Source organism: Sminthopsis crassicaudata, chromosome 6 (genome assembly GCF_048593235.1).
Source record: "Sminthopsis crassicaudata isolate SCR6 chromosome 6, ASM4859323v1, whole genome shotgun sequence".
Classification (NCBI taxonomy): Eukaryota; Metazoa; Chordata; class Mammalia; order Dasyuromorphia; family Dasyuridae; genus Sminthopsis; species Sminthopsis crassicaudata.
The window spans coordinates 178705525-178849703 of NC_133622.1; the positions used below are offsets into that span (position 1 = coordinate 178705525).

General features: G+C 41.2%; 2 protein-coding genes across 19 annotated transcripts; one reads left to right on the top strand and one right to left on the bottom strand.

Annotated features, from left to right (window-relative positions):
- Positions 1 to 12409: 12409 nt before the first annotated feature.
- WRN (WRN RecQ like helicase) lies at positions 12410 to 102156 on the bottom strand. Of its 15 annotated transcripts, none has more exons than XM_074272950.1 (31): positions 102083 to 102156; positions 89746 to 89859; positions 85744 to 85844; positions 83480 to 83730; positions 82536 to 82685; positions 81500 to 81566; positions 80412 to 80526; positions 76475 to 76877; positions 74025 to 74105; positions 73360 to 73489; positions 72114 to 72189; positions 70760 to 70827; positions 70376 to 70484; positions 68289 to 68357; positions 63925 to 64007; positions 61135 to 61241; positions 59361 to 59548; positions 56403 to 56577; positions 51423 to 51604; positions 50928 to 51029; positions 50581 to 50673; positions 49407 to 49548; positions 44702 to 44872; positions 44365 to 44462; positions 33899 to 34001; positions 32896 to 33008; positions 31348 to 31462; positions 25039 to 25170; positions 22801 to 22963; positions 16211 to 16401; positions 12410 to 13176 (listed from the first exon to the last, which is right to left on the bottom strand). In XM_074272950.1, exons 4-31 carry the CDS (start codon positions 83603 to 83605, stop codon positions 13054 to 13056), a joined length of 3675 nt encoding a protein of 1224 aa, XP_074129051.1. In that variant the 5' UTR covers positions 83606 to 83730; positions 85744 to 85844; positions 89746 to 89859; positions 102083 to 102156; the 3' UTR covers positions 12410 to 13053. The 15 variants fall into 15 exon arrangements, with proteins under 15 accessions (XP_074129051.1, XP_074129056.1, XP_074129055.1 ...); XM_074272955.1 differs by having other exon boundaries at positions 83480 to 83680; positions 85695 to 85844; XM_074272954.1 differs by having other exon boundaries at positions 83480 to 83705; positions 85695 to 85844; positions 102083 to 102155.
- A 255-nt stretch (positions 102157 to 102411) lies between these two features.
- PURG (purine rich element binding protein G) lies at positions 102412 to 121578 on the top strand. Of its 4 annotated transcripts, none has more exons than XR_012483129.1 (4): positions 102412 to 102622; positions 104258 to 105130; positions 115543 to 115638; positions 121410 to 121578. XR_012483129.1 is itself a non-coding variant. In XM_074272968.1 (4 exons), the coding sequence occupies exons 2-4, from the start codon at positions 104264 to 104266 to the stop codon at positions 121407 to 121409; spliced, it is 981 nt and encodes a 326-aa protein (XP_074129069.1). In that variant the 5' UTR covers positions 102412 to 102622; positions 104258 to 104263; the 3' UTR covers positions 121410 to 121578. The 4 variants fall into 4 exon arrangements, 3 of the variants coding, with proteins under 3 accessions (XP_074129069.1, XP_074129070.1, XP_074129067.1); XM_074272968.1 differs by lacking the exon at positions 115543 to 115638 and adding an exon at positions 111007 to 111087 and having other exon boundaries at positions 121377 to 121578; XM_074272969.1 differs by lacking the exon at positions 121410 to 121578 and having other exon boundaries at positions 115543 to 115703.
- Positions 121579 to 144179: the final 22601 nt, after the last annotated feature.

Consider the following 144179-nt stretch of genomic DNA (forward strand, 5'->3'; position numbering starts at 1 on the left):
GAAGCAGTATGCTAAAGAAGATAGGGAAGGGGGAAGGTGAACAAGCACACTTCATAGTTATGAAGAAAATCTACCCAACATCATTCTATTATGAAGGTGATAAACAATGAGAACCAGAAGCAGGGGTTCCACGAGGCCTTGGTAAATAGAGCAACCCACAGGATGTAAGTGATGGCAACTTTTCTGATGGTATAAGTTCTAAAGCTCATAAGCAAAAATGGTTCTTTCTGTAGTGGTTGCTAGAAGCTAAGGAGTCTTCTCCTAAAAGGAAGATGCATTGGTCCCTGGAGCTTCCACAAGAGGGAGAGAGTAGACCAGAAATAGCCATAGGCTTCTCTCAGAAACAAGCTACCAATGAAAGGAGTAGAAGAGAAATTAGAGATCCCAGGATGGAAATCTTGCAGACCAGCTTGATTGCTCAAAGGCACAGCTTCTCCACGACTATAGCAATCTAGTATTCGACAAACCCAAAGACTCCAGCTTTTGGGAAAAGAATTCGCTATTTGACAAAAATTGCTGGGACCTGATAAAGGCCTCATTTCTAAAATATATAGAGAATTGAATCAAATTTATAATAGCCATTCTCCAGTTGATAAATGGTCAAAGGATATGAACAGACAAATTTCAGATGAAGAAATTGAAACTATTTGTAGTCACATGAAAAGGTGCTCTAAATTACTATTGATTAGAGAAATGCAAATTAAGACAACTCTGTAATACCCTGTCAGATTGTCTAAGATGACAGGAAACCATAATGACCAATGTTGGAGGGGATGTGGGAAAACTGGGACACTGATACATTGTTGGTAGAACTGTGAATAGATTCAGCCATTTTGGAGAGAGTTTGCTCAAAAAGTTATCTAACTGTGCCTTTGATCCAGCAATGTTTCTACTGGGCTTATATCCGAAAGAGATCTTTTTTAAATAGCTTTTTATTTACAAGATATATGCATGGTTAATTTTTCAGCATTGACCCTTGCAAAACTTCTGGTGATGGTAAAGAATTGGAAATTAGGGGATGTCCATCAAAAGGAGAATGGCTGAACAAATTCTGGTATAAGATTGTAATGAAATACTATCATGCTACAAAAATTGATGAACAGGCTTATTTCAGAAAAATCTCGAAGGATTTATATAAATTGATGCAAAGTGAAGTGAACAGAACCAGGAATATCCGGTACTCCTGGAATCAGTAACAGCAATTTTGTGTGATGATCAAATGTGAATGGTTTCACTTTTTAAACTTTTCTCAGCAATACAATCATCCAAGACAATTCCAAAGGAAGCATGATAAAAAAAAAAAAATCTATACATCTTCAAAGAAAATACTGATGTAATCTGAATGCAAAGCAAGATGGGCTATTTTCTACTTTTTAATTTTTTTTTCCTCTTGGGACATTTCTTCTTTTACAACATGATTAATATGAAAATGTTTCACATAATTACATACATATAACATATCAAGTTGCTTATCTCTTAAGGAGGAGAGAGGCAAAAGTAAGGAAGGAGAAAATTTGGAAGTCAATTTTTTAAAAAATAAATGTTAAAAATCATCTTTATATGTAATTGGAAAAAAACATGACTTTTAGAAAAGAATAAGAGAAATACACTTCACAACAATCCTGAGATTTATGCATCCTAGTATATTGTTAATGAAGCTGTGACTTAGCACAATCATTTTTGAAAGAAACTTGGAATTAAGAAAACAAAATAACTAAAATATATCCTTTGACTCACAGATTCAATTACTAAGTTTATACCTCAAGGAGGCCATTCAAAAGAAGAAAATAGCAGTCCTTTTTGTGGTAGCAAAGAATTTGAAGGAAAAAAAAAGTAGATGCCTATCAATTAGGGAATGACTAAACAAATTGTGATCCATGAATGTAATAGAATACTATTGTGCTGTTAGAAATTATGTATGTCAACATAACTAAGAAAATATGTTTTGTATGACTGCACATGTATAACCTATATAAAATTTTTGCCCTCTCAAGTGGGAGCAGTGAGGAAAAGAAAGAAAGAAAAGAGTCTCACTCAAAAAAAATTAAGAATGTTTTTACATGTAATGGGGGGAATAAAATATTAAATTTAAAAGAAAAAAAGAAATGATGTGGGTACAGAGAATAAATACAGAGAATCACGGAAAGCCCTGTATGAAAAATTGAGCCAGTAGAGCCAAGAAAATAATATATACAGTAATTACACTATAAATGGAAAAGAATAATCACAAATCAAAATCAAAGACAAATGTTACAAAATTACAAAGAACAAGCATAGTTCCCAAGATAAGATAAGAAATCACTACACTTCTTTGTAAGGAGGTCCATGGGTGCAATATATTGCAGACGTTTTCAGATCTGTTTCATGTATAGATCAGTTTGGGTGATTTTTTCCCTCTTTTTAATTTAAATAAATATTATTTGTTGTATGGAATGGGAAAGGAGAGGGGTGATGAGAAAAATTCTGGTGATATAAAAAACAAACAATTTTTAAAAGAAGTTTAAGTGGCTACTGTTGTGCTACAATGTAGATATTTAAAAGGCAAAAATTAAAGTAAAGAGGAAAGACTGGTGCGGGGGGGAGCAGTCAGTGAAAAGAAATAGAGATGAGATGGGAGTGTCTCATATGAGGAATAATATGGAGCCAGTTTGATTGTAGAGGAGTCATGAATAATAGAGCTAACAAGATAGGTGGGGGAATGGTTGTGAGGGGTTTATTTCAGGTCAGAAAGAGGCATTTGCAATTGATCCTAAAGTCATGTGAATTTTGAGTGTAGGAGAGAAACAAAGTAAGATCCGTGTTTTTCAATTTTTTTTATTCTGTACTTAGCAATATGTTACACATATTACTTAACACAGAAGGTACAAGAGTAATATGTGGAAACTATCTGAATCCATAATCATTACCTCATAGACTTTTTTTTTTTAAAGAAAAGTATAAATTTAAATAGTTTCTTTCAAAGCTGTCCTGATTTTCTGGATTTCTTTTTCACCTTCCTTCTATTCTCTCCTGTTCATTTTTTAAATGCCTCCTCCTCCTTTTCTAAAATGTCCATGACTGCCATGTCCAGAAAAAAAAAAAGTACACCTGATTCTAAAAGTCAATAAACATTTATTAAGCATCTACTATGTGTCGAACACTGGGGATACAAAAATGATAAATGGTCTCTATCGTTAAGCTTACATTCTAATGGGGAAGACAACATGCAACTAAGTATGTACTAACTAAGCTCTATACAGGATAAACAGGAAATAATTAACAGAGGGAAGATACTGGAATTAAGAAGTGTTGGGGAAGGCTTTCTGTACTAAGTGGATTTTGAGAGTTAAAAGAAGCCAAAGAGGGCTGAGGTAAAGAGCATTACCAACTTGCCCAAATTTTGGTTGAAAAACTCCTTGAGGCCATACCCCATGCATTCTCTCCACCCACTAATTTAACCAAGTTCTAAGAAATTAGTTTCATGACTGACTCTCAAGTTTTTGATGCCATTGCTGATCTCCAACATAATAATGCAGTAGGACACACTTCTCAGATTGGCTAAAATAACAGGAAAAGATAATGACAAATTTTGGAGGGGATGTGAGAAAACTGGGACACTGATACATTGTTGGTTGTGAAAGGATACAATCATTCTGGAGAGCAGTTTGGAACTATGCTCAAAAAGTTATCAAATTGTGCTTACCCTTTGATCCAGCAGTGCTACTACTGGGCTTATATCCCAAAGAGATCTTACAGGAGGGAAAGGGACCCACATATGCAAAAATGTTTGTGGCAGCCCTCTTTGCAGTGGCAACAAACTGGAAACTGAGGGCATGCCCATCAGTTGGAGAGTGGCTGAATAAGTTATGGTATATGCATGTTATGGAATATTATTGTTTTTTTAAGAAATGACCAACAGGATGATTTCAGAGAGGCCTGGAGAGACTTACATGAATGGATATTGAGTGAAATGAACAGAATCAAGAGATCATTGTACATGGCAACAGCAAGATTATATGATGACCAATTCTAATGTACATGGCTCTCTTCAACAATGGGGTTGTTGATTTATGAGATGTTTGTTGTTTATGTTGATTATTATTATGTTGTTATGTTGATTAATGAGATGATTCAGACTAGTTCCAATGGTCTTGTGATCAAAAGAGCCATCTACACCCAGAGAGAGGACTGTGGGAATTGAGTGTGGTTCACAATATAGCATTCTCACTCTTTTTGTTGTTTGCTTGCATTTTATTTTCTTTATCATTTTCTTTTCCAGTTTGATTTGATTTTTCTTCTATATCAAGATAATTGTATAAATATGTATGCATATATTGAATTTAACATATATTTCTACCTTGTTTAACATATTGGACTACTTGCCATCTAGAGGAGGGGGATGAGGGGGGAACTGGAACACAAGGTTTAGCAAGGGCTAATGTTGCAGATTACCTATAGATATGTTTTGAAAAATAAAAAGCTTTAATGAAAAATTATAACAACAATAATAACAATAATAATAAAGCAATGGGGCATTATTTTGTTGGTATTCTACTTTGTTGATAATATTCACCCACCCATCTCAAAACACATTAAGTTGACTATTTGTGATTGGCAATATTCTAACAATGGGTTCCTTCTTGAGACCACAACACAGTTGGTGGTCATTCTAGCCCAAACCTTCTTAAACTTTTGAGTTGCAACCCCATATGATGTCTTGTAACTGAATGTGAGAGTTGCAAAATATCAAATATTCCAGCAAGATTTAATTCTTTATGTAAAAATAAACAAGCATATTCAACTCATTGATATGTAAAATTTGTTATCATCTTTAATAAATGGTAAAATTATATGTATAACAAAATTATTTTAAAATAAATGTTTGGTTTATATACCTATGTACTTGGGGGTCACATAAAAACTTCTCATTCAAAAAGAGATAGGGAGTGGGAAAAGCATAAGAAGCCCTGCTCTAGCAGAAAAGGATAAAACTAGTAAAAACAGGATTTTAGAGAAGCTAAAAGGAAATTTTTCTTTGCAACTCCTCCTGCAACTAAAACAAACCATTTCTCTCTTTTCTTCATCTCATCCTCCCCACACATCAGAATATGAAAGTATGGTTCCTTTAATCAACAAGAGACATAAAACAAAATTCTATTTGTACTGTTTTGAAAAAATAAAAAACTACTGGAGGACAAAAAGCAGAATGAGGGCAAGGGTGGATGCTCAAAAAAGTAAAAGCACCCAAGAAAGTATTGAAGGACCCTTCCTATAATGCCAATCCTTCAGCATAATGCAGTTCCAGGGAGGGTTGGCAGTCGGGGTAGCACTTGGAGGGAGATATTCAGGCAATGCCCTTTATCCCCATGATTCCTATTGGTGATATCTCCTTATTCATAAGGGGCCAGTGTCATCTGCTCTAGTTGGCACCAGTGTCACCCTCTTGGTTTTAAACTCCTCTGCCTTCCCAGGCAATCATGAGTACATCTTAATGCTGGGATCACTAATAAGACCATTGTAGGCCATGTTTCAGAACCTCTTCCACTTTTTATTGGAAGGATTGATGAATGCTTTTCACTCCTTTTTTCTGGTCCCTGGGGCCCCTAGTCCTTACTAAGAAGTGATCTGCTTTATTGATCAAAAGCCACTATCTTCCTACTTGACCTAAATGGAACCCCTTACTTGTGTCTTTTATCCCCTTCACCCTCTACCAGTGAAAATGTCCCTACTCCTTTAAGTCTTTTTCCATCCATCTACTCCATAAGCCTAGTGGAAAAAGGCTGGTGACTTGAGCAGTTAATGCTATTATAATATTCTGAGTAAGGGGTCACTTGTCATCCCAAACCCCTACACTCTGTTTAACCTTGTATCACCCTGGTCACTCATTTCACAGTGGTTAACCTCTGAAGTGCCTTCTTCCCAATCCTTGTTGCCCCTGAAAGCCAATTCATTTTTGCTTTTACCTGGGAGGGATCACTCTCCTTCATAGAGGAGGATCTTAGTGATTTAAACAGGTAAGCAGGTTTATGGAACAGGAGCCAAAATATTCCATAGCATGTTTCTCTTTCACCTTCTTTTGACCCACTTTTCTGAGTGCCTAGAATGCATTCTCCACTCTGCCCTCTCTGATCCGATGGCTTTCTTCCTCATTTGCCTTGCCTTCTATCTTGGCTTTTACTTTGCATCTCACCTATTCAATTGTCTTATGTAATATCAAAATCATTGTTCTAGGTAAATATTCCCCCTTGGTCTGCAGGGCCATTCTGACCTTTGACCAAAAGATGGTAGTGTCAAGAGATTTTAATTCTCATATTAATTAATATAGTGTTAATGATTACACTATCTAGATTTGCTGGAATTCCCATATTTCCCAGGAGATTTTGGCTTGGGAACCAGGGCTACAGCCAACATGCATAGAGCAGAAAGTGATAAATCAACAACTCTTGCATGCTAACAATTCACAAATTCCTGAGCCAATAACTATCAAGTAAACCAAACTCTGGTTCTATATACTGCTGAATAATTACGATACTCAATGACCCTTAAGACTAGAGACTACTAACTCAAGAATTGTTGCCACAGGACTCAAGAGCATTTGTAGTCCCTAAAATGCCTGTACACATGGACCTGCCATGGAAACTGGTTCAAGACCTAAGAATGACTGTATTGTGATCTACCTCATTTGTGGTTTTTATGTATATAAGTCTTGCCTTTGCTCTAACAAGAGGATCTCTCCCCAAAGGAACTTTGCAAATTTGTCTTCTTCAACTCTAAAAATTTAATCACTACTTGATTCCTGACACACCTGCCTCAAGCCTGCTCTGTTCAACTCTAGTCATTGCCAGATTAGAGGCCAGTTCCAGTCCCGTTGATATGATACAGACCAAAGTGTTTGCTTAGTTTTATAGTTGTTTGGGTATACTTCCAAATTGTTCTAGAGAAAGGTTGAATCAGTTCACAACTCTATCAACAATGATTCAAAATTTTTTCAGTTAACAATTGCCAACTTATTTCCCTCCATTCTGTTTTCCCCCATTTATTCTATTCTCCTCAAAGGTGTTTTGCTTCTACTCGCTCCTCCAATCTGCACTCTCTTCTATCATCCCCCTCCCTTTTATCCACTTATCCTTCTACTTTCCTATAGGAAAGACAGATTTCTACACCTACTCGAATGTGTATGTTATTTCCTTTTAAAGACAATTCTGATGAGAGTAAAATTCATTCTCCTTCACTTCTCCCTTATTCCTCTCCTCTGTAAAAGCTTTTTCTTGCCTCTTCTATTAAAATATTTTGGAAATCCCTTCTTTTATATAGCATCCTTTCACTATATATATATATATATATATATATATATATATATATATATATATATATATATATATACTCCTAACTTTTTTAATTATGAAAAAGTTCTTATGTAGGAATGTACACAGTTTAACCTTACTGTGTCACTTATGATTTCCCTATTTCCCTTTTTATACTTCTCTTGAGTCTTATATTTGAAAGTCAGATTTTTCTACTCAGCTCTGGTTTTTTCCTTAAGAATCCTTCAAAGTCCTCTATTTCACTGAATATTCATTTCCCCCCCCTTAAGACTATAGTCAGTTTTGTTGGATAGGTGATTCTTGGTTGTATTATACTTCTTTGTCCTCTGCAATATCATATCCCAAACCATCAGATCCTCTCATGTAGAAGCTGCTAAATCTTATGTTATTCTGAATGTGGCTCCATGGTACTCGAGTTGTTTCTTTTTGGCTGTTTGCAATATTGTCTCCTTGACCTGGAAGCACTGGAATTTAGCTATAAAATTCCTGGGAGTTTTCATTTAGAGATGTTTCAGGAGTTTATTAATGAATTCTTTCAATTTCTATTTTACCTTCTGGTTCTAGAAGATCAGGGCAGCTTTTCTTGATCATTTCTTGAAAGATGTTGTCTTGAAAGAAGATGAAAGATGAGGCTCTTTTTAAAAGCTTTTTATTTTCAAAACATGCATAAGTAGTTTTCAATATTCACCCTTGCAAAACCTTGTGTTCCAAATCTTTTTCTCCCTCCTTTCTCTCCATCCTCTCTGTAATGGGCCAGAACTTTGGAGAAATATACTTGAGGGAAGGATTCTTACAACAAGGTGTTAACTCAGTGGAATTGATAAGACAATGGTTATCTAATTTAGCATGAAGAGACTTGAAAACAGAGACCTTTGTGGTGGCTGGCCTGTCCTCCTTCACTTCTCCACTGAGATCAAGGCCTGTCTGAAGGTCCCCCAGAAAGCTAGCCCAGCCCCAGGCAAAGGAAACAGACTGTGAAGGAGATGATAAAGATTTTGGACTTTATTCCTGACTATTCTTGTGGTGATTATTCTGCTGAAACCAAGGCCCATTCGGAGGACTTTCAGAGAGCTAGCTAGAACATTACATCCTCTTTCATATGGCAAATAATCCAATATATGTTAAACATGTGCAATTCTATATATATTTTCACAATCATCATGCTGCACAAGAAAAATCATATCAAAAAGAAAAAATGAGAAAGAAAATGCAAAGAACAAAACAAAACAAAACAAAAAAGTAAAAATATTATGTTGTAATCCACACTCATTCCATATAGTCCTCTCTCTGGTACCAGAACTCTCTCCATCATAAGACCATTGGAACTAGAAGCTCTTTTTTTGATTATGGCTTTCAAATCGTTCAATTATCTTTAAATTCTCTCTCCTAGAACTATTTTCCAGGTCAGCTGTTTTTGCAATGAGATACTTCACATTGTCTTCTATTTTTTTTTCATTCTTTTGATTTTGTTTTGTTTCTCATAGTCATTAACTTCCATTTGTTCAATTCTAGTTTTTAAGGATTTTCCTTAGTGAGCTTTTGTCTCTCCTCCAATTGTCCAGTTCTGCTCCTCAAGGCATTCTTCTCATCATTCTTCTTTTTCATTTGGCCTACACTGGTTTTTAAAGTGTTGTTTTCCTCAGCATTTTTTTGTCTTTTGCCAAGCTGTGAACTCACTTTTTCATGCTTTTCTTGCATCACTCCCAAGTTCTTCTCTACCTCTTTTATTTGATTTTTCAAAATCCTTTTCGAGCTCTTCTATGGCCAGAGACCAATTCATATTTTTCTTGGAGACTTTATATATAGAACTATTACTTTGTTATTTTTTCTGTGTGTTCTGATCTTCCTTGTCACAATAGTAACTTTCTATGGTAAGACTTTTTTCTGTTGTCTGCTCATTTTCCCACCCATTTTTTGTTTTACTTTTATCTCTTTGTTAAAGGGCTCTGCCGGAAGGAGGGTATATTGTCCTAAGCTTTAGAGGTTTTGTGCAGCTGTTTTCAGAAATACTTCTAATAAATTTTCAGTTCTTCCATGGTGGGATGATCCAAGGAGGTATGTTTACTATTCTTCTGGTCCATGCTCTGGTCTGTGAGTGGCCACAAGCACTCTTTTCTGCCCTGGATCTGTGAAAAGGTCCCCACTGTATTGTAACCACAAGCTCTGGTGTGCTAGTGCCCACCCAGATCTAAGTATAGGCAAAGCAAGAGAGTTCTGCCACAATGCTAGCAGAGATCCCTGTAATCTTCTTCTGACCAGTTGTTTAATCCTCTTTCTATCTGAGAGAGTTCTGGAAGCAGCTGCTGCTTCTGCTGATTCACTGGCACCCAAAGTCTGCTCCTGGTTTGCTAGAGCCCAGATCAACTAAGGAAAAAAGAGTCATCCTTCTAAAGAGTACTAAGGAGAAACGGGATGATTATCATAAGATTTTGAACAAAGGGCTGTCTCACAAAAGAGGAATTAGATGTGTTTTTGGCCCCAGAGGATGGAATCAAGAGCACGTGGTGAGGAAAAGATGCATGTTGCAAAGTCAATTTAGGTTTAATTAAGATTATAAAGAAAAACAATGTCTAACGAGAACAGTGCTGAAGTGGACCATGACTTCTCCTTCAGGTGCTCCCTCTCATTGAGTGTCTTTAGGTAGAGGCTGCAAAAGGTCCTCTTGTCCACACAGACCAACAAAAAAAGCCAGGTAATATGACTCAGAGTCTGCATGAGGTGAACTGATGGAGCTGTTAGGCCTGGAGATCCAATGATCAATAGGTAGACTAATGAACACTAGGCAGAGAAGCCATTCTGAAGGCCCCTTTAAAAAGTTGCTTTCCCTGAGGTCATCTCCATTTGTCCAAACTACTGATGTGCTGTCACACTGTGAGTTATGGGTAGGTAAGGGCTGTTTTCTGTCTTTCTTAGCACAGGGCCTGGCACACAGTAGGTGCTTGAGGAATGCTTGCTGACAACTGTGCAAAGTCACTCTGAGGATTGGAGCACAAGGGTTTACTTTACATTCCATCCCATCCATGTCTGGCTGGTACTTTTCTTGCATCATTTATACAATTCATTATTGACAAGTATCACTATTTCTCCATCAAGCTATCCTTTTTCTTCTGCCATTCTAGGCTGTTTGCTGCTTCTTCCATGCAAGGTCCCACTTACTAGCCCTTTGCACAGGCTCCCCAATCACACTTAGCCTAGGCAAGGCCTAAGCTCCCTCCTCCCATCCACCTCCTGGAATCCTTTTCCTACAAAACTTGGCTCATGCAACACCTCCTAAGGCTTCCAGTGGAAGCTGGGACACCAGCCTAAAATTACCTGTATTTCCTTCATGTAGAATGTCAACTGTTGTTTCCAATTGAACAAGTGAATCGAACTATAAGAAAGCCAGGATCAACAAAATGTAGAAGCAACATTAGGATTAAAGTTGGAAGATTCAGATTAAAATCCCACCAGCTGCTTGTTGAGGTTGGTCACCTGGGAGTTAGTTCCTTCATCTCTAAATGAGAGAGCTGATCCAAAATAGGGCTTCCCCTTCTCGTGTCCTGGGTCTTCTTTCAGAATAATATTTGCAAAGGGATAAAATACATGGCTGAAATGACTGAGTACCATTTCTACCTAAAAGAGACTTCCAGTGATGTGCAGCCCATTGCATTTTTGGACAGTTCTAATTGGAAGGGAAGTGTCCTTCCCATCAAACTGAATATAAGCCTCTCCAACTAACACACATACGCTACTGCTTCAAAGTTATCTGTTCCAGTGCAAGGCTATTCGTTATTTACCCAAAATTTTCTGGAACATCATTTTAGGATAGTAAGACCATGATCACTTTAAGATAGCAGGCCGAGGGGCAGCTAGGTGGCGCAGTGGATAGAGCACCAGCCTTGAATTCAGGAGGACCCGAGTTCAAATCTGGTCTCAGACACTTAACACTTCCTAGCTGTGTGACCCTGGGCAAGTCACTTAACCCCAGCCTAAAAAAAAAAAAAAAAAAAAAAAAAGATAGCAGGCCGAACTGGAGGTGTCATAAAACCCACAGAGGCCCAAAAAGGGTCAGTTAGTAGCCCAGCATCACAGAGGCACCAGGTGGAAAGACCAAGGGAATCCAAGCGTTGGTCTTCTGACTCCATATTTAGCATGTTTCTCAAACTACCACACTGATTCTCTGAGACAAGAATGTTAAGTGACTAGTTTACAGTCACATAACCAGAGAGAGCTAGAGACCATCAAGTGCATTCCCTTTCAAAACTGGATTCACAGTCTTTGGGCTATTCTCAATGGTTACAAAGCCTTGTCTATAAGACAGAATTGATTTCTTGAGAAAACTTGTCTGGAGAGAAAGGTACAAGAAGCATTGAAGGAAGGATGGATGGTCATAGAGGCATCCCATCTCATGCTATTAACAGAAGAAGCCAAGGGAGAACTGGCAGGTGTACTCTGGTACACCGAACCTCGAGCCCTGCTCTGAAGCCTGGGAACTTCTGGGTAAGGAAATCCCATTTGCCATGTAGTAAAATGGAGATAACAAAGACTGTAATAGTAACAGATTCAGCATTTAGCAGTATCAGGCCTGAAAGTCTGTAAAAACATTTTCTTTATTATCTCACTGAGTCGTCAAAAATAATTCTTTTCCCTCTTTACCCAGAGGTTGTAATGAGGAAAGTGTTTGGTAAATGGTAAAACAGGAGCATTTATCAGTAGCTAATTCCTCATCTTTTTCTAGAGAGAATGTATTATGACAGAGAATCAGTGAAAAGTTTTCCTCCTCAGACTATAATCCTGAGCTATGGCATCTTCAGCTATAATAATGGCATCTTCATAATAATAAATAGCATTGCCATCACACTTGAGCAAAGGTATTATCCTCCCCATTCTATAAACAGGAAAACTGAGTCTAAGAGAACTGGATGAATCCAAATCAACTACCTCAAACTTTTTCACTCCAGAGGACTAAGACACAGGATAATCCAGGATACACCAATGAGGGCTGTGTGGCCAAAATGGACTGGGCAAAGAGACAGTGAGGGCTGAAGCGGCGAGGGTCTGGGAGGACAGGACAGAAGCAGCACAACCCCCCAAGCCCATGAGGCTCAATATAAAACAATGGAACATTCAGGAACAAATAGGCATTTATTTTATGAAAAACTACCAAACAACCTAAGTACTAAATGACCCTTTTAAGAAATGAGACTGAACGGCCATAATGAGCAATTCCATCCTTTGACTATGTACGCCACATATCTGGAAGCTAATACCAAAGTGGGATAGTCCCCGAGCCCTCTGCACTGGTAGCAATAGAAAGGAGGGCAGCCTCATAGAAAATGAGGAAATCACAATGTTGGGTCCAAGGGGTCCCAAAGAAACAATCTTCTTCTTTAAAAATAAAACAACTCTTGGTCACTGCAGTTCCAGCAGCAGCTCCAATAGAAAGTGCCTGTGTTGTCAGTGCCTCCGTAGCCAGAAGCAGCTTACAGACTTGCTCACCAGGCCAACAGGGCACACTTTCTGGCTGGGTGGGGACTGTTTCCACTTAAAATAGAAACAAGAGGCCTTTCCCTTCCCTTTAATGTCTCAGAGACCCAGGTTGAGGCCACTGAATAAACAAAGGTCTTGGGAAATCCCCCTAAAAACCTCTTCTTAAGGTGGGCTGGAAGGGAAGTGGTACAACCATGACATCCATGTATATGATGAGAATTCCTCCCCAATCACAAAACAGTTAACAAATGCCCAAGCGAGATGGGGTGTGAACACCAGCTCAAGTGAAAAGCCCCTTCCTGGCTCCAGGTTTTGCTTTCTTGGAGGTGCCCCCTGGAGGCATGGGCCCCTGAACTGAAGAGAACCAGCCTGGGAACTTCCTCTTGGAGGTCTCTGTCACTGGCTGTGGGAGAAAAGAAAGGGATACTGAGCAAATAACGCCTCAGGGCATGCACATATACACAAAAACCTCAAGCCATCTACTGTCTACACTGCACACACACACACACTCTCTCTCTCTCTCTCTCTCTCTCACACACACACACACACACACACATGAACACATCTCATTGCACTCATACACACAGGTGCTAGGGGTCAGTCAGGGCACTTGCAGAGGATTGATGCAATAACTAAAGGTTTCAAGAGGTACATCAGCAATGTGGACAAAGAAAACCCCCAGGGGGGTCTACAGAATGCTCTCCCCATGTCACCTCATTTGATCCTCACAACCACCCGGGGAAGTAGGCACTCTTAGTACTCTCATTTTACAAATGAGGAAATTGAGACAAACAAGAGTTAAAGTGACTTATCCAGGGTCACACAGCTGTTTGGTGCCCAAGGCCTGCAGGATTTGACATCTGATGTGGTCTTCCTGATTTCAAGTCCCCCATCATGTGCTATCTCAAGAGTAATTTCCTGTCCAAGGGAATCTACTTATAAGTTCAAAATCATTTAGAGTAATGTGAATAACTAATTAATGTTATATTAGGGAACTATGTCTCCCCACTTCTATCCTGGTTAACAAAAGGGAGCCTGAATGTTTGGGAAAGTGTAGCCATATGCTGAGCCATAAGGACACCAGGGAGAGCACAGCTCCCCCAGCTCCATCTCATCCCTGAACCTATAAATTCACGATGTAGAGGAAGAGTACACCTAGGAGGAGAGAAGGTGAAAAACCCAGTTTATATTTAATTTGCTCAATAACTGGGAGCCTCTAAGGAAGTCTATGTGGAGGAAACACATAAGCAAGTGCCTCTAATAGCCAGACTAAGGTAAAGAAGTGCAACTGTCAAAAAAAAAAAAAAAAAAAAATTAACCAATGAAATCTCATGTTGGAAGGTCATAGCTTTAAAAAGAGAACAAGGAAACCGTCCTGGATAAAGAATAAGAAAGCCCACTGGGGCAAAAAGCAGAGAAGGATTTGTTAAAGGCTGTGGGTGTGATGAGAGTGCACTGTGGTCCAGAGCTGGTCTCCCTAGGCCAGACCACACAGACTAGATGAAGGCTTCCACTCAAAGAAGCACAGAACTCTCCTTGAGAGCTGACTGGCTTAGGGTCACTTCACACAGAGGTCACATATCCTTTTCTAGGATATTCTTATCCATCTCCCCCATTAGCAGGTCAGATCATTAGAATAGGGGTTATTGCGTTCTTGGTACCAGTATACCTAGCACCTGGACCAGAGGAGTGGCTTAATAATTATGAGGGGATGGATTGACTGAGGCTTTGGACTGTGGCCTGAGAGCATGACCAAATAGCCCAACAACATGGCGTCTCAAGTAAAGATTCTTCTCCTCCTTTAACCCTCCTTTCATTTCTCTACTAGACCTTAATTGAGCAAGAGACGAGGCTGAATCAGAGCCAGTCAATGAGCCAAGAAACAATGAATCAAAAGCCAAGGAGGGAGAGCAGGTTGAGAAGCACTATGTGTTACTTCTCTTAGAATAGAATAGGTGACCCAGTGTGGGAGAAGGGTGAGGCTATATAAATGAAGGGGTGATTCTTAGAGGGGGCATCTCACCCCCAATCAGGGTATAAGGTAGTGGGACGCCCATGAGAGCCAGCAGTGGTGGTAGTGGTGATGGTACACCTGAGGTCTCTACTCACCCTGGCCCTGTCATTCTCCACTTTCTAGAGAAGTCCCAGGATGGAGGGCAACAATGCCTGGTTAAAAGCAGTGCCCATACAACAAAAGGAGGAGGTAATAGCATCAAGCCCGAGCTCCAGAGTTAGATGGATTCAGTAAAACCCATGGGGCCACTTGAAAATCCCCCTCAGTGCCAACTCTATCACAATTTACCACGACAGTTAAGATTTTCCTTCTTTGTCGGGGAAAGGAAGGCCACAAACCTGGAGGGCAAGGTAGAACCAACCCCAAAGAGAAAAAAAGTAAAAAGAGAGCCAGGTTTCACTAGCAACCTCCAATCCCAATAAGAAGGATCATGTTGGCCAGTTCCACTGCCTTGCTGAGCTACAGAATTGGAAGGAATATCATTTCTTTGGATTAAATCAGAGGAATACTATTCATCAGCAAGCAGAGCTAATCTGACTGGATTCTTAGACCCAACAGTCTTCAGAGTTAAGGCTCTTCATTTTGGGGGGCCACAGACCCCTTGGATAGTAATCATTCTAGCAAAGCCAGAACCATGTTTTTAAATGCATAAAACATAATTATAAAGGATGCCAATTAACCTGGAAAACAATGATCAAAAGAAATTTTTTTAAAGAGTTCATGGACTCTACATTGAGAACTCCTGCTGAGGGAAAAAAGGAATCCTTTGACTACCTTAAAAGCATTAAGGTCCACTACCTGGACATCATAAACAGCTCTGAACTGGAATGGAAACATAGCCCCTAACTATCCTGTTGTCTATCCCTAGGATGACCTAAGAATGCAACTCCAGTGATTTGGATTCACATACTAGAAGTACCCTCAACAGGGAAGTTCAGATGGGCCAGCTAAGATATGCAGCCTTTACAGATACCTTAAATGCTGTTTTATATAGTCCCACAGGCACCAGAGCTAAGATGGACAGAGCTTCTATACATTCTACCATAGCCCTCATCTTTCCACCAGAGGCAGGCAGAGGGAACATTTAAGCTCCAGCTCCTTGAGGGAAGCCAACTGTGTGGCAGGAAGTTTTCATTTGGGACTTTAACAAGATGCTTTGTTCTGCTATAAAATTTCCTCATATGAGCAGAGGATGCCTAGGGTGCTGATAAAGTCATTTTATATCAGAATTCATAGATGCTCAGGGTTAAAATTAAACACTAGTTATCAATCATTAATATTGAAAGCGACCTTGGAAATGACCCTGCTCAACCACTCCCTTGCCCACTGACATGACAAACTGCATTTGCACAAATGGTTTAGGCCTGTACCTGACCCCCTGCTGGGAAGGGGGCAGGGCACATCCTGTGACTTGACTACCTACCTTTTTGGTATCCACATAGGGCTTCGAAGTGCTGGGCACGACATTCTCCACTTTGGACTCTTTTGGGGCTGGGTCAGGGAGTGTGGTTTCTGCCTTCCTTTCCTTTTCTACCAGTGCCACTGCTATCTGGATGAGGTAGGTTTCAACTTCTGAAGGAACCAGTGTCCTGATGGCCTTTATTTTAGAAGTATCTGAAAAGAGATGCTGCTAAGTGACAGTGGAGGAAACTATCAAAGTTTTGAATCACATGCAACAGAACCCCAGACATGGGCTTCCCCAGGGAGAAGGTCACATTACATTAGAGAGAGCATGTGAGGCACAGACAGTGAAAGGAACAGCAGCATCCTTAGGCATCTTACAAGCTTCTCCCTGGAACTCACTACCACTCCTCATTTACAGGTAGTAGAAAAATTTACCTCAACCTTTACTAAAGTACACAGAAATACATCCTGTGACTCCCAAGTAACCTTCCCTGACCTCCACTGTTCTGAAATGCCTGTCCCCATGCCCCATTTCTGATGGGGTGAATCATGGGGGAAACATAGAAGAGCCTGAGGGATAAAAGGCATGGAATTTAATTTAATTTAATAAAAAATATGGAATTTAAAAGAAACTTACTGATGTTAGCAGGACTCCTTGTGAACCTTGTCTCCCATTTTATCTACCTTATCTTCCCCTTTCACTAAGTTTCCTCCTTCATCAGCCATCCAGTCATCCACCAAGATCATCCTACCAGCTGTCCTATTACCTGCCTTCCCCTCTGTCCTGAATCTCCCTACTTGGCCCACCAACATCCATGCCCCAAGTCCTTGGGGATGCAAATCCACTGATCTTTGAAGCATCTCCCAGGACCCAACACAGGTGGTAGATGACTGGGTACCAACAAGATTTCTTAGACAATATAGCTCCTGACTGGCCCCAAACCAGATCATGGGGACCAAGTTTCCCCTTCACAATCTATCCAATCTTCTTCCTAGGTCAACTCTACAAATCTACAGCACCACCACTTCTGGAAAGGACATGTCACTGGGAATATTAATCCATTCTTCAGATAAAAAACTACCTCTCTGACCACAAGTTCCCTCCATATGGCATCTCTCTTATTAAAACAGAAGGCCCTCGAAGGAAGGGATCATTCAGCAGGATGATTTCAGAAAGGCCTGGTGAGAGTTACATGAACTGATGCTAAATGAAGTAAGTAGAACCAAGAGAACATGTAGAACCAAGAGAACATTGTACATAGCAACAACAAGATTATGAGATGATCAATCGGGATGGACTTAGCTCTTTTCAACAATGAAGTGATTCAGGACAATTCCAACAGACCTATAATAAAGCCATCTACATACATAAAATGAACTGTGGTTCATAACATTCTATTTCACTATTTTTGTCGTTATTTGCTTGCTTTTTGTTTTCTCTCATTTTGTTTCTTTTTGATCTGATTTTTTTTTGTACAACATGATATTTGTGCAAATATGTATAGAAGAATTGCACTATTTAACATACATACATTGAATTATTTGCTATTTATGGGAGGGGATGGGGAGAATGGAGGGACAAAAAATTTGGGACACAAGATTTGCAGTGATGGGTGTTCAAAACATATAATTTTTACATATATTTTGAAAATAAAAAGCTATTATTTTAAAAAAGAAGAAAAAGAAGGAATGTATCATTTCACTTTCTGTAGAACCCAGGTTTAACAAATGTGTTTTCATTCTTCCTATAATAAAGTGGTGATTTTTTCCAAGCAGTTATTTGACATCATTAATGTGCTTCCAAGAACTGCCGGGCCAATGCTGGGGGCACTCTGGGTCTGAAAGGTCTGGAATGGATGCCCTTTAAACTTCTTTCCAATTTACAATCTATGATTCTCTGAAGCCACATCGGTGAATGGCCTCAGGCTAAATGACTGAGAGTTTGGAGATCTGGAACAGTGAAGTCACTTCAGAAATGTTTGCTTATTGACTTGACAAGCAAGCAAGAAAGGTTTAGAATAGTTGGTGTGAGAATTAAGGGTAGATGACAAGAATGTTAACAGCATCAAGAAAGATTCATAATTAAATCCTCATTGTAAACCCTCTTCTTTGGACAAACACAAACAATTGGAGGCATTTTAATCTATGTAATGAGTGAAAAGGGAGGATGTACATCTAGTAATATAGTTGACAAAGGAAAGGGGCCAAGTGGGGAAGGGTTTTCAAAACCAAACAGAAGAGAAGCCAAAGGAAGCCCTAGAGCTTACTCATAGGGAGAGGAATGTGATCAGACTTGGGCTTTGCTGATGACAGTTTTGTTGTTTTATTTTTATTTTGAACTCCAGAGAATCCCTATAACTTCTAGAAGCAAACACACTTCCTCACTGGATCAATCATTTCACAACTTGACTCTAATTTCCCTTCAAATCTTCCATCACTCCCCTGCATTCACTTTCTATTCCAGCTAAACTAGCTTACTGCTTCATAGATGGAACCTTGTCTGAAATACTCCTTTCCCTTCGTTGTGCTTCTGGGACAACTGGTGGGGTTGTGCTGAGTCTGGAGTCAGAAGAACAGAGTTCAAATCCACCCTCAGATACTGGGTAATTTCAGGCATATTACTTAACCTCTATTTGCTTCAGCATCTTTATGTGTAAAATAGTGGTTGTGAAGGTAGAGATATTTGCAAAACACTTTAAAAACCATAAAGTCTAGAAATATGCTACTAGTAACATTCTCTCTCATTCCTTCAAACCTCTGCTCACATGAGGCCTGTCCCCACTCCTCAGCTGATGGCACTTCCTCTGCCAAATGACTCTATATGTGCACTTGCAAAATAAATACAAGAGAATGTGAGCTGGGGTTCACTTTCATTCTGAGAGCAAGGACTCCCTTTGTCTTTGCACATTGCTTTAAAACAATTGCCATGTCCCACTCAAAAGTTTTTTCTTCTACCTAAAAAATCTAAGTTCTCTCAACCCCTTAGTAGTTGACCTCTTAAGACCAGAGACACTAATACTTCTCATTAAAAAAAACAAAAAACAAAAAACCAGCAAAGAAGAAACTAACCATCAGCAATTGGGTTGTTCAAAAGAAAGATTGGGGCAAAGTTGAGTATAATCTGACTCCCAAAAGCAAAACTGTCTAAAAAAAGTAAAAATAGTAATTTTGTTAGACAAGTGAGGTGCAGAAGAACAATAGACACAGAGGCAGTAGAGGTAGAAAAAGGGCTCAAGCTGTGAAAATCTTGGGAATGGGTTAAATAGGCAACACAACATATACACTATGACGGGTTCAGCACCCTCCAAAATCTATAAATAAATAAATAAAGGAGGAGAGATAGGTAGAGGGGGAAGCAAAGGGTGGTAGAAGAAGACAAGAGAGGGATCTCTGGGTGAGGGAAGGTTAAGTAATACCAAGGCAAGTTAGGGAGCAGAATTAAAGAAGAGTTGGCAGGGATAGGAAAGATTCAATCAAGAGAGAAATCTACATTATGTCAGCCATACTAATATTGTAAATGCATGTGTGTGTGTATGTGTGTGTGTGTGTGTGTGTGTGTGTGTGTGTATGAATCTGAATATATACGTATGCATGTTTCTCTATGTGTGTATAAAAATTTGCATAAGTGAGTAGGTCTGTGGGTGAATGTATATGTATATATGTGCATGTGTATATATAAATATATCTGTGCTTAACTATAGCCTGCTTAAGGAAGGTGGGAGGGATGAAAGGGGGGAAAAAAAAGAATAAAATTTAAAAAATACACACAGCAGAGAACAAAAGAATAACCTGGAAGGATGCAAAGATGAATATAATTTCCTGAATATAATTTCTTCTACTATTATATATCCTTTCCTGAAATAGTAATTTATTGTTATATGTTCTGAATCATTCAATATTATGTTGTCTGCTGGGCACATGACAATGTTCTATTCTGTTCTGTTTTCTTTTTTTTTTTTATTTTGCTTTTTTTGATAAAAAATTTTTAAAAGCTCTATAGAACTATTACTAAAATGCAACTTGGCCTTCTGGTATTATCTCTTCAGGGCCTCCTGATCCCAAAGGGCTGGTGAGAAAACATCACACGACTGTTAAAAGAGCAATGGGACTCAACGGCCTGCTTCACAGGTACAAGGGATTCTTACACTTAGATAAAGCCTGTTTAAACAACATAGACAATTGTAACATTTTTTAAGGAGGACAACAAATGAAATGTAGCCTGTTTTTAGAGACCTGACACTCGTGCAAAATTCAGCTTGGACAAAGGAGAAATGAAAGTTTTCTCTATCTTGTTCTAGTGCATGCCACTCTGGTGGGTCTATCAGGATGATACTAGAAAAACAGCAATCCAAGGAACACATACCACTTTTAAGATGAAAAAAGATTGTTTTTACAAAAGTTCATTATCTTGAGTATTCCAGAAAATTAAACTAGACAACTTTAACTGTCTTAAATGGAAGGTGTACAGAGGAGACTCAAGGGGGATCAATCTCAGGAAGACAACATAATATTGAATTACTGTTTGTTGACTATAAAAACCCATTTGACTTGACAGGGGAATAAGCTGCCCACGAGGCTCTCACCTCCCCAAGGAGTCTCTCATGAGCACCTGAAGCTCACCAAAGAGTCAATGAAGGAGGTAACAAAGTGATCCTGGAGGTTAAAATTAAGTAAGTCATAAAACAAGACAAAGGGACCTATCACTGTCAGAGAGGGTGCCCAGTGCTGAGTATCAATCACCCAAAGGAGAGGGGAATCACTATGAAGTCAAAGGAGAGTAGGAAGGAGTCGGAGGTCTTCTATAAGATTGTGGATCAAATAGTAGACTACCAGCCACAAGCCCAAGAAGACAGGCCTCTACAGAGATACCAACACACATGACCTAACTACTCAGTGAGTGAAGAACACGTGCTGTCCACACTAGGCTGTCCAACCAGCAGGCACCTCTCTTAGGGGCTGGGCCCAAGGGATCAACTGGGCAATGTTTGGGAATCCGAGCCCCACTTCTCTGAAACAAAAACCCATTTTTGCCTGCTCAATCTTCCCTTGGTGAGGGTTGAATATACAAAATCATCATTGCAATAGCTAGCATGTCTAACACTTTAAGGTTTACAAGAGCAGTTTACAGCCATGATCTCATCTGGTCCTCACAATCACAATCACTCTGTGAGGTAGGTGATTTTACAGACAAGAAAAAAAAAGACTAAGCCAAATTCTGGACTCCCTGATCCAGAGACACAAGATGTGCTGTGAAGTAGAGGAAGAGGGCCATCCAATCCAGAGGCAGGGCCAAAGAAAGGCAGGGACAGAACTGGCCTCAGATAAGAAGGGCTGGGGGAGCCAGGAAAGGCAGGGGGGAATACAAGTTGTCTGCTAACAAAAACTGAATACTTGCCCTAACTAGTTTCATTCTTTCTACTATATGCTACAGCATTCTAGGACAATTTAAGACATAAGCATTTTGTGCTTATGATGTCACTGACTTTTAATGAATGTAAAAAATTATTCTAAGAACATCCAATTTGAAAAATATATTGACCAAGACACTGAGGAGGCCACAAAGGAAATTTTGGAAGATAACATGGCCAGAAGAAGGGGAAGGCTTGGATCTACATCATATGAGTGAAAATCATGGCTAATTCCCAAAGAGACAAGCTGATATTAGCCCTCAACATGCATGGTTTGGCAGAGGTAAGGGGAGATCCAGCATTAACCATAAGAAAAGTTATGTGATTGTGACCTCGAAATGGAGAAATGCACCCAAGTTTTAATATGGGTCTCAAAATGGCCAGGCCCTATACTGTAAGGACATGGATAAACAGGAGGCTGCCCTGGAGGACAAACCCGTGCTAGAAGCACATACAGCATTGCAGGCGCCGCCTTCCAGTGTGAGCCTGTCTCCCCCAGAGCCTGTGGCTCCGTGAACCAGCTGCCCACATAACCAAATAAGCTAAGGGCAGATCACTCAGGCAGAGAATTAGCTCAATTTGATTTAAATGTTTTGGCCCAGAGCTGTAACATCACCAGTGCATTAAACTCTCAGGGAAGGACATTCCCTCCAAACCTGTTCTATCCCTTGCTGTCTCTGAGAGTGGCCTGGGGCACAGAGGGAGGTCACCTATCCACAGTCAGCCAGAAAGGAGGACCTGGGGCCCAGGCCTGCCCCGGGCCTTGCTGGAGGCCCGTTACTGCCGCACTGCCCTCCCTGGCTGCCCCCATCAGTGCTGAGTGAGGGCCTGTGACAGTACATCACTCATGAGAAGTCAGTACAAACAGGAGCCCTAAGAGAAAGAGCCCTGGCCTGGGAGCAGGAGGACATGGGTGCAGATCCTGACTCCCTCCTCCACTCCTGGAGACGCCTCAGACAAAGCCCTGCCCTCCTGTGCCCAGCTGATTAATGGGTAGATGAAGAGCCCAGAACAGCTGCTGGCCTTTTACTCTGTTCCCTGCTTTACCTAGTGACGAGTGAAGGGGATGGGGCCCTTTCAGACCCAGCATCAGAAGAGAGGCCCCGAGGACAGTGAGGGGCGCCGCCTCCTCTTCCTAAAGCGTCACAGCCAGCAGGGTTGGCCTCGATGGTAGCAGGCAGGCCAAGGCTGGGAGGCTCACCTGAGTTGATGGGAGGTTTCTGGATCACGTCAGTGATCATCTTCCAGATGTGTGGAGTCAGGCCTGCCCGCTCGAGGTCCAGAGGGTAGCCCGCCTTCACCGCCTGGGATAAGTGACTGCCAACCACGGGGAGAGGCATGGTCCTGCTCTCAGCGATGCTCCACTGGGAAGACAAGCACAAAGATCTGCCACAGCTGAGGCACCACTCAGGGAAAGCGCGCTGGAAGCAAGCAACGCAGCCCACGGGGGAACCGGGGAAGGGGCCAAGGCTCATTCTTTGGGCAACTTAAGTTCTGCTCAAAGTAACAGTGATGGGGGGCAGGGCTCAACAACAGCCAGGGCTGAGAATCAAACAGCCCCAGGTCCGTGCCCTCCTCTCCTGGGAGCGCTCATGGCCGCCACAACAAGGGCGAGCCAGCTGTCGGCCCAGCCTGCCTAAAAGTGGTCTTGGGGACTCAGGGTACACGGGACTCCAGATTCTGAAGTTTCCCGCGATCTATCACACCAGAGACTCTATGCAGGGGCTAAGAAGGGAAACAAGCTGTTACAGGCCTATCTTAGAAAGCCTGCCACTGCTTTCTACTGCCCCGCTACAAACGAATCATGTTGCCTCCTTGGTGGTCCTTGGTTACGTGCAGGCTGTAATGCGATGTACTGCCCTGGCCGTTCGCATCAGGAATTAAGTGCACTGGGTGACAGCTTCTCTCCCGGGGTCTTCTTTCACCCTATCTTGACCTGCTGACCTCACAAGGTCTTGGAAGATCCTGAAGTGGACTTACTGCTCATGGGAAAGCCACTATACTCCCAGAAGAGGGAAGAGAAACCTTCAAAGGGAGGTTTTAAATTACTCCCATAAACTTTTCACCCTTCCCTGCTAGACAGGGCACCATGTGTGTGAGTCATAATACCAGGGTTATTTGATACGGGGCATCAAGTTACCTCACACTAATTGCACCACTGCTCCTGAGTAATCAGTCCTTGGACATTTTTAATTTTGTGATTAACTGACAAGTCCCCTTATTTCAGCCTCTTGGGAAGAAAAGCTAATTACACAGCCAAATATACCAAAAATAATAACAAAGAGCACTACAATGAAGGCCACACCCACTGAGCATGGAGAAGAAGGTAACCAACCACCTCTGAAAGGCCACAGGTCCATGAGAGGAAAGTGCTTTGGAAACCTTCCAGCTACCCTGGCACGGCTGGGACAGTGATTGTCATGTTGCACACAACTGCTCAAGTCCACATATTTGATTTTTCAATGGCGATTCTTAGTTCCTATTTTAAACAAATTTCATCCCTTCTAAATGGCTTCCTGGGGCACAATGGCTAAAGTCTCAGATATTTACTAGCTATGTGACTCTTGGTAAGTCATATACTCTCTGCCTTAGTTTTCTCATCTGTGAAATTAGGAAAATAACACTGTGTCCCTCCATAAAGCATTATGCACTCTTAAAATGCTCTGTAAATGCTAGTTATTCATAATCATCAAGAAGGATGACTGGGACTAATCTTGACAAATTGTGGAGCCTGTTCACCTCTGTCTACACTAGGCCTTACCAGCACATAGAGTCTGAAATAGTCAGAAAAAAGACAGTCAATACTTTAACATGTTTAACATGTATTGGTCTACCCACCATCTAGGGGAGGGGGTGGGGGGAAGGAGGGGAAAAGTTGGAATAGAAAGTTTTGCAAGAGTCAATGCTTAAAAATTACCCATGCATATATCTTGTAAATAAAAAGCTATAATAAAAAAAAAATAATAAAGTATTTTTAAAAAGACAGTCAGACCAGGGTCAGCAAGAAAATTACTCTGCCTCCTTTCCAAAAAGACTCAGGAAAATACATTTCTTTTGGAGGGACACACTCCCATGAAAGCAAGGAGCAATGGAAGTCTTTGAAGAGATAAGGATTTTGAAATTGCATCTAATTCTCTAATCTATGAGTTTCCATAAGTCTCTGCTTTGAACAAGGACCTTGACTAAAGTGGTACTCTGGGGCATCTGCTTGTCCCAACAGCATGATGTCCATCCAAATATAGTAGTTAGAAAGGCTGGTGGTACTAACACAAGGAATCCAACCAATGCTTAACTTAGCAAAAATCAGAGACACAAGAAAGCATAAATAAGACCAAAAGAGCAGCTGCCCAAACAACAGCTTGGAACCTTCAACATTATCATGACATAAATGGGCATGAAGCTTGGCATCACGGCCTTCGGGGTCAAAAGTAACACTCACCAAAGACATGTTCTTTTCCTGGAACAAAGAGTAAGTGATGGAAACCGACTTGGGAAGTGGGCTGTGCTCACATTTCTTTGCTGAACTATTCTTCTCTTTCAATCCAGATGAAGGGCTGGAAAACAAGTCTGTCTATAAGAGAAGAGAGAGAGTAGAGTCTATATATTTTGTTGGAAGCAACCCAAGAGCTTCCCAAGTTCCATTTGTCCAGAAACAACGACAATGTCATGGAGGGCAAAGGGATTCTGGAAAGTAGGGCTATGCAAGAAAGGATTAGATTCAAGTCAACCCATGTAAGTAAGATGCTCATGGTGCATGTGGATGTGGAAGCAGCTTTGCATACTCACAAATATAGAGATGGGCATCTACTCCAAATCCCTCATGATGAGGAAGTAGGCCTCCAAGAGAAGAAATATTGGTTCCAAAATCCCAAAGGATAGAAGAATTTGAACAGAAGTCCTGAGACTGCAAAGTTAGCTTCTTCAAGTAGACTACACTGCCTCCCTAGAAAGTCTGAGCCTTCCCTCTGGCCAGAAAATGGCATTCCAAAAGCCTTCTAGCTGTTCTCCTTGCTGTTATTTTAAATGCTAAAAATTTTTAGCAACACAATTTTAGGTCCAAAAATTGCAAACTTCCACTACTTATAATGGAACTTCTAAAACAGGAAGGCTTGTGGAATGGAAAAGAAAACAAGCTCCTTGAAGGGAAGCACCATCTTATTTCCATCTTTGTGTAACACAGGCATCTCACTCACAGTACTTACACTTCCCTCAGCTCATTTTTTTTTCCAGATGATTATTATTCTTTTTTCCCCAAAGGACATCACATCTATGAGCAGGAAGGCCTCTTAGAGGTCATTAAAGTCAACATTTTACAGATGGGGAAGTTGAAGTCCAGAGAGTGAAGGCACTTGTCCCACATTCCAGATCATTTAATGAATGGCAGAGGCTACATTCAGGAAGACCTACTCTTGGGGCAGTTAGGGACACAGTAGATAAGAGCACCAGCCCTGAAGTCAGGAAGACCTAAGTTCAAATCTGATCTCAGACACTTAACACTTCCTACCTGTGTGATCCTGGGCAAGTCACTTAATTCAATTACCTCGGCAAAAATAATAATAATAATAAAAAAATTAAAATCTGGCCTCAGACAACTTACAGCTGTGTAAACTTTGTCAAGTCCCTTCATCTCTCCCTGACTCAATAATCCCAATATCTATAATGGAGAGCATAGTACCTGGTCTATAACAATGACAACACGTATTTGTTTTCTGCTCTTTTTTCCTTCTTTGATTTGCATTACATCCTAACATTTGTTTCCCATTTTTATTCTCCTCCATTTGTCACCTCCAATGGCCCAATTACAATCCTTTGCCTTCATGTATTGGTGGGTCCATTCCCTAGTCGTTACATAGTGAAGAAAACCTCCAACGACATGGAAAACAGGGCTGGGATAATAGCGAGCTATCAAAAAGTGCTTGAAGGTCTACAAAGCACTTCACAAACATCTCCTTTAATCCTTATGTAAACCATTCTGGGAGGTAGGTACTATAATGACTCCCATTGTAGAGATGGGGATCACCAAGGCAGGCAAAAGTTAAAGGATGTGGCCATAAAGGATTTAATTTCAGGTCTTCCTGACTCCAGGTCCACCACACCACTTAGTGATCCAATGATCCATGAGGATCTGTATCTCAATATATAGCTAAAGTCTATCTGGAGGGTCAGGTCAAATGTCTGAATTTAAGGTAGAAAGAAAAGAATGACAATGGAACTGATTCTATACTATCAGAATCAGAATATGCTTAGATCCAAAACTCATGAACCTATCTAAGGTAAAGCTCAGGGCTTTTTTATAGACAGAAGTACCTGGATTGGGAGGAAAAAAAAGAATTAGGAAAGACCACAAAACACAACCACTACAGAAATGTGGAAGCCATGGCCCTTGTTGGCTGGAAGAAAAGGTCTCAGAGGAGGAGGGGGTGAGTAGCTCTTCCCACACATGCACATCTTCCTCCAACCTCACCACCTGGGCTTCTTGATGTTCCCACAAAAATCCTTAGTATTGGATCTGTTCCAGTCCCCTTCTGGAATCTATTATGTTTGCCCATTGCTCCCTCCAGCTGGGGGTCTCTGGGAATCCAAGCTGCTATTTGCACATTGGCAAGAAAAGACCAGTACCCTCTCTAGTGCATCTGAGGCACGCCCAGACTATTTAAGAAACTGACCCTGTCGAAAAGGGAAAAGAACCACACTTTGCAAGAGAGCCTAGAATCATGATCTATACCTAGAGTCTTCAGGCTTGAAGGCACACTGAGGCTAGAAAGGAGAATCAAATGCATAATGTTTAAAGGGTTCGGAATCTAGGCCCCTGGGGTGGCACTTGACCAGGCCTTGACCCAACTGACCTCCAGGGAACTTTCCAAGGTGCTGACAAGAAAGGATCAGTCTTCAGAGAAATGCAAATTAAGACAACTCTGAGATACCCTACATACCTGTCAGATTGGCTAAGATGACAGGAACAGATAATGATGAATGTCGGAGGGGATGTGGGAAAACTGGGACACTGATGCATTGTTGGTGGAGTTGTGAAAGAATCCAGCCATTCTGGAGAGCAATTTGGAACTATGCCCAAAAAGTTATCAAACTGTGCGTACCCTTTGATCCAGCAGTGCTGCTATTGGGCTTATATCCCAAAGAAATACTAAAGAGGTAAAAGGGACCTGTATGTGCCAAAATGTTTGTGGCAGTTCTTTTCGTAGTGGCTAGAAACTAGAAGATGAATGATGTCCATCAATTGGAGAATGGTTGGGTAAATTATGGTATATGAATGTTATGGATATTATTGCTCTGTAAGAAATGACCAGCAGGATGAATACAGAGAGGCTTGGAAAGACTTAAATCAACTGATGCTGAGTGAAATGAGCAGAACCAGAAGATCGCTGTACACTTCAACAACAATACTGTATGAGGATGTATTCTGATGGAAGTGGAAATCTTCAACATAAAGAAGATCCAACTCACTTCCAGTTGATCAATGATGGACAGAAACAACTACACCCAGAGAAGGAACACTGGGAAGTTAATGTAAACTGTTAGCACTACTGTCTATCTACCCAGGTTACTTATACCTTCGGAATCCAATACTTAACGTGCAACAAGAAAATGGGATTTACACACATATATTGTATCTAGGTTATATTGTAACACATACAAAATGTATGGGATTGCCTGTCATTGGGGGGAGGGAGTGGAGGGAGGGGATAATTTGGAAAAATGAATACAAGGGATAATGTTATTTAAAAAAATTAATCATACATATATACTGTCAAAAAATTATAATTATAAAATAAATAAAAAAAAAAAAAAGAAAGGATTAGCTAGCATGCCAGGTTGGTTCCAAATTTCACACTCCCCTTCTTCCCCTGCCTACCTCCTCCCCACTCCCTGCCTATCCAGAGTTAATGTTCACAAGTCTTAAATTCAACCTTGAAAAAAACATGTCATGAGTGAAACAATGGCGTTAACCCTTCTGTTTAGTGAAGATTGTCATTCTGACAATCTTAAGAGTTAAAAAATAATTCTCCTCAGCCTTTTCATGGTTTTGGTCAGAAATACTAGTACATTCAATAATTTTGTCAGGCTTTCTTATGTTTGAGGATCTGCATTTCAATGAGCATCACATACAATAAAAAACTATTTCTGCCTCACAGGAAGCTCTTTCAGGCCCCTAAAAGTATGGAATTAGAATCTGCCTCCAGAGCTGGAGAGCATTTGAAAAGACTCTTTGCATTTACATTCATGAAGTTCAGTCAAACTATTTCCTCCTAATTCTTCCCGAAGACTTTGTAACAGGGCTTGTGCTCCTATCTTCAGCTACAGAATTCTGATTAGAAACAGAAGCACAAACGCTGTCATGAGGTTTTTCTATATATCTGCCCCTCCTTCTTCCCACTTCCATAAAAGAAATTTGGACAAATAATGAAATCTCATTTATGATGCCTTTAAAAACTCCTATTTTTGAAAAGAAAAAGCATCAAAGTTGTTATTTGTGCCCTTGGAAATATGACTGGTGAGGAAAGATCAGTTCTAGTATGCAAACTAATTATCCCCAACCTATGCAGAAAATTCAACTCTAAATTAGCTGCTCATGAACCTCTCCAAGTCCTATTTCCCTTCAAAATGGAGGAAAGACAGTCTTTTAGAACATCTGGGACTAAATAGGGGTTTTTTTCCCCTAGCATTATTTATAATTACAAACTTCTGAAATGAAATTTTAAAAAATATATCAAGTATGGGGAGGAAGACAGAGCATGCTTTTCTTTAAAGGAAAAAAATCACCATGAAAATATAATTTGGACTCTACCCATTCTCAAATTCAATCAATCAATAAGCAGCATGTGCCAGGCATTGTAGTAAGCCTTGGATATACAAAGCCAAAAGTAAATCAGTCCCTGTCCTGAAAAACAATGACACTAATAGTACTTATACCAACTAGTACACAGAGAAGAGCTCCCAACAAAGATGAGTGTAATGGGGAGGGAAAATGCTCCCAGCTCCTGCAGGAGTTTGCTCCTGAATCAAGTTTGAGGCACAGACAGAGGAGGGAGTGTCCTGTATGAGAGGGGCCACAGGCCACAATGTTTGGACTACAGTGCACGTGAAGGGAACAGCAGGAGAGTGATAAATAAGAACCAGGGAAAAGTGGGATGAGGACAAGCACAATTGGGGAGTTTATGTTTAATCCCAAAAGCAATGTGAAGCCTTAGAAGTTTACTGACCACGGGAGGACTGTGCAGAGGTTACTTTGTAAAGAAATCTAGAAGCAGGGAGTCCAGAAGAAGTGTGAATCATGGTCCTGAAGATGCCAAGGAGAGAAATCTCCAAAACCAAACAGCTGATGGTACTAGCAGAGTGAGTGGAAGGAATCAAGACTAGAAAGGCCAGTTGTACCTCAGAGAGGCTCAGAGAGGCAAGATCCTGAGCTCTGCCAAGAGGACAACCAGTTCTAAATGCCTGGTAGGCACTGGTGGTGATCAAAGACTGGGTGCAAAGATATGTACCTGGAATCATCAGAGTTGACCGTGAACATTCACGGGGGCTAATGAGATTACCTGCTTCATAGTGAAGGGCAGATTTCTTTACCTACTGGTATCACACATCCCTAGAGAAGTTAAGTCCCTGGACCCCTGCCCAGGACAAGGTTTTTTTATATGACAAAAAGTAAAATACAGACAATTCCAAAGGAAAATAATTATCTTGAAATACAATTATTAAAATACTTTAAAAGCAAGTTCACTAAGGTGAAACAGCCCTGGAGCAGAGGGAAAAGAAGATAATGCAGTTGATTCTTGAGGTACATTCTGTCAGTAAATAAGCATTTATTAAGCACCTACTATGTGCCAGGCACTGAAGACATAAAAAGTAACAATTCTCCTTCAAGGAAATTAAAATCTAATGGGGGAAACAACAAGCAAACAAATATACACAAATAACCTCAAGACAGAATAAACTCTCTTTTCAGAGGGAAGACCCTGGAATTAAGAGGGGTTAGGGAAAGCTTCTTGTAGAGGGGGGGATTTTACTAAGGACTTAAGGGCAGCCCAGGAGGTCAGCAGTTGGAGCAGAGGAGAGAGAACATGGCAGGTCTGGGGGCCAACCAGAGAAAATGCCCAGAACTAAGAGAGGGCAGATTGTGTTTCAGGAACACCCAGGGGGCTAGAATCTCTGGACTGGAGAGTATGTTTTTGGGACCAAGATATAAAAAGACTGGCCAGGTCATAAAGAGCTTTGGGAACCAAAAAGAATATTCAGTATTTGATCCTGGAAGTGATTGGAAGCCACTGAAGTTAAGTGAGTAGGAAAGACAATATGATCAGACCTGGGCTTTAGGGAAATCACTTTTTTGACTGAAAGGAGGATGGACTGGAGAGAGGATATACCTGAGACAGGCAACCCCACCATTGGCTATTGCACTAGTCCAGCATGAGGCGATGAGAGTCTGCACCAGGGCAAGGACAGCATCAAAGAAGGAAGAGGGAAGTATTTGAGAGATGGTGCAGAAGTGACATGGACAAGGTAGAGAATGAGCAGTCCATAACCTGTTTTTGCAGAGGAAATACACCTATCAAGGAGAGCCCACCACACATCTGCCAATGTATGAGAAACCCAGCGCCCACCACAAGGGGCCACAAGTCATTTCTGTTAGGAGCACATCTGACTGCAAGAGCACTTGTTAGTTGGCAAAGAGAGGCTGGACTAAAGAGCAGGTCATGAGGTGGGGAGGTCCCCTGCCTCCGCTGCATCTTACTGGAAGGTTGTTTGTCTGGCTGAAGGCTCGGATAACCTCCACAAGAGGGGCTAGCATGGTGCATTTGGCCTCTGACACGCCATCAATGTTTTTCAGACTTTCCAGGGTACTCGGCCTGTTGAAAAAGATGAGATGAACATTAAAAAGGCACTCCATACACATCTAGGTAGGAACTGACTGACAATGGTTCCATTCTGATCCTCAACAAATTAAAGGGAAAAAATGGCCCAACTGATGAAGCTCCTTTGTCCCAGAGACGACAGGTTAAACTTGGGCTCTGCTATCACTTCTGGGCTGTATGGGGACCCAGGGCACAGTGCTGGAATTGGAGTCAGGTAGACCTGAGTTCGAACCTACCCTCACTCCCTAACAAGTTCTAGGACCTCTGCCTCAATGTGCCAGCTCTGTAAAATGGGGATAATAATGGCATCTACCTCTTAGTGTTCTTGTGGGGATCAGATGAGGTAACATCTGTAAAATCTTAGCAAACTTTAAAGCACAATATAAATGTCAGCTATTATCATTAAGTAAACTCCACAAAGAATACATGATAGTTTCACTCAAAATGTATCCAACAAATTAACAGGCAAGCAGCATGGATCAACAATCTGAGAAATGCCTCCTTACCAGGAATCTTGATTTTAAGAGGAATAACACTAAGGGACAGTATTTAGTCAAATGCTGTAATGACACAACCCTTGCCTGGAGCCCATTCAATCTGAAGGGACCCAGGCACGGAAGCAAAGGAGCTGTGGAAAGAAGGGAGGAGATTCCAGGCAATGATGAGAAGGGTAAACCAGTCTAAGCATGGGTGCCCATCAGCAAATTGCCCCCAAACCAAGCAATACAGGAAGTTGTCTGATATGTCTACATCATTAGGTGAAAAATTTGGAACTGGCAGGGTCCCAAGAAGTTCCTCTAGATTACTCACTTTAGAAAGGGGCAAACCAGGCTCAGACAGGAGCAATGACTCACCCCCAGTACCCCGTTGGGTCTGGGGACCCAGTCATATTCACACTCACCGATGCCCTGACTGTGCTAAAACTATACTGGGGACTTGAGGATGGGGAGACAACCCAGAGAAGATGATGGGAAGGGAAGCAGATTTCAGGGTGGCCTTATTGAGTAGAAATGCTGATATCAAGGAAAAATGGCAGATAGAGCTAGGGGCAAGGTAAAGGTCAAGGTTTCACAACAAATGGGGATAGGAGACAAGGACATCCAAGGCCCCACTGGGGTTTTCCAGCCAGGAGATTGGGAGGTTGAGGGCACAATTGGGAATAATAAAGAAGCCAGAAGAGTGAGCTGTAAGTGGAATGATCTCAGATAGTGAATAAATCCTATTCTTAGCTCCAGCAAGAAAAGGTATCTACTGGATCTCAGATAGGCAGGCTGGAGACCCAGCTATGGAAATTCCTCTCAGAAGTAGATCAAGGAAGTCAGAGGAACAAGCAAGGGATGAAATGCATCATGTAATGTGGCCTAGGAGGAAAAGAAACTGGTATATGTAAGTACCCCTGACACTCATGTGGTGGTGCGCAGACTCACCTCATCTTGGCCATATCCACCAGCACCTTGTTGGTAGCCAATAAAGCTGGAGGGATGTCCTTTTCACTGGCCTGCTTCTGCCTCGCTTCCATCAATTTGCAATACAGTGCAGTCTGGACAAAAGATAAATCACAAGCCTTACAAGTCTCAAAAAAGTATACTCAAATAAAAAAAAGTCTGCCCATAGAGTTGGGCCTCAGCCAGCACATGTCCAGAATATGGACAGATAATGCAATAAAGGAAGTTGTCTGATGTGTCTATATCATTAGGCAAAAAATTTGGAGCTGGCAGGGTCCCTAGAAGTTCCTCTAAATACCTCACTTTAGCAAGGGGCAAACCAGGATTTGACAGGAGCAATGAATCTCAGACTTGCAAAGGGCCACTCCATGCAGAACAACCTCTAGTCCACCTGAAAAGGAGTCATCCAGTCCTTGCCCAAAGATCTAGACTAGGAGTTCTCAAACCATAGCCCATGGCCAGATGCAGCCCGCTGAGGATGTTTATATAGCCCGCCAGGTTATGGCAAATGGGCTGAGGGGTGGAGACAGAGTGTGAGGTTTTGTTTTTACTATAGTCCGGCTCTCCCACAGTCTGCGGGACAGTGAACTGGCCCCCTATTTAAAAAGTTTGAGGACCACTGATCTAGAGCAAGGACCCCACCCCCATCACACACTGACATGGTGGGACTGCAGAAACACCAATATCACATGGGCATAATCATGGAGAGATTTTAGTGAATGCTGACATAATACTTTCCATATTGACAGTGGACCAGTCCCCTCACCCCTCCAGGCCTCAGTCTCCTCCAAATTGTAGAATGAAAGGTTTGACTCTCTTATGACCCGTTAGACAATGACAGAAAATAGTGGTGCAAACATTAGCAATCCTTTTTATTACAGATGATCCAATAGGCTCAGGGACTGTCCATTGTCACCAAGCCAGTCACAGTGGGACACAGATATTCTGTGCCAAGGAATAGCTTCCCTTCCTCACCCTGATTTACCTGAAACTGCTGCTCTTTGGATGAAACAGATTCTGGGGAGTTACAGGAACCAGGAACAGGAAGAGGAAGAGGAAGAGGCTTTGCTGGTGATGCTGGCCAAACTCTACATGATTCAAAGGAAAAACAAAAACAAAAACGAGGTGAGAGCAAGGTGAGCCCTTCATTCCTTTGGCAGCTATTTTCCTACCAATTCCATTAACCAAAGCTCCCTGCTTAGATACCACTGCTTTTTTGTGACTACGGAAATCCAGTAGGTAGGCATGTGGATGACATTCAAAATCATCTGTCACCAAAAAGCAGCTTTTATATTAACAAATGATGAGCATTTCATTGTCAACTCCTTCACAGAGGAAAGAAAATGTCTTAGCAAAAGTCAACGGAGTGGAGACTCAAAGCACTGAGGAAGAAATAAGGAAGAAGCTCAACATGAGTATTTAAATGAGATTCGCCTACTTGAATTATCCTCTAGTCTGACATTTATCAAGCAATTACTAAGCACTCAAGTCCATTAATATACTCAATCTTCCAAAAAAAAGACCCTGGGAACTGATCTCTCTCTACAGGAAGGACTGTCTCCATTTTATAGAGGAAGAGTCTCGAAGTAATTTATATTAGTGTGGAGAAAAATAGAGTGAAATCAAAATATACAGTTCATGAACTTTAAATTTATGTAGACTTAGGCCCTTGAACTAGAGGAAAGAATCATTCAATTTAAGGAATTCTGGGGTATTACAGTACTATCATGGTCTAGTAAGCGAAACCCAGGGACAACTAAAAATGAATTCAAACAGCAATTTTGTACAGTGTGAGATTTGATTCTGATTGACTCTTCTCCTTCTTCCCCTTGAGATTCTAGCCTTTTTTCCCTTTGGATGAATGTTATCCTTCTTTCTAACTCTGCATAGTCTGCATGGTATTGCACAGATAAAGAAATGCATCTAGGCCCTACAGTCACAGGGCCTGGTCAACAGGGTGGCCTCTTGTTCCAATGATTCTGTAGGCCAATTGTCCCATAATTCTTGACCTCTAAATGTAGGCTAATTTCCTTGGCCTTGAGACACTGATCACTCCCAAATCTCTTCCCTTTTTCATCTCCTTCACTAACTTCCTCCAAGAGAAGGCCTATGGGCTCCTTGTCTAATCTCTCCTGATAATCTTGTTCCATCTATCCATCTATCTCTTAACCATTCTACAGCTCCCTCCCCTCCATCTTCCCCCAATCATTCATCTCACAGCTTCAAATGAAGAGTAGCCTGGAGCCCTCTAACCGGACACCCCAGCCACACTTCACACCATAAAGAACTCATCATTTCCCCACCAAGCCGGTCTCCTCCCACTTTCCTCACTGATGGCAGGGACTCCAACATGCTCCCAGGGACAAGTCCTCTTGAGGAAGGAGAAGAGAAGAAGGGTACGCTATGGAGTCCTGGACTCCTCCTTCCATCAGGCTTCATTCACTCCCTCTTTCCTGGATAACTGTAATAAGTGGTGACAATGGCTCTCATCTCTCCTCTCTACAACTATCCTCTCTGCTGATGTCTCACGTGAACTTCTCAGATCTGGGGGGAAGCTTTCCCAGGCTTCCAAGGCCAGCTGCTGGATTGTGTTCCCTTCCAAGACCCTCAGCTGTTTCCCACAACTTCACCTGTCCCAGCTGTCTTCCCCGGTCCTGCCCCCACACATAGCCCAAACCCAACAGTGCCATCACCCTGGTGCAAGCCTTCATCACTGCATGCCTGAGGGCTGGTCTCCCTGCTTCAAGTCTGTCCATCATTCACTCAGTGATCTTCCAAAAGCCTAGGCCTGGCTACTCAGTGAACTCTAGTGGTTCCCTGTTATCTCCAGGAGCAAACCTAAAATCCTCTCTTGGGCTTCTAAAGCCCTTCATATCCTGGCCCCTTTCTGTCTTTCCAGTCTTCTTATGGACTCCTTCCATATACTCTGAAGCTTAGTTCTGTTCCTTGAAAAGGACCCTCCATTTCCTAGTTCCTGCCATTTTCACAGGCCACCTCTCTGACCTGGAAGTTTCTGCCTCCTCATCGCCCATTGCTAGCTTCCCTAGAGTCCCAGTTAAATCCCACCTTCTGCAAGAAGCATTCCCAACTCCTCCTCAACCTCAGTGTTTTTCCCTCTGAGACTATCTCCAATTTAACTTGCTTGTATCTAGTTTCTAAGAAGTTGTTAGCAGGCTATCTCCCTCATTAGATTATGAATGCCTCGAGGGCAGAGATTATCATCTGCTTTTCTTGTATCCCCAGGACTTAGCATCCTGCCTGGCACATAGCAGGGGTTCATAAATGTCAGTTTACTTGACATCAAAATCATTTCCCCAAGTCACAGGTTTGCCATCCATGTCACCCCAGCCTCATAAAAACATCAGCTGCTTCCTCTTAGATAAAGACTAGAATCTGCCCCTCTCTCACTCGGTCTTCCACCCATGCTTATACTGTGCTGCCGCCCCTTTCCCCATCTGCCCATACTAAATCAGAAGCTCATGAAGGACTCAAACAGCTTTCTCTTCCTGCTTTTTGTTTCACAGTGTCCAGCAAAGTATTCTATTAAATTAAAAAATACTAAGTCAGTCAGAATAGTATAAAGTCAATCAAGGGACATCAGTGGTCCCATGATCAAAACCAGTAAAGAGAACAGCTTTGACTGGAGTAGAATTTGACCTATTTATTTTAAAACATTTATTCAATTCTTCTCCAATTAATTTGTTAACAGGAATGACTCAGCTACAGAATAAACACTGATTACAGAATCTCCATCAAGTGAGAAACTGCTCACAAAATCATAGACAGTCTGAAGGCTTTTCAGAGGCCTTCTAGTCCAGGCTCCTAATTTTACAGAAGAGGAAACTGAGACATAGGAAGACAGGTGTCTGCCCAAGACTATACAGAAAACAAAGGGGGCAAAGCCAAGACTTGAAATCTAGTCCTCTGGCCCCCAATTCAGTGCTGGTTCAGCTGCACCACCCCATGAAGGAAATTAGACCAGAGCAAGACCCCTCATTTCAGCTTCTGATGGGCTCATAAGAAAGGAAGGGGAGAAGAAATGGTTATGTGAGAAAGAAAAAATCACTGAGAATTTGGTGCTAAACCATTCAAAGGCCCAGCTAACCAAAGAGTGATCTATGAGATTGTCAAATCCCTCCTATCAAGTCAACAAGCATTTATTAAGCACCTACTCTGTGCCAGGCCCTGAGATAAGTACTGGGATAAATACAAAGAAGGGCAGAAAATACTTCTTATACTCAAAGAGCTCAAACTCCAATGAAAAAGACAACATACAAATAGCCATGAACAAATAAGCTATAGACAAGATAAACTGATAATCAGTTTAGAGGAAAAGCATTAGAATTAAGGGGATCACAAAACTACTCTGAAGGATTTATGATGAAAAATGCTGTCCATAGCCAGAGAAAAAACTGATTGTGTCTGAATTCAGACTAAAGCATACTCTTTTTTTTACTTTATTTTTCTTGAATTTTTTTTTGTGGGGGGTGGGGGTGGGAGAAGACTATGTTTTCTTCTGCAATGGAAAATGTTTTGCATAACTTCACATGGTACTTAATGAGGGAGGAGGAGGTGAGAAAGAAAGGAGAGAATCTGGAACTCAATGTTTTAAAAAGCAAAAGTAAAAAGTTGTTTTACATGTAACAGAGGAAAATAAAAATATTAAAAGATAAAATTAAGATGGCTCCCAATACTCCTATAGAAGGTAGAATTTTAGCTGGGACCTGAAGGAAGGAACAGGGCAGAGAGGAGGAGAAAGAGCAGCCCAGAGATGGGGGCACAACCAGAAAAAAAATGCCAGGAATCAAGAGATAAGAGGGTCTGGTGAGATGAACAAGGTCAGTGCTATTGGATCATGAGTATTGGGCCAAGGAAAAGTGGGGGAAAGGGGAGAGGGGCAAAGTATAAAAAAATTGGAAAGGTGAGATGGGGGCAGGCTATGAAGAGCTTTAAAAGCCAAAGAAGCATTTCATATTTGATTCTAGGGGTCAATGGAGTTAAGTGAGATGGGAGTCCTAGACTATGATTGGTCAGACTTTTGCTTAAAGATTAATTCACTCAAATGGAGGATAGACAGAAGTGGGGAGAAGCCTGAGGTAGGCAGATTCCCAGCAGCTAGTACAATAATGCAGGTATTAGCAGCATCAGGAGAGCAGGGTATACATATGAGAGATGCTACAGAGGTAACCTCAACAGATCTTGGCTACAACTTGGATATTGGGGCAGCGGGGGAGGGGAAGAATCTCACCCCCAATGAGGAGTGAGGAGTCCAGAATGACAACTAGGCTGGGAGCCCAAAAGACTATGAGATGGGTGATTCTCTTCAGTAATAGAAAAATTATGAAAACAGGAGAGTTTAGAGGGAAAGATGAGTTCAATTTTAGACATCTTGAATTTAAGCTAGCTACTGGACATCCAATTTGAGATGTCTAAGAGGCATCTGGAAATGCAAGACTGGAGGTCAGCAGAGAGATTAGGGCATAGGTGATTCCACATCCAAATGAGCTGAAGTCATCATAGGAAAGAGAACAGAGTGAATAGGACCCGGTACAGAACCTGAAGACACATCAACAGTCAGAGGTGTGAGCTGATAAGGATCCAGAAAAGGAGTGATCAGATAGGCAGGATGAAAACCAGGAGAGAGGGATTCCCCAAACCCAGAGAGAAGAGATTATCACGGAGGAGACCATAATCAAGTGTCAAAGGGCTAAAGAGAGGTTGAAGAGAAAGAATTGAGCAAGCTGATAAGTTATTTAAGTCATAACTCTTCATGATCCCTTTGGGCATGTTCTTAGCAGAGATCCTGGATTTGTTTGCCATTTCCTTCTCCAGTTCATTTTACAAATGAAGAAACTGAGGCAGAGTTAAGTGACTTACCCAGGGTCACTCAGCTAGGAAATGTATGAGGTCACATGAGTCTTCCTGACTTCAGGTCTAGCTTCTTTTATATTTTTCTAATAATTAATGATTTAAACTTATTTTTTCAATGTGACTATTAATAGCTTTCTTTCTCTGAACATGTTCATATCCTTTAACCATTTATTAACTAGGAAAATATAAATTCTCTACATATCTGATAAATGAGATCTTCATTTGAAAATGTTTACAGAAGTAAAATTCCTTTGGATTTGGCCAACAAGAGATTACTAGTATCTTTACGGAAAAAAAATTTATCTTCACTGGATCGATGAACCTGGGAGCCAGACTGCAGACAGAAGTAAGAGAATTATAATCAAGTTAACAAATGTTTAAATTTTTTTTAAAAATAAGATGAATTATTCAAGAGGAAACTTCTCCTAGATTCTATATAACAGAATACCAGGTGTTTGAGTCCCAAACTATCAAAGACTATGTAAGCTAAAGTCCTATTTTACATGAGAAACTAATGCTTGGAGTTTAAGAGATGAACCCTTAACTGAACAGCTTCCAAGGTCCAGTATTAGTCACGTTATTTGACCATTAAAAAGATTCTGTCTCCAGGCTTCAGCACCAAGAATCCTTCAAGAGAATAGGTTCCTCAGCCCTAGAACCCTCCACTCCAATCCACCCCCCTTCCCCAAACACCTCCACCATAATCATTGGACCCAGATCCACCTGGCCTTACCAGGAGCACTCACAGCCAGATTGGGACATTCTTCTCTGACTGAGAAGTCATCTCCTCAGTCTGTCTCATCCCTCACATTGCTGATGAGGTGATGGGCCAAGAACCAAAGGAAAATTCCATCTTGACCTGAGACATGCCTTTGGATCATGACCCCAAGCTCCAACTCCCATCATCTGTAGGCTCTCACTTGATACTGCTAAAGGGATAGCCTACTCCAGGAGCCAAAGCTAATGCTACCAGAGCAGTGTCACAGGACCCCAGAAGCCAAGGGGCCAGTCCCAAACTAATAGGACTTTCCCCAGCCTACAGCTAATCAAATTCCAATTCATGTCCCCTCAGTCCTTAAGTTTCAGAGACCCTGTGCAGCAAGGCCAAAATGTAGACCGAAGGCCCTGAGGAAGAAGGCTTGGAGACTTTTCTTCTCATGGATAAAGCCGTCTCTGATGGTCCCTGCTCTGCAGCCAGTCCTCTGCCCCTTAAAGCACTTGACCTCTGATGGAAACTCAATATTCCAGAAGTCCTGGTCCCAGTGCTTTGTCCCATCAGAGAACCATAAGGAGATGGCCTGAGTAGAGTGGTCTCCTTGCCCCTAAATTTGCAGCTCTCCATTTACCAAGTGTCTAAATCAGAGGAATGGTGTCTAACACCCAGGTGTCTTCACTTAACAAGGTGGACCCTTCATCAAAAGATTCCTGAACTAAATATATTTGGTTTTCTGGCTTTCCAGTAGAACTTTACTAAACAAAATTTTCATCAAAAACGATGCAGGTCCAGAACAAGGCATTCCTACTTCCCTATTTCCTAAGTACAATGACTTCTTTAACAGTCCTAAAATTAGGAGCTTCCAGTTCTCTCTAATATAGTTTTTATGGAAAGAAGGATGAAGAAAGGAAGGATGGAAGGGAGGGAGGGAGAGAAGAAAGAAAGGAAGGGAGAGAGGAAAGAAAGGGAGGGAGGGAGGGAAGGAGGGAGGATAATTTTGATTACATTAAATTAAAAAGGTTTTGTACAAACAAAACCAATGCAGCCAAAATTAGAAGGGAAGCAGAAAACTGGGAAACAATTTTTTACAACCAATGCTTCTGATAAAGGCCTCATTTCTAAAACAGATAGAAAACTGAGTCATTTATAAGAATAAAAGTCATTCCCTAATTAATAAATGGACAAAGGATATGAACAGACAATTTTTAGGTAAAGAAATTAAAGCCATTTTTAGTTATATAAAGAAATGCTCTAAATCACTATTGATTAAAGAAATGCAAATTAAGATAACTTAAGATACCACTTCACACTTACCAGTTTAAGATGACAAGAAAAGATAATGATAAATGTCGGAAAACTGGGACACAAATACATTGTTGATGAAGTTGTGAACAGATCCAGCCATTCTGGAGAGCAATTTGAAATTATGTCCAAAGGATTATCAAACTGTGCATACTCTTTGATTCGGCAATGTCACAATTAGATCCCAAAGCAATCAAAAGAGGGGGAAAGACTCACATTTGCAAAAATGTTTATAGCAGCTCTTTTCATAGTGGCAAGGAAGTGGAAATTAAGGGAATACCCATCAGTTGTGAAGTGACTGAATAAATTATGGTATATGGAAGTAATGGAATATCATTGTTCTGTAAGAAATAAGCAGGCTGATTTCAGAAAAGCCTGGAAAAACTGAGTGAAATGAGCAGAACCAGGAGAACATTGTACACAATAACAGTAAGATTATGTGGTGATCAACTATGATAGACTTAGCTCTTCTTAGCAATGTGGTGTTCCAAGACAATCCCAATAGACTTGGGATAGAAAATGCCATCAACATCCAAAGAGAGACTGAATGTAAATTGAAGCATAAAATTTTTCCCTTTTGTTTGTTAGCTTTTTCTTTCTCATGCTTTTTCCCTTTTGTTCTGACTTTTTTCTGTTGTTGTTGAGACAATTGGGGTTAAGCGACTTACTTAAGGTCACACAGCTAGGAAAAGTTAAGTGTCTGAGGCCTGACTTGAAATCAGGTCCTCCTGACTTCAGTACTCTATCCACTGCATTATCTAGCTGCCCCAGTTTTTCTGATTTTTCTTGCATAACATGACAAATATGGAAATATATTTTAAAATATTATACATTTATAACCCATATCAGATAGCTTGCTATCTGGGATTATAGAACAAGTAAAGAAAAGGAGGGAGAAAAAAATTGGAACACAGAATATTATAAAAATGTGGAAGGTCCTTTAAATGGGCGGCCACAGTGCAAGAGGAGATTGAGTGGCCCAGAAGTAATTTCTGTAGATACAGGACTGCCCTGTGGGTGGGATCCTAGCAATATTGAGATAGCTTTGTAATGAGTGATGGCTCTCTTGCTGGTTGGCTGTGTGTGTGACCTCACAGGCCCCTTATAAGCCCACTGCAGATAGCAAGTCGCTCTCTTTAACCTGGCTTCCTAGCCTGGGGTAGCCGAGCCAAGCTGATGGATAACCAAGAGAGGTAAGGAGTTTGGTAGTGAACACATGGGTCTTCAGACTAGGCGTTCACTAGGGAGTTAACAAGTCAGGGCCTTATGTGAGTAGGTATAATAAAGGCTTTTAAGATTACACGTGGCTGTTCTTGAGCATGTTACCGGTTATTAAACTATAGATTCAAGAAATCGTGGCCAGAGACCTTTGAAGGCCTCAGAGGAGGCGAGCCAGGTAGAGTTGACACTGCAAAGGTCAGTGGTCAAAGGTACTCTGGTGGGCCTAGGACAGACTAGTAATTGTAACTGCTAGGAGAGCATATTACAAAAATGAATGTTGAAAACTATCTTTACATGTATTTGGGAAAAATAAAATATTGTTGAGAATAAAAAAACTATTATCTCTTATTAGGATTATTTTTTTCCCAGACAAAATATTATCAATAGTTTTACAAGAATACATCCTCTACAACATTTCCTGGTTTAAAGATATTCAAATCCCATAAAAATATAAATTATGAAAGTGATTAAATTAAATTAAAATTAAATTAATTAAAGTAAATTAAATTAATTTAAAAAAAACTTTAATGCATTTAGAAACACACACACACACACACACACACACACACACACACCAGTACCAATTAACCATGAAGAATAACAGCCTAGAACTCCAACTGTTTGAAACTTTGAATCACTTAAATAATCTTTCTTTACTCACTGCCCACCACCTCCCATTCCCCAAGATAAGCTCTCTTTGTTATTTCAACTTTCGCATGAAAAAGCAGAAAAACCAATACTTTACTCAGGAGAGCTCCTATCAGCCTGACCTCTCCAAAACTGACCCAACCATGAAAACTGATGTCACCAGCCTTGGGAACAAGCTCAACTAATCAAAGTCTCTAAAAATAATTTCAAACAGAATAAAACATAATAAAGTTCTAATGAAGAATAAATTGAGCAAAAGAATTCACTGATCCCCCAGTTAAACAAGACCAAGGCTGTAATTAAACGTAGAATATATTAATGAATTTATAAGTATCATTAAAATTAACCTCTAAAAATTACAACAAAAACACTCAATGCCAAGAAGCAAAATGAGTATATAGCTTCTCAAAAAAATCTAATTTATAACTTTAATTGCAAACCTGATACTGTCTATAGCTTTTTAGCACATAAACATGTTAAAGCTTTAAAGCAATTTCTGTTCTTATTAACTTTAATTAATAAGACACTTCTAAACTTTTATTCAGCCTGAGACCTCTGTTAACAGTATAGAACCGGAAGGGACTTTAGACATCACCTCTTCCTAAGCCCAGATTACAATCGATGGAAGCAAAAAACAGTGTGGGAGAGGGTACTGCAGAAGACTGCACAGGAAGCAAGCAGCAAAACCAGCACTCGAAGCCAGGTCTTGTTTTTCCAAATCCTTCGTTGCCACATTCCATGAACAGATTTCCCCTCTTGCATTCCCTCAAGAAATACTGGGCCCCCAACACCCCACAAGACTCCAAGAGAGAGAGAAGCCATGCTCTGGTGCACCTGTGTCAAATTACCACCACCCTACTTCCACCCCTCCCCCAGTCCATTCGTTCTCTTCCTTGGAGAAAATCCCAGACCACAGAAATACAAATTTAGAGAGTGTTCCCTCTGGATTTCAAACTTGGTTCTTTTATGTCACTTTTCTCCAATCAAGACAAATTACAAGTTTAGTTCCAGAGCTAATCTTCTCGATGGATACAAAGAAAGAGCCAAAGAGAAAAACTTCCCTCTGACTCTTTTAAACAAACTTCCTTCAAGGAAGTTGACCTTCTAATAGAGGAACCCTGTTCTACAAATGCAAATCTTATTGTAATATTATTCACAATAAAACCTGTTAGGTTAAGTGTTAAAATAATTCTGATTCAGACAATCAGCCTTGAGCTCTTCACAAACTCAATAAAACCCAAACTTCAATGTCAGCTCCACCGATGACAGCTTATACTCTCCTCTCAAGGATAATATTTGCTTTTTTTTTTTTTTTCAAGCCTATTCAGCCAAATCTCTGAAGAGCTCAAGAAGGAGTTGAACAAATTATTACAACTGATAAAAAAGGTTACAATGGTCTCCCTTTCAGCATATGAAAAGGAGAAAATATATGATTTCCCCACCATCTGAGTCTTCTTTAATAGGAAGATGCTGGTCTCAGCACTGCACTCAGCCATTTGTCTTGCTATCAATAGCTTCATCCAACTGCCTCTCCCAACCTATATCCTGCTTCCCCATCCCTTGCAGTCTAATAAGTGTATGGGTTATAACCTAAACATAGCAAAAACAAGCATTTCACATACTGTGAAATAATAATGTTGAAATGACTTATTAACAAAAAAACTAATGAAAAAATTAAAAAAAAAAAAATGAACCTTGGTTTTAGTAATTTCCTTGGACACAGATCTTCATTGGCATGAAGGAGGAGCGTCTGGGATGACTTATCAGTGGCTTTATCCAGCCAGATTCTACCCTATAAAACAAAACCTTCAGTCAGACAATAAATATTTAGTATATGTCTGTTGTGTGTAAAGTTTTGACAATAAGCGTGTACTGTATACCTACTATACAGTGTTCTGTATTAAGCAGTTTTGTATTAAGTAAAACAAAGTAAAAACAGTCTCATATTCTAATAGAAGAGGTCCATTTAATATATTTTGTGTGAGAATATAACATAAATATAACAGAAAGGTCAACTTTTACTCTTCTTACCTTCTTTGAAAGAACACAAATTTTGGCAAATTTCTTGGATCCTGACTTTTCTTCTAAAAAACCTTCTGAAATCAGCTGCCGAGCCAAAGCCTTCCACCAGCTCTCCAAATGGTCCTTGCCACCACCAAAGAGACAATGATGGCGGAAGTTATCAGGTAGACGTTGCGAATTCTGAAATTAGGAGGAAAAATCAACATCTACACATTTTTCTTTACTTACAGTAGACAAAATACTTATTTCCTCAAATAGACAAGAGAAACAGGCTAAAATTCTCTTGGGGTGGGTGACTTGTCTTGAGTGGCTTGTGCTCCTAAAGACTTGTGACTTTGGCAGATTCCAAGAGTATATCCCCAGCACTACTGTACATCACCTCCAGGCCAGTTTTCTGACATATAAAGGAAAGATGATTGAAACCCACCATCTGACCAAAGCCAAGAAGTTCACTCCCATAATATTTCATTTCTATTTTTCTTGCGTTCAGGAATTAAACAGTTAAACTGACCAAGCCCTACAATCAGTGAGGGCTCCACATAAGCCAGCTTAGAATAGTAAAATGTAAGATGCCAAGAATAACCAAAGTTCTGAACTACTCCAAGAGAAGAATGGGGCAATGACCAAGGAAGGCAAACAAACCTGAATGCCCAAACTCATATTTTTCTTCTGTCTTCCATGCCAAGGAGAATAACCTTTGGACCACAGAGGATAGGACCAAAAGGACTAAGAAGAAAATTCACAGCCAGCAAGGAGATAATATAAGCATACCTAGATGTCCTGAATGAAATCAAGTCATCAGCCCCAGACTGTCTGTGACTGCTAAAACACCCGAGGTTAATGACCTCAAAAAGATTGGGAGACAAGAACTCAAAAAGCAAAATGTTGTCCCCAAGACTCCATCATCACCTGCCTTCCCCATCAGGCAGGACAGGGGACATGAAGCTTCTGCCCAGCCAGCTGCAGCTTGTCCTCTCCATGATCTCACATGGCCCATGCTCTTCTTCAGGTCCTTGTTACATCTCGCCTGGACTATTAATGAGTTATTGCTTACTCTCCTTTCATCACATCTCTTTATTCTCTAATTTATCCTTTCCCAGCTAGTAAATAAAATTTCCTAGGACATAGATCTAACTAGGTCATTCTCCTCCTCAAAAAAATCCAGCTACTCCCTAGTGCCTCTACTTAATACAGTAGTATTAAAATTCTTTCACCTTCACCTAGTATTTAAAATTTCTCTTAAGTCTGATTTCATCCTCCTATTCACCACTCACATTATTCCTCTTCGTATACTGGGTACTTCAGCCAACCTGCCTCATCAGCTTCTCCCTAACAATGACAGTCAATCCCATTTCCACACCATTTACATGGAAGAGAGGTCCTGCCACCTGTGCAATACCCCTTTTTGCCTTTTACAATCTTACTTCAGGTTTCAGTTCAAGGCAGTTCAAGCTGATGCCCTCAGTTCATGCCAGTGTTCAGTTGCACTCCAATGACCTTGAGCTTACTCACTGGCTATATCCTTCAAGGACAAGGTTGCTCTGTTCCCAGAGCTCTGTGCAGAAGACCTCCTCCAGGCTACAGCTTCCAACCTGGATGGAAGACCGTGGGTGACAAGCCATCTTAAGGAAGACTCTTGTGGATTCCTAGAATTGCATGTTCTTCTATTATCTTTAGTTCTGCATGCTTGGACCATCTCAATCCTATTCTGATCCCAGGCTGATTCAGTCTCCTGCAGTGGTTGCTACGTCTCTTTGACCCACTAAGTTCTTAATAAGCACCCAGATAGACTGCTGATGAGATCGTGTTTTTGTTTTTCTGAAAGCACCACTTCCTCTTTACCTTTTATGCTTTCTTCCAAGTGCACAGACATCAGGAGTCACCAGCATCAGGAACATCAAATGGGAAGACCACTGGACTCTAAGCTAGATGATCTGCACTAGAGTTCCAATCTAGCTAACTAGCTGTTGTGATCATTCACATGTTCTTAAACTTCTCTAGTCGAGTTTCATCATCTGTCAAATGAGGCTTATGAAGTACCTCAAATTCTCTCATAACTACTGAACCTTGGGCAACCATCTTTGTCTTAGTTTCTTCTTCTGTAAAATGAGAAGGAAATGGAAATGACAAATCACTTCCGTATCTTTGTCAAGAAAATCTCAAATGGGATCACAAAGAGTCAGCCCTGATAAATCATCTGAACAACCACCACCACCCCGTAGAGGCTTTTCTAAGCACTATTCAGCAAAAGGATACAACTTTACCATCTTACAATTGAACGAAAGAGGACAAGAACAGAACTCTCTTGGCTAATTATTTATGGACTATGAAAAAGCTTATGATTCTACAGCAGAAAACTCTCCCAAAGGTAGAAATGAAAACTGTGTTATATCCCTCAGTTTATTTCCTCACAGTTCCAAAGTTCTTTCTGCATCCTAACTCTGTCATTCAGCATATTGGTGATTCTTCCACAATTTGGGTCATCTATCAGCTTGATCAACAGGCCAACTAAGCATTCATCCACATCTTTGATAAGAAGACTGAACCAAGCAGGACCACAGACCAAAACCTGCAGCAATCTACCAGAACTGGGGTTCATGAACTTTATTTTGTTTGTTAAACAGCATTTTAATATGTATGATTGGTTTCCTTCATAAGCCTATGTTTTTTGACCTATGCATTTAAAAACATTATTTGGAGTTGAAGAGATAACAGAAGTAACCCAAGAAAAACAGGTTAAGAACTGCACTTCAAAAAAAATTTCCTATAATTGTCTGGGGCAGTATATAAAACGAATTAATTGTACTAATAGAGGGTTCCTGTACAAGCCAAAAATGAATAATCCTTAAAAGAAAGAAAAGAAAGGAATTCACACAGTTGGCAAATTATTTAAATCCTGAGGAAAAAGGCAAACAGAGTTCACAACATCAAACAATTTTATTTACCTAAGGAGGTGGAATGTGCACTATTGGAATCATAGTGGACACTTGGTATCATCATTAAGGTATAAATAAACATTAAAGGTTTGACAATTAACTTATATTCCACCATTAATAATAGTCTACAAAGACAGATGTGGTCTTGTCTATCAAAATAATATGTGTATACACTCAGATTTATTCTAATTAGGAAGACAATTTCCTGAATTCCCAAAGAATTAAAAGTTAAAATTTTAAAATAATCATCCAAGCTATTATGGCAATACTTTCCAGAAAAATCAAACTTGCCTTGGTTTTATAGCAAACAGTGGGTTGCTGCTATATGACATTTTCCTTAGTTATTAAGTGGCTTTTTAAAAAAGATTCTAAATCTCTGTCTAGCAAGGGTGGTATAAAATTTCACAAAGGATAACTTTTTAAATTGAAGACTCCCAAAAGGACTTGTCTGACTCCGTTTTCAAATAACAGGTGAAATCTGATCTCTCCTGGGAGCCCTTTCAGTTTTGTCTAAGAGCCCACTTACATTCATCAAGGACACAACCAGCTTATACCAAATTAAAACCAAGATAATTTAACATGTCATACTCCAATTGGGCTACGTGGACTTTAAGGGTAAAATGGACAAGTGGGCCGTTTAATAGGATTTTTCAAAGACACTCAAAATGTTCTCAAATCTTAATGGTATTTCAGAGAGGGAATGAGTTTCACATAAATTAAATAAAATGAAAACTAGAAAGTTACAAGTCTGTGACACTCCTACCCTGCTCATCTCCTCATATAGTTTCCTGGATTACCACCCAAATAGACCTGGGCTGGGACATCAAGCTCCCCATTCCTGCAGACTTTAAGCAGAAAAAAATCTAAAGTCATGTCAGCCTCAAATTAAAAGAAATTCTTGTTCAAATGTTTAAGAAGGTGGTACACATCCAAAGCAAGTGCTTATAAATATACTTTTTCCTAAAACACAAACAAAAACCTATTGCCTTGCATGACCTCATGTTAGGCTCTCTTTCCCACTTTCTTGAGAAGGAAAGGAAAAGGGAACAAGCATGTGTTAAGCTTTGAATATGTGCCAGACATTGCTTTACAGCTATTATCTCACTTGATCTTCACAAAAACCTGAGAGGGAGGAGCATTATACACCTAAGTTACTTTTATAGCTAAGTGACTTGCTCAGGATCAGATGGCGAGTAACTGTGTGAGGCTGGATTTGAATCCAGAGCATCTTCCTGACTCCAGGCACAGCACTCTATTCACTGCATCACTTGGTGGTCTAACATTAAAATAATCCAGTTAACAAGGACTACAAAATGTTGCCAAAGAATGCAAAACTACATTTCACAGGATTAAGTTTTTGCTAAAAAGTGCCAAGTACATACTTACAGATTACTGATCTGACTGACAAGTATCCATTAATTACTACTTTTCAGCAGAACGCACCTAGTAGTTTTCAATCTAACAGTGCAAACTGCACCAGTCCCTGGGCATCCTGAAAGTGAACTTTTCTTAATAGTCCCAAGGAGATTGGCTCTGAGGATTCCCCCATCAGCCAGAGATCAAGGTGGCAGGAAAGACCCCAGGTGGGGACAGAGACTGAAGCCCCCTTGGCGATGAGTCACAGGAGCACATATGCCAAGGAAAAGCAAGGGCCTGGCCAGAAAGACAAGCCCTCCCTCGCCAAGAACAGGCTGAGCGACAACATGCCACGCCCCTCCAGGGATGCTGAGGGGTGGCAAACAGCAAATGCGATGGCAACCGAGGAGGTGGGTACTTACCGATCCTCGAAGAAATAAAACTGGGACCCCAATTCCAAACTTCTCTCCTAAGCTGTACACTGCAAACAGCAGCTTGTAGGCCTGTGGCCCAAAGTCCTGCAAGCGTTCCTCAGAGTCATCACTGGAATGAGGGTCGTTCAGTCTGAAGACAGAGACACATAGTGAATTTACACATCTAGGAAATCCAAAACTAGATTCAAACTGAATCAGGGAGGACAACAGAAATTTTTAACAACTGCTAAGGGAACATGGCAGCATGTGTCATATGACTGGGGAACAACTTGATGATGGAAGACTGTGATATTGATGATGATGATGATGATTATAGAACTCTCATAGAAAATTCTGAGGCTTTCAAAGATCTAGCAGATGACCATGATGTGAGGGAGGCTGCCCCATGACTATAGTCCCATTTTCAGATGAGAAAATTAAGGCTAGTGGCAAGTACCCAGAAGTAACAGCCAAAGAGAGCAACTCCTCTCTTTAACTCAGTTTTTATCTGTTAAATACAAGAATCAAGTTCCATGTTTTCTCAGATCCTTTCCCTTCCAGTAATAATTTTATCCTGCTCAAATGGCAAAAAAGAACAGCCAGAGTAACTATACACAACATAAAGTTTTCTTGAAAAGTCAGAGGGAGATTTTAAATTGCCCCAAAGGGCTAAAGGAGTCTAATGGCCACAATTCTGAGAGACAGAAAAGCAAAAGGAAATCATGGCCAAGAAAGCTGGCTTTTTGCAAGGAACATGCTGACATGATGAAATGCTTTTTTTTTTTTTTTTTTTTTAAAGGCTATTTCATGTTCAATCCTCTTTCTGATCTACGATGAATATGGAAAAAATTCTCATCACATCTGGTGTTTATGGAGTCTAGAATGGTTTTTATGAAGTGAAAGAGCTTAGGAAGGAAAAATCTGGGTTTCCAAATAAGCATTTATATACCACTCTAAGGTTTACAAAGCATATTCTGTCACTGCATCTGTGTTTTCAAAAGCTACATTTGCTTATTTTAAGAGTTAAAGGAGTTTAGATATTTTTTAAAGAAATGAAAATGAACATTATGTTAAAGACAGCCAGCATGCCAACCAGCAATCATTAATGCCTTATTTCTTACTAGGCAGGTGATACTGGGACATAGGGATGGTACTTTCCAAAGTGACCGAGAAAAGCGCTCACCTGGCCTGACAGTTGTCACAACACTGCTCTGTTCCCATAATGCCCAAGGAGGCCTTTCGGAGTTGTCTATCTTCAAAATGAGACAAGATGATTCTACCCAAGAGGTAATAGAGAATTCAATGAATGAACCAAAACTGACATGTTGAATTCATTACTAAAAATGAGGTGAAATCACCACTGATTGACTCACAGGGGAGGTCATTATACAGCTCTGATTCATAAGTCAGTAAAACAGCTTAAGACTCTGATATACACAGAAGCATGACAACAATAATTCAGTGCAGCATCAAGGTTTATCCTTGTACATGCTGAGCACGGCAACCTTCAATAAAACCCCACCCACTTACTTCCGCCTGCATCTGCTGGATTGAAGGTACTTCTCTAATTGTCTCATCATCTTCAATTTGTACCGTCGAAAGTCTACATTCTGTATTTCACCAAGGAGGTGCCTGTCAGTTAGAAATAAAGAATGAAGACCAAAAAATGAAACTTGACCATTAATTTCTAATGATAGGCAGATTCTATTCAGGGGGAAAAAGGAAGTTTCTTTCAGAGTGTGCACTAAGTGATAATTGTCAACTCTAGTTAGATTATTCAAAAGGAGAGCCATCATTTCTTTTTTTTATCATTAATTGTGCCATCAACTGAAATGGGTTTCTGTTTTTTGGAGGCAGTCAGGGAGGCAGTGTACCATGAGTCACATTTGAATTTAAGTTCTCCTGATAGTGGGCCAGAGCTCCATCCACTGCACCACACATGGGTTCCTCTTATATACCATATATGGCCCTTCAGGAAAAATACACAGTATGAAATCCATTAAATACACCCATCCTGCTCTTTACCTGTTGAAGCTTATGTCTGCAGGAGCCCAGAGCACATGGCAAGCACTGGGCAGGCCATCGCGGCCAGCCCTGCCCATCTCCTGGTAGTAAGATTCCATTTCCTTGGGAGCGCCATAATGGATGACTTTCCGGATGTCTGCTTTGTTAATCCCCATGCCAAAGGCAACTGTTGCTATGACACACTGAGAACAAGAACACCATGGCAATTAGTTTAATGCTGCTAACCTCACAGTGAGGCTTCTGGGTAAATATGTTCATGAATAGAGATGAAAAGGTTAATAATAAACCTAAAATCACCCATTTAAATTTCCTGCCTAGATGTCTAAAAGCATTTCTGTACAATAGACAGCTCAAAGGCCAAACTGGAGGCTGCTCTTCCTGGCCCTCAACCTGTGTCAGATGGGCAGGTGGAAGACTTCCCAGAATACAGACGTACTGTCCAGACAAGCAATGCCCTGGACATGCCACTGACTCATTGGCCTGAATCAAACATGGCTCTGGAGATGAATCTATGCCCATCGGGAACTTGAATTGAGCTAATTATGATGCAGTCTGGCCTGAGTAGTTCTGAGGAAGGACCTACCAAGGAATGAAATGAGATAGGAAGAGGAGAAAAAACTATGCAAGGGAAACGACAATTGAACAAATGGGCCCCAAAAAGCATAGGAAATGAGGAAAGGATCTAGAAAAGGTGCTAAGATTTTTGCCCAAAGACACATGTGGATTCACACAACACTTCATATTGCTGCAAAGTAGGTACTGGATGACTGGGGGATAAATGCTAGAGCATGCCATTACAGAATGGAGAAATGGCTTTTGCATGACTTCTCTTTTTTTTCTTAAACCTAATGCATTTAATGTTAACATCTGAGTGTTGAATCCTTGGGATATTTTCTTCAACAAAGAGCAAACTTCATTTTAAACATATCTGGCTCGCAACTCATAGCCAATGACCACAGGATCTTTCCATCTAACCTTCCTATATGGGATGTTTCTCAACATCACAATGTAAGCTCCCTGACAACAGAGGCTGTCCTTCCAGAACTTTGCCCAGCACTTGGCAAATAATGTTCCATTAAGGTTTTTTAATTTATTCTTGTTGTATTGTTATAATTCTCATTTCAACTAAACATAACCATAAGAAAATGTGGTTTCCTGATCACTGTCAGATTTTGGATGCAAGTAACAAATATGCACATAAAAAGAAGAGGTGCTAACAATAGCAAAGGCAGAAGAAATTTTTTTTAAATAAAGTAGAGCTACAGATCAAAGGCAAATAAAAACAACCGAGTAGTTACTTTCTTTCTAAAACTAAGATTTTGAGCACCTCAGCTTCCTCTCTGACTTTGTAGAGCCTAAATGATGAAAAAAACTACACCAGTTCTAATGAGTAAGCTCCAGAGGAGGCAACAGGATCCAAAGTAATTATGACCCAAGAACACTCAGAGCTCCGCAAGTCCTGGAGTAACAGGCAGCCCATCCTGCTGCAGGGACAAGGGAAAAGAATGCAATGCTCAAAGAGGGACCCACAGGCCTCAACTGTCTTTCCCTGACTCCAGGAGACAATTCTACTTTCATTTGTTTCATTTTGTCCTTCTGAAACGACTTCACCCAGAGATCCAGGGAAGGCTGAGTACCTACTGTCCAAGGACCTGCCCTTATTAACTCAGTCCAGAGGAACTCTTCTCCAGGGGAGCTGCCCTAGAGGAATTTCTCCACCATAGAAGGTCCCCAAATCCTTTCTTTGTTTCAGAGGGATTGAAATCTGCTATGGAGGAGGAAGAAGAGCAAGTTTCCTACAGAAGTGACAAATCCTTGAAACAAGAGAGTCAAGAATCTCCCAAAAAGTGCAACCTTAACTCCTGAAGGAAAACAATAAAAGCCTTAACTCCCCCCAAACAAGGAAGTTATCATAGAGGCAGGATTTATCTGGAGACATAAAGAGAACAAATTGGGCCCAAATACCAGAACCCTAATGACAGTCTTAAACCTCTCCCATGACATCTTTAAGTACCAAGAGCTAAGAGGCACTTTGGACAGCGAATACCCCAAATCTTTTCACTTAACCAAGGAAGAAACTGAGGGACACAGACCCTGAACATTCTACCCAAGATCATTCAGCAGCCAGTATGTAGCAACTCCTATCCCGGAAGCCACAAGGAGCAAGCTGGGGCAAGAGGTACAAACTCCTAATCAAAGCAGCCTTTAGTGAGATCAGGATGCAGATCAGGGCACCAAAAGAAAGGAAGACACACAGCATACAACTTGCAGGAGAAGGAAAATAAAAAAGAAAGAGATCAGAGCTACCAAGAATCACACCAACCCTTAGTCAATCCAAAAGGTCCATTTCCTGTTGTTACATGCATTATAATCAGGCTTAGGAAGATCTTTTCATCTGGGAGAAGTTAACATAATCTTAAGGTCCCCAACTCCACACCTACAATCTCCACAGCCAAGAAATCCTCATTCTCCAAATAAGGAGTACTGGCTCCAGTTCCCAATACCCTTGTGAAATGAGGGTGTCATAAAAACAGAAGGAAAGCCAGATTTCTGACGCCTCTTCACAGAGAGCTCTTGGCGAAGTGAGTGAAGAGTACTTAATATCCAAAGGTCTAGGTCACCTGCCTAAAGTGCAGGAGTTCAGCAGACCCCATCTCAGAGCCTCCACCCCTCCACCTTGTCCCCAGGACCTCAGAGGAAGAGGAGAATCAGGAGTGGAGCTGGGATTTCACTGACCTTGACCTTGATCCTAATTCCCCTTACCAATGTTTATCAGCCTCTTCCAAGAGGCCAGGATGACATGGCAGGTCTTTGTCACAGGCAGGACCCTCTAAGCCAAGTTTCAAATATACTTCCTGGTGAAACTCAGGAAGAACATAATATGGTCACTCACATACTGACAGGAAGGTTGGGGGTTCCCCTCCAAGACGATCCCTTCAGCTTATCAAGCTGGATGCCAGCCTCTCTAAACCCATTCTCAAGACAAGAGGTGAGCAAGAGCTGGACATCAAGGCCAGGAGCTATGCCATGGGCCAAGCATAAGCATACATAAACAAAAGGCTGACCACCCTGACAACTTCTGGAGGGATGGCAGTGTTGGTCTGATGGTTATACAAGGCAGTGGGCAAAAAGATGGACACAGGCAAAATATTAGAAAATGAGGAAATGCCCTTCAACTGGAGAATGGCTAAACAAGTTGTGATACATGAATGTAATGAAATACTATTGTGCTATTAAAAATTATATAAGCATTGTGCAACAAGAAAATGGTATTTACACACATGTATTGTATCTAGGTTATATTGTAACACATGTAAAATGTATGGGATTGCCTGTCATCGGGGCGGGGGGGGGAGTAGAGGGAGGGAGAGGATAATTGGAAAAATGAATACAAGGGATAATATTATAAAAAAATATATAATAAAAATTTTTAAAAAAATTATATAAGCAGGTAGATTTCAGAAAAACCTGGAAAGACATAAGTCTTGAACTGATGCAAAGTAAAGTGAGCAGAATTAGGAGAACACTGTACCAGGAAAACAACAACACTGAACTATGATCAGATATGATTGACTCAGATCTTCTAGGCAACACAATGATCCAAGACAAGACAAAGGACCCATGATGAAAAATGAAAGAAAGAACTAATGAGTCTGAATGCAAATTAAAGCATGCTATTCTTACTTTATTTTTTCAAAAGCTTTTCCTTTTGTTCTATTGTTTCATATGTTTTATATGGAAATATGCTTTACAAGACTGCACATATAAAAACTATAATAAAATTGCTTACTGTCTTAGGAAAGGAGGAGAGAGGGAGGAAGAAAATATGGAACTCAAAATTTTCTAAAATGTGAATATTAAAAATCATCTTTACATGTAACTGGAAAAAAATAAAATATATAAAAGAGGGAAAAAAGAAGAGGAAGATGGCCATTGAAATTCTGGGTCCCTGGAAGGGCTTATCAATTAGACTGGGTGGGGGGTGGGGGAGGAAAGGAGGGATCTTCCCAGGGCAGGAATTCATTAAATGAAGAAAAAGTTAATACAGATCAAAGACCAAATCAATCCCTCCTTTGAAAAATTAGAAACTTCTATTCAACTAAGCTTTATCCAAGAGACTCAAGGCAGAATCTAACATTGGGAGAAGAAATGAAGCTATAATAAATAACACAAGAATGGAATCAAAACTTAAAAAAAAAATTCTAAGTCAAGAGTAAGAGGAAAATATCAAACAAGGAAAGGTAAAATGATCAGAGTAAAACAACATAAGTGAGCTAATGCCCTGTCTATCAGACTCACAGCCTCTCCCAAGAGAAGAGTTAGCCAAGAGATGGATAAAGAGCAGTGAAGTGAGAACCCCCACAAATCCTATAGCTACCCAAAGCATCAAGACCTGAGAACAGCTGCCTCTGCTGCTACTTGGCTTCCCGGTTCCCTGGATAGGTGGATCTGTCCACTGGGGGTCGGGGGATGACTGTGTCTCACCATTTTCCCCAGTTTTTCAAAAAATAAAAACATGACCTGAACAGAGAACCTAAGAAGTAAACCCTAAAACCTTGGCCCAAGAGACCTTGTTCAGAATGGATCAGTCCCTGGTTAGGCCTGAAAAAGAGAGAGACATATAAGATAGGAGCAGTGCAATAGGCTAAACTACAAAGGAACAGAGGGGCCAGTGCCAGAGGACAAACCCTCTCAGATGACATTGCATGAGGGCTCTTGCCTCTCACTGCTTGCTCCTCCCCAATGCTCCAGGCAGAAAGGCAGCAGAGATGACCAAACACACCAAAGACTGTGAACCTCCAAGAATGGGCCAAATCAATTCTCTGGCTAAACAACATCAGAATTAGTAAAAAGTCTCATTTAAATTTTAAAAGGAAAAGATGGGAAAGGACAAGGTCAGCTCAAACAACCAAATGAGATGTGTGTTATATGTTTTCCCATCTGGCTTTTTCTCAGAGGAAGAGAATCCAGCCTACACACCTGAATTTCATCACGCATGAACTTGTGGTGGATCTCTCGCCTCAACTTGATCCCCAGGCCGGCATGGTACGTTCCACAAGCTAAGTTCAGTTTCTGGAGCTCTGCAGTCACTTGTTCAGAGATCTTTCTAGAAGGGCAATAGATGATGGTGGGGCCTTCAAATTCCCAGGATGAGCTGAAATAAAGGGAGAAAAATATAGAAATAGGACACACACACATCTGGACTAAATTTTTAAAAGAAGCTATGGCAAAAAAAAAAAAAAAAATACAGTGAAGTCACTCTTTGGCAATGAAGGCCAAAAACCTTCCATTCACATCAAAAATTTTAGCCAAGGAAATGAAATGACAACTTCCATTTCTGCTCAACCTTGAACCAAGGGACACCAGTCACTCCAGATAGCACTGAGTAGCCTCCAAAACATAGGGCTTCTGTGCCCCCATGTTCAAACCACTTATTTCACAGTCAAAACTAATTACACATGTGACTTGGAGAAGCACATTATGATTATTCTGACCCTAGGGTCTCATCTATAAAATGGAACATGATCTGTAGCATGAACTTTACAGGACTGCTATCAAGTATTCTGCAAAATATGTCACGTACTGAGTAACTCTCAGTAGCTATGATTACTTACTATAATATATAGTGCCAAGTAAAAGGCACTGACCACTGCCAAAGTCTCTGACTATCTGAGAGAATCACCTTTTTCTTCTATGTTCTCCTCAGACTCCATTTTCTCCTATGGCCCTGGAGCAAAGTGCTGAGGCTGCCAGACATGCACCAAGGAAGCCTAAGCTGAAATTCTGACCAAAACTTACTCAGCTCTACAACTCTGGGCAAGTAACCCAACTTGTCTGAGCCTCGGTTCTTTCATGTATAAAATGGAGATACCCAAGCTCACAGGTAGATGATCAGGAGAGCAATATGCCAGCCTCAATATAATGTACATAGAGGTGATCAATGACAATGTCATTCACTTCCAGCTGATTGGACAACAAGCCCCACCTCTAAACACCAGGGAGGCCTCTTCTCCATAACAGGCCAGTGACCAGGATAAGGAGAATGCAAAAAAAAAAAAAAATCTGATTTGGATCCAGCACATTCTCATTTCCTGAGGTTCCCATGCATATAATCTCAATTCTCTTTCCCCATTCACTCTTCCAATACAATCAGTGACCTTCTCACATCATTCAGTCTCTTCCATGTCTCCTCTCCATCCCTTGGAGATCATCAGACAAGAGCTTTCACAGGTTTCTGCACCATCACTCATTCCTCCTAAAGCTGCTTGAATCACCACAACCCAATATTACAGCTCCTTTCCAGGAGCTCCCCATTTTTCTTATTTACAAGCAAACTGCAACTGGCAATGAGGTTGCTTGCCCTGCCATCAAAGGGAAGCCCTAGGGCTTCCATATGTTACTTTCCTGTTTCCTTGCTGACCACATGCTGGGTTCTGCCATTGTCCATGAAGTCACTGGCCTTGTGGCGAGGTTCATCTGACATGCCACAACCAGCGATCACATAAGTGGACCCCAAGGTACTATGCCCACAATCTCATTGTAGTTATTACCACACAACATGCCATCTAGGAAACTCTGATAAGTGTGTACTGTCTGAATCACACCAATATGAACATTCCAGAAATTAGGAATTTGGGGGAAGGGGAGAGGAAGGAAAAAAAAAATTTTGATTTTTCAATGTAATTGATATTTTGACTAAACTCCAACTATAGCTTTTCCTTAAAAAAAAAAAAAAAAAAAAAAAAAAGCATATATTTCCAATTAATCAGAAACTTAAATGATGTCAGCACATTAAGAAAAAAATTTTTTTAAAAGTAACAGCAGCTAGAATTTATATATTACTTTAGAGGTTTGCAAAGCACTGTCCTTGTGTTACCTCCTTTAAACTTCACAGCAATGCTGTGAAGTAGATGGTATTAGCAATCCCATTCTACAGCTGAGGAAACAGATACAGAGATTCAGTCATTTACCCAAGGTCACGCAGCTACGATCTGAGTAAGGATTTAACTTGTGTCTGGGTCACAATCCAGCACTCCATCTGCGAGGCTATCTAGCTGCTTTAATCTTTTCTCTATTAATAGATTAAGAAACGAGTGGGTTCCATCAAACTAAGTCAAATAAATAACACCAGTTAGAACAACTAATACATGAATTTGCAATACAAAACCTAAAACATAAGACTAATAAAGTGAGTAACTGCTATCAAATGTTTCCATCTCGGCCTGTGTAGTATGGAAGATCCCAGGAGAGGAGGTAATTCTTGTTTTTGCATTCTTACTTTGCTATTGTGGCAACTACTTAGTAGACAAACATACTGATACATTATTGTGAACTGTGAATGTCCAGCCTCTGCAAAGTGATTTGGAACAACTACAAAAGTGAGGAAAAAATTCCTTAGACTTCACATAAACTCCATAGGGGTCAGTGATTTAAAAAAAAAGGACGCCCCATTTCTATCAATCATCACCTTTATAGCAGTATTTTTGGTGGTAGAAAAGGAATGAAGACATGGCAAATGACCCTTTATCCAGAATGGCTAAACAAGCTATAGTTGGTGAATGTGAGGAAATATGACTGACTGCATTTTGAGAAATAAGAAATCCTGAGAGCACACGGAAAAGTGAGAGCACTTCTGGGAATCAATGCCAAAGGAAGGCAGCAGAACCAGGGGAAACACAGACATCACTGATACCTACTACAAAATCCAAGCTGACACCTGAGTCAGGGTATTGGTCAGAAAGGACGAAGGAGAAAAGCTGGCATGACTAGGCAGGCAGCAGCCCAGCCCCACAAAAGAACCCTGATGAGCCGCTTACCAGGGTCAGTTCTGCAGAGAGGCAAGGCAGGCATGCACATGTTGGAAAAGGAAGGAGCAGAACCAATCAATAAGGTACCAAGGGAATGTTTACTGAACTCAACAAGCTGATGGCTGCTCACCCTGTCTTTTGCACAAGAAACCTGTCCAAATCCTGAAGGATATTGCCTGTCTTCCGCCCAACTTCCAGGTAGAGGTTGGGCCGGTCAAAGCTGGTGCAGGTGACCTGAGGGTTCCGCAAGTTGAGGCAGTGCATGATGTCTGCTCGAATGGAGGAGCTTGCAGTTGCCGTCAGCGCCAACACAGGCACCTGGAGAAAAAACAAACAGGGCCCTGATACAACCATCTGCCCGCCCACTGACCAGCATCCACTCAACATCTATGATGCGCCAGACTCCAGGGGCAAACACGGTGTTGAAATGGGCCCTGCCCTCTAGGAGCTGATGTTCACAGAGGAGACACAGATAGAGGGAAGTATGGGGGAAGGAGGCGCTTCACCTAAGATTTGGAAAAAAGCAGGGACTCCAAGAGGCAGGAGAGAAGAAAGAAAGAACAGCAAGAGCAAAGACATGGAAGACAGGAGATGATCTACCAAAGGGAATGATATGGAAGCCCATATGGCCAGGAAGAGATGAAGGGGAGGAACATGTGAGGATCATGGAGAGGCAGAAAGGGGCCAGGTTGTCAAAAGGAGCCAATTTCTGATTCAATGGGTAATAGAAAGCTAGGGAAGGTTAATGGGAGAGAAGGTGCACGGTCAGACCTGAGCTTTAAGATCATCACTTTGGCAGCTATGAAACAATCCCTGAATGAGGAGTGGACAGAGACCTAAGCAAGGAGATGAATAAGAAGTCTCCCCTGCCACTAGATAGTCACTAAAATGATTTATCTAAAGCACGGATTCTACCAATTACTGCACCACTCAATAAACTTCACCAGCTCCCTACTGCCTACAAGATCCAGTTGGATCTCTGGCTGGCATTCAAAGCCCTCCATCATCTGCCCTGGTACCTTACACCTCATCCCCCACTCTTCCATCCAATGGTGCCAAGCTTCCTGGCTGTGATACCAACAAGCCCCTCCAGGCACTTCTTCTGGCTGCCCCCCCCCCCCATACTGGAGTGCTTTCCCTCCTCATCTCTGCCTCCCGGCCTCCCTGGCTTCCTCTAAATCCTTATTAAAATGCCATCTTCTACAGGAAGCCTTCAACCCCTAATTCTGGTAACTTCTCTCTGTTAATTATTTCCCATTCATCTTGAATAGAACTTGTTTGTATATGTTTGTGTACGTGTTATCTCCTCTATTAGACTCTAAGGTCCTTGAGGGGACACCTATTTGCCACATAGTAGGCGCTTCGATAGTTATTAGGTGAAGACAGTGGTCAGCAGTATTCAAGTCTACAAAGAGGTCAAGAAGGATGTGAGAAAAGTGAGAAATAGCCCCAAGATTCGGGGCTTAAGATGTAACTGAAGACTTGAAGGGGCAGGGGAGGGGAAAGAGAGAAGATGGCAATGATTAAAGGACCCTCAAACAAGCGTGGCTAGTCTTCAGTCCCAGGGCTGGACCCAATAAGTTTGGACATGGTCACTGTTTCCATGAACTGGAAACACATGATCTTCTGGCTATAACAAGTCACCCAAGGGACAGTGTCCTGGGCTGCTTAGAAGGACCCCTATGCTGGTGAGACAGCGACTTGGAAGGAAGGTAAAGCATGTGACACAAAGGGAGGTGGGCATGAAGAAGCAGCCACCCACCACAAGTACTGCTAAACAGGAGTTTCAAAAACAAACAGTATTAAAGGCAACATCCCCACCTACCGCTGAGCCACCCTCCCACAGACATGTTCTTTGGCAGGAAGGACCGTTTCTTCCATCCTTGAGGCAGAGAGCGGCTTACCAATGGCAAGGTGGTCTTCAAGGAGCCCAAGTTTCGGAAGGAATTCCTGAAATCATGCCCCCACTCTGACACACAATGAGCCTCATCCACAGCAATCAAGGTGATCCCTAGGGAGATGGAGAAACTCATCAATGAGGGAACCTCATCATGGAGCAAGGCAGCCCTCAACACTCAGGCATTAAAACCAAAAGTAGGGGGCAGCTAGGTGGTGCAGTGGATACAGCACCAGCCCTGAATTCAAGAGGACCTGAGTTCAAAACTGATCTCAGACATTTAATACTTCCCAGGTGTGTGACCCTAGGCAAGTCACTTAACCCCAGCCAAAAGCAGAATCAACACCTCAGGGACCAAATGTGCCAGGAAGAGGAAAGAGACAGTTCAAGCCTAAGTCATTCAGATAAAACTACAGCACTATTCCAGAGGAGAAGAAAACGAAAGGAGACCCTGAAGTAAACTGGACTGGATGGCCCCTTCCCTCCTCCAGCACAAAGCTTTCATACCTTATTGCTCTCAGAATCCTCCAACCTCCCACTCTGCACCTGCCATTTGGGCCGGTAAATTCCAGCTCCATGACGACGCTGCTGGCATTTGGACCAGCTATCACGAAGGAGGCATCACTACCCTGCCCTTCACATGCATCACTACATAGCCCAATGAGATCTGCCTCCAGAGGCACAGAACAGGGAGCCTGGTGGGACACACAGCCAGGTGGCAGACCCTCCCCAGATGGAGAGTACCTGCTGGACAGGCAAAGAGGGAAGAGCAAGGGATTTAAAAGCCAATTTCTATTATTCTGCCACATAATACAGACTTTGAATAACTCAGAAAAGAGGCCTCATGATGCTTGGTAAAGACTTGGGTTCAAATCCCACCTCTGACTGAGCCTCTCTAAACCTGTTTCCACAGATATCAATTTAGGGGATCAGAATAAATGGGTTCTTGGCTTCTTCCTGATCTAATTCAAGGATTCTATAAAAATAATTTTCTTATTTGAAGTAGCAATAATTGTTACTTTACATATGTGATTAACACACAACCAAATAGGCGCATAGCTTTCCCCAACCCCGTGCCATTCATCACATTCAAAGAGCTAAATATCCAGAGATAAGAATGCTGCTCCCTCAACAACCGAGAAGGAACTTTTTGGTTCCAAGAACCAGTTGTCCTAAGCAAGACCCAGAGAGGCAGCAGGGGAGACACTGAAAGTCCCTTCAAATCTGGGTCTCCTCCCAGTACCTTCCCTTTGTTATTTATTACTTATTTGCCCTGTATATGGCTTGCTTCCACATATTTCTTTAGATTTTTCTTAATGACTAACATCTCTTTTACTTAAGATCTGTTAGAACTCTTGGTTGGTAACATCACAATCTTGAAATGCCCCTATGCCTCAGCACTGTCCTTTGAAAAGTGGGCCCAAAAAAGAATCCCCTCAACAAGTGGTCACTCAGTCATTGTTAGAAAAGGCTGGAAACTTGCTCATTACCCTCTAGCCCAGGACACCTCTAGCCAAGTTTCCAAATCCCTTTGCTGTCCTGTCTGCCTCCATTTGGATATAAACTCCTTAGGGGCACAGATTGGCTTCTCTTCCAGCACTTAGCACATAACAAGCACTTATAAAATGTCTCATCTAATCTTTAAGTATCATAAATGTTCATTCATTCAAATTCAAAATAAGATTTTCAGTAGACTCAACCTTAACACATTTCTGTATACATTTTGTATATTCCGTATACATTCTGTATACAAGACTATCCTCTTGGTCAACATCAAGCATGTAACGAAAGCATTTTACAAACATAAACTAGAACTAGAGTCCCTTAGTGTGACATGCATGAAGAGATCACTAAAAAAAAAAAAAAAAAAAAAAAAAAAAAAAAAGGTGAAATCATAGATTTTTTGCAGCTCTGAAATACTGAAGTGAGGAGACAAGTTACACCTAGCAGTGACAACTCCCCAGCAGCCAGCAAATGAAGTAGATTAGAAGTCAAGGGTGACAGGGGCTCTCCTGGAAGCAATCTCCCTCAATGTTCATTTTCTTATATGTAAAATGGGAATAATAACCCCTGTTCAATAGGCCTCCTACAAGCAATTAAGAGGAAAATGCCCCATTAGCCATAGAACCATATGCCCCACTGGGCAGACTTCTCTCAGCATCTAGAATTCCTCTGGCAACTGGTGGAAAAACAACAAAGCATGGAGTGATCTGTACTATATTTCTGCTGCTTGTGGCCAATGTGACCCTGGGACAATTATTGAGCCTCTTGAACTTCACTTTCCTGATCTGTAAAACGAGTGGGTTGAATTAGTCAATACCCGAAGATCTTGCCATCTCCTAGTCATGATCACAGGAAAAAAATCAACAGTTAGGAAAATATAGCATTTGGTTGGCTCCTATTCATCACTGTACTTAAATATAGGTACTAACAATAGGAAAACTTGACCCAAAGTAGCCCCAAAAAAGGGGGAAAAGAGAGGAAAAAAATTATAGCCTCTAAAAGAGTCTTCAGCAACATCAGTTCTTGAACAATTTTCTCCATGCAAAGAAATCTATTTTTCAGACATGTGATGCTTCTCTTAGTGTTTTGATTTCATCATGAAATATACCTGAGAACTATGATCTGAGTATCAATGTTATCTGGATTCCCAATTGGAAAATCCTAACCCTCTTAGCCCCCAAAGGCACTAGAAACACTAAGCCATACATACAAGACACAGACATAGAGATCAACCACAAAAGTACCCCCAAGAACATCAGCCACAGAACACAGACTTGACACCTATGCCACTTACCCAGGTCAGCATCAAGTTGCTTTAGTAGGTTCAAGTTTCCCAAGCAGAATTCTGGGGTGATGTACACAACCCTGTACTCTCCCCTATTGACAGAAAAGAGAAAGGGAGAGTGAAAAGTTGGCAGATCAAGCTCTGAAGCATATGCCTCACCACATCAGCCATGATTACTGTGACTGATTTATTAAGATACCATTACTAATTACATCCTTCAATCTTGATGCTATCTGTCAAATAATGTCACTGAGAATTTGAGAATCCTCACCTATTTGGAGCCCATTACTATCCCTCCTTGTCTAAGGAGCAAAAGAGAAAAAAAGTGACAAAATTCAACTCAGTCAGGTAGTCACCTCTTAGGCCATGAAGCAGAACCACGAGGGTCAGGCGGTCTAAGTCTGTCTGTTGTTCAGGGGCCTTTATCAGCCTACAGAACAGAAGCCAAGCACAGTCTGCCAAGGTTTAACTGATTATACTCAGACTACAGAGAACCATGCCCTTACTGATGACCTGTGGACCACACAGTTTCCTAACTAGTTTTGGTATTCTTCTCAATGGTCACAAGAAAGGCATGGCAAGGGGGAAAATTTAGAACTAAAAATAAAATAAAATAAGGTCTCCCAGAAGTCCAGAATAGGGATGGGTTCCAAATAGTAGATAGCTACCATAAGAAGATGGATAGGCAATATGCTTCACACCCCCCACCCTAGAGAGACCAAAAACCAAGGGGCCAGGGAGGAACTAGGAGAGAGGTAGAGAGAGATCAGCCACAAGGAGGAAACAAAGGAAGAAAACAGAGCTCATGAGGTAACAGCCTCTAACCTGCTGTTAAAGAGAAGTGACCAATTTTTTACCTTCTGAATCCAATTCTTATCATGAAACAAGAAATTCGGTCCTGCACACATATATTGTAATCTAAGATATACTATAACACATGTACTGTCCAAAAAAAAAAAGTCATAATTATAAAATTAATTTAAAAAATTAAAAAAAAAAAAAAAACCAAAGCAAACAGAAGTAAAACAGGAAGGATGGAACTATATGGCCAGAGTTTCTGGGAGGGGAAGGGGACAATCTAAGGACAAGAGGAAAACTGAAAAGCACCATTCCCTTCTTCTCTCTCATTAACTCCACTCAGCTTGTAGAAAGTTACTACTAGCATTGGGCTAGGAAAGAGAAGGGGGTCAAGTTCAGAGAAGGGATGTGATTGTATATATTGTTTGATGTCTTGGGGAGAGAGGAGGAAGAAGAAGGAAGGAGAAAAATTTGGAAAACAAATGTGAATGTTGAAAATTATTTCTACATGTATTTGGGAAAATAAAATACAATTTAAAAATTAAAAAAAAGAGAGAGAGAGAGAGAAGTGACCAAGAAGTAGTCCTGGCCCCCAGCCCAAGGGATGGCTGGTTGGGCTTAGGGAGGGCCATGATGAAGGCAGCAGCCCAAGGCTGAGGCTTGGGCTCTAAGCGAGGATCAAGGCTAGGCTAGATCTCATTCTGCAGGGAGTCTTGCGGTCCATCTGGGTTTCTGTTAGTGCCAAGGAACACATGCCAACAGACCATCATCAAGATGGTCCCTGTCTCAAAAAGGTGGGAAGGGCTGGGAAGATGTAGCTTAACTCCCAGAGGAACAGGACGGAAACAAAGAAGGACAAGCATGGGAAAGTGTTCAAGAAAACTGGGTCTCCCATGCCAAGAGCAAGAAAAAAGGAAGATGATGGCAAGAGAAAGAAGAGTAAGCAGGGAGCTAGAAGAAAGTGACCTCCCTCAATGGGCAACATCAATAGGAGAGTGCCTTCAGGTGAGCATCACACAGCAATACTTAGGAGGGAGGAGGAGGTGGCCAACAGAGTTAAATCCCTGTCAAAGCATCATGGCAACTCACTATTGAACTGTAAGCCAAGAGAGGAGCTAGCTGTCTTCCTGAGTACAGCTCTCTGGGTGGAATGAAAGCCTCCCAAGACTGGCCCAACCTGTGATCCATCTCTACTTAAAAGTGCCTCAGGAGCACTCAAATGAGAATCCCAGAAGGAGCCTTGAGAGTACACGATTAAAAGTCACAAAGTCCTGGGAAAACTGTTGGTGGAGTTGTGAACTATCCAGCCATTCTGGAGAGTAATTTGGAACTAGGCCCAAAGGGTTACCAAACCGTCCAGCAGCATCTCTACTGGGTCTGTATCCCAAAGAGATTATAAAAGACAAAAAAGGACCCACCGGGGCAAAATTGTTCATAGCAATTCTTTTAGTGGTGGCAAGGAACTGGAAATTGAGTGGATGCCTATCTGATGAGGAATGGTTGAACAAGTTATGCTATCTGAATGCAATGAAATATTATTGTTCTATAAAAAATGTTGGGCAAGCGGATTTCAGAAAGGCCTAGAGAGACGTACAAGAACTGATGCTGAGTAAAAGTGAGCAGAACCAAGAGAACATTAAACATTAATAAGATCATGTGATGATCAACTGTGATGGACTTAGTTCTTTTCAACAATGAGGTGATTCAAGGTAATTCCAATAGACTTGATGGAAAATGCCATCCCCAATCAAAGAGAGAACTATGGAGACTGAATGTAGAACAAAGCATGCCATTTTCACTTTTTTTGTTTTTTCTTTCTCGTGGTTTCCCCCTTTTGTTCTAATTTTTCTTTCACCAACATGACTTTTATAGAAATATGTGTAAAATTATTATACGTGTATAAGCTATATCATATTGCTTGCTGTCTTGGGGAAGGGGGAGGTAAGAGAAGGAAGGAGAAAAAAAATTGGGACTTAAATGAATATTAAAAATTATCTTTACATATAATTGGGAAAAAAAAGTTCCAGGCAAAAATCCTAAGGCTCCAGATACACAGGACACAGCTTCATCACTACAAATGTCTGAAGTCAGAGAACTCATCAGAGGCCAGGCCAACCTGGAAAAGACCACAGCTAGCCAAAAAAACAGAGTCTATGAATAGTTTTAATCTCAGCCCCATGGCTGAAAATATAGAAATGTGATAGTACTAGATAAGGAAAGATTCAATGACACAGAGCAAGAAGAATAACAGACATTCAGCAAAAGAAGCAGAAAACAAAATTCAAAACAGAAATACGCAATAAAACCCATGGCCTCAAACAGTGCCTTGTCCATAATAGACATTTTGTATAAATGTTTGTTGGACTGATCTGTACTATCTACATCCAAATGCACAGAGAATGAGTAATTCATTGAGTAAAAAGTAATTCACATGCCAGGAAGCAAAAGAGATTTGAAAGGTCTCCCAGGGACGAGGGATATGGAACTGGAAGAAGTCTCTGACAACAGACACATTACTCAAAATGAGTAAAAATAAAGAAGCTTGTGAAACAGCATTAAATACACAAAATACTCTTGCAAGAAAAGCCAAGCACCTGAAAGGGAAGAGCAGAGCACACACTTCAAGGGAGATTCTGTAGTCTCCTACTCATGCCTTCATCACATGTGGGCCCTTGTCTAAAGGGCATTGGCTCACACCTTCCACTGCACTCCCCACTATCACTCCTCACACACAGAAGAAGTTCAGTTGCCATTCTAGGGTTTGTAGTTAATTAGTTAGTTAGTAGTCTAATTACTCTATTCCCCCCATCCTTTACTCTTTACGAATCCATCTTGTTTTGGTTTTGTTTTATAAGTTAGTGAAAAAATATCTTGATTAAGAACACTAGAAGTTTTCCCCTCTCCCTCTGAGGGCTTCTCCAATTTTTCACTCAGGAGACAAAAAGATGATATTACTAGTGACCATTGTTTCCATTACTGCTGGTAGCACAGTTTAGTGGAATAAATGCTGGACAACAAATCTGAAGATATCCTTTCCCAAGCAAGACTCTATGAAGGCAATCGAATGAGACTGGCCTGATGTCTTGAGAGGCGATATCATAAATATTAAAATCTTTAAGAATACAGAGCTGTGCTAAAATGCTAATGAGGAAAACTACAGATTATACATGGTCCAACCCTGAACAGCTCTTCATCTACCACAAGGCCAGGTTGGCACTTCCAAGCGGAGGTGGCAGGGCATGCCATGGGATCCCAGAGGCTGTCAGGCTTAAATAGCACAGATCCCAAGCCGAGAAGGCTTCAGCGAAGGTATGGGTTCAACCAGGGTTCACCATACCAGCTCCATCTCCATAGAGATTCAGCCCTTACAATCATAAAGAATTCCTTCTAAGGGAAGGAGGATGAAGGGTTACAGCAGAAAGGTCAAAGCACTACCATCAATGTACCCCAACTCCCAAAGGTTATTTCAAAGGTTACTGAGATATTACTGCCATGGGACAGGAACACAGGATGCATTCTACATTGCCCAGGTTTTTCAAACGAGAGAACTTAGGAACAGAAAAGAGACTACTTACGCTTTAACATGCTTGATGACATTTTCGGACTGAGCTGATCCAAGGAAACAAGCTTTAATGTTGGACATTCTGAAAGAAGAAAATTTTGAGTTTATGTTCAAGGATGTGCTCAAAGGACTCCTTTTGGAGAGATTCCAAGAGAGAAAACAGAACCAATGACATGAACTGCTCATTTGCTATCTCAATCAGGTATGCTCCAAGGATCTTCCCCGTGAGACAGTCCATGCCCTCCAGATTGGAGTCACAATAAGTGTAGCACTAAGAAAGTAGAAGACATTTTCCAGAACCGGGGGGACAATGGGGAGGGTCAGGGAAGAAATTCTGGCAGAGGGGGTCCCTGAGCTGCCTATGACACATAAAAGGATTTTCAGTGACTGCAAAGAGGATGAATACATTCTAGGGAGAAAGAGAGCCTGATCTCATCCATGGAGACAGGAGATGTAATAGTGAGGTGTGGGAAAGACCAGCAGTCCCATGTGGCTAAATCTCTTCAACCAAGTGAGTCACTAAGAGGAAAGCCATCTAAAGCTCTAATGGTCAGAGTAAAGAATTTGTATTCTATGAGAGAAGTAATCAGGAGCTACTCAAAGGAGTCACATGGTCAAATCTATATCTCAGGGAGATTATTTTGGCAATTGGGTTGAAAATGGACTATAGAGCTGAGTCACTTGGGAAAAACATCAATTACTTTGTTCTTACAATAAACCAAAGAAGAAAAGGTAAAAAAGTGAGCAAGAATCTCAACACTGTGAATGGAAAGAAGGGAGCAAAGAGAAGAGGTCCTCTGGATGTGGGATAAGGAAGAGACAAGAACCAAGAACAAGATTAGATGACTGAGTAAATGATCATACTCTAAGAGAAATCAAATTCTGGCGGGAAGGCAGATTTAGTGAGCAACAAAATTCATTATTCTTTGAACCTGAAAAACTAGGGCTGGAGTTCTAGTTCTGGGAGTCCTGTGCAAAGGGGTGATATAGGTAAGTTAACCAGAAGAGCAACTATATAGATAACAGGAAAAGAATAGGCCAGAGCCCTCCAGAAAACTGACAATGAAGTGCACAAAAGTGTACACTGCCACAGGTTAAGGAACTAAGAGAAGCCATAATAATGCCACAGAGGATGAAGCCTGAGCAAAGATCATTGGACTCAGCAGGCGAGCATCTGCAGGTGGCTTTGGAGAGAGCAGTTTCAGGAAAGCCAGCTTGCAAGAGGCTGGTTGGTTTGGAGGGTTTTTCACCTTACACTTGAGCCTCCCACAACATTCCCCAAAAAATCTTCTGAGCTCTAAGACAGACCAAAAAAGGTGGGGAGCAAGTTGTTTAATTAAGAATGACAATAACCATTCTAAAAATGTATTTTTAAATGTCACAGTTTATCTAAAAATAAGTGTTTTAAAACGTCTTGCAGTCTAACAGAGCAGAACAGAAGCTCCATAAAATTAGGGGCTGCTTTCCCTCAGATTCTACACCTTCAGCACCTTGCCCAGGGTTGGAGCCCAACAGGCTTGCAGCAACACTTCTTGAAACACCAAAATCCTATTTCCAAGCCACCTAAAGAGAAAGCAAGGAACAAGATGGCAGATGTCCCACTCTATATCTTTTCTAATTCTGTAACTACCCCAATCCCATAACTGCCCCTAATCCCTGCTATGTACCCTGAAGACAAAAAGGAACACAAACATATGTTCTCTTCAGACAGGCCTTGACAGAAAGAGTCCAGAGCCACTTACCCAGGATGACACTCATTCTGCATCCAACTAAACTCCAAAGGAAAAGGCCCATGAGAAAGAAGAAAATCGAACACATATGACTTCAAAACTTCATCTGATACATTTACTAGGACAAATGCAATGACTAGATATTCCTTAAAGAGACCCTAAGATACAGGGCTTAGGGAAGGATAAAGATCCTGTCCACAATAGAACTATCATTCTACTTTAATTGGAAAGGAACACCCTTTTTAAAAAATCTGGCAGGAGCCCAGATGTAAATGGTAACTCACTCTGTTCAGATGCTTCATTCCTGAAAGAAAACAGAACTCCAGAAGGGCAGTAAGACAAGGCCACCGACTGTCGACCTCCAACTTACTCAAGCTGAAGCACTTGGTCTTCCATCAGAGAAATCAGAGGAGAAACAACAATGCTGATTCCGCCAACAAATACAGGAGGAAACTGAAAGCACAAACTCTTGCCGTATCCTTCAAATGAAAATAACACAAGACAGACAAGGACAAGAAGAAACATGAAACATTTTTCCAGTAGCATCACTGACCCCCCAACCTAGCACTCCCTGCATTAGGGGTAAGGAAGCCTCCTCAAAAGCACTTAGGCCTTCTATTCTCCAGACCCCAGTCACCATGGTCTGTTCTGAGCATCTGAATTCAAAGACTCAATAAAGGAGGAGCTCTTACTACACTATGGTTTCAATTAAAAATACAAATTATATATAGACACACTGCTTAGCATGACATACCAGTAGCCATTACTACAAGGTTATCTCTTCTTTCTTCTAAAACAGAATGGATCACTTTCCACTGCATCCTTGCAAGAGAGAAAAAAAAATTGGGGAAAGCAGATATTAATTAGATGATAAGGAACCTCAGGAAGCCATTTATGCCTAAGTCGCTTCTCAACATTCCCACATCTGTCTTCTAAGGTCCTGGACAATCTTGTCTAATAACAAAGGGTCCCTTCAGCTAAGCAACTGAACCCAAGCAATATTCATTATATGTAGACTTTCTTGTTGAAACATCTCTTTATTTGATAAAAAGAGAGCAAAAACGTGATTTAAGACAACTGGATATCCAACAGAAAATAACTGGAGTTTAGGGAAGAAGCCCTAAAAAACCTGAAGCATGGGTTAGAATTAATATACCTGGGACAAGAATAGAAGAGAGCAGAAACACCTCTATCTTCTGTCTGGAAATCCATTAGTGAGCCATCTCCTAGAGATCACTTCCCAAAGGGAAAGATGTAACTTAGAGCACTCAATACATAACCTCAGGGTAAACTTTAATGCATTTTGAGTTAAGTAACAGAGCAAATTGCAGCAGAGGGAGGTATACTAAATGAATGTATCTGACAAGAAACCTTTTGAGTATGCTCTAAGGTGATTGGCCATTCCACACTTATATGGAAAAATCTTCTCTCTAAGAAGAGCAGCCCTACAGCAAAGACAAGTTCAAATCTAGAACCAAGCAAAACAGACATGCTCCCTGACCTGACCCCACTGCAAGTACCTACACCATGTATCCTCTACAGCATGATGTGATTGATATATTCTCCCCATATGCAGGCCCTTGCTCCTAAAGCTACAGTCTACTTCGTGTGTGTGTGTATGTATGTGTGTGCATGCGCACACACACGTGTGCGTGTATTAGATTTAGAGAGGGGTGCATCAAATCCAATGCCCTCGATTTACTCAAAAGAAGGAAACTAAGGCCCATGGGAATAACTATAATTTGGCCAGCTAACATATGGTTAGAGTGTATCTGAAGTGAATTTGAACTCAGGTCTTCCTGACTCCAAGTTCAATGATCTATTTACTACTCCAAGGTGCCTCAGTAGCAGACATTCAATATACATTTGGTGAACATAATAAAAGTGAACAGAAATTACTGCTCCATTTAAATTAATATCTGTGACTGCCCCATCTTCTTACCAGCAACAACCACAATTTCCAAAATCTAGCTACATCAGAAAGCATCTCCATTAGGAAGGCAATTCTAAGAAATAAATCATATTATGTCTATGAGGTTTCTCTCTGCATTTTTCCTCATTAATTAAAAAAAAAAAAAAAAAATCATTTAGTTAACAACATAACTCACGGTTTAAAGCTGGAATGTCCAAAGTAGGTCTTCAGGCAAATGATTTGTTCTGCAGTAGGTGTTGGTAACGAAGGATCTTAAAACAAAATATTTGAATTTAAGTTCAAACAGAAGAAGATTTTAATGGGGAGAAGAAATTTATCCTTTTTTTAAAAAGGAAAAAAATTTGAGTTTCTGCTTCAAATCTCCCTTCCCTCTGGACTTCATACCCTACTCAGGTGGCTACTGGGTGACTTCATCAGATGTTGTTTAGAGCAATATCTTCAGATACTAATGTTCCAAGGCTCTCTATCCCAGAGTCCCAACCACTCCCCAGGCTTCTTTCCCAAGTCCTCTCAGCCCTCCCCAACCTCAAAAAGAGACCTCCAAGTACCTCCTGACTCTGAACATGTACAAACCTCAAGGCTGCTCTGCCACCCCTCTCCAGACTTAAACAATGGCCCAGTGTCTAACACAGGTCCATACTTGCTGCTTGACACTTAAAATGCTTCCTCCTTCCTCAGGATTTTTTTTCTATTAGCCATCTATCTTCGTCCTCCTCTTCCTCCCCTCACTAGATTTAAGCTGAGGCTCTGAGGAATAAACTAATATAATCTCTCCATTTCACTAAAGAAAGAAGCTGGGACCCAGGGAGAGCAGTAGGTCAGAGAAGGGTCTCACTCCCACAGGCTGTTTTATCCTTTATTCTTGTGTGGCTTGTCACTCACTTGACAAGAAACTCCTTGATGTCAGGGCAAAATCTGGGGACTGCTGGATGTCCCTTGACCTCCCACTGATCAGCACAGAGCAGAAGCACACTTCTCCAATTATTCATTCACAGTCAAGCCTACAAATAGGCAACCAGCCTTTGGGAGCTTCTTCACATTGTTTCATTCACCATACACTCCCACGGGTAAGAGGCACAGGAAGCGTGGGCAACCAGTATATGGCTCTAGCCAAGCATTGCATTTCTGGTACAGGCCATACAGTGAAACAGAATCTGACTCCCCCCCCACCTCCCCCAAAGTTCATCCCCCACCCCTCAGCTCATCTACACAATCAATCCCCTGAAGCCAGTTAGGGAAGTTTTCTCATCTAGAAGCCCAAAATATTAAAGCTGCCCTTCCTTGGCCTTTTATTCACTTCTCAAACCAAGAAAAGACTCAGGTAAGGAAGCCACCTTCTAACTGAGGGTACACCCATACCCATAGAGTAAATATCAATAATGGCAGGTACTGACAACCCCATTCTCCTTTCATTCATCTACCCCATTCATCTTCCTCTTCTTCAATAGCTTCCTCGTCCACCTCATCAGCAGTGATCCCAGCTTTGCCTTCTGTTTCTGGCAACTCTGACACATTCAGCTTCACTTTTCCATGGTCCAAATCTTCTAAAGACTAAAAAAAGAAACACAAACCAACCCTCATGGCCATCTCATTTTCATCCCCAGATCTAAGGTAAACTGTTCAGATGGTACACAAGCCAACCCTGATGGGGCCCCTCTCCAATTAGACTTCAGAGCCACCAAGAAGAAATGATTTCTTTTTTTCTGAGGCTGGGGCTAAGTGACTTGCCCAGGGTCACACAGCTAGGAAGTGAAGAAGGAATGATTTCTAACTATGCTTAATACACAGCATAAAAATCCCCAGAGAAGGGAGTTAAAATACATTGTTTTCTGTGACTAAACTTTGCTTTAGATGAAACTTAGCAAATATTTAAAGTGTCCCAATTAATTTTTTAAAAAATAAGTCACTATCTCAAAGAAAGAAAAAATTTAGATTAAAATACTAGAATAAAAACGCAGACAAAATGAGATACGGCTTTTCCTATGCCTGCTACACTAATGGTCTGGTCTCCTTTTAGGACACTCTTAAAAGTAATCAACATCCTTCACAACAATATCCATTTCTAATATCAGAGCCAAAAACATACTTTAAGCATCTGCATTTCCAGATCTTCGTCACTTTCAATAGCATTAGAAAGATCATGAGCATCCATCACAGAAATTAAGTCCTGGGGGAGAAAAATAAATGATTCTATGGTTTGAATTTATAGCATTCTTTCTTTTCTTCTACAGAACCCATTTACTATTTGTTTTGTTTGAGGGAATAAATGACTTGCTCAAGGTTACACAGCTAGTGTCTGAGGCTAGATTTCAATTCAGGTCCTACTGAGTCCTCTCCACTGAGTACCTAGCTGCCCCCCAAACCCATTATTTTATCGCTTAAAAAACAAAAATCTACACATAGTCTCGTTCGTTTAACATATGAAGTAATCAAAGTGTCAGTGGAATGATAAGGAACTGATTCTTCATTCAATAAACACATATTAAACAACCACTATGTGCCACCATAGTGCCAGGCACCAAAATAGGAATGGATCTAGATGAGCAATTTCACTGAGAAAGGATTGCCAGTCACAAGGAATTTTGAATTTTCTTCCTCAAATTAGGAGTAAACAAAAAGAAGGTAAACTGACACAGAGTCTGAGGTTAAATGCACTTTTGCTGGGACCTGAAGAATGGATTTGGAGTTAGGAACCTGGTTCAAATCCTGCACCTGCTACTCACTGGACCTAAATCTCTCATCTGTAAATTTGGAGGGATAGGGGTCACAGCTCTAATCTATGAGCTTTTGACTCCCTCATTTCTATATTTCTATCTCTAGTACCTTGAACAGAGCTGAGCATACAACCACTTAAAAAATGCCTGCTGCCTGCTATGTGTAGCTCATTAACAAAAACTGAGCCTATGGATTAGTATTTATTACAACTCTTCATCATCTCTTTCATAGAAATAACATCCATACCATACCCCCTTTGACATCTTGAATCAATCCCTTACATCGCTAACAAACTGTTAGCATCACATATTTGTCATGTCTGCCATCAGAATAACGATCAAGATAAGTTTGAAGAGGTTCATTCCCGAAGGGGGGCAGAAAGGAATTAAAAACAGCCATTAAACATAAAAGACAATTTTACAACAGAAGTTTTGTTTTGTTTTGTTTTCAATTTTTTAGGAGACTCTTTGATAAGTTCTATCAATGAATAATTATACAAACAACTGAAGAGAAACAAGAAATGTCTGGATATCTGGTGTGTTAGGGACTCTTTATCAAAAATGAAGGCTCCCTAACAATCGCTATTGAAATTCCGGCAAGGGCAAAGTTTGAAAATAGCAGAGAAATCCCATGCAGTTCAGTATGACAAATAGTAAATTTTACTGTAGTTTATCAAACCACTTGTAATAAACTTTAAATCCACTAAAGTTTGAATTTTTAGTAGAAAACTGAAGGGGATAATATAGTTCAAATAACCTAGAAAATACTGACTGACTTTCCAAACCACTAAAAATATAAACAGAAAAACTATTAGGGGGATATAGGAGTAGACAGATGCTCTAAGAATAAAAATTAAAATTAAAAAACTTCTAGAGGAAAAATCAGAAAATCAGATTGCTTTTAAGATGAGATTTTTTTTCTAAATTAAAGACTACACCATAATGATATCTGGAGCCTGAATTTCACAAAATAGGCTTGTGAACCCTGGAGGCAAAAAAATCTCATCCTGCAAATTACCTAGAAGTTAAAATTCCTTGATTGGGGAGAAAAGTATAGGCAACAATTATAATAATGAAAAATTATGAATATCATGCATGTTTTTAGGGAGACAAAAAAGCCAGAACATTTCAGACAAAACTTAAGAAAAGCCGACATCAGTGTTAGCAAAAGTTTCCTAGGGCTAAGACAAAGAGCCTCTCTATCTTTGGGTGACATTGTCATGGCAAGTGCATTGAGTAAACTGACCATGAAGATTAGGGAAGCTGCTACCCATCTAGGCCCAGCCAGGCCCAGACCCTCTGCTCAGAGGAACTCCTGGGGAAAGAAGCAACTGTGAAATATTGACACCACAGTCAAGAAAAACACCAAAAAGTAAATACAAATGAACAACCAAAAGGGACTTTGAAGGGATGTGTTTTCATGTTAACAGAGGGAAGAGATCCCAGGGTCATCATCAGAAGTCATAGGACTCAAAAAAGGAAGAGAACCTAGCAAGGACTCAATTCCATCAAGGTGAGCAAAAATGGGCAGAAAATGGGAGGAAAAAAGGAATATAGCCCATCACCTCCCTGTGTGCAGACATGAGGAGAGGGCTGGAGGACTTTGCCAGTGCCTTCCATCCCCTTCTTAGAGGCCAAAGGCTACAACAGAGGTTCAGATGTAGACATACATATACGTGTCTTAACTTCATATCCACTAAGAAAGATGTTACATGGGATTTTCACCTATTTTCCCTTTAATGTGTAAGATGATACCAATTAACATCCATGAGAATCTTAGTGGAAGACCATGCAAACTGACCTCAATGATAATAGTAAGTACCTGATCAGACACATGTGCGGCTTCATTCACTTCTTCCCTCGCCTGCTGCTCCATCATCTGAAGTTCGTATTCAGTAACATCCAGTGACATTAAGCAAACCCTTTCCCCAACTTCTTGGGGGTTTTGATCCTCCCTTTCACCTTCAGACCCATCTTTGATCAGGTCCACTGCATTGCCCATCCTACTTCCTCCTCCACATTCAATGAAGTCACCATCATCTGAGTCCCTTTCTCCCTGTTTTGAAGCCTGAGGCCCTTCTCCAAGTCTTTTCAATTCTTCCCCCGCTGCAGGGCCCTCGTCTGATGGGGTGTCCCTGAGGAGCCTCTCCAAGTCAGGAGCTCCAAACAGTGCAGTCCTTAAGGCCCCCAGGTCGTCTGAAAGATTCTTCAGTAACTCAGTAACTCTAAAGAGCAGGCCAAGGGAAATAAATGTCACAAAATTAACAGCATGGCAAACTAACTGTATGGATGTGTGTGTGTGTGTGTGTATATATATATATATATACGTTGTATTTAACATATACGTTAACATATTTAACATGTATGTGTCTGCCTGCCATCTAGGGGAGGGGGTGGGAGTTAGGAGAGGGAAAAGCTAAAAAAGAGGGTTTTGCAAGGGGCAATTCTGAAAAATTACCAATGCATAGATCTTGTACTATTTAAAAACAAGCAAACCAACCTAACTGCACGGCCACTATGGTAACAGTGAGTCCCTTGAAGCTCTCCCAATCCCTCATTTGTTTCCACAAAGACACAAGGTGCCAACCCAAAGATCACAAAGGCCATACTTTTTGCCAAATTCTTTCATTACCAAACCAGAATATGCTTCTGAAAAGATGGATAAAAAACTGGGAGTCAGAAAACAGGATACTTAGAATAGAATAGAAGGAAGATACCCCTCCCATTCAACCTAGGGGTGGGGCTTTGTAAAAATGCCAAGTGACTGACTGACAGTCACCAATAGAGCTCAGATCTCTGGGACAGTTTGGAATATGCATCAGAGACAGATGATTTGACCATTCAAAGACCAGCACAACTAACACAGAAATTTGCTTTTCCTAAGAATCTTATCATTTTCATGAATAAAGAATCACCCAATTCTGATGAGGCACCTAAAGAGCCATCTAAGGGTCCACAAGGCCTACTTCCTGACCCAGCGGACCAGGTATCTGATTGAAGACAGGAAATATGAAGTGGCCTAGCAGCTAGGTGGCACAGTGGACAGAGCACCAACCCTGAAGTCAGGAGGACCTGAGTTCAAATCTAACCTCAGACACTTAATAAGTCCTGGCTATGTGACCCTGGGCAAGTCACTTAACCCCAATTGCCTCAGCAAGAAAAAAAAAGTGACCTACCCACCTCCATGCCCATATGGGGCTATATCCTATTCCATCTCTGAGCTCTGCACCCCCACCAGGCTGTCAATGCTGCCCCTCACACTTCTGTTCCCCAAATCCCTATGCTCTTTGAAGGCAGCCCAGAGCACCTGCCTGGAAGAGCCTGTTGGCCCTTCACAAATACCTCTCCCTTCCTTCTCCACCCTTCAAAGTAAAGTTTCTTTATTTTTGTGTAGACCTAGACGTGCAAATTTCCTTAAGAGAATACAAGCAATTGCAGTAGAGAGATTATTTCACTCTTATCTCTGAATCCCAAGTACCAAGCACATCATAGGTACCTAATAAATGCTTGAAAAAGCAGTAATATTAACAAATAACCAGCAATTTGTTCCTATCATAAGTGACATTTTTGGAATCATGAGATCTGTACCCTGACTGTCATATTAGCTTGTGAGCCTCCTGGAAGGATACCTTCCCCCCCTTTAAATTACTACTCTGAAACTCTGAGAGATAGGAAAACATCTCCAAGTATGTAAGATAAATGTCTAAATTAAGAGTAAGGTTCTAAGTACACGTGGTCAATTTTTTCCTCTTAAAAACACTCTTATGGATATTTTTAAATTTCTCTCCTGCTTGAGGGCTATGCTCCATCTATAGAAGATCACTGCAGTTGAGATATTAGCCCCCAGATCCATTAAAGAACAATAAGATCCTGGCATTATGCCAGTATCTTCTTTTAATTTTTCAGTAGAAATGAATCTATTATGTTCTCTTCTCACTGTAATCAATGAACCTGTCCACAAGCATTAACCTACGCTGCATTCAGGGATTCTAAAAGGTGGAGACAAGAAGGAAGAAGATTCAAGGCCTTAGGGACAGAGATACCCCATACAAAAGTTGGAGATGGGAACAAAACACACACATACACACCAATCAATCATTTAAGTAGAATAAAAAAGGTTTGAGAAAGGGAAGAAGGGGTTATTGTGGATTATTCCATTCTAGAATAGGGAATTACTAGAGTGTTTGATTAGGGAACTAACAGGCAGAACTAAGCTTAAGGAAAATTCTTTTGGCCACTATGGAGAATAGACTAGAATGGGAAGAAACTACAGATGGGAAACAACAAATAAGAAGCTATGGCTTAGATGAGGCAAGATAGCCTAACAGGGTCTGAACCAGCATTGTGACTTCATGGAGAGAAAGAGAGGGATCTCTCCAAGAAAGGACACAGAGGTATCAAGGGAAAGATTTGGTAGCTGCTTAGGTAGATAAGATGAGAGAAGGCAACAAAGACACGAAGATTGCAAATGAGCAACTAGGGGAATGGGCGAACCCTCAGGCAAAAAACATTTACTAAGTCCCTCTGTGCCACAACAATGCTAAATGCTGGAAATACAAAAAGAGGGCAAAAGACAATCTGCCCTAGAGGAGTTCCCAGTCGAATGGGAAAGAGATCACGTAAAAAGAAGCTACAAATCAGTAGGGAAAGTGCTGTGGACCCGTAGGAACTAACAGAGGGCTTCCCTGAGCAAGCTCATTCTCCTAGGTAAGGAAGATCTGGACCCTGAGGATAGGAAGAAGCAACCAGGTGTGAATATCTGGGGTGCATAATGAAGTCCAGGGTTTGGGAAGATGTACTCATCTGAGAAGAAAGAGAAAGAGTTCATTTGGGGACATAGTGGATTTGAGATGTAAGTGCTTTACTGAGACTGTATTCCTGAGTAATAAGAATTAGCATTTCTATAGTGCACTAAAGTTTGAAAAGTACAAACATTCTGCATGACTACATATGTGCAATCTGTATCAATTAACTGTCTTCTCAAGGAAGGGAGAGGGGAAAAATAAAGGAATATGGAACTCAAAATTTTTTTAAATGTTAAAAAAATTTGTTTACATGTAATTGAGAAAAAAAATTTTCATTTTCTCTTTTTTTTTAAGTCTGCAAAGAGTTTTATAAATGTCTCATTTTATCTATACAACAATCTTAAAAGAGTAGCTGCTATTGTAATACACTTAGATGAGGAAACTGAGGCGGAAGTGTGCTGATTTGCCTAGGATCTGCCTGTTAGTTCCCTAATCAAATATTCCCATGGTTCCCTATTACTTCTAGGATGAAATAGAAACTCCTGTCTTTAGCATTTAAAGTCCTGCACAATAATTCCTTCCTTTCTCAAACCTTTATTGTTCTGTATGAGAGTGGATTTAAGCTCAGGTCTTCCTCATCCAGGTCTAATGCCACCAGTTGCTAGAAGAAACTGTATTTAAATGATGAAACCAGAAGCCAAGAAGCTACTTATTCTAGGCCAGAAGGCATGACTCTTCAATAATGCTTTCTTAGCACCCCCAAGGCACCAACCTAGAAACTATTCCCAGTTTCTTTGTTACATAGAAGTCCTAAAAGACTGAGCTTCTTCATTCTCTGATTAGACACATGCAAGATGACAATCTCTCATCTCTTCACAAATCAGAGCTTAGTAAGCAACTCTTCTGCAGATCATCTTGTCCTGACAAATACTTTTAATGAGACCATCTCCCCATGTCAGCAACACACAGACCCAACACAAAGAGAAAAAGACACAGCAGTAAGAAAGAACATGCCTCTGTGGCTTGCTGCAGAGTCTCCAAGGATGGGAAAGACGCTTGGTCAGATGCATCATCTCTTCAGAGAGTGACAGCAACTGCTTCTTCACCTCCTCAGGAAAGTGGTCCACCCCTAGAAAAATCAGGGTTATGTGCATCAGCCAGAACACCACATTGGCAACCCAAATGCTTCCCAACACTGTGATCCTTGCACTAATCCAAGCCTCATGCACACCCTTTCTCTTCTCATTTAACAGTAGTGATGTTAAGGGCAATATTTTTAACATTGTTTAAAAAACACCATCTTTGGACAACAGATCAAAATGAGTGCAATGGGCACGAGAAAGAAACAAGAAAGAAGAAAGGTTCAGTTTACCACCCAAATACACACATTCTCTCTCTACAGCATTCTTGAAGAATCTTAGGGTACACTTGTAACATGATGTAGTCACTTTAACAAGTATCTGTGTATCCCTTACTGCATAGAGGCCAATGTGAGGAATACTGATTTGAGTTGGTGGCTTTTGGGCAAGATTTATGATTTCATGAATCTGGGGACCAGCTCATGATGACCTGTTTACACCTTCCAACATTGGCTCCCGGAGCTACCACACCTCCAATGGTATTCTAACCAACAACCTCAAGCTCCCTCATGCTCTGGGCCATTAGAACTTGGAGGAAAATTCCACATGAAGCCAATTAACTCTGTGCTTGGCATATTGATGGATGGAAGCCTAGGCAACCATTCCAATTTGGACAAGATAAAAGCAGGCAACTCCCCTGGAGACCCTGGAGGACTCTGCCCTGGATAGCCTTTTTATTTTGTGAATGGCCTGGCTCCTTCCCTATTCGGACCTAAGCTGTTCAAGAATAGGGAGTGTGCCATTCAAGGTCTCTGGGCCCCCAGGGCTTGGGACTAAGCAGGTGTTCTTACTGATCAGTGTGACAGCAACACCCTCTGCCAACCTCTCCGTTGATACCTGGCAGGGCTGAAATGAGCTGAATCACAGACACCATATCACTGTGCCACGTGGACTGCCAGCAGACCCTCTCTTATCCCCAGGGACACTTCCCATTTTGCCCCATGGAGCTCAGAAAAAACTCACCAGTTGTCGGCAATATCTGTTCAGTTCCACTCACGGTTTCCAATTTTTGGTAAACTATGAGACTGGCCTACAACAATAAAAGAAAAAGATTATAAAAATCTTCCCAAAAAGCTGACAGTCACTGGGGCTGTACTGCCAAGTGAAGGGACTGACCAAGGGTCCCCAAGCCCATGTGATTCAGAGGCAGGTCTTGTATCCTGGTCCTTTCTACTTCAAAACCAGCTTTCTTCCACACTCAGCTCCTGGCACAACATATCACCCTTTTTAGAGGTTTTGCCAGTGCAGGAGCTCAATCAGAATCTACAAGCTCAGCAATCAGACCAGTTACCAAGACAATATCTGATGCCCCAGGGCCACCCCTGAGCCAACTGTTTATGTGGCTACAAAGAGAGTCTCTCCTTGCATTTCTTCCAGTGTGTATAGCAGGTGGCTAAAGAGTCTAGCTGAAAAGGAGAGCAGTCCCACAGAACCCAGGAGAGCAAGTTGACCTGCAGAGTTATGGCAATGAGGGAGAAGCATGATGACACTGGAGAGAAGAAAAGAAAGAGCTCTGCAGTGACCTGAGTGAGAGACCACTAGCGTCCTTTTCACTGTCTCCAATAGGGTTCTGTGTCTATATGCCCACTCTCCTGTCTTAAAACAGGAAGTGCTTTGTTACCACCATTCATGCCAGGCTGGTTCAGTACAAATCTCTGATATTGAGTTGTCGGGGTCACCTGGCTGACTATGAGAGGTTAACATACCAGCAAGAGGTCCTGAGCTCCAGGTCTATGAGTGTGGCAAAGAGGTTAGCCTGGGAGGGTAGACAGAGAAAGTTTGAAGCCAGATTAATGCTCCAACTGAACTTTCCTTTAACTTCAGATCAACAATCACAAGAGTTCTGTCATCTGTGAATGGGCACTACTTGTTAATCGACAGAAAAAAAGTCAGTAATAAATGCCTTCTGCAGTCTTTTCCATACTAACATAGGCTGAATTTGTGACCAGTTTGGAGAACTCCAAACCAAGGCAATAAAAACTGTCCCCTGAGTACGTACGTAAGCGTCAATGGCAGCATACTGCTTCTGGTCCTCGGTGAGTGGGAAGTTCTCCCAGCGACTGCAGCGGATGGACTGCTCCTTGAGAAGCCGCTTACTGAAAAGATGCTTAACCAAGCTGTCCAAGCTCCAAGTCTCTTTACATCTGAGCTAAGAGCCATAAAAGAGGAGCACAGAACAGTACTTACAGACCTTGTCCAAGTGAGGACTGGGCCTGCCTGCAGCTTGAGCTTGGAATCATTCATGCAATCCCTCCAAGAGTCCATCTAGAGAGATAAGCCCAGACCCCAGCCCAATTCAATCCCTCAAGGCACAGGAATCAAAAGGGCACCAGTTCCCAGCTAGACATTTTAGAGGTGGAAATGGGGGCCTAAAGACATGGCAGGGACCTGTCCAAGGTCACATGGCCAAGCAAAAAGAGATGCAAGCTGGAATTCAGAACCAGAACTCTAATCACAGAACTGGATCACCCAATCAGTCACCAGTTCTAATTCTGCAATTTCCCCTAGACATTGTTTTTTACAACAAAGAAGTGGAAATGGTCATAAGCATTTCATTTTATTCAATAAACTATTTGACAGAGTATGAAGAAGGGAAAGGATAGCCCTAAAAGCCCAAATCCTCATACCCGATATTTATAGATGCAGTGGGACTTATGGTATTTTTCTGAAATAACAATGGAAGAGGGCAGGACATACAGGAACAGGGCACGCCCTCCCCCCCCAAAAAAAAACCCACAGGGATTCTTTTTATTTAAAAAATCTCCAAATTAATAGTTGTCTCACAAAAAAGCAGTAAGTGAGAAAGAGGACTGTTAGAATGAACAGTTATGACAGTAGGTGTCCACAAGGACCATCTACATCCATTTAGTAATGTCTGAACCCCAAGACTGGCCCTACTCAGTTTCTACCAAGGAGAACCATCAAATTTAGGCATGTCTCTACCTTCTCATTGGCCATACTGGCCAACTCCACAAAGCTCCTCAGGTGGATATCAAAGTCTCGGAGAAGTTTCCACTGGTCTGCAAGTCCCACACCAGCCTTTTTAATAGCTTCATTCTCTAATAACATCTTTAAACCCTGAGGGAAAACTGAAATAGATACTGCAGTTAGTTCTCAGCCACTCTTACATTCATTCCCCAAGAGCTGTACTTTGTCCCCTCCCTATGTCCTGCTCTCCTATCCATCATCACTCTCTATTTTCTCGGGAAATCACCTTGTTTTATCTTAAAGTGGGAACACATTACTCTGAGAGACACTCCTCTTATTGTGAAGTTCAGATCATTAGTAACTCCTTAATTTAACAAACATTAATTAAGCACCTACTACCAGCCAGGCATCATGGTAGGTACTGGATATATTAAAAAATATATTATATATATATATATATATACACACACACACACACACACACATATATGTATATAATACACACACACACACACACACATATATATATATATATATATATATATATATATATATATATATATATATATATATATATATATATATAAAGCAGCCCCTGCTCTCAAGCGGTTTACAGTTAACAGAGGAAAAACACATATCCATGAAGAAATCTAAAACAGATTCCTAGAAAATTCAAGGTCATTTGGCAAGAGATGGGTGACTAAGCAGCTGAAGACAGAAGGAAGAGCCTCCTGTAGGCAATGACAAAAGGGGGAGTCCTAAAGGATACCTGGGATTTTCAGAGGCAAAAGGCCAACATGCTAGACCTGGAGACTCCCTTAGCCATGGTACTGACTTGGAGAGGGAACAGAAAAAAATAGGCTATGACAGGGAAGAAGTAAGAACGACAAAAACAACGTGTTACTCAAGTGTCTAAAGGACACCAGAAGAGCAGTACCAACCTGACATAGAAGGGGGAAAAAAAGCCACATTATTCAGTCCAAAATTTTCATTTCTATACCTTCCTTGAAAGCAGAGCTTTTTCAAGTCAACATTCTCAGAGTAGTAATGATGCAATGTTACCTTTGAGGATGCCCAAACTTGGACTAGAACTTGCATGACATGAACCTGAATAGGAGCAAGTGCAAGTCCCAATGTCCCACTAAGGCCAGGCCTCCCTACCAGACTGGCTGGGACCATATGTAGACAATTTACATTGACTCTAAAAAGTCCTCCAAACAAGTAAAGGCACAGCCAGCTTTAAGATTAAAAAAGATCAGAGGGAAGGGAAAGAGAAATTTTGGAACACAAAGTTATGCAAGGATGAAGGCTGAAAACTATTTTTGCACATATATATTGCAAATAAAAAGTTATGAGCTTTCTTTCTCAGTTTTTCTTTTCCTTTCTTCTTGATCTGATTTTTCTTGAGCAGCAAGATAACTATTAATATGTATACATATATTGGATTTAACATGTATTTTAACATATTTAGCATGTACTAGACTTCCTGCCAGCTAGGGGAGGGAGTAGGGAGAAGGAGGGGAAAATTTGGAACAAAAAGTTTTGCAAGGGTCAATGTTGGAAAAATTACCCAAGCATATGTTTTGTAAATAAATAAAAATTTAAAAAATTAAATAGCTATTATTTAAAGAATTAAGTCTTCTGTTTCCTCTTGGCATTTGCTACATATATAACCAACACAGTGTTCTCTGCCAGTCCCCGCCAGTGTTCTGTGTTGCGAAGCAATGTACCTGGTCCAAAGAGTCATGGGAAGGGAGAAGGCACTGCCCTGGGAATGGGCAGAGTTCAAATGTGGCCTCAGAGACTTCCTAGCTCTGTGATCCTGGGCAAGGTATGTCATTGGTCACTGCTTGGGTTTGTTTCCTCACTTAAAAACTATTCCAAAGTCCCTCTCAATTCTCAATCTATGACTGATGCTATGAATTTGTAAGGAGACAAAAATAGAACAACTCATTTACTAATTCAATACAAAATGCAGGTTTTGTAGATACTAAAACACTGGATAGAGACTTGGAAGGCTGGAATTTGAGTTCTGCCTCTGACATAGACTGAAGAACGGCCACCTAACCTCTTGGAGTCCAGTCTGCTTCCAACAAACAGCCATTCAAAAGGCTAGATAAAGTCAAAGGACAGACCAAACATGCTTAAACACACAAAGCTGTTACCTGACTAGGGTGTCTCTGCTCAGTCACCTGCTGTCTTTCATGGAATTCAGGACATTAGCAACTACCCTTTAGAAGCAGAGATACCAGTGGTCCTAAGGCATTCAAGACTCTTACCTAATATCTTCTGCTAGGAAGGAACAATCACTCGATTCATAACTATAAAGGATGGAGCCAGGAAATTCCAGTAGGGGAAGATCATCTTCCAGAATACTCCTCTGAAGAGAAAATCCATGGGAAATAAAAAATCAGTATTCAAATGATTACTTTGTATTTTCTTCACTGACTTTTTCTAGAAAGCTCTAATTATATAAAGTCAATTCAACCAACAGTTCCTGGGCACCTCCTAGAATGCTGGGCTACAAAATAAGATTATGAAGACAAAAATGGAAAAAGCTCCTGTCCTTGAGGCCTTCTCCATCAGTTGGGAAAAGGAAGAGGGGGGAGAAGGAAGAAGATGGAGAGAGAGAGGAAGGAAAGAGGAAGAGAAGGAGAAGAGAAAAGGGAGAAGGGGAGAAGATAGGAAGTAAGAAGAAGAGAGAGTAAAGGAGAGGAGGAAGAGTGGAAGAAGGGAAGGAAAGAAGAGAAAAGGAGGAGGAAAAAGGAGGAGGAGGAATAGAGAAGAAAGAAGAGGAAGGTGGTAGGTAGGGGAGGGAACAAGAGAGAACTAGCACTGGGGGAGGGAAGAGAGATAGTGAAGACCCTTGTAGAAGGCAGCAGTGCATACCCTGCATTCAGAAGCTAACTAGGAATTCTGGAAAGCAGAGATATTATAGAGGGAGGGCCTTCTCCTGCTATCATTCACCCCCCCCAAAAAAAGCACAAGTCCAAATATGTCCCTCTACCATCTTCCTTCTTATATCTAACTTGGGAGCTGCTGACCCACCACTGGACCCACAGGGCTTTAGAAGTGCTCTTAGCTGAGCTACTCCTTTTCTGCTACAGAAGCCCCCAGCTACCCATCACCCATCCTCTCCACCAGGCCAAAGTGAGCCTCTCTACCTCCGCCCTCCACCCCTCTCCACCCCCCTCTCTCTAGGCAGCCTATGCACATGTTCACATCTACCCCAGCCTTAAAAACTCTCACTTGAGCAAGCTTACCTATCCCACCACCAACCCTACTGCAAGACCCTGGAAAGTGTATGGAGACTGCCTCATTTATTTTGTCTTTCTCTGGATTCTAAAGTTCTCCAAGTTCTCCCGAGTTCTGTATCATGGCTGTGTCTTTAGTCCTTCAGACAGGCTCTTGCATCGATCCTGGCTAGCCTCAGGCCTTGGCTCACTTCATCCTGGGCCTTGCCGTCCCAGCTCTCCTCCCAGCTGTCCCACCACTCCTCAGTTACTCTGCAGGAATAGCCCCAGCCTCCTCATCCAAGGTCCTCTACTCTTCTCCCTATACATAAAACTCTCAGAGAGCTCTCCCATCAATTATATTTCTCTACAGAGGATAGATACCCAACTTCATGGTTCAAGTACTAATTTCTTATCATTACTTGTCTGCTGGAGACTTCCTGATGTAGGTCCCACAGATCTCTCACAACTCCACAAAACAAAACTCAGTATGAATTGATCCCCTCTCCCCGAAGCTGTTCTCCAATTTCCTCCCTGTTTCTACTGAGGAACCAAGGGTCCCACTTCCCAGTGACCTTGGACCCTTTCCATCTCCTGATCCCTACACAACCATAATCTCTCAGGCCCTTCCTTTTCTTTCTTTTTTTCCCCTAAGGCAATTGGGGTTAAGTGACTTGCCTAGGATCACACAGCTGTTAAATGTTAATAGTGTTAAGTGTCTGAGGTCTCATTTGAAAACAGGTCCTCCTCCTGACTTCAGGGCTGGTGCTCTATTTACTATGCCACCTAGCTGTGCAGACCCTTCCTTTTCTAGTCATGTGCTCACCATGTACCCCAGGTCTTCCAATCCTGTCCCTTGAACCACCTTAGCAATTTCTCCTACTGGACTTCCTGATTCCAGTCTCCCTTCTACTCCACCATTCCCCCACATAATTGTCAAGATTATTACATAATAATCAGGAGAATGTAAGCTTTTGTGTAAATTACCCCAATCATTTTGAATAGAAATTTGGAATCATGCTAAGAGAGTGACCCACCCTTTGACCAAGGGAGTCCTATGTAACACACCTACTTACCCAAAGAGCTCAAAGATCAAAATAAAAATATATAAACACAGTTAGCAAAGCAGCTTTTTTGTATCAGCAAAGAATTAGAAGCTAAGTAAATGCTTATCAATCTGGGCATATGGAAATGAAATGGAATTCACTGTAAGTAGCACCAAAGAACAAGAAGAATTTAGAAAAACAAGGAAAGATGTATATGACCTGGTGCAAAAAGAGGGAAAAAAAAAAAAAAGGAAAACAATATAAGCAAAGACCACAATTATGTAAATAAAAACAATGAAGAAAAAAATTCTCCTAAGCCCTGTGTAATTATCATGATCCCACCTGCCCCCAAATAGGACAGGAAAAAAAAAGAACGTCCCTCCCATCCTTGATAAACTGAGAACTTCTGACATAGAATGCATTGGTCTATGCCGCCAGGCTCCATTGATAAGATTAGTAAGTTCTGCTAAAAAACTACAGGATTTTTTTCCTTTATTTTATTTTTTTATTATAAAGGATGGCTCAGGGCAGGGGTAGAAGGAAGATAATGTTGAGAAAGGAAAATGATAAATAATGAAAAAAATGACAAGAATGAAAAACTAAACAAAGCTTTTTAATCTGAGGCCTTTGAAAGTAAGGGATGTTTTACTATCTTCGAACTCCCCAGTTCTGGCATGGTGCCCCCCAACAATGAATATGTGATCAATCTGGGCCACTTTAAGTGACTCATGGTCATTTTCACTATGAGGATTGCTTGCAGGGGCGGCTAGATGGCGCAGTGGATAGAGCACCAGCCTTGAATTCAGGAGGACTCAAGTTCAAATCAGACACTTAACACTTCCAAGCTGTGTGACCCTGGGCAAGTCACTTAACCCCAGCCTGGTGGGGGTGGGGAGGAGGATTGCTTGCTTGCAAGGATAATTGTGTATAGTATCAAGAGGAGAAGAGAGAGAATTTTTTATAAAATATTACTTGCCAGTTGTTATTTCTCAGTCATCACACAAACCTAAAATTACAAGTGAACAATGGCTAATGATAGATGCTTTCACAGATGATAAAATTTAAATTTCTCATGGGCCTGGTTTACACAGGAGCATCAAATAATCTAGGTTATCAACAACAAAGCTGAAACCAATTACAGATCGACAAACAAGGAAGAAGCTGTCCATGCTGAATACAGCCCATTTACAAGTGAAAATACTAAGAGGAAAAAAAAAATCTCTTGACAACCTCATATAAAAATAATTATTCTAATGACAAATGTTGGAGGGGATGTAAGAAAACTGGGCCACATGCATTGTTGATGGAGCTGTGAAGTGATCCAAACATTCTGGAGAGGAATTTGGAACTATGCCCAAAGGGCTATCAAACTGAGCATACATACCCTTCAACCCAGCAGTGCCATTATTGGGTCTATATGTCAAGGAAATCATAAAGGAAGGAAAATGACCCACATATGCAAAAAATGTTAGCAGCAACTTTTTTTGTGATCGCAAAGAATTGGAAAATGAGTAGATGCCCATCAATTGGGAAATGGCTAAATAGGTTGTGGGATTTGAAGATAACAGAATATTACTGTTCTATAAAAAATGATGAACAAGCTGATTATAGAAAGGCCTGGGAAGATTTACATGAACTGGTACTGAAACAAGCAGAACCAGGAATACATTGTACACAGTAACAGCAAGAATGTGGAATCAACTATGAAAGACTTGATTCTTCTCAGTGATTCAAGTGATCCAAGTCAATCCCAATAAACTCTGGATAGAAATCACCATCTGAATCCAGAAAGAGAACTAAGGAGATTGAATGTAAATCAACACATGCCATGTTCACTTCTTTTTTTTTAAATTTTTTTTCTCTCGTGATTTTTCCTTTGTGTTTTGATTTTTCTCTCCCAACATGATTCATAAATAAATGTATATTTTAAAAGTTAATATACATGTATAACCAGAAAAAAAACTAATAAAAAATAAAAATCGTTCATCATGAGTTAACAAACCTTTCTTTTATCTGTATCACATCCTTTATGCTGTGTAGACATCCACTCAGGAAGTTTTCGTGCTTGGAGAGTCTTTGTCATTGTATTTTCATTCATCCTGAGAAACCTCCAGTTCTTAAAATGAGAAAAAAAAAAACAAAAATTCAGACAGGATGGAGAAGGACCATGAGAGAAACTCACAGGTGGAAGAAGTGAGCAAACCTAGCCTTCAAGGAACAGGCATCAGGCTGGGAAAGGTGATGAAGGGTGAAGATGTGGTTACACAGACAAGAAAGAACATTCCTTATGCTTCAGCCTCCTGAGGCTGAATGAATATCAAGAGGGATAAGTTGCACCACAGAAGACTTGGGTTCAATAGAAGAGGAACAACCCCTAACAAGTAGTGCTGACTGTAAAATGGACCATCTCAGAGGGCTTCCAGCGAAGGCTCAATATGTATTCTGATGGGACCTAAGAGATCCTTTCCTGCTTTAAGAGCCAAGATACAACAATTCATAGAGTAAACTCACAACGTAAGCCTGAGAGGAGAGATGTTAAAAAATGGAAACAGATACAGCTGAAGAGGGGACCCCACTACTCTGAAGATCCTTGGAGAAAATCTTCAACCCTGCCTCAATAAGGGATACTGCCCCAAGTCTTTTTTTTCTTAAATGAATTTAAGTTTTAACAGCTTGTGGGGGGGAATAATAAGGAAACTCCAAAACTCTTAAAACCTCCTTGGAGTCTGTTTCTGGGAAGGGACCCCACCCCAAGCACGGTTTCATCCTTATCTAAAAACCCACTTAATTCTATTCAAATTCTAACCCTGATTGAAACTCAAGCCGGGAGCCAACCTGGGACTCCACCTATGACCCCCTTCAGATTATCCAAAGCCCCTATTATAAAAAGAGCCAAACTGGAGTCCACTCTTTACAGAGGTCCCAAATATGGCATCCTTATGCTGGCCATGTCAAGGATTTCTGTCCATTGGAACCAACCCTGGCTCTGTTGTCCTTCTCTCTTTACCTAACACCTTTTAACCTTACTTCCAAAACCCCATAATAAGCTTCTTTTATCAATCTAGGTCTTCGGGCATGTAAATTCCTTTAGAGGGGACTCTTGTGCCACTACTAGACCTCATTTAACTCTGTATCCTTGCGCCAAATCCAAAGGGGTTGCAGGGGAGCGCCATTTGACTTCCTGTACCTGCCACTAGACCTCAATTAACCCTATTTTCATTTAGGTGCCCCTTATCTAGTTCTCATCACAGTTCATCTCATCTAGTTCTCATGCATTAGTTCTCTAAATGCCTGCAAATGCCTGCATCCTGTTCCACACATATGAATTGGGGTCTGAAAAGTAGCAGTAACACAAAAACATTAAATCTCAAGAATATAACATTAAAAATATCAATATAAACTAAATGATCTCTAAAGTCACTTTCAATACTAAAAGTCCATAACTTTGTGAGAATTCTTTCTTCAAAGAATACATTCAACTCATCAACAATGTTTGGGTGTGTAAAGAAATTCTCTGATGGAGGAAGACACATAACTTTAATGTTCTCTAGGAATTAAATATTGCAAGTAATTCATTACTTGGCTCCATTAACATGTTCTCAGAAAAGTTCAAAAAAACTATATGTGATCATTCCTTTACAAACCCATTAAGAGACCAGACAGCAGACACTGCATTGCATTCACTTACAATATCACAGGGGAAAAAAAAAAAAACCCACAAAACAAAACAAAACGAAAAAAATAAAGTTCATTGGAATTCTGTTTCTGCTTTCCAAAAGTAAATTTGAGTGCTCTGAGAAGGGGGTGGGGAAGGAACCTTTCCTTTTCCTTTCCCTTCCCTCTCATCCCAATGTGTGGTACAGAAATGGTGAGAGGTCACCATTTAATAAAAAAATCTGGAGAGAGCTCTAGAGAAAATCAAAGTTTATTTTACATTCTTCGAGAAGGGCGTCCCACCCTTCAAGCAGACAATCAAAGAGAGGAAGCTCCTCCTGTGGGCAGGACAGCACCTTTAATCCCTAACGCAAAACGCCCCCTCCCACCACTGACCTTCATCCTCATTGGCTGAGAGTCTTACATTCTAAACGCGAGATCTACCCACGAAATTGAACTTGACCAATAAGTACATAGTTGCCCATATTTGGCTGAAATAGGGAGATGATATCATGGGAGGGGAACGAAATTATGCCCTTGACTCAAACTTCAGAGTCCTTTAGGCCTACTCAAACTCTGAAGTAGATGAAGCCTTACTCGATTTTCACAACTGTCTTGAAAGATCTCATCTCATTTCATTCACCAATTAAGAATGTAAGAAAAACAAAAGCCCTATTACAAATATGTTTAGTCCATTGGCCACATTAACAAAAAAGGAAAGTCTCCATCTGCTGAATCTATCATATGAGTAGCATGAGATGAAATGGAAGACAAAGAAGGCTCTCCTTGGCATGAATTGCTGCCCTGCAAATGTGTGTACACACACACACACTCACTCTCTCTCTCTCTCTCTCTGTCTCTCTCTCTCTCTCTGTCTCTGTCTCTCTCTGTCTCTGTCTCTCTCTCTCTCTCTCTCTCTGTCTCTCTCTGTCTGTCTCTGTCTCTGTCTCTCTCTCTCTCTCTGTCTCTGTCTCTCTCTCTCTGTCTCTCTCTGTCTCTCTCTCTCTCTCTCTCTCTCTCTCTCTCTCTCTCTCTCTCTCTCTCTCTCTCTCTCTCTCTCTCTCTCTCTCTCTCTCTCTTCCTCCCTCCCTCTCTCTTCCACTTATCTCACTTGAATTACTATTATAGGTTCCTCACTGTATCCCTGCCTCAATTAAGTCCACCACTAAGTAAATGCCAGTATTCTCTATTTCCTTGACTAAAATCACAAGCATTTTATTGAATATTTACTATGATTGAAGAAGGGACCCTGGAACTCTGAAAATCTCCTTCAACTCTGCCTCAATAAGGGATACTGCCCCAAGTCTTTTTTCTTTAAATGAATTTAAGTTTTGACTGCTTGAGGGGGGTATGAAGAGGGAACCCCCAAACTGAAAATCCTTTAAGGAGAAAATCTCCATCCCAAGCACAAACAGTTTCATCTTTGTTATCTGAGTGGGGTCAGCTCAGTCCCGAAAGGCATTGAATTCAATTCAAATTCTAACCCTAGTGAAACCCAGAGAGGAGCCAACCTGGGACTCCACCCATGAGCCCCCTTCAGCTTATTGCCAAAACCCCCTATTATAAAAGAACCAACTAAAACCCTCTCTTTGCAAATGTTTCAAACATGGCAGCCCTATGCTTGGCACGCCAAAGGTCTCTACCCACTGAATATTGTTTCTAGTGCCCTCTTCTCTTTACCTAACACCTTTTACTAACTAGACATGGCATCATCCTAGTCTTTCAGGAGTTTACATTCTAATGCAGAAAAGGGGGGGGGGGGCAGGGAATGAAGGTCTAGCCATGGCAGAGAAAGTCTGAAATCAGGAGGGCAGCAACTTGGCAAAAGAACTCCACCCTCCCTTTTCTTCCTCATTAGATAGTATCACCCTTCCCATTCTTCAATCTAGTCAAAATAACCTTTGCTGTCTCTCAATACTTTCTCTCCTACTTCATGTCTTTGCACTTGCTAAATCCCCTGCCTAAATAGGCCTCCTGGAATTTTTGACCAAAGAAGAACTAGAGTTCGTTATTGATAACGAAATAGAAAATTTTGATTATATCAAACTGAAAAGGTTTTGTACAAGCAAAACTAATGCAAACAAGATTAGAAGGGAAGCAATAAACTGGGAAAACATTTTTACAATTAAAGATTCTGATAAAGACCTAATTTCTAAAATACATAGAGAATTGACTCTTAATTTATAAGAAATCAAGCCATTCTCCAATTGATAAATGGTCAAAGGATATGAAGAGACAATTTTTGGATGAAGAAATGGAACTTATTTCTAGCCATATGAAAAGATGCTCCAAATCATTATTAATCAGAGAAATGCAAATTAAGATAACTGAGATACCACTACACACCTACCAGATTGGCTAGAATGAGAGGGAAAGATAATGCGGAATGTTGGAGGGGATGTGGGAAAACTGGGACACTGATACCTTGTTGGTGGAGTTATGAATACATCCAAGCTTTCTGGAGAGCAATTTGGAACTGCTTAAAAGTTATCGAACTGTACATACTTTTTGATCCAGCAGTTATTATTACTGTGCTTATATCCCAAAGAGATATTAAAGAAGGGAAAGGTACCCAAATGTGCAAAAATGTTTGTGGCAACTCTCTTTGTAGTGGCTAGAAACTGGAAACTGAATAGATGCCCATCAATTGGAGAATGGCTGAATAAGTTGTAGTATATGAATATTATGGAATATTATTGTTCTGTAAGAAATGACCAGCAGGTTGACTTCAGAAAGGCCTGGAGAGACTTACATGAACTGATAATGAGTGAAATGAGCAGGATCAGGAGGTCATTATATACTTTAACAATAATACTACATGATGATCAATTCTGATGGACGTGGCTCTCTTCAACAATGAGATGAAACAAATCAGTTCCATTTGCTCAATAATGAAGAGAAGCAGCTACACCCAGCAAAAGAACTCTAAGAAATGAGTGTGAACCACAACATAGCATTTCTACTCCCTCTATTTTGTCCACTTGCATTTTTTATTTCCTTCTCAGGTTATTTTTACCCTAATTCTAAGTCTGATTTTTCTTGTGCAGCAAAATAATTGTATGGATATGTATACATATATTGTATTTAACTTATACTTTAAGATGTTTAACATCTATCTGCCATCTAGGGAAGGGGATGGGGGGAAGGAGGGGAAAAGTTGGAACAGAAGGTTTTGCAATTGTCAATGCTGAAAAACTACCCATGCATATGTAAAGAAAAAGCTATAATTTAAAAAAAAGAAAAAAGGCTTTCCCCATCCCTTCCAGCTTTTGAAACTCTTGCTTCCTCAGCTGCACTCAACTCAAGCATCCCCCTGGATAGCTTTTCCAAAGTGTCCCCACCCCAGATTCCAGGAGCAGCTTCCCTCCCACAGCTGACTTCTATTTATTCTGCATGTTTAGAGGTATACATATCTCTCCACCTAAAACGTTAGCTTTTTGAAGGCATCAAGTTTCACTTTTTGCCTCTGAATCCCCAATACTTACTAAGTGTTATGAATTCTGAACATGAAACAAAGGACTCTTATAAGGTGTTAAGTCAGTGGAATTGATAAAAACAATGATAGTTCAGTACATGTATTTAGTACTTAATATTGTTCTACAAGATTCATATATATGATAAGAGAGCATATAAGTTGGGACAAACTCAGCCAGAATGAGAACTAGAGAAGACACAGAAGTGGTGGTCATCCTCCTACCTCCCCCACAGAAACCAAGACACATTCAGGAGGACCTCAAGAAAGCTGGCCTGGGCCCCAGGTAAGGAGACAATAAAGGATTTGCACTTTAACACTTGGCTACACCTGTGGTGATTACTCTGTTGAAATGAAGGTTGCTCCCAGAGACTCCAAGAAAACCCAAAAGAGAACATTACAACTAAGGGCCTGAACATTAGCAGGCACTTGATTAATGCTTGCTGATGGGTTGACTGTTTAGATTCTTATATCTCTATATGCTTCTAGTCTGCCTGGAATTCAAGTAGTTCAAGAAGTTCAGAATATTTAAGCCCCGAAGAATCCTCTATTTCACCAGTATAGACAAAGTCACTATGTTTTAAATTAGCCAGGCCAGAGTAAAATCACATACATATAACAGTGGGTTGGTTTTTTTTGTTTGTTTGTTTGTTTGTTTTTTAATGTAATTACTACAATGCATTCAGAAGTTATTCCAGGGAGCTCTGAGACTCAATGAATTCTAATCAGCTAGCCTCCACCTGAAACCTTCCAGTGGAAAAAACCCACCTCTAATACAAGACAGCCCCTTCCACATCTGGACAGCTCCAATTTTTAGGAAGCTCTGCCTTACATCAAGCAGAACTGTGCCTTTTTTTTGCAGTCTAGCCAATATCCCAGGTCTGGCCAATGGACTTGAAGGCAAGTCAAATTCTCTCTTCCCACAGATTTAGCCCTTTAAAATAAAGACAATTTCTATCCACCCTTACAGTTAGTCCATAGCCTCCTATCCATAGAGTTAACTATTGGGCAGACAGAACTGAACACAATACTACTCCAGGGGTGGTCTGACCAGGCCTAGCCTCTCCCCAGAGCCAAGGACCTCATAAATCCAGATGCTCTTATTGTAGCAAGAGAACTAATGAGGATTCTTGGCTGCTCTACCATACTAGTGGGTCCATTAGGATCCCACATCTTTTAAAGTCCTGTCTATCTAGGCTTTCCTCCTGTGCTAATTGCAAAGTTGATTTCTGAACCCAAACGATTTTCAGTAGTGTCTCATTCTCAATGACTCTGTATACTATAATGTCCATAGGGTTTTCATGGCAAAGACACTACAGTGGTTCACCCGTCTCTTCTCTCCAGTGAATTAAGGCAAAAAGAGCTAATGACTTGCCCAGGATCACCCTGCTAGTGTCTCAGGCCACATTTGAACTCAGGTCTTCCTGACACTGTCTTGGCATCATTCCAAATTGTTCTCCAGAGTGGAGAGAGAGAAAATAGAAAAAAGCAGGAAGGGAATAAGATGGAGAGAACAGTTAGCAATTGTTAACTATGGGAAAAAAAATTTGAAGCAAATTTCTCTAATAAAGGCTTCATTTCTCAAATATATAGGGAACTGAATCAAATGTATAAAATTAAGATAATTAATCAAAAGATATAAACAGTTTTCAGATGAAATAATCAAAGTTACCTAAAGCCATGTGGGAAAAAAAAATCTAAACACTCTAAATCACTATTAATTGGAGAAATATCAAAACAATTTTGAGGTACTATTTCCTACCTATTAGATTGATTAATAGGACGGAAAAAGAAAATGGTAAATGTTGGAGGGGATATGGGAAAAATGATACATTAATGCACTGCTGATAGAGTTGTGAACTGATTCAACCATTCCATAAGAGCAATTTGGAATTATGATTATAAAATCATGCATAACCTTTTACATAGCAATATCACTACTAGGTCTGCATCCAAAAAGAGATTAAAAAAACAAAAAGGACTTATATGTACAAAAAATATTTGTAGCAGTTCTTTTCTAGGGGCAAAGAATTGGAAATTGAGGGTATGCCCATCAATTGGGGAATGGCTGAACAAGCTATAGTATGAGGCTGTAATGGAATGCTGTCATACTACAAAAAATGAACAGGATGCTCTCAGAAAACCTTTAATTACATAACTGATACAAAGTGAAATGTACTGTGTGTAAAGTAACAGCAATGCAGCTATTCTCAGCAATATAATGACCCAATACAACTCTGAAGGACTTAAATCACAAAAAATGCCATTTATCTCCCAAGAAAGAACTGATAGTGACTAAATACAGATTGAAGCATAGGTTTGTTTTTTTTTTTACTTTATTTTTCTTGAGTTTCTTGGAGGGCAGTCAATGTTTTCTTTCCCAACATTACTAATATAAGTGCTTTTCACAACTACACATGTATAACCTATATTGAATTGCTTGCCTTATAAACAAGGGAGTAAAGAAGGGGAAGGGAGAGAATTTGGAATTCAAAGTTTTAAAAACAAATGTTACAAATTATTTTTAAATATAATTGGGGAAAAATAAAGAGCTAAATTTTTTAAAAGCACACTTATTTGTACCAGAAAATGAATAATTTTAATATAATAAAATGTCCATCTGTAAAACCAAAAGCTATCATTATTTATATAAAATCAAAAGCTACACTTTTTATAACTGGAAAGTGCTAGAAATTTGATAAACATGTAAAAGCTATCCCCTCTCCAAATTTTTACAGTTCTAGAAACTAGAAATTGCTATCTAGTGATAGCAATACCAAGGAACAGAAATAGAAGAAATACTGGCAAAGAAAATCAAATATCTATCTAGTGGTGACATGATGATTCTCTTAATATGACTTCCATGACTGTGGATTCAGACCTTCTCCGATTTGAGAATCACTCCATTTTGTGCACTTTATTTTATCAGTCCACTCCCATTAACGCTTTCAATACAAGTAACACAAAATAGGTTGTGTCATAGTATCCTACTGTGCACTTGTTCTGATAAACATTCTTGCTTCTCTTACCCTCCTATCCTAACCGTTAAATTAAGTAAAGAGTTGTTATTGCATCAGATCAGCCTTGAGGCCCAGGACCTTAACCAATCAACTTCTGCCTCATCCCCTATCCTGTTAACAAAGAGCTAACAAAAAAAAATCTATTAAATTTGTGTAGCAATAATAAAGTTCACTTAAATAGAAAAGGAAATTTCATTTAAATAACTATTAAATGCCTAAAATATTCAAATTATACACTCTAGACAATTACAAAACACTTTTTAAAGAAATTACAAATGACTATAATTATAAATATAACATTTATTGTCAGATGCAATGTATTGGTTTTAATATTTTTTTTTCTTCTTTCATTTTTATTACAAGGGAAGGTTCACTGGATGACAGGAAGCTATGTATGCTATATACATATATGCTATAAACATCACATTTTTTTTCTGTCAGAATCATGGTAGAAGCAACATCTACTAAGGTCCCTGCCAAGAAGGGGACATTAATTGGTCCCCAAGACTCAGAAGACTAAAACTTGAAGCATTTAAAAACCTTCTGGCTCCATCTGTATGATAAACCTGCAGGGAGTACAGATACAGACATGACACACTTCTAGATAAGTGTTAATTAATCAAAGAAATGAAGAGGGAGGGGAACAACATGCAGCAGAATTAGTGTCACACCACTGATGAAGATCCCTTCTAGGATGAGGCAGCTAGGTAATGCAGTAGATATGCCTCAAGATTTAGGGTGAGGAAGACCGAAGTCCAATCTAGTCCAATCTAGTCCAACACCTATTACCTCTATGACCCTGGGCAAGGAAGGCATAATATGTCCGATTCGGATTCTTCCTCCACAACATAGCCATAACTATACTTACTTTCCAGTGTTTTTATGAATAGAACGAGATGTTAAAATGCTATATAAATTAGCTGTTATTATTAAACCTTTTGTTAATGTTCATGTGGTATGATAGAAGAATTATGTGCCATTCAAGCTAGGCTAATATTTCCTCAAAAGATACTCAAACTGTTCTCGACTCATTTGGCTCAGGAGACGGACACTTTGTTCCTTTCACATAGTTTTGAGGACCAAAGAACAAAATGTCAGGACAGTAAATGTTCCATTCTCAGATTTCTGACTGGCAGACCAAAAAGAAAGGCAGGAGAGTTGAATCAACACTGTATCCTTCTAAGTATCTTTTTCACACCCTGACTAAGGATAATTCCTTTTGGAAATTGGTCATGAGGCCTTAAATGCCAAAATGGGAATTCTCTGGATCCCTCGCAAATTCTCCTCCCAACAACTTAAAAAACCACCTTAGAACTGATTTAGGATCTGGGAGGCAGCTTACCAGCTCTAAAGGAAAGGTCTGTCTCACTGAAGTGATGGGGAAGCCAAGGTCCTAGAGCAGCAACTAAGTCCCAGCAGGACTTACAATACAAGGGCTCTGAACTCTGGGGCAATCAACAGCTAGGCCCCACCCTCCTGTAAACCCGCCACAGAGACAAGCCAGCAGTTTGCACAGCATAGCTAGGCCTTCCCAGCAGCCCAGCTCCCGAGCATAAGGCCACAAGCTAGTCAGATCTTAACAACTGAAAAAAGTATTGATTGTTCATGAGTAGGCCAAAACAACATAATAAAAATGACACTTCTACCTAAATTAACTTATAGTGCCATACCTATCAAACTGAGAAAATATTATTTTATAATGTCAGAACAGATAACAAAATTCATCCAAAAGAAAAGGTCAATAATATCAAGGGAATCAATGAAAAGAAAAGTGAAGTAAGGTGGTTGAGTGGTCCTGATCTCAAACTATATTAAAAAGTGGTAATTATCCAAACAATCTAGTACTGGTTAAGAAAAAGTGGTAGATCAACGGAACAGATTAGATACAAAATACACATTGTAGTAAATGGCCATAGTAATCCTGTAATAAAGCCAAAGATTCAAACTGCTACGTGATCTAGGCTTCCCATTTTGTTATAACAAGCCTAAAGAACCAATCCTGCCTAAATCAGCCTACAACATAGTCCACTCCGTGAGTGATTCAACTGCAGTCCTGAATCTCTCTCTCCATGTCCAAATTCACATCTCCAGCCACCAGAACTCATCTAATTCTCTATTTAGAGAATTCCTCTCTGTTCCCACCTTTCCAGTACTTTTATCTTATTACACCTTTCCCACCCATACATCAAACAAGACACAGTCTCTTGATTTCTGAGAAAAGAAATTTTGGTTGCTCATACTTTGCAAGGTATCCCGGGTTTGCAGGTGAATTTTTTCTTCCCTATTTATTCTATTTTGTCTCATGTAATTTTCACTTAAGATTTCTTGAAATAAAGCTCCTTTTTTTATGCCTTTAAACCCAAAAGTCTCAGGTTGTCACCAACTGATCAATACTAGTCTCAGCCCAGACCTCACCAGCTCATTGTTTGGGATTTGATGGTTCAGTAAGTGTAAATAGCAATAGTTTCCATTCTAGACTGAAAACAAGGTCTTGCTCTCCTAAATCCATTTTTTTTCCCTGAAAGCAAGTTTGACCCTCTTTTACCTCAATTCTTGCATAGCCTTTAAATACTGAATAGATGTGGCCTCTAGCAGAGCCGGGAAAACCTCCGCTTAAAATAGCCAAGGTCTCTTACTGCATTCAAGGCCATCATCAATGGTCCTGCCCTGTCTTGCCACTGGACACTGATGACTGGAGAAGACAGTGAGGCTGAAGATTCTCCACAGCCCTGCCTCCGTTAGGTCCAATTTACTTGTAAGTCAAGGACTCCTCCTCCTGTCACTGGGCCTCTCTGAAAACCACGGACCAACAAGGTCTGAGCAGTGTCTGAAACATGGCAGGTGCTTAGTAAATGTTTGCAAAATGCATGCACAGCATTGGAGACTTAAGGCCAAAAAAAAAAAAAGAACCCAAGAAGGTACTTACTACCCTAAGAAACGTGTGTGAGCTTAAGAAAACATAAAATGCAGCCCGTGCAAAGTAAATACATTATTCAGAGGAGCACATGTCAAAGATCTCAACTGCCCAGAAATTCTGGGGAAATAGTTCTGCAGTCTACAAGATTCTTTTCAGACGTCCTGCAGATGAGCTTTCTAACAGCGTCGCTATGCAGTAGCACATCTCGCTTTTGCCTGATTCTATCCCTTACAGTATTGGGTAGGAAGGTAGTGCAGTGAATAATGCTAGGAATGACGTCAGGAAGACGCATCTTCTGAGTTCAAATCCAACCTTAAGCACTTTCTAGCTCTGTGACCGTGGGCAACGGATTCTAAACCTGTTTTTGCCTCGGTTTCCTCATCAGTAAAATGAGCTGGAGAAGGAACTGGATCTTTGTCCCCGTCCAAAAAAAAAAAAAAGTCATGAAGAAAATGAATGAACAAAATTCCTGTCGTTGCTCCGACAAGACTGCAGTGGCCCCTGGGGGTCTGGAATGGAGCATAAATCCTTCTCCCGCGGTGTGGCTCACCCAAATGTCCCCAACTTATCTCGTCACTGACCTCTAGAACGCTTTAAACTTGGCTCAAACCAGGCGTCCTGGGAGTGCCTTAGATCTCAGGCTACTCAAGTTATTCCCTAAGAACCAAACGTGTAATAGCCTGCCCACGTGGGGCTCGCCCAGTCCCGGGTAGATGCAGCGCGTTCACAGAGTAGCCCACACGGGGCACACTGTTGTGTATGAGGAGGAGGGGTGTGAAAGACGCCGCGCTTCCAGGGACCCGGACGTGAGCAGGCTCGCGAGAAAGGGGAGCGTTGCGGCCACGCACCTCACTCGGCCTCTCCTCCCAGGGATATCACACTTGAACCGGACAAGGCCGCTAAGCAGGGGCCCGAGGGGGTCCCCTGGCGAGCGGCAGGAGGAGGGTAGGGGAAGGCGCCCCAGAACGGAGAAGCCTGAAGTAGCTCATTCACAAGTGCTGGCCCCCGGGTGCCTGGGCCTCCGCCCAGCGCAGTCTTAGCCCTCGGGCGCCCACGTCGCGCACGGACAACGTCACCGTCACATGCCCGAAGAGGCAGGAAGGGCCAGTCCGCCACGTGCGCTGTAGAAAGCTCTACTGGGCGCCCGGTCCTCACCGGGATCTTGCAGCTGCTAGATCCTGTGATTTGTCCTCCTCCAGTGGGCCCTGAGCTCGGAAGTACCCCACGTCACCCCGGGATTTCCCTCCTTGCACCGCCCCCTGACCTCCTTCCTGACCTTAAGCGCACCCGCCCGCTCGCCAGCGTACACCTCCCCACATCGGTTCCCCAAGACAGCTGCCGCCTGACGTCACGAGCGTGCGCGAGGCGCAAGGGTTTCCTCGCCGCAAGGTACCCTGACGTCAAGCGCACGCGCACGTCTTACGGGCCTACCGAGCCTTCCGAGGCGACTGACTACGGACGTCGTAACGTAAAAATTATGACGTCATGCGCCCGCTCCCGCCCGCGCGTTGAGTCTTTCCCGCCCTCCCGTAACGTCACACGCACTCCCCCGCCTACGCGCGCAGCCCGGGCTCTCGCGGAACCTCCTGTCGCCCGCCCCCGCACGCAGGCGTGCGCGCCCCGGCTTTAGGATCCGTGCGCGCTCCCGCCCGCCCTCCCTCCCTCCGGGGTTGAGGCGGCTCCGGGGCCCGCCCGACATCTCTCCATCCTCGACGGAAGGAGCAGAACGGCAACTAGGGATGCTCCCGCCCGGAGGCGAAGGAGCGGCGGCGGCCAAGGGCATCCGCGCAGAGCAGGGCATGGCGGCAACGCGGACGTGAGTGACCGGCACGGAGGGGGGAGGGGGAAAGGAGAGAGCAGGGACAGAAGGGGCGGGGCTGGGGAACTGGGAGGGGAGTGGGAGGGCCAAGGGGAGTAGGAGGGAGCGGGAGGGGCGGGACTTGGGTCAGCGGGTGTGGTCACTTAAGGGAGTGGCTTTAGTGGGAGTGGCTAATGTGATGGGTGTGGCCTGGGAGGGGAGGGGCTACATTGGGTGGGGAGGACAGATAAAGGGAAAAACTGGATCAAGCTGAGTGGGTGTGGCCAATGAGGGAAGGGCCCTTAAGGAAAAGGGGTGGAAACAGGTTGTATGGGAATAAACCAATAAGAACAGGGGGCGGGACTGTTGTAAGGGGAGATGACCAATGAGGGGGAAAGGTGGAGTCACGATGAAAGTGGGTGGAGGTGACATGGTGGGGGCAGGGCCAATGATGAGAATTGTGGAGCTAGTCTGGGTGGATGTGGTCCATGAGGAGAGAGGGCGGACTTGGGTCCCCTAGTGTCAGGGTAGCAGCTGGCATGAGGTGTAGATCCAGCTAAGGTCTATTCTTTAGGCATTGCGAAGGCACTAAACCTGTTTCCATTCCTTGGATTCTCTTCGTGCTCCTGAAAAATGGGGCCATTGTTATTCCCATTTTACAGATGGGAAAATTAAAACACAAGGAAAAGTGGAATGATTTGTCTAAGGTCACATAGTTACTGAGTGCTGGCTTTGAACTCAGGTCTTCCCTATTCCACATTTAGGGCTGTATCCATTGGACTATCTGAATCTAAGAGTCCCAAGTAATGTCCTAAGTCCTAGAGATACCCAAAAAAAAACCCTACCCACCTCCCCCCCCCAAAAAAAATGGAGCCTGCCCTCCAGGAGCTCCCAGTTTATAGAAGAAATCACGTGCAAACCACCATGTACATGCGGGAGACAGAGGGGAGGGGTGGGGTGGTTTCAGGGATGGTGGGAAAGGCCACCTGTAGAAGAGTCTTGAAGGACGCTGGAGATGCTGATTAGGATGGATGCTTTCCGAGATTGGGGGACTGCCGCTGACAAGCAGAGTGCTGGTCGGTGGAGCAGAGGGTCGTGTCTGGAACAGGCAGAAGGCCAGTACCAGCCGGCCACAGGGTGTTTGTGAGGTAGTACGCTGTAAGTAGGAGGAGACTTGGACACAAGGGGCCTTGGATGCCAAGCAGCATTTCCTGTTTGCTCCTGGACACAGTCAGGAGCCCCTCGAGTTTACTGAGTAGGGAAAGGGGCGACGTGCTCCGACTTGTATTTTAGGGAAATCATTTTGGTGGCTGATGTGAATGGAAGTGAACTGGAAAATTCTGAGACCCCCAGGCCCCCTCCCCCAGCAGCTATTGTAGTAGTCCAGGGGGGAGGTGACGTGAATTTGCCTCAGCATGAGAGCAGGAAGGAGGAAAGGAAAGGGCATAGGAAAGATGGGAAAAGGAAGGAGAAGAAGGATTTTCAGGGGCATCTGGGGCAACCTTGGCCATGAAAGGGAAGCTAGGGGACAGCCCTTCCTATTGAGAGGAGCACAGAGGAGATGCTGAGCTCAGGAAGAATTGAGGAGGAAGATGCTTAGGGAAGCTTTCTCATCCCAAGTTTTTGCTTTCTTCTCCCTTCTTGTTCGTGCAGCTAAAGATGGAAAGATCTGGGAGAGGAGGTGGAGGCGGAGGCGGAGGCAGGAATGCTGGAGGGGGCTCCGGCGTCAGCAGAAGCGGCCTTTATACCCAGGCCCAGCAGTCCCCGTGTCCACACTACCCCCCACCCGCCGGCACTCCCGTCTGCCAAACCGGAGCCGCCGTGGAGATCCAGGAGCTGGCCTCCAAGCGGGTGGACATCCAGAAGAAGAGGTTCTACCTCGATGTCAAGCAGAGCCCCCGCGGCAGATTCCTGAAGATCGCAGAGGTCTGGATAGGCCGCGGCCGACAGGACAACATCCGCAAGAGCAAGCTGACCCTCTCGCTGTCCGTGGCGGCGGAGCTGAAGGAGTGCCTGGGGGACTTCATCGAGCACTACGCCCACCTGGGCCTGAAAGCGCACCGGCTAGAGCACGGCCACGACCGAGAGCACGATGCCAGGAGGCGCCCGCAGCCCTCGGCGCCGTCCCCGCCGGCTTCCGTGGTGTCTGAGGAGCACCCCCACAGCGTTCTCAAGACCGACTACATCGAAAGAGACAATAGGAAGTACTATCTGGACCTGAAGGAAAACCAGCGGGGACGTTTCCTCAGGATTAGGCAGACCCTGACCCGAGGCCCCGGAGGGATGGGTTACTTTGGGCACACTTTGGGCCAAGAACAAACGATTGTCCTTCCAGCCCAGGGAATGATTGAGTTCAGGGATGCCTTGGTCCAGCTCATCGAAGATTATGGTGACAGTGACCTAGAAGAACCCCAGAGAGGAGGGGAAGAGGAGCCCCTCGAGCTCCCAGAGGGTACGTCCTTCAGGGTGGACAACAAGAGGTTCTACTTTGATGTGGGCTCCAACCGCTATGGCGTTTTCCTGAAGGTAAGTGAGGTGAGACCCCCTTACCGTAACACCATTACTGTTCCCTACAAAGCGTGGACACGGTTTGGGGAGAATTTTATCAAGTATGAAGAGGAGATGAGGAGAATTTGCAGCAGCCATAAAGAACAGAGAATGGATGTCAGAAGGGACAGTGGCGAAGAGCAAGAAGGTCTCGACTAGAGGACCAGTGAACTGTCTGTCCTCCATCTGTCGCAATTTGGAGAAGCATTCCTTCCTTTTGGGGGCCCCTCCTTGCCCTTTACACCTCCTGTCCCTCCACGTTCAGGAATCTGGCTATCCTAGTTATACTACTTAGAACCCAGTAGAAGCCTCCCAGGGAGGTCATGGGGGAATTCCAGCCTTCCCAAAGCTGCATCCTTGGCAGCTTCAAGCGCTCAAGACTCTTGACCCAGGCAGGTCAGCACAGTGGTGACATTCTGACCTGTAGATTAGAGGCAAGGCTACATTGATTGCACTATTACCTAGTCCCAAGAAGACACTTGAGCCTGCTGTGGAAGGCTGGGCTTTCTACCTGACAGGTTTCCCAAAAGGAGGATTTAGGGAAAAGCTGCTAGGATAAATTATAGGGAATTTGCCACCAGAACAAAACTGAACTACCCGTAGTCTGCATTGATGCTTTCAAGGAAACAGAAATCTTAAAATGGTTCATTGGCCACTGAGCCTGAAATGTTTATAACAAAGAGTAGAGATCGTGTGAGCCACCCAACTCTTTAGGAAGTTCATTGACGTACTATATTGGATGAGTTTGAATGCTGTAGTATTCTGTGATTGCATCATTCTGGGCTCAGCGTGCCCTTGACACACACCACCACAAAGCCACAGAGGAGAGGGAAAGTGTGAGCCCACGCTGGTGGAAATCAGCCCAGTAGTCAGTCACAGGATGGATGTCTTAGAAGGATGCCCTTCTATGGGAACTGTGTAAGATGAGATGGATATTTTTAACGGTTTTCCAAATTACAAAAAATATTTTTATATCCCCATTGGGGGTGGAGGAACACTCCAGCTTTGTGGTGGGAATGTAGGCATTGAGCATTTTGTGCTGGCCTGAGGAGTTTGAGGCTTTTCTTCTCAGATGTTAGCTAGCCGATGGTTTCAGGGTTGAAAGTATCATTTCAGGCTTCTCCTTTGAAAGAGTAGTTAAGGGTTGGGCAAACCACTTAGCTGAGAGATACAGAAATCCATATGTGATTACAGACTTGAGTAGCACCTTTGTGATTCAGCTGATGAGGCTGTCTCAACACTTCCAATAGAAACGTGTCATGTACAGGCTGGCTGCATCCAGAAAAAGGATTTCCCCAGACTGTGTGCCACAGTGGAAGAAAGTTATTTAAAGCTTTGTTGTAGGCACATTTCAAAGCAAAAAAGTGAGGTGCTTTTTGTAATTCTTTAAAAGGTTTTCTTTACAGAAGATCTACCCTTTTATCTATTTTTAGTATTAATTTCAAGAAAGCAACTTTTCATCACCTAATTGATTTTTTTTCAACAAGTGAGAACACAGTACATGTGTGCTCCAACCAGTTTTCTTTTATTTGAATGAAATTCCATCTCTCAAGCTTCATTTTCTTGTGAATGAAACGATTGCCCATCATCTTGGCTTTATTCTGCTCCCACATCATCTAAGAGCCAAACACTGATTTCAATCCCCAGAGTCAGTTCTCCCAGATCTCTGAGAGAGCTGGTTTCAGGGATTAAAAACAGGACATGGCTTTTAGCCTATGTGATTTTCAAATCTAAAATAATGGAACAAAAAAAATTTTGCACTAAAATTGCCCCAAAATGCACTTCAGTAAATGTAATCAGAAAATATCACAGTTCTGATGGAAATAGGAGAATCGAGAGGGAAACGGAGACAGTTCCTTTCTGTGACCCAGCAGTGCTTTAGGGCACTGGGGATCGGGGACAAATACTGTCTGTTGCAAAGGGACCTTCGTGAGCTCAGTGCATGTCACTGGACCGTCTGGATCTCTTTGAAGCTGCTGACAATTAGAAGGTAATAGTAGCACCTTGAGCTCCTGATACGCATGGTGGAGGTCGAGGATCTCCAAGGAGCAAGGCTGTTTTCAAGAAGCCGCAAATGTGAGTAGAAAGATTCCGTGGCTTTGCTTAAAGTCCAGTGCTGTACACTTGGACCCTTGGCTACGCAAGGCCCCATGCCGCTGGGACAACTACCTTGTCAGATTGCAACCCCCTCCGCTGGGGGTGGCCCACCACAGCGGGAGGCCTGGGCCGGCCCAGCCTGGCAGGCATTCCTACCTAAAGTTGTCTCTTTCAGTGTTCCAGTCTAAAGTGTGTGGTGTCGACTGGTAGTAAACACTTCCTCTCTTGGTTTTCATTAGTCTGATACAGAGGAAGTATCTGTGCACCAATGCAAATGCTTGTAATTAGTGTTCTTGTTGGCATCATTTTGCACCAGGTTTTTTTTTTAGGATAATTATATAATGGATTAGTTGAGCAAATAACATTCCAACATGGATACATCCTATACGAGGAAAAAAGTCATCTGAGAGCGTTCAGTTGGACTGATGAGTTTCAACTGTCATGGTCTAGTTATAGCCAACCTATTGAATATTCTGTAAACTAAATAATGTGTGTAACTATTTAATCCTTTTATTTCTTTTTCCCATAAGTTCTATTTCTTTGAAAAATGAAGGGAAATGGTGTTTTTATAAGGAAGACCCAGGAAGTCACTAGCCACAGGCTAACAAAATCCAACTCAGAATTCTGATGCCAAGGCACCTACCTATTGCCAGGTATCTCCTAAAATGAGCTATTACATTGGCATGTGCAATACACATTTTATTTGTTGTCATTTATCATTTTGACATGGATTTGTACAAAAGAAGGGGAACCCCTGCCTTGAAGACATTGAGTTTTAAAGGTGCCTGGATTTCAGAGGGCCCAAAAGCGCATTTCTGTTTGGAACCTGCTGCATTTACTCTTTTTCAAAACCAAAACCACTTGTTCTCTGTGCAGTCCAAAAGCACTTGATATTTATTTGCACATTGGAATCCAAGAAGGAAAAGTCCAAATGTAAAAACATGAGCTTATAGGGTTAGATTTGAAAACGGTTCTTCCCCACCTCTGGTCTATGGTATGGTGGCAGCAGCAGAGGAAGGAGCATTGCCATGTCCTGGGGTGTTCAACTTCAGCTGTTTTGCAAATCGTTTTCATTGTTTAAACCCCAATAATGTCCATGTCCCTTAAACTTGAGTAAAACACAAGCGTATTTGCACTAAAGAACATGGCCAAAAATGAAATCAAAGCTAGGACAGGGTGGAGACAAGTAATTGGAACCTCTTGAAATAATTGGTTCTTAGGAAAATTTCACATTCAATCCCCCACCTCTCTTTTAAATCTGTACGGTCCAGGCAGAAACATCTGCCCTTTCACTGATTTAACAATTTAATAATGATAATGCACTTTACCTTTTGTATATAATGTGTACATTGCTGCTGCCTGATGGATGGAACGTGCTTTGGTAGAACTATCTAGTCAGTATCTATGTAGAGTGTTCTTTTGCATGTAGATGTTTTCTTAGTACTATTGTAATCACTTGAGCCCAGTGAATTGGTGTCATAGAGAAGGGCAGAAAAAAAATTACAAACAAATCTCAAACTATTTATATTAAATTTTAAAGTAGTCTTAATATCTGTATTCATAAAGGCTCAGAACCAATAAAAAAAACAAATTCTTACTTGGTTTAGTATTATAACATTGCTCATTAAGGATTCCCCCAAATTAATTTTGGTGGATTTCTCTAAGCCGTCCTAGTGTTGATGATCATTCCAAGTCAGGTTGTCCTTCTTTCCCCTTCTGGTGAAAATGCAAAGTCTATTAACAGTGTTCTTGTTGATTGTAACTCGAGGGAACTGCTGCCAGAAAGGTACGCTGTGCTATATTAAATTCTTAAGGTTATCAGTGAAGCAGTGTCCAGAAAACACATATCCGATCATCAGAAAAAGTGAGTGGTCACATTCAAGAAATGCAAAAACATAGCTAAAATTGGTCAAAATCATTCCACGCTTTTTCCAAATTGGCACAAATTGGCCTTTGCTTCAAATCCCAGTACTGGGGAATGCCCCATGGTCCCTTTCTTTCCATTCTGATTTCTGTGTGAAATGGACAGCTGAAAAACGGGATAAATGTTATTTCACAGCTATGTACGCTTCCAAGAAAGAAACAGCGTTTCTTCCTGGCTTTTTATCAAAGGGGCGCTACATGCCTACATTTGTTATATGTCTGTATGTATATAAGTACATATTTATGAATAGGCATACTATTTTAAACTATATTTCTATGTGTTTATATTGTAGTTTTGCAAATTTTTCAGTGAAACAATCAATTTTAGCTGAGCTGCACAATTTAAAGATGAGGAAACAAAACCTCTTAGAGATACTTAGTTTTAAAAAACAGCTTTATATCACAAAAGGTCATACATATATTATTTGCCATCTCTTTAAAATTCTTTTGTAATTCATTTGTAATTTGGGGGGAATAGAACTCCTTTTGGAATTTGGAAAAGGAATGTGATGGTTTTCTAAAAACAGTTTTTAGTAAATTTTTTTAAACTTAATGTCTACATATCTTTCATAGGAAATACAGTTTTAAAACCCTTTTCCTAGCTTTATAAATGAGGGTTTGCTGTAGCTCCCCATATTGTTCCAAGTCTGTCTTTATATGCCAAAAAACTGTGAGTATTTGGCAGGATAAAATCATTTCAAGATCCAAAATAAACCAGAGAGTTTTAAACTGGGCTTCATATCTATATAATACAATTCACAAAACTAAGAAAATTCTATTATCCTTTTGTCACTGCCAGAACAAAATAATTGCACCCTTTTTCAAAGTGTATTTACTCATTACTTGAATTACAAGGGAGAAAACAAAGGGCTGTAGAGCTACAGAAAGCAGCCTAGTCTCTGGATTGTAGGGAGATGTCAAGGAAAAGATGTCAGCAGGGAAGGAAGTGGTGGGGATACTGCCTGGATGCTGGTCTGGTCCTCTTAAGTCAATAGCACTTCTTGAGGAGGTGATCTCCTCCTCACCTCACCTTTATATCATTGTAGTATGAGAGGCCACTTTGGCATGGGGAGAGAGAATACATGGTCCATCCCCCACATCTGTCCATTAATCTGATTCCTCTGTCTTTGACACAGACTCCAAGATACAGAATTCTTCCTTTTCAGCTGATGGAACTTTGTTGCTATCTAACTCATTTTAGTCATAGCCATTTTAGATGCACTATCTTCAGTAACATTTCTAAATTTTTTTTTAATCAAATGTATAGCTGATGCTGACCTTATTTACACTGACTGCACTTTTGCACATAAGTGATAGACTCTACAGATTCCCTAAAAATTTTGCAAAATAAAAACATATAGAAAAGTACTGATGTAAATAAAAACCAGGCTCCTGTGTTCTCTATTTAAAAGTGCTTAAGGAGTCTTGTTAATTCTGCTAAAAATTACCCATTTATCATGTTTAATTGTCACCCTTGAACAATGTCATTCAGAAAATGGTTCAATCATAGAGAACTTAGCCCAGACTCTTTATGTAATTAGTCCCCTTCCATAGGCTTTCTACATGATGTAAGAGGTCCTCCATTTTTGTCACTGACTGACACTACTAAATCATAATTGTCTTTCATCTTTAGCAGAAGGCCCCACTGCCTTTAACAGCAAACTTTCTATAAAAAGTAAATTAAGATTTCTACTGGAACTTTTGATTTATCAGAATGAAGCCTCTTTGTTGTTCATGTGTTCTAGTCCTTTCCAACTCTTTGTGACCCCATTTGGGATTTTATTGGCCAAGATACTGAAATAGTTTGCCTTTTCCTTCTCTAACTCATTTTACAGATGAGGAAACTAAAACAGATAGGGTTAAGTGACTTGCCCAGGATCATCACAGTTTCTAAGGCCAGATTTGAACTCAGAAAGGTGAGTTCCTGATCCCAGACCCAGCACTTTAGACATTGGTACTATTTTTCAATTATTTCTTTAATATTAGCATATTTACATAGCTCAATATGTGTTGTGCTGTGCTGCAACTCTCTCTTTCCTACTCACTCTTTCCCCCTTCCCTCCCCCACTTTACAGGTGAGGAAATAGGCTCTAGAAAGTTAAGAAACCTGCTGTCAGGGCACCCAGAAGTGAAATTCTGAGATAGAAATTAAACCCAAATTCCCTCCTAACTCTTAAATTTAGCCTGCTTGGGGCAACACCAGCCCTGCAGTCAAGAGGACCTGAGTTCAAATCTGTCCTCAGACACTTAACACTTCCTAGCTGTGTGACTCTGGGCAAGTCACTTAACCCAACTGTCTCAGCAAAAAAAAATAAATAAATAAAAATTTAGCCTGCTTCCTGCTAGACCATGCCCTAACTTCCAATGTTCAACAGATATAAAGAGTTAATAGTTGGGCCTAGCAAATAATCTCATTCAGAACAAAAGCATATATTCAGAGGGCCTAAAATTTGTTATCTTTTTTTTTTTTTAATGGTTTTCTGTGTGGTTTAAGGGCCTGTTGTGATGCTAGACACCAGAAGGCATTGCTCTAAGTTGGAAGGGAATGATGTGTCTGAGGTCATCCAACTCTCAGGAGCATCTCTTCAGCTTCCAAAGAGCCCACCCCCTTGTAACTGCAGATAGATGTGGTAGAACCGAGGCTGGAAGAAGGTCTGGAACTCTGAAAAATTCAGAGACCTTTGCCAAAGTGCCCCTGGTAAGAATATAGCAGCTGATTTATAGAGCATGAAATGGCATCCAAATTTCATAAAAATCAACCAAGTTTTTTGTAATTTAAAGAAAGGAAACAAATGTGCTTTTTTTAAAGATGTTAAAATAACATACTTCTGTAAGAAGCAAAATTTTCTTTTTTTGTGAAATGCACCCCTATTCAAAGATACTTTAAGAAAGGCAGTCATGAGATAGTCATCAGTATGCTGATTTTTGAGGTTTAGGCCCTGAATCAAATCCTAGCTCTCCTAGCTGTGTACCCGTATGAACTTAAGCAAGTCATCGAGCCTCAGAAAATGGCCTTGCAAAGCCTGAGTTTGCTTATCTGTAACCCTCACATGAGACTAAGTAAAGGGATCTCCTAGCTCTCAAGGCTGTGATCTGTAGAATAAAAATCTGTACTTTGAGGGCTTTCTGGCTCAATGACTCTATAGCCTCTGAGGTCATCGTTCTTGGTGGAAGTATAGGAAATGTGACAGTGCCAGGTAGCAAGCCATGTGTTTAGGGATAGGGCAGATATATGAATTAAAATCCAAAAGGATTCCAGCAGGCAAGACCATTGGACTGAATCTAGTAAAATGCAGTTCATAGGGGTTGCACAAATTAATTCTGTATATGAAACTTGGGGCATTATTCTGAAAAGGCTCTGGGGGTCTGGAGGGACTGACAGCTTAGAATCAGTCAACAGTGGGATGTTCCCAGGGAGACGCCTAACTTTGACTCAGCTAAAGAGGGCAGAGCTTCCAGGCATAGGGAAGTGGCAGATCCTCTGTCCTTTACTCTGCCCAGAACTCAGCTGAGCCATTCACTTCTGGGCACTGCAGTTTGAGGTAAACATTGGGGAGTATCCAGAAAAAGACATGCCCCAGGACAGGCAACAGCCTGAGTCCATGTCTAGTGAAGATGAGCTGAAGAAGCTGAATGGGTTTAGCCTGGAAAAGAAAAGCTTCAGGGAGGATGTGAACACTGTATTCAATTGTCTAGAGGGCTATTATGTGTGTGAGATGAAATTTGTTCTACTTGGCCCCACCAAGCAAAACCGGGAGCAGTGAGGGGAAGTGGAGGAGACTATTAGGACAAATCTTGTGAGCTGTCCAGAAGAAGAATGAGTTGTCTCAGAAAGTCGTGAGCTTCTCCTTGGCAGTCTTCAACCAGAGACTGGACAGCCACTTGTCTGTCCATTGCATTGGCAATTCCTTTTGTGTACAGGTTGAATTGAGCAGCCATGGTTGTTCCTTTCCACTCCAATTCTGTATCTGTGTGCTCTATTTTTAAAGAACAAAAATTCACTTTTAAGGAAAAATTTTCCTTCAGTCTAGCACAATAAATGTTCTGGTAGTACTTTCTCAGTTTGGAAGAATCTCTAATGGTGACATCTCTGGGAGACCTGTATTTTCTCTTCTTTCTTGGGGTAGTTATTTCCTCAGAAAGAATCATTCCTGTTGGCTAGGGTGAGCTTTAACCTGTACCAGTGTCGGTCATAGTTTTTCTCCACAGCTGAGGCTTACATCTGCTATACTTAAAGGCGCAGGAAGGGAAGGGCAGGTTTCATTGGGAGTTCTTGTTGGCTGATGTTTTGTTTTTCACTCCAATGCTAATCAAGTTCTTCTCTGGAAAGATACAGATGTGGAAATAATGCCACAAAAATGAGTCTTTATGGTATTTAGGACCCAAACTATCAAAGGAATAGGACTGGAAGGAACTGACCTCTATTGTTTTTTTATTGGGATAATAACACAAATCTTAATGTTTAGCTTAATGTTTCTTGGTTATGGCCACCAAAAATGATGGAGATATTGGGTAGCTTTAAGAGCTTCCAGAATTAGGGAAGTTACCAGCTGCCTGTACTCTGACCTGGAATTTAATAATCTGGGACAGTCCAGAAGAGAACAATCAGGAAGGTGAAGAGCTTGTATTTCTCCCCACTCTCTCCCTGCATCACCTAGTTGAGGGAATCACTCTTGAACTGATGTCTTTTTTTTTCTTGGTTTCATTATCTATCCAACTCCATCCCCTTTCTCTTTTTCTTAGACACCAGGCCAATAATCTTTAGCAGACAGAATAGTCTTGGGCTTATTATATTTGCAGAAAGTTCCTCTGGGATGTGGGATCTTTTCTTTATTAGACCTAGGCTAGGAGAGCAGCAGTCACACCAAAAATGTTGTCACATCTTGGTGAAAGAAAACCCCACGCTCACAGAGGCCCATCCCTGTCAGAACAGCCTTCTGACAGCCATTGGGATGTAAATGGTGTTACCAGAATACTTTCTTCCTTTTACCCTTAAAACTGTTTTCCTTCATTTGATCCCTTTCCTGTATCGGTGGTGAACATTCTCTTCTATCCTTTCTTTTTGAAACAGATCCAGATGAATGGTTTTAAAGCTGGCAGGCAAAGCTTCCCTTTCAAGCTCTTTGGAATTGCTTCTGATTTATAGTGCTCAAGCAAGGTCTTTAATTTTGTACTCACATTTCTGCTCTGCCTCTAGTGAGCTCCTCTGGCCTCCATCTTGGTTAAGAATTCTTCTCTTCACCATCCACGATTGTAAGATGGGTCTGTCTCTTCTTCTGCATTTTATTTTAATGATGTAACCTTTTATATTCAGGCCTAAATTGGAGTTACAAAAAGGATTTTAATAACTTTTCTATTTAGAGAGGAGGAACAGTTATAATGATCCAAGCTCAAATGAGATAATAGAAAGCATTTTGCCAACTTTAAAGGACTCCATGTGGCCATAATCATTCTCATGGAGCCATGAAGACCTCAGAAAATGAGTCTTCATTTAATGCTTTCATTCTTGACTACTCAAGAGGCTCCAAGGTTGCCGCTGTCTGGTGAAAATCTGTGCTTCTTAACGTTTTTATTTCAGAGACAATGTAGGTGTGTTTTTTGGGCCTAGCTATTAGAAATTATATTCCAATATTTCAGTGCTCCTAGCTGGTATTCTTTGTGTGTGTGTGTGTGTGTGTGTGTGTGTGTGTGTGTGTGTGTGTGTGTGTGTGTGTGTGTATTACTAGTGAGTCAGAGCTGACCAAAAGAATAAGTCCATTCATCCATGAAAACGTGATGTTGGAGTAATGTTTGTGAACTCTCCCCGGCCTGGACCTGCCACTTAGCACTTACGGCACCCTCTCTTCTTCAAGGCACCAAGAGCCTTAAACTTACATTCAAGGAGCAGACTCCCCACCCTAAAGAATCCCTTCACTGAAGAGACCTGGAATGAGAAGACCTGGGAGCCCCCACTTTCACAGCCTAGGGCTTGAGCTGGATGCTTAGGGGTGGCTTTAGTTGCTTCTTGGCAAAGAGATGCCCAGAATTCATTTGTACTTGTCTCCTTTTAGCTGTGGGTTTGGTCACTGAGTTGTGTGCTGAAGCAGATGTGCTGTGGTGGGTATCTTGTCAAGGTGGGCCTTGGTTACGGCCAAACAAAAGGCCACCTGCATTGATTGGCATCCAGAAAGAAAGAAGAGTCCAAGGAGCCACGGCTCACGTCCCTGGTTGGGAATCATGAAGGGCCAAGCCTCGTTCTTCCCGCTGAAGGGCCGTCCTTCTGTGCTCCTCCGTAGGGACTTCTGGCTGGGGTAGCCTCAGGAGGTGTCTCAGAAGTCCCTTCTCACTCTGCTGTTCTGTGATTCGTTTAAAAGAGCTTATCTCCTTGGCAGGAGGCATGGCCTAGTGGAGCTAGCCCTTGAGTTGGCATAAGAAGACCTGGGTTCGATTCCTGGCTCTGCTGCTTACTCACTGCCTGTGTGACCTGGGTAAGTCATTTAGCCCTTATAAAGGCTCAGCTTCTTTAGCAGCGCAATGAGGGGACAGGCTTCGAGAGACCTTCAGGTCCAGCTCTTGTGTCGATTCTGTTTGGCTTTTTCTCCCCAGTGATAGTAACATACCTGCCAAGTAGATGTGTCTAATTTAGGCGTGGCAATTCAGATGGAAACCCTGGAAGTCTTCTGTTTGCAAGGACTTAAGTGTTGGGAGAAGCGGGGGAAGGGGGGCTTGTTGAATTGGGAAGCAAGCTTGCTTCAATAATGAAGTACTGCCACAGTAAGATAGAACCGGTATGTGCAGAAAGGAGGCCATTTCTGCTCAAGCAGTAGGCAGCCTGCAATGCTGGGGCTTGCCATTTCCCCTTCATCTCTACTGTAATTTAATTTCCAAAACAAACAGAAGAGGGAAGCATTTGGTTTCTAAGCCAGTCTTCAGTACTTGGTCCTTAGCAGCCTTTTGCTGTGGTGATTGGATGTCCTCTGCAGACCTTAAGTGGGCCACGGCTCCCAAGAGGCTGGTAGAGCCTGTGACATCCTCGCTGAGAAACAGCCCCTGGGCATGCACAGAGCCGAAGTGTTGGGCCAGCTTACCACTGGCCTCTGTGTGTCTCAGCCACCTTTGCAATTGGGCTAATTGAGTTAAGGCCTGGGTTTGAAGCCACTCCCTTTGTTCTTTCTCATAATAGCCTCCTCTCTAGTTATACTGAACTCAGATGGTTTTGCTCAGAGCCTTTTAAAGAGCCTAAGCATATTAGGACAGATCTCTGCCAGATTTTTCTAAATCTAAAACCCTAGTACACCTCCCCAAAAAGCCCAGAGAGCAAGGAAGACTAGGTCTGGAGCTCCCTCAGACCCAAAGACTTTGCAACCTCCTGTCTAGTCCCCTTCCTGCTTTGCCACCTGAGGGGTGAGAGAGGTTTTCCTTTTGAATACGGTTGGCCCCCTTTGTTTTATAATTTTCCTCCTTGAGAAGTTAGCCAAACATACTGTGTTTCCCTGGTAGCCACCCAGCCACCTAGGACTTAGCGTAGTGCCTGGCACATAGTAGGTGTTTAGACCATCTGTCTGCTGGATACTAGTTGCTCACAACCAACATCTCCAGAATTCTGTTCTATCTTGGAGCCAGTCTGTTAGTATCTTTTCTTTCATTGACTTCATTCCCACACTCAGTTACTTTGGTGATTTTTCTCAGTTTCCTTTTTCTTAAAATTTCATCTTCTCCAGCCCCATCAATCATAACTTCTTCCTCAGTTTACATTTCCTACCATTCAATCTTAGAAATTCCAGTACACTCATGTTCTATGGACATATTCTTCCTCCTAAATATGAATTTATAATTACAAAGCAACTACATTTCCATAGATAAAATTTGTGTACAGTGGAAGGAGATGTCATCAGGATGGAAGCTTGGAGCTGCTGGCGATCCCAAATTCCCTTGGAATTCCCTTGGATATTTAAGTAGATATGGGATCTCACCAGTAGAGTGAGTACCTGAGTACCATACATACAACATAAAATGGGCCCAGGTTAGAGATGTGATAGCTGTTTGTCTCGTAACAGTTCTTGTCTGGAGGACTTGGAAGATATTCTTGGATTTCAGAGTCCTGATTTTGCTAAGCTCATTCACAAGACCTTCTTGAATCAGACTGAACTTTAAATGACTCTATGGAAAGTAAACTGCTCAGGCTTTGTGAAGAAAAGACTTATCCAATCACAAAATAAAAATGCATTTTCCAAGTATCACCAAACAAAGTACTCCCCAATTCAAGGCAGAGTCTTCAGGACTTTTCCCCTAATGTTGCTCATAAGGAGAGATCTGCAAACACTGTAGGACTTGGGAACCTGAGGGCATTCACCTTCCTCATGCTCAATACCAAGTTCTCCACAGAAGCAACAAAGTAATGTTGCCATTATGAAATGCAATCCTTCCTGGCCTTGACCTTGGAATAAGCTGCCTTTTGCCTAGCCTGAAGACTGCCAGGGGACTTTAGCATGATGAGGCATTGACCATTTTTTCTTCCAGTTTACCAAGTGTTTCAAAGTATTAAATTCCTCATTAGACATTCTGAAAGCATTGAATACAAAGGCCAAGAACCAAGCTCCATGAATCCTTAAAAGAAAATATCATAGGATTTTCTTTAAAATAATTTCTGTAATGAGAGGCAGCAACATGGTGTCTCAGTTAACTGGTCTCAGAGGCAGTGTGACGGTCACAAATCACTCTTCCTGGGCCCAAGAGAACTCTCTCAAAGTGCCTGAGCTGCTGTTCTGCAAAAGTTGATGTGATTCCTCACTAGAATCTCCTAAAATGTAGGGAACAGATCTGTTTCAAAATCTACAAATTCTGGTTTTTTCAAAGATGTTGAAAATCTTATTTTTATTTTTTGAAAACATAAAAAAGGGCAGCTAGGTGGCACAGTGGATAGAGCACCAGTCCTGAATTCAGGAGGACCCGAGTTCAAATCTGGTCTCAGACACTTAACACTTCCTAGCTGTGTGACAAATCACTTAACCCCAGCCTCAGGAAAAAGAAAACATAGACATTCTGGCATTTCTCCTTTTGATGATCTTTCTTGATTGATTTGCTTCTCAAATTCATTTTCCTTTGGTTACAAGAAAAAATTGTAGATTCAAAGATTTTAGCTGGAAGGGAACTTAGAAGTTGTCTAGTCAAACTGAGACCCAGAGCAATGACTTGACAGAAAGCAGGTACACAATAAGTGGCATAGGCAGTATTCAAGGCCAGGTCCTCTCCCTTCCAGTTAGCCAATTTCCCAAAGTGCCATGGCCCCATCCCCAGGCTACCCAGCCATCCAGATTAAGCCACAGGGCCAAGGGTGCAGAAGTGGAGGATTTTCTCATGTGAGAAGATGCTTACCTTTCTGTAGTACTTCAACATACTCTTTGTTACTTAAAAAAAGGAATTTGACAAAGTTGCTATGACAAAAATCCTCAAAGAATCCTACTTCCCCATTAAACTTCATTATAAAAAATAGAACTATTCCTTTTAGAAAGAATTCTCTCACTAAGAAAGAGGAACTTCCCTCCCCAACATTGAATGTCCTCTTCGGGATACCTGGTTGTTATCTCCCCTCATCAGACAGATTTTGCCTCGCCACTGTCCCCACCCCAGATCTGTCTATTTCTTCCATGCTTTTAGGATTTCTCAATCCTAATTACAGCAGAAATAGCTGAAATGTCCCCCTACCCACCTTTGATTCAGATGCAAACACGAAATCCCTCTCTGTTTCTTCATTGGGCCTTTCTTGGTTAAAAGAGACAACATAGGAGAGGAGACATAATTCCTATTTATGTGATGCTTGTGAAATGTATAGAGTCCTCAGCCTTGTGAGAAAGGTCAAAACAAGCTTTATACCCATTTTACAGGTGAGGAAATAGGCTCATCAAAGTCAAGTGTTTTGTTCAAGGTATTGTTTGTTGTTAAACAGAAATATCTCAGCACAGGGAAATGTGTAAAAGCTTGACCTATCTTTCCTGTCCTTGAGCTCATTGGTTGTGAAGGGCTTGTAGAATATAGATAGTCTTTGGCTTCCTCTTAAGTTCCCCAAAGAGTAATGCTTGAACCTCTCATACTTTCCCTCCTACATGTGGGCTCTTTCTTTCTCAGATCACTTCCCCTTGCTCCCTTGGCTATCAGAATGCCCATTGGGAGGTTGTGTTTGATCCTGCCTTTGTTTAAGAAGTTATATCATCTTATAGTCCTTTAAAAGAGTGCTTCTCTTAATCAGCTTGTCTGTCAACAAAATAGAATTGTAGTTTCTTTTTTGAAGTAATCCTTTTTTTAAAAAATCAAACAAGATAATACGAAAAACTTTTAAAGTGCTAAGTAAAAGTTAGCTATTACTAACAATTCTGAATTAGTATTCTGTATACTAGTAGGTGTTTAATAAATATTTATTGATAGATAAGGCCTGTGAAGATGTGGAGAGACTAATTTTTGTTCTATTAGAATTAGTTTAGAATTGTTCGATTAGGAAAAAAAATGCATCAGTCAAAGGTAAGATCAGAGGGCTTGGCTGGACAGCAGTTTGATGAAAAAGAATGGGGGGGAGGGGAGTTCACATGCAGCCTGATAGCCATACAGGTTGATAGAAGGCTACGTTCAGAGAATCTAGAAAAAAGGAAATAACAATCTCAATGTACTCCAGATCCCACTGGAGAATTGGGTTTGGTTCTCAGCAGAAGATTTTAGGAAGGACAATGATCAGGAAGATGAGGGACCTGGAGACCAGACCTCGCTAAAGTCACTGGGAGGAAATGGAAACATTGGACACAAAGAGAGACATCAAGGAACCATGCTTGCTGACTGTCATGTAAGAGAGAGCTCATGTCTCTCCTCGTGGGCCTTGCAAAGGAGCAGAGGGGCTCCCCCACTGAAATTTTCCCAAAATGCATAGGATGGGATGCCTCAGGAGTTAGTGGGCTTCATTCCCCTTGAGGTTTGTCTTGAGTTTGGGCTAGAAGGCCACTTATTTAGTATGATTTATCCCTGAGATTCCTTGTACTACCTGTGATGCTCTCTATGTGCTCCTTAAGGATTATGCATAAGATGTATAAGTGCTCACATTTTTCATAGTCCAAAAGATGTGCAAGTAAATGATGGTGATTCCTGTTGCTATGAATGATAGAGTTAATGTGCAGTCTTTAAATCTTATTGCCTATAGTATTACACGGCCTAGTTCAGAGTTGAGCTCGAAAAACCACTTGTATTATAGAAGTCCACAGTAAAATGGGTGTGCACAGTTAGGCCCCAAAAGAAGGCACTTTGTTTTGAATTTCCTGTTAATAAAGAACAGGATGAATAATATATCTCAGATAATACTGGACGAGACACGTTTTCATTAGTGCACACAGAGAAACATGGCAGTACTGTTTTCAAATTTTAATTACAAGGACTATTAAGTAATTGAATACATGAAAGATTACATTTCTTTAAACAAAATGTTGTTTCTGATACTTTCAAACAGATGCCTATTGTGACGTAATGTAGAGGGTACATCCTCAGGCACAAAGCCCTGGATTGAACCCTAACCCTGACCCGTACCCCCAATGTGACTCCAGACAAGTAATTTCACTGTTCTAGGCAACTCCTTTTTGTTCTGTTCTGTTTTCTCAATTACATGTAAACAAAAAAATTTAACTTTTTTTTTTCCCCATATTTTGATTTCAGATTTCTCCCTTTCCTCCCCTCCCCAATTCTTGAGGAAGGCAAGCAATTTGATATAAATTATACAAGTACAGTCATGCAACACATTTCCACATTGGTCATGTGGACACCTCCCTTAAAAACAAGGGTTCTTAACCATCTGATGGTCGAGTTCCCTCTGGCATGGCCCATCAGGTCAACAAGTTATTTATTAAGCAACCCACATATACCAAACACTGTTCTAAGGATTCTGTGAAACCTATCCCCACCCATCCACCCATCAGAGTAATATTTTTTGATATAGAAAATCCAGTTTGACGAAGGTAACCAATGATTTTGAAGTGCAGTTATTATCAAAATATTTAATAAACTAGTTCTAAGACCCTCTGCAGTTAAGTGACAGAGAAGGCAGCAGCCCACAGTGGTGGAGGGAGAGTTCTCATTGGGAGTTTTCTGTGCCAAGGTATTCACCAGTCCAATTCACAGTTTCTGAATCAGTGACACATAAACCTGAACCTGGAATTCAAAATAATACTTTACATACATTTTCAATGTTTTTCAGAGCTTTTTCACCTTTTTTATTTTTGTGGTATAGCGAGCAGCTTTGGAATCAGAGGACTTATGTTCAAATCCTGAATCCAAAACCTTCTTTCTGGTAATCGAAGCCAAGGGCAAACCTCAGGATCACTGAGAAAGGTAAACGAACGTCACTTTGTAAGCTCACGGAAAATCATTACCTTCCCCAATAAACACTAATTGTGGAGTGAACTAGGCATTTCTCTTTTTTCTGTTATGGTTTGGCCCAGGAAATTGATTGGAGGTTCTAAATTAGCTATAGTGTGTCTACTCTATAGTCATCAAGAGTCTGTTTGAGTAGCTTGGAGCTTCTTAAACTCAAAGAAAAGTGGCTTCCCTGCTGTCTGCTCAGGACACCATTCCAAGAAAAAGCCACCCTTAGTTTATACTGAATGTTGGTATCATAGATAGGAACTCAGGCCTAACCAAGAAGCTGCATTAATTCATTCTTCCCACATTTGTCAGTCTGCCCACCCATAGTTTTTGACTTTTGAGTGCTCCCACTAGGGAGATGCTCTCCATGCATGACCCATTATGGCTCCAGAGTCGCCCAGTCTGATTTCTGATCCCTTCCTGGACAGATCTTGGACTCAATCCCTTGATTTCCTTGACTTTTACTATAACTGAACTTCTTAGGCTAGATCACCAGCTTCTCCCATCCTGCTTACCCAGGCTCTCAGACCTCCAAATTGCCATCCCTTGGCCTTTTCTAATATCTGGCTTGTTGTTGCCCTCACTAATCCTGGACTACCACTTTACCCCTCCCTAGGCCTTATCTTGAATCATGGAGCTGGCCTCTAGATTCTGCAGGCCAAATTCCCTTCAAAGCTGCAAACATTTTATAAAACGCATACTTTTTATGTGTTAAATACTGGGGAACACAAAGGTATATGATTGACTCTCCAAGCCCTAAGGAAATTTAGACTTATGCACATTTTAACTTCTTCCCATCCCAAATTCATTAGGATTAGAATAAGTCAAATGAGTGTTATATAAAAATAAAAAATAATAAAAATGTCATTTAAGTAGGCACATATATATAAATATGTGGAGTAATATAATATCAATTAAAATGTCATTTTAAAGATTATAATAAATTAGATCTTGCTTCCTTCAAGAACAAGAAGGAACCTTAGGTCTTTTCCACATCTCAATCCATGATATTCCTTCATCTAACCCCTTCCCATTTTGCACATAAGGAAACAGTCCTGAGAAGGTTAAGTGACTGGTTGCTTGCTCAATGGTAGGAGAAAGACTGGAATGGACTTCACTCAAGGCAAGACCAGTTTTCAAATGTATTTGAAACTTTATGTTTTTCATGTCCACAGCTACCAAGACTGATCTGTGAGAGAAAGGCTTTTCCTATCCGAAGGTATGTGGTGCAGGGTCAGTGGGGCACAGTCCTTGGGCCCTGTACCCTTCTTTAACTTTGTTGATTAAGCCTCCGAGGATTCATAATGAATCTCCTAGCATGACTTAAGTAGGTTATGACAAGTTGTATGCTGAGTGCTAAGATAGAGACAGCCACAAAATAGCTCTTGACCTCAGGAACTCCCACTCTATGGGAGAGACAACATATACACATTTGAATATATAGAGAAAAAAAGAATAAAGGTCACCAAAGATCCTTGCAAACCTAGGAAGACAGTGTTGTTCTAGCCACATTTCACATCAGCATCAGTTATTTGATGCTGAAATCAATTTGTTGCCTTTTTTCCAACATGAAGAAAACGTATGGGGGACTTGGGCAAAATGGTGGCTATACTTTAAAGTGTCTAATAGAATAGTGGGAAGAAATATCCACAGCTGCCTATTTATTAGTATTAAATGAGGGACAAAATGGGGGTACATGATCCCTAATAGTATTCAGCATTGTCAATAAGAACTTCCAGTAAAGATGAAAAAGCTAATTCCAATTTATCGTGAGGAGGTCTCCTGAAGCTGGCTTTTGGATGATGGGATGCTGACTGCATCAAGTTCAGAAACCCTATAGAGCATCCCAAGTGAGACTTGTCAAATTCAGTAGAGTTTGAGCAAAATAAGCATATGGGAAAATCCAAATAGTTGAAAAATGCATCCCAAGTACGAAATGCTATAGAATGGATAGCCCATAGAGCTTGTAACTGGGGCAGACACTGGAAATAGACAGTGAGAAGACCCAGGATCAAAAAGAAAGAGAAGAGCAGACAGAACTGCCTTTGATGGATTGCTATATTCTTTTAAAGACCCCAAAATTTCCCTGAAACGAAAGTCCATCTTTTGAACACCAATGTTTTAACAATGACATTAGATAAATTATGGAATAATTCTTTTTTCAAAAAAATTGGAATTGATGATCACCCATGGGGTGTGTCTTCAAGCTGCAGTACAATACAAACCAGGTGTTTTGCAAAAAAAAAAAAAAAAAAAAAAAAAGCCATAGACTCTGTCATTTGAGAGATTCAGAGCTAGGGGCAACCCATAGACATTCACATACTCTCTTGGTCTCCATGCAACATCACAAGAACTGAAGGAATGACTCAAGCATATTACATTTACCCTTGTGGCAGATTCATGTGAAGATGTGGACAAGAATTGCCTAGGATGGGAACCCACACGGATAGAATCACAAATCTATTGTGAAGGAAGGGGGCCAGAAAAGTAGAATAGGCTGTTCTACATTTAGGATTTTTGAAAGTCTGCCTGATAAGTTTTTTGTTGTCCATAATTTTCATTTGCTTCCCAACACATTTTGTGCATGCCATTTCAGCTTGTTCACTGATGCTAATGCCTACAATCCCAGAGACACCCACCCATCACACGCTGCACAACTTCACCCGCTGCATAGGTTTGTATGCAGTCTCATTACAGAAGCTTGAAGAGCCTGCTTATAGGGTAACTGTGGCCTTTCTCATGCACACTTTCCATCCCAAGCAGGAGCACGATCTCCGGAGTAGTCAAGAGCCACAGGGGCTCTGTCCATTGGAGCAAGCTCTGTCATGCTTCTCTGGTCAGGAAGAATCCTGGTAAGGTCTTTCTTGGAGAGAATGCACCAAGCTTTCTAGTCACAAGAACTACAGTAGAGTTTGGCATCCTTAGGATCTCTGTTTTTAGACAAACACATAACTATTCTAGTTTCTTAGGGTTTTCAGAGGTGCATCACTTCCCCCAGTTACATGTAAAAAACATTTTTTTAAACTTTTGAGTTCCAAATTCTCTCTCCCTCCCTTGCTTCTCTCTCTACCAATTGAGAAGGCAAGCAACTTGATATTGATTATATGTGTATTGTCATGCAAAACATTTACATCTTAGTCCTGTTGTCATCACTGTTTTTTAAGTCATTTTAAAGGACTGTTGGCCTCGTGGTATGGGGAGCTAGCAGACCAGTAGCTAAAGCGATACTAGCTACATTCCACCTGTGCTGCTGGTCTCCATTTTTTAGTGCCCAACTTGTAATGACTAAACAATCTACAGACATCTGTATCTGTGTTAATATGTGAATTTGAAAGCCCCAAAATGGATAGCTAAATGTGTTAAGTATGTGTGTACCTATGTGTAGGTGTATAACACATTTGTGAAGTACCTACCCTGTGCCAAGCGGTAGGTCATAGGTGCAGAAGCCAATTAAATTCCAGGATAAATAGCCCATGAAATGAAAGCTGCCCCAGGGCAATTGTATGAAGGTTTACCAAAAAATTGTCCACTCAAGTTTGTGTTAGAACTTCTGACAGTGTCTGTGGGACTGAAGAGGTTCTACTCAGTCTTTTTTTCTGCTTCTGATCTTCTGATCACATAGGTGATGTATATACTAGAGATAGAGCTTGCCTGCTGAACAGCCATGCTCTATCTCAGTCCAAAAGTAGCTCCTCCACGGAGGCCAGCCCCATGTTTTAATAGTCCCTTCCTTCTGAATACTGAACCGTACTTAACTCCACTGGGCTCCAAAGGATGGGGAGTCAGCGTTGTGTTGGTTGAGCAAGTACTCTCTGCAGCGTGAGACACTTTCCTGTCAGTAGAATAGATCTGAATTTGACTTGAACCAAATCTTACCTTGTGTGAGTAGATATCAAGGGGCATGTGCACTTGGGTGGGAAAAAAGATTCATTGTAATTTCCACTGACCTTTAGTGAACTTAGATATTTTCGTTTATAAATTAAAAACATGATTATAAGAAGAGATCTGTAGGCTTCATTACTGGCCATCCAAGGGGTCCAGCACATAAAAAGGAAGAAGGACTCCTGCTTGCCGTCTTCACGAGGCTCCCCTTCCGGAGAGTGATGGCCCTTGTGTGATCCAGGAGAGCTGTGGCCTCCCTCCGGAAATCAGCACGACTGTGGGATGGAGACATGTAGCATGGCCTCCACATGAGTCATCAGCAAGTGCACTTTTGCAAGGAAGAACTAACACAATGAGTGTCTTTTCTTGTACTCTTGCAGGGAAGATGCGATTTCAAGGGACTAATGAAATACTCAGCTCAGCCATAAGCAGTTGGTATTAGCAGAAATATGAAGGGGAAAGAGCACTCTGCCCACAGCCTTCAAGGATTTTCTCACATTTAACTAGGAACGAGCAGCCCTTTAGTGTCTCTGCTGAGAAAGTGGACATATTTAGCATTTAAAAATTATATTTTAAGAAATAGATGGGGTACAAGGGAGAGAAAATTTTTGTTAATTTTTTTAAAATTGTTTTTTATTAAAAGAAATATTCCTAGTTCTCAACCTGAAGAGTACCAGAGTTATAGTAAGATAACCCCTGGTAAAAATTTTCTCCAACACCTTTGCAAATTAAGGTGTTCTTTCTCCCTATTTTAACCAATTTCCCAATATGATCTTCATAATTTTCAGACTCCTTAATGAAATCCACTTTAAAAAGACAGAATTTAATTCTGAATATGAGTCTTCTTCATTAGAAATATGAATATCACTACTTATTATATCACTAGTTATTATTACCACTGAGGAGCAGGTTTTATTTGCTAACTAAGATTATCTTGGCCTTCAAAGATAGGGAATTGACTCTTTTTCTCATTACATGTTGGAGTCAGGCTGCGCCATGGTTAATCATCTGAGGCAGAAGACAAGTCGCTTCTGAACACATCTCCCAACCAAGCACCCCGAATGCTCTCCCTGTGCAGGCCAGGTTGTCCTTTCTCTCCTGTTCAGGATTCTTTGGTTCTGTTGGGTGTGGGTATTCCCTCCACCAGCCTTGGTCCACATGTGAGTTAGAGGGATGCCACAAAAAGCTTATCAAGGGAGTGTAGGAAATATTTGGTAAATTACTCATTTGTGTGTTGAAATCAGCTCGAGATTTTCTTCTCATCCTCAGTAATGTCCTCCGAAATGTCTTTAAGTTTCAGTAGTGAGACTTTCTCCTTAACTGACGCTTGTATTTGTGTTTTGTTTCCCTAAGTTTTTAACATAACTACTGTGGTCTGAACTGATTTCCTTCGAGGTCTAGTTCCGATCTCCTGAAAACAAAGCTATCAGGCAGTACGTCTATTATTCTAAATTGTATCCAGCTTTTGTACTTCATAAAGTAAAACGGAGGGTGACTTTGCAGTAGCATCAGGCCCATTTTTGCCCTTCTGCCTTTTGTGTAAGCATTGCTCATATTCTTGCCTTGATCGTAGTCATAGCCTTCAGACTGGGAGTCTGTTCTTATCTCTCTCCTCTCCAGTCTGTTCTTCTGAGAACCATCATAATACAGATTCCTCTGCACCATAGCTGTGACCGATTTTTCCAGCTTCATTTCTCTCTAAACCCAATCATTTGTCCTGGGCAGTAGTGATCTCCTAACTGGTGCAAGGCATCCTTCATGCCTGGAGAGCGCTGATTTAGCATCTTCTGCTATTATAGGCAGTCTTCTCCCTCAAGAACTAGCGTAGGGGCTTCTTTAGGAAGCCTGCCCTTCTTCCTTCCCCAACTTTCCCCGAAAATAAGCTCTGCTCTCCTTGCCCTGCCATCTGATCTTGTCTCATCTCAGGAGGTGTTGGCCTTGCCACTCTGTCAGATTGAGGTCAACAACTTGGCAGCCAAAGGGCCAGGGCCTGGCCAGCATTCTTAGGCTATTTGCCACCCAATCCACATTCTGCTCATGAAAAGGATAGAGCCCCTTGGGAGCCACTAAGGACCTGGCAGGCCCCTACCTAGTTTGCTCTACAAAAGGGTCCATCTGAATCCTAAACTCATCCCAATCCTCTCCTCTCCAGCCATGTAACCATCCCTGGCCCAGTGCTTTGAAATCCACATATCCCCTCTTCCTCCTCAGAAACACAGTTAAGTGTCATGCCCAAACACTTGTATTTGCACAATACTTACGAGTGCCAATAATAATTCTTTGAGAAAGGGACCTTTCATTTTTGGCCTGTTCCCTAGTTTCTAAGATTCATTCACATGGAGAGTTCCCACACAGTGACATTTGTCATTTCCTTTGTTCCCATTCTTGTGGCTTGGTTCCCTGATGTCCTATGATATTCACTCCCGTACTCTATTCTCATTGTAACTTTCCACTGACTATCTATGTAAATGCTTTGCTCATAAAGACTAATAACCAAGGTATTCAAAAGCATTGGCTCCATTACCCTTTTTAGGAATGAGCTAGAGTTAAAAGGCTCATGTCTGACCCTGCATCTTACAGCCTTATTTTATTTATTGTGTCTAAACTGCTAAAGATTTTTTAAAAGAGAGAGAGAAAACACAAGCATGATGTATAATCAGAATGCTAAAAATTGGCTAGCTGTAAGCCATTGTGAAATAGGAGGTCTTTTATGAAACTCTTCTAGGATCTCTGTGTCAAAATATTCAAGAAGCTTGCCAAAACAGCTCTTAATGACGCTTTTCAGGCCTTACAGGGATGCAAGAGCTAAATTAGGAATTGAATAATCACAGTTGCAAAGATCTTTAAATGTTATGAAAAGCTGTGTTGTTTTTTGAAAGTTGTAATTATTTTCTAGAAATTGTCTTATGCTAGATTTGTGAAATTCAGTGACCTTAAAAAAAAAAAAAAAAAAAAAGGATTGTCTACTTATACATCTACTTATAGACAGATTTTTCATTGCACAACTAAAAAATGTAGCACGAGCACTGTAGCACCTTGGTTAAGGAATGTGTAATTATCCCTCTAGTCTCATATCTCCTCCCCTTGAGTCAAGCTGACCAAACAGCCATTTAAGGATGCCCTTTGTGTGTGTGTGTGTGTGTGTGCATGCATGTGTGCATGTGTACTGCTGCCAATATTAGGCCACGAATCTCTTCTTCTCCATCCCCTGAAATTGTTTCCCTTTGCTGTTAGCACCCAAACGTCCTTCATTTTTTAATATGTGTGTCCCTCCTTCACTCTCATCCCAGTTTTTCAACATTGGCTTGGGGAGTATTTAAAAATCCACTTATTCACTATGAGAGAAGCTCTTGAAGTGAAATAGTCTCTTGCTGGTGCCTGACTTGAAGCACTTATTGGGAAGAAAAAGCCCAAACATGCATTTTCTTAGCTCCATTTGTTGTAACTAAGTAGTTGGTAATCAAACAGCCTGAGTTTATCTCAAACTCTGGGGAGACCAAGAAATCAAACCCACAGGCATGGTCCAAAAGGAAAATCTCGTCAGCACCAAAGAAATATAGGAACCCTAGTAGGAATTAAAGCTGTCTGTGGTTATAGATAATAAACCCTGCTTTTTACAGAGTAGGAAAGGACCAATCTAGATTTTTTAAAGTGTGAAAATGATATAGTCTTGGGGGGAGGGGGGAGAGGAGGGGAATAGGGACACAGCTTTTCTGTGATGTTATGGTTGATGGTGCTGAAAACTGGTATCAGTATTGAGTAAGCGAGGTCGCCATTGAGATTATGCACAAACTGTTGCAATAAAAAGCATTCCTTGTGCCTGCAATCAAACATTTCTCATTTAAGAGGACACTTTCTTTTCAAATGATATAACATTCCTACAGACTGTTTGAATGAATGGAATGATCGGCAAGTGGCAATAGTAGTAAATGTTTGTACTTTGTGATGAGCAAGAGGTTGTTGAGAAAATAGCTTTTTTACATGGGCATGTATGTATGGGACAAGCTTCCCATTTAGAAATCAACCCTCCTTTCCCTCATCATTCTAGAAATTACATGGAGAATTACAATCCTATCAGGTTTTAAATTACCCTGTGTTTTATGTGGCTTTGATGTGGACCAAAGGTTCCAAAAACAAAAACAAAACAAAACAAAACAAAAAAAAAACCTTCAAAACTATGCTAGTTAATATATGCCCTGGGGACTACTAACCCTGATTGTTTAATTTCCTATCAAGCCTTAAAATGTTCTTTGGTTTTAAATAAATAAATAAAACAAAATAAAAAATTTACCAGAAAGAAAGGTCACTTTGTCTTGTCCTAAAATTTGTCTAGATTCAATTGAGGTATTCTTTATTCTTTGATAGCTTTATCATACTCTTTAACTTTTTCTAAAAACCATAGATTATAGAAGCATATGGCCAGCTAAGATTTCTAGACATAAAACAAAATGATTATATAGACCTCCTTGGGTGACTAACAGGAATGCATGTGTCAAATGGAAAAAAGAGAGTTAAGGGAAACAATAGAGGAAAATGGAGAAAAGTCAATGACATTTCATTACTTTAACCCTTTTTAGAATTGTTTGCTAAGAAAAAAAAAAATCAGTAATTGAAAAATGATGCTATATTATCTTGAACAGCTGACCAAATACTAAGGCTGTCAGATCAGCCCAGCCTAAGGACATTTTCATTTCCATTGATGCTTTCAGTGTAAGCTTTAAAACATTAACCATCCAACTCAAATCAGTGATGCATTCTAAATCGTAGACTCCCAGCTAGCAGTGTGGAGCTGCAGCAGGAATGAGTGGGTGGCAGTTTCTGTCAAGGTCATACTAAGGAAATTAGGTGGGTGCCCATGAGATGAATTTGTATGAGCTTGGCTCCATTCAGGGAGAAGATGGAGGCATTTGTTTGCTTCCCCCTTCAGTTAAGCCTCCTCTTCTTTCCAGAAGGAACTGTTAACTTTTAGCCAAGAATTTTCTTGCTAGAAAAATGTTTCAAAAAGAACAAAATCCAGTTCTTACTTGGTTCTGTTCTAGGAGTATTAGTTTAAAAAAATATATTATTAATCCTATGTAATGGCCCAGAAGTGTACTGTAGCATTAGAACTGCTGTTGTCTTTGACTCTTCCCTTGTTTCATGGTCATTGTTCTCTACTCTTTTTTATTCCTTAATTAAAAGTGAAAACAATATTATAGTCACATGGTTTATTTATTAAATGATGCTAAAATACATCAAGTTTATCACACAGGAGTCTGCCTGTTATCCATTGAGCAAATTCGTGGGCTTTTGGCTCCATTTGGTTTAATAGCAACAATCTCCGAGAATGCTTTCGATTGCTTTTGGGAGAAGAAGGAAGGAAGCTATATTAAGCCAAAGGTGTTAAGCCACTTTATGATCGATATTTATTATAAGCTCTATGGAATATTTTGTGATGCTATGATGCTCCTCAAATATGTGTAATGACACCCATTTTTCTTAGTAACCTTTGTTTATTGCTCATTGTTGTGAAGATTTGGGTCCAAGTACTTAAATAATGTCAGGAACCAAACTCTGTTAAATGATAGGAAAATGATAAAGAAATCATTATTAACTTCGTTGTCAATTTGGTTTTCATACAATATCTTTCACTATGTAATTAGGATATAAGAATGCAACTGTCTTGTAACTTAGCACTTTTTCCCAATAAGCCCTGTTCTTTTCCAGAATTATGGTATTAATGCAAAATTCATATACGCATGGTCTCGTGGTGTGCAGGTATATGCACATGATATACTTGGCATTTTTGAGATTGAAATATACCCATGTGTATTCAGAGAAGCACAGGATTCAGAGTCAAGGACCAGAGTTTGAATCCCAGCTCTGCCACTTATTTCCTGTGACTTCTGACAAGGCACTGAACCTTCCAAGGCCTCAGTTTCCTTATCTGCAAAGTTAGGGGGTTAGTCTGTGTGCCCTTTAAGTTTGCTTCCAACTCTAAATCTATTATGTCAATCTCAGTTACACATTTCTCATGCTGTATCTTTCAGTATGTTTAAACTGGACAGAAGTATTTTAAGTCAAGACTTTATACATCATTTCTTGATAGAAATTTTATCTGTAAAATTATAAGTTGTCAGAGTCCAGTGTGGCTGTTATTCTCTTTAATATACCATACCATACCATAACGTACCATTCTTTAGATCACTGTTTGTCCCTAAGCCGAGTAAAATGACCACAGCCTTTTGGGAAAGGAAAGAAAGGTCCTGGACACTCAGCAGAACAACCCTGGCCTGGCTCTGATCTCTTACAGTTAATTTTAAAGATCTTCAGTGAGAAGACAGAACCAAAGCTGATCATACCCATCCCATCTTTGCTTATCATTTTCCCCAAAAGAAGGTAAATTAAACGGGCCTGTTGACATTGGGCTTGGCTATAGTCACCAAATCACGAGCTTTGTCTGCCATGGTGAAGTAGCCTGGGATAGAGGAAATAGTTTTATTCCATTATTGTTTTCCCATGAAATATTTCAGCTTTTGAATGGACACTTAGCAGCACAAGGAGGGCAAAAGAGATTTGAAAAAGCTTTCTGAAGAGAGTCTGTAAAAATATCACCTGCATTTCAGAGGAATGAAATCATCTCAGTCCTCCCCTCTGAAGGAGGAGCATTTCCACTCTGGGGTTCTAGTACGCTGCCAGGTCTCAGCTGCCACGCACCATAGGTTCGCGTTGTACTGAGCGGAAAATGCATCAGTTGCCTTGTCTTGATTGTACAGGGCGCTCGGCCTTGTTCTGCACCCGTTCCCGTAGTCCACGTGTTTCGATGATGCCTGTGAACAGTTAGGTCCTCAAACTGTGGTGCTATTTACTCCTTCTGTAATCAATGGTGCTTTTGTGGATGCTAACTGTGTACTTGTGGAACAGAGCTTAAAATTTAAAACCCTCCCATTATTTGTTTGTATGATGTAAAACAAAATGTCAAACTTGAATTTGTTTTGGCGTGTCATTGACAATCGAATAAAGTGTGTGTGTGTGTTTATGTGTGTGCTTGCATGATCTGGGGTTTTGGATTGCTTTTTCAGAAAACAGCCCAGCTCCAGTAACAGGCTGGGGCCTTCATCTCTGCTAGAGGACGGCCCTAGTCTGTGTTCCTCCTCCTTCCCAAGCACCCTCTGGGATGTGCACTCTGCCAAGCCTTAGAATCGGGTGGGCCTTACTTAGGTTGCAGTTCATTGCACCTCCTTCAGCTTGGAAAGTAAGCTAGAGAAGAGGAGACAGGCCTGGGGCCTTTGAAACTCAGCAACCTACTCTAGAGGCATCCTATTAGCATGGGTTCAGCAGCAGGTGGCAGCTGCCTTTTGACATGAGGGCCACCCAGAGTTGCCATTAGTCTAAAATATGGCCAGAAAAATAACCCAAAAAAGCCCATCAAGGTCTTGTGTCAATGTAGAAGAACTGAACAGGATCTGAGCACCAGTGCACACGCTCCAGGCTTGGAGCCACCATGGCAGGGCAGGGAGCCACTCCCAAAGAAGCTAGGCCACAGCACAAGTGTTTGGGTGACTTTCAGAACAAAATGAGAGCTGACATTTAAGTGGTGCACCTGGAAAAGCTAAGGTGTACCCAGGTGCAGAGAATGGTCAGGAAAGCACATTCCCAAGGTGTTAATGGTTTTTTCCTTATATTTGTTTCAAAGAACTGCAGACTGAACTTTAAGGAGCCATTTGAATACAGGCCTGCCTTCTTGCAAGGTCAAGAGGAGAAATGGGTTTGTTTTTCTGATTTCAGCCTTTAAAAAATGAAAAATCCCGGGTGTCAAATCTCCACCCCACCTGCAGGCATTTTATTTCCACAGTTTTATGTGTGCACACACACAGACACACACATACACACTCACACTGATAGAAGGTCAAAGGGCTGCTAAAGAATTGTAGCTTTCTTATAGAAGACAACTCCACTAGCAAGATGGTAAGCAGAGATTGACAGGAGCCTTATGAGTGGTTACCCTTAAGGTAAAATCAAATCTACTCCTAGGGGGTATTAGAGCTGCTTTTTTTTTGGGGGGGGATACATATAATTACCTAGATTTGTATCTAATTAAAATGGAATCAGATAGTCACCCCTGCTGTCAACCAAATTTGCATATTCTTGTTCTTCACAATATTTGTCCTGTCAATAAATTTGCTTACCTGTGTAGTCAAACAGTGTGGGTTGTTCATTTATTTTCTATAAAAATCTTTCAAGGAGGTAATTTGGAAAGCTGCATCCTTATCTAACTATATGTATATAATATATAACTATATATATAATCCTAACTATAATTAATGGAATTTCTGACCTCAGTCTTAAATGTGAATCATTCTCTTTGCCCCTTGCTCCCCATCCCCACCCCAGTCCTATGTCTTGTGTCTCAATCCAGTCTTTTCCTTTGGGGAACAAAATTTCCTCCTGTGTGAGTCTCACCCAAAAAAAAGGAAGGGGGGTTCCTCTCAGATCCCATGAAAACACTCAAACAGAACATCAAATAATAGCATTGGAACCCAAGAATACTATAAAAGACTCATTTTTGAGTCCATAAACAGTGAAGAAAACACCTGTTCTCTAGTTGGTTCCACCTTCCCCAGAGGCCTGCACCCTCCACATGAGTCAGCACCAACAAAAGAGTAAGTCCACTCCTTTAGACCCCAACTTCTCAGTGGGGAGGCGGGTGGTGCAGTGAGGGTGGAGAGAGGGAATGGAGGGACAGAACGTGTCAGGAAGTCCAGTTCATCAGGATCCAGTGGATGGGACTGTTACCTGGCACTCTGAGGAGGGAAGCAGGCAGGGAGGATCTGTGCCCCCTCTTTCTCTGGTGAATACCTTCCCAACAGCCAGCATGAGGGTATCAGGGTCTTCATGCCATGGTGCCAGCTCACTGACCAGAAAACTGCTCCAGGTTCTTAACTGTGAACTCATCAGGAGCTCCCCACGGCCAGCACAGCACAAGGGCCACAGGTCCCGGGGACAAAGCCAGGCCCCCTGTGTCAGAGCTGGCCTGGTCCAGGGACCCAGCTGACTTGCTCTGGAGGAAGAGGGTCCAGGGCTTCCCCGCTCCTCTGCACAGCAGGGCCACCTCATTAACCACATATCTCATTCTGGGATGGCACAGTTTTAGGGACTTGAACCTTACTGGGACTATGCCTTCTCTCCCCTAGAGAGCTGAAGCATGAGGTAAGGGACGAGAGTCTGTCCTAGGGTCGGTCTGTCCGGTGGATGCTAAAAATCCAGCATCTACATACACTCTGCTTTGGAGATTGAATTCTATCTTGAAGATTCACCATTGGCTGCTGCTGGGCTTGGCCCATGACCAACTGAATGGAGCTCAGCCCATGCCCTGGGCTTTTTGAAGCTTCCTGGGCCTTCAGAGTCCCCCTCCACCCTGGTCATGGACCCCAAAGCACTGCCCCGAGTCCCAGCACTCCTCAGTTGTTCTCCTTCACCCTTCCCCATATTCATCTGGTGGCCAAGTTTTGTCCATCTTACTTCCTGACCATTTCCCCCTTCTTTCTGCTTCCATGGTTTTCCCTTCATCATCTGCCACAAGAACTATTACAGTGGCCTCCTAATAGGTGGTCTCTGAAGATGAAATTTCCAATCCAGCCACCAACAAGTGGACAAATTTGTTTTGTACTTAGTATGAGTTAAGCACTGAGGATACAAATACTTAAGTGACAGCTTCCCTGCCCTCCAGAAATTTCCCTTCTAGTGGGAGAGCTCAGCTGCAGAGGGAGAGGTGACCAGGGAGGGAAGTCACGGGGTCACTGAATGAGGCTCTTTGGACTGGACAGCTCTGGAGGCTGGTGATTTTGCACTTAGATACGCCTCACTTGCATGTCAGGGGCCTCTTCAGAAAGACAAAGAGCTTCACCAGAAGAAAGGAGAGTACTGACTTAGTGACTGTTCTCTGCTAGGTGGGGAAGGTGGGAGATGAGGGGAGCTTCCTCATGGCCCTAAGGCACTCAGCAGTGGCGGCTTAAAGCCAAGGCCACCTGGAGCCATTTTTGCTGCTGATATTTTTTATTTAATGCATTTTAGGTTTTGCATTGCAATCATTTCCCAGTAAGTCTCCCCTCCCCATAGTGCTCTTGTCTACAACAGCAACCTCCCAAAATCATGATGATATTGTGACCCTAATTGCAAAGCATGCAGTATTGAACAGTCTCTGGTTCCTCATTATGGAGTGGGTCAGGGAGACTAGCCCAACTTAAAGGGCAACCACACTGAAGAAAGAAGGAAATAAGCATTGATTAAATGCCTACTATATTCGAGGCCCTGTGCCAGGTAAGCACTTTCCAGATAACTCATTTGATCCTCAGAACAACCTTGGAATTGTTGGAAGGTAGGTGCTACTTTTCATCCCCATTTTACAAGTAGGAAAACTGAGGCAGGCGGCCATGAAGTGACTTATCCAGTAAATATCTGAGGCTGGATTTCAGTTTGAGTCTTCTTAGTCCAGATGGACTAACCATCTGTTAGCTTAGGATAGGTAAAATTTACTTAAAATTGAAAGGGCATGGAAACTGAAATAGTTGGGAAACGGGGGAGGGTAAACAGCTGGCTAATTGAATGAAAAGAACCTGTGAGACTGATCAGAGATGGGCTTCCATGTTTGAGATTTGAGATGAGGGAAGCCTAGTCCCTTCAGCAAGGAGCCCCTTCTCTCCCAGTAATTCTCTGGCTTGGGCCACAGCTTCAGGAGCCCTCCCCCATGCTCACTGCCCAGCTTCTGTAATTCACTCTCCAAAGGGTGGTACAGCCCTGGAGCCAGCAAGACCGGATTCCAAGGCCTGCTCCCATTACACCTGACTCTCAAGTCCCACCTTTCACTGTGCATCCCCTCTTCCAAAAAGGGTGCCCGCGTGCTAGCTGTGGACTGCAGTGACCTGGCTTCAGTCCCACCTCCCAGCTGGGCGACCTCACTGAGGAGATCTGCCATGGTTTTATTAAGCCGCTCCCTGAGGGTAGCACAGGTCATTTTAGAGGGAGTTTCATTGTTGTGAGTTCTGTTCCTCCCACTAACTCCCCAGTCCCTGCTGCTGCCCTGCCCGGGCTGGACCACACTGCAGTGACTGGACTGTGGCCCTCACCAAAGAGTAGGACTTTCAGGACCAGGAGCCAGGATTGGGGCTCAGCCCCTCCATCCTGGTGCTGCGCCAAGGTAACCAAGCTTGGTACCACACTGGCCGGGGCCCTGGACTCAGACATAGAGCATCCTTTGTCTGCTGCTGTGGAGATCATGAATGCTATGGGAGTGAGCCATTCCTGCCTCCCGGGATACCAGGGCATGTGACAAAGCAGCTTTGGGATCAAAAGGGAAACTTAACTACTCTAATTCAGGGGGCTTTTTATGAGCAATTTGGGCCTGCTGAATCCTAAGCCAAGGAGACTGTCTGAGAAATAAAGAGAACTAGAACACTTCAATGCTCCAAGACTCAGTTTCCTCATCTCCAAAATGGGCATGCTAATTTAGAATTATACTCAAAGAGATATAAAATTGTGCACATTCTTTGAACCAGCAGTGTCTCTACTGGGTCTGTATCCCAAAGAAATCATAAAATAAGGAAAGGCACCCACATGTGCAAAAATGTTTGTAGCCACCCTTTTTGCAGTGCAAGGAACTGGAAATTTAATGGAAGTCCATCTGTTGGGGAGTGGCTGAATAAATTATGGTATATGAATGTTATGGAATATTATTGTTGTATAAGAAATGATGAACAGAAAAACCTGGAAAAATTTACATGAACTGATCCTAAGTGAAGTGAGCAGAACCAAATTATTGCACACAATAACAGCAATATTAAGTCATGGTCATCACGGGAGCCAAGATGGCAGAGAGTAGACGTGACATTGCTTAAGCTCTCCCCAGCTTCCCTCAGAATCACTGTTGAGTCAAGCCTCTGAATGGGTTCTGGAGTGACAGAACCCACCAACATTTGGAGGGTAAGGCTTTTTCCAGCCCAAAATATCCTGGAAGGACTTCAGGAAAGGTCTGTCTCAATTTGGCTGGAGGTCCATAGCCAAAATGCAGCAGTTGTGGCTATTTTATCCTGGTTCAAAAGGCCAGTGCACCAATTACAAAAGACAAATTGGGAGCCCCCAAACCCCAGCACAACAGGGAGGACTTGGCCAGCCAGCCCAGTGGGGAATCCAGCCCTAGCTCAATTAGTGGGAAGCCCTGTCTGCCTACAAAGAAATTGGTACAATTTCCCCTGTGCTCCAGGAACAGAATCCAACTTTCTAAAATAAAGCAAAAAGTGCTCTGACGATAGAGAGCAGCCATGGAGACAGGGAAGATCAGAACGCAAACCCAGAAGAGAATAGCAAAAGCAAAATGCCCACAGGTGAAGCCACCAAGGGAGTATGAACTGCTCTCCAGCTCAAAAGGCTAGAAGAGTGCAAAAAGAAACTTAAAAGAGAGATAGAAGAAAAATGGGGGGAGAATTGAAAGTTATGAAAGTGTGGGTATAAAAGCCAACAGCTTGCAGAAAGAAGCACAGAAACTAAGTGAAGAAAACAACTTCTTAAAACATAAATTTGGCAAAATGGAAAAAGAAGACAACTCCTTAAAAAACAGAATTGACAAAAGAGAAAAAAAATCCACTAAACAAAACAGATCTTTTAAAAGTACAATTGGCCAAATGCAACAGGTCAAAAAGCTAAGTGAAGAAAATAATTCACCAGAAATTAGATTTGGTGGGGCAGCTAGATTGTGCAGTGGATAGAGCACCAGCCCTTATGTCAAGAAGACCTGAGTTCTAATTTAGCCTCAGATACTCAACACTTCCTAACTGTATGATCCTGGACAAGTCATAACCTCCAATTGCCTCACAAATAATAAATAAACAAACATAAATAGAGATAATAGAGATAGAGAGATAAATAAAAATAAAAACAAATTAGACAAATGCAAGTGAATGACTCAATGAAACATCAAGAATCAGTCCAACAAATCCCCCAAAATGAAAACAAAACCCAGAAGAAAATGTAAAATATATCATTAGGAAAACAACTGATGTGGAAAATAAATCCAGGGAGACAATCTTAGAATTATTGAGCTACCTGAAAGGCATGATTAAAAAAAGAGCCTGTACAACATCTTTCTGAAAATCATCCAGGAAAGCAGTCCTAATATCCTACAACTAGAGGACAAAATACAAGAATTCACTGATCACCTCCCAAAAGAGACCCCAATATGAAAACTCTATGGAATGTTGCAGCTAAATTGCAGAATTAACAGAATAAGGAGAAAATACTGCAAGAAGCCAGAAAGAAAGAATTCAAATGTTTAAAAGCCATAATTAGGATTACCCAGGATCTAGCAGCTTCCACATTAAAAAGAGCCTGGAATATGATGTTCTGGAAGGCAAAGGAGCTTGGACTACCACCAAGAATCAACTACCCAGCAAATTTTAGCATGATCTTAAATCAACTACCCAGCAAATTTTAGCATGATCTTTCAGGGAAAAAGATGGATATTCAATGAAATGAGAAAATTTTGATCATTTCTAATGAAAAAACTAGAGCTGAACAGAAATTTGTGCTCCCATTATACCATATCCTAGTAAGGTTGATGAGGATAAATGAAGAGTGTAGTAAACTAAGGCAGAGATGGGTTAGAGTTCCTTTCTGACTGCCTATCTCTCTCTCCTCCTCCATCCAAAGTACCAAGGCCCAGTTAGTAGTGGTTAGTAGCGAATGAATTCGCTTACTCACTGCTGTGTTAAAACAAAATCTTTAATGATTAGGAAAGAGATAGGCAGGCAATTGGCCTCCAGGGAGAAATGCCAAACTGCCTGGAAGGGGACACCACAGCAAAGTCGCTGGGCACAAGGCAGAGAAAAGTCTAGTACAAGAAATAGAATTTTGGAGGTTCATTTTATACATGAAACAGGATCATAAAACAGAGTTTGTATTTGCAAAGGACTTTTCTGCTTCCTTTGGATATAGAGAAGTTTGTATATCAAAAGAAGTTCCTGAGGTAGCTTGTAAATAAGACAGGAATTTCTCTTAAGGATGCTAAATTCTATTAATCATTTGTGTCTCAGGTTATCTCCTTTGACCTCTTCTAAGACAGAAATTTCTCTGTTAATCATTTGTGTCTTGGGCTATCTCTTGACCTCTTCAAAGTCAGCTAAATAAGCTATCGGGCCCATTCCCCGAAAATGTTGATTCATACCCTTCCCATACTAATATCCCCCTATGTGCTCATCATTTTATCACTAAGCCTTACCTTCAAATATAGGACTCAAGAAGCACAAAAAGGTAAATGGAAGGAAAAAAAAGCTATGTTTTTAAAGGTTAAAATGTTTACATCCCTACATGGGAAGATGATACTTGTAATTCTCAAGAATTGTATCTTTGTCCAGGCAGTTAGAAGAAGTATACTTAGAAGGTTTAGTTATAAGTTAACTTTAATGTGATGATATGAAAAAGAAATTAGGGGTGGAAAGTGGATTGTATTGAGAGAAGTGAAAAAGATAGGCAAAATGGAGTGAATAATATATCACATTTTTTACAGTTGGGGGAGAGAATGGAAGGGGATGAGCATTGTTTGAACCTTAGGATATGGCTCAAAGTTTGGTATGGAAATTAGTCTGTTATAGAAATTTATCTCACCCTACAAAGAAGTAGGAGGGCAAAGGGGAAAGAAAAGGGGGGAGGCTAACAAAAGGTAAGTCAGAAGTAGAAGGGGAAAGGTATAATAAAAGGGGAGGCTGAAAAGGGAGGGCAGATTGAAGGGAGTGAGGATCAGAAGCAAAGCACTGGTAAGGAGAGAAAGGGTGAAAGAAGAGAGAAAAGTATGACTTGGGGAAAATAGAATGGGAGGAAATACAGTTAGTAATCTTAACTGTGAAGGTGAATGGAATGAACTCTTCCATAAAATGGAAGCAGCTAGCAGAGTGGATTAAAAGCCAGAATCCTACAATATGTTGTTTACATTTGAAGCAGAGAGATAGAGAGTAAAGGTAAAAGGCTGGAGCAAAATATATTAGGCTTCAGCTGAAGTTTAAAAAAAAAAAAAGAAAGAAAGAAAGAAAGAAAGAAAGAAAAAAGCAGGGATACAATCCAGGTCTCAGATCAATCAAAAGCAAAATTGTATCTAATTAAAAGAGAAAAGGAAGGAAATTACATCTTGCTAAAAGGTACCATAGATAATGAAGTAATATCAATATTAAACATATATGTGTCAAGTGGTATAGCATCCAAATTCTTAGAGGAGAAATTAAGTGAATTGCAAAAAGAAATAGACAGCAAAATTATACTAGTGGGAAAATCTCAATCTCCCTTTATTAGAGCTAGATAAATCTAACCACAAAATAAATCAGAAAGACATTAAGGAAGATAAATAAATTTTTAGAAAAGTTAGCTGTGAAAGACTTTTATGATAAAATTGAATGAAGATAGAAAGGAATATAACTTTTTCTCAATGGTATATGGCACCTACACAAAAAGTGACTGTATTAAAGCATAAAAATCTCAAACCAAATGCAGAAAGACAAATACTGAATGCATCTCTTTCAGATTGTTGAAAGGAAAGGGGGAACCCTGTTGGTTGGAGCAAAGATAGTAAGATAATCCTATGAGGTGCAGTGTCCCTGTAAATTCATTTACAAGCCCGAAAACCTAGATTGATAAATAAAAGGTTTATTGTAGAAATTTGGAAGTAAAGTTCAGTTAGAAAGACACAGGGCCAGAGGTGGCCACTGGGCGGGCAGGGACCCTTACATGGCCAGAAAGATACCATGTGTTGGGAGGAAGGGCTCCTGCAAAGAGAGAGCTCCAGCTTGGCTCTTTTATACTTAAAAGGAGATTGTAGGAGATGCCAAGTTCTGGTGGGCTTTTCAGATAAGGAAGAAACTGTTTGTGGGGGCTGAGAAAACCCAAGCCAGCTCAGATCCAGTGGGGTCTCGGCTTGGATATTAAAAAGGGTGCTTTTTGACCAGGATTTGTGAATCAAGGTCAGCCATGGGGGTTGGGAAATCAGAAAGGAATCTTAAAGGGACCTCAACCCCCATCAAGATCATGATGCAATAAAAATTATATGTAATAAAGGACCATGGAAAAATAAAACAAAAATTAATTGGAAACTAAATAATCCTAAAGAATAACTGGGTCAAATAACAAATCATAGAAACAATCAATAATGTCATCCAGGAAAATGACAATAATGAGACAACATATTAAAACTTATGGGATGCAGCCAAAGCAGTTCTTAGGGGAAATTTTATATCTCTAGATACTTACATGAATAAAGTAAAGAAAGAGAAAATCAATGAATTGAGCATGCAACTAAATGAAAAAGCTATGAAAACAAAATTTAAAACCCCAATTAATACCAAATTAGAAATTCTGAAAATCAAAGGGGAGATTAATAAAATTAGAAGAAAACTATTGAACTAATAAATAAAACTATGAGTTGGTTTTATGAAAAAGCCAACAAAGTAGATAATCTTTGGTTAATTTAATTAGAAAAAGGAAAGAAGAAAACCAAATTACCAGTATCAATAATAAAAAGGTGAATTTACCACAATGAAGAGGAAATTGATGTAATAATTAGGAGCTATTTTGCCCAATTGCTTCCCAGTAAATCTGATAATCTAAGTGAAATGGATGATTACTTACTATTAAAGACCATGCCTAAATGGGAAATCGCCCCCAGCTGTGAATCATAACACACTTGAAGGAATTGCAAACCAGCCTTTGATGCAGATGTTGCTTGTGAATTGGGACTGGAGGCAAGAAGAAAGAGGAGTGAGGTCAGAGAAAGCAACTGCCTCTCAGTCTCCTTGTATCAATATCATCCTCTCACAGAAGGGAGCTATTCTGTTGGTCAGAATTAGATCCCAAACAGTCACTAGCAAGTAACTCCCATAACAACTTACAAAAACATAGATTGCCCAAATTAACAGTTAAAGAAATAAAATACTTAAATAGTTCCATTTTAGAAAAAGAAATTGAACAAGCCACTAATGAACTCCAGAAGAAAAAAAGTCTCCAGGGCCAGATGGATTTACAAGTGAATTTTACCAAACATTTAAAGAACAATTCATTCCAATACTATATAAACTATTTAGAAAAATAGAGGACAAAGGAGTCCTACTAAATTCCTTTTATGATACAGATATGGTGTTGATACCTAAACCAAGAAGGCCAAAACAGAGAAAGGAAATTATAAACCAATTTTCCTAAAGAGATTATAACAACTTATCACCTGGGTGATACACTATGATGAAGTGGGATTTATAACAGGAATGCAGGGCTGGTTCAATATATTAGCATAATTGACCATATCAATAATTAGCCAATAGAAATAATATGATTATCTCAATAGACGCAAAAAAAAAAAAAAAAAACCAAACACACATTCCTATTAAAAACAAACAAACAAACTAGAGAACATAGGAATAAGTAGAGATTTCCTTAACATTAGTTGAATGGTGTCTACCTAAAACCATCAGCAAGCATTTTATGTAAAGAGAATAACCTAGAAACATTTCCAATAAGATCAGGAAATGAAACAAAAGTTGCTCATCATCACTACTATTATTCAATATTATTAGTACTAATTACTAGAAATGTTAGCTTTAGCATTGGGAGAAGAAAAAGAAATTGAGGGAATTAGATTATTAGGTTATGAGGAAATAAAATTATCAGTCTTTGCAAATGATATGAGTACATTCAGAGAATCCTAGAGAATCAAAGAAAAACTACTAGAAACAATTAACAATTTTAGCAAAGTTGCAGGATATAAAATAAACTCACATCAACTATTAGCATTTCAATATGTTACCAACAAAGCCAAGCTGTAAGAGATAGAAAGAGAACTCCCATTTAAAATAATGGTAGATAATATAAAATATTGGAGATTCTACCTGCAAGATAAATCTAGAAACTATATGAATACAATTACAAAATCCTTTTCACACAAATAAAGTTAAATATAAACAATTGGAAGATGTCAAGTGCTCATGGATAGACCAAGATAATATAATGAAAATGACAATTCTACCTAAATTAATCTACTTTTTTCAGTGCCATACTAGTCGACCTGCCAAGAAATTACTTTATAGAGCTAGAAAACATAGTAATAAAATTCATCTGGAAAAACAAAAAATCAAGAATTTCAAGGGAAAAAAGAGGGGGGAGTACAAAGAAAGATGGCCTAACACACCTAAAACTATATGATAAAGCAGTAGTCATCAAAACCATTTGGTACTGGCTAAGAGAGTAGTGGATCATTGGAATAGGTTAGGTTCTCAAGACACAATAGTTAATGACTATAGTAATTTAGTGTTCGATAAACTCAAAAGGCCCCAGCTTCTAGTACCCACTATTTGACAAAATTTGCTGGGATAACTGAAAAATAGTGTGGTAGAACAATATCTAAAATGCTATGCCAAAATATGGTCAAAATTATTTCATGATTTAGATATAAAGGGTGATACTGATGGGGGTTGAGGTCCCTTTAAGAACCCCCCCCCAATGGCTGACCTTTGATTTACAAATCCTGGTCACCCGGCTGTCCCAGACCCCACTGGATCTGAGCCAACTTGGGGCACCATCCATAAGCCCCTTTAGGTATATAAAAAAAAGCCAAACTGGAGCTCTCTCTTTGCAGGAGCCCTTCCCCTAAACATGGTATCCTTCCGGCCATGTAAGGGTTCCTGCCCGACCAGCAACCACCCGTGGCCCTGGAGTCTTTCTACCTTTAACTTTACTTCCAAATCCCTACAAT

Excerpts from the sequence above, each read along its gene's own strand:
- WRN (XM_074272950.1), bottom strand. The coding sequence starts at position 83,605 with ATGTTATTAGAGAATGAAGCTATTAAAAAGGCTGGTGTGGGACTTGCA. Across the intron at positions 61,242-63,924 it reads GCAACTTGATGCTGACCTGG|GGATCACCTTGATTGCTGTG; the intron begins GTAAGTGGCATA and ends CCATCTCCCTAG. Across the intron at positions 31,463-32,895 it reads GTGGATATGGCCAAGATGAG|GCCGAGTACCCTGGAAAGTC; the intron begins GTGAGTCTGCGC and ends CTTTTTCAACAG.
- PURG (XM_074272966.1), top strand. The coding sequence starts at position 104,264 with ATGGAAAGATCTGGGAGAGGAGGTGGAGGCGGAGGCGGAGGCAGGAAT.